The 133424-nt window shown below is 37.8% G+C and overlaps 8 protein-coding genes across 30 annotated transcripts; 4 read left to right on the top strand and 4 right to left on the bottom strand.

The window, feature by feature from the left end:
- Positions 1-11383: 11383 nt before the first annotated feature.
- On the bottom strand, positions 11384-21179 carry crybgx (crystallin beta gamma X). 3 transcript variants are annotated; one of them, XM_089129528.1, is made up of 7 exons: positions 21074-21179; positions 13365-13529; positions 12918-12966; positions 12559-12680; positions 12225-12360; positions 11900-12039; positions 11384-11635 (listed from the first exon to the last, which is right to left on the bottom strand). In XM_089129528.1, the coding sequence occupies exons 2-7, from the start codon at positions 13406-13408 to the stop codon at positions 11503-11505; spliced, it is 624 nt and encodes a 207-aa protein (XP_088985654.1). In that variant the 5' UTR covers positions 13409-13529; positions 21074-21179; the 3' UTR covers positions 11384-11502. The 3 variants fall into 3 exon arrangements, with proteins under 3 accessions (XP_088985654.1, XP_039544582.1, XP_088985653.1); XM_039688648.2 differs by having other exon boundaries at positions 13365-13437; positions 21074-21177; XM_089129527.1 differs by lacking the exon at positions 21074-21179 and having other exon boundaries at positions 12918-15205.
- Positions 15186-21329, top strand: lctla (lactase-like a). Its single transcript, XM_039688642.2, has 13 exons — positions 15186-15327; positions 16661-16821; positions 16909-16996; positions 17080-17189; positions 17709-17837; positions 18125-18220; positions 18720-18774; positions 18857-19018; positions 19111-19385; positions 19485-19611; positions 20288-20487; positions 20632-20695; positions 21092-21329. Exons 1-13 carry the CDS (start codon positions 15201-15203, stop codon positions 21211-21213), a joined length of 1716 nt encoding a protein of 571 aa, XP_039544576.2. The 5' UTR covers positions 15186-15200; the 3' UTR covers positions 21214-21329.
- Positions 21330-21771: 442 nt separating this feature from the next.
- On the top strand, positions 21772-26147 carry tipin (timeless interacting protein). Of its 2 annotated transcripts, none has more exons than XM_039688646.2 (8): positions 21772-22010; positions 22811-22959; positions 23854-23947; positions 24064-24139; positions 24304-24426; positions 24901-24955; positions 25048-25227; positions 25418-26147. In XM_039688646.2, exons 2-8 carry the CDS (start codon positions 22824-22826, stop codon positions 25639-25641), a joined length of 888 nt encoding a protein of 295 aa, XP_039544580.1. In that variant the 5' UTR covers positions 21772-22010; positions 22811-22823; the 3' UTR covers positions 25642-26147. The 2 variants fall into 2 exon arrangements, with proteins under 2 accessions (XP_039544580.1, XP_039544581.1); XM_039688647.2 differs by having other exon boundaries at positions 21848-22010; positions 22783-22959.
- Positions 26148-26591: 444 nt separating this feature from the next.
- Positions 26592-37323, bottom strand: dis3l (DIS3 like exosome 3'-5' exoribonuclease). The gene is made up of 17 exons (XM_039688640.2): positions 37086-37323; positions 36377-36530; positions 36066-36194; positions 35680-35815; positions 35093-35260; positions 34929-35007; positions 34660-34839; positions 33569-33738; positions 33079-33240; positions 32673-32923; positions 32227-32319; positions 31561-32085; positions 30815-30969; positions 30440-30618; positions 30194-30339; positions 27492-27663; positions 26592-27384 (listed from the first exon to the last, which is right to left on the bottom strand). The coding sequence occupies exons 1-17, from the start codon at positions 37228-37230 to the stop codon at positions 27040-27042; spliced, it is 3189 nt and encodes a 1062-aa protein (XP_039544574.2). The 5' UTR covers positions 37231-37323; the 3' UTR covers positions 26592-27039.
- A 68-nt stretch (positions 37324-37391) lies between these two features.
- LOC120490955 (uncharacterized) lies at positions 37392-42779 on the bottom strand. Its single transcript, XM_039688485.2, has 4 exons — positions 42622-42779; positions 40161-40962; positions 38823-39002; positions 37392-38682 (listed from the first exon to the last, which is right to left on the bottom strand). The coding sequence occupies exons 2-4, from the start codon at positions 40945-40947 to the stop codon at positions 38558-38560; spliced, it is 1092 nt and encodes a 363-aa protein (XP_039544419.2). The 5' UTR covers positions 40948-40962; positions 42622-42779; the 3' UTR covers positions 37392-38557.
- A 13908-nt stretch (positions 42780-56687) lies between these two features.
- On the top strand, positions 56688-59152 carry fibinb (fin bud initiation factor b). Its single transcript, XM_039688478.2, has one exon. It carries the CDS (start codon positions 56984-56986, stop codon positions 57608-57610), a length of 627 nt encoding a protein of 208 aa, XP_039544412.1. The 5' UTR covers positions 56688-56983; the 3' UTR covers positions 57611-59152.
- A 1089-nt stretch (positions 59153-60241) lies between these two features.
- Positions 60242-81204, top strand: bbox1 (gamma-butyrobetaine hydroxylase 1). The gene is made up of 8 exons (XM_039688517.2): positions 60242-60387; positions 62095-62478; positions 63273-63387; positions 67660-67858; positions 71053-71158; positions 77616-77812; positions 78438-78604; positions 78934-81204. The coding sequence occupies exons 2-8, from the start codon at positions 62122-62124 to the stop codon at positions 79092-79094; spliced, it is 1302 nt and encodes a 433-aa protein (XP_039544451.1). The 5' UTR covers positions 60242-60387; positions 62095-62121; the 3' UTR covers positions 79095-81204.
- madd (MAP-kinase activating death domain) lies at positions 80568-132813 on the bottom strand. 20 transcript variants are annotated; one of them, XM_089129508.1, is made up of 38 exons: positions 132539-132813; positions 121923-122135; positions 121020-121297; positions 120517-120850; positions 115662-115971; positions 113791-113922; positions 112850-112963; positions 112648-112728; positions 111126-111182; positions 108958-109130; positions 108043-108278; positions 107499-107658; positions 106763-106866; positions 106426-106622; positions 106092-106345; positions 105857-105996; positions 105105-105203; positions 101676-101735; positions 99391-99499; positions 98180-98366; positions 97921-98071; positions 97370-97573; positions 95830-95886; positions 94116-94216; positions 93904-93984; positions 93521-93679; positions 93177-93294; positions 92040-92102; positions 91009-91129; positions 90582-90687; positions 88929-89039; positions 88715-88822; positions 88434-88598; positions 88208-88280; positions 87468-87574; positions 84877-84946; positions 83137-83183; positions 80568-82250 (listed from the first exon to the last, which is right to left on the bottom strand). In XM_089129508.1, the coding sequence occupies exons 2-38, from the start codon at positions 121979-121981 to the stop codon at positions 82137-82139; spliced, it is 5040 nt and encodes a 1679-aa protein (XP_088985634.1). In that variant the 5' UTR covers positions 121982-122135; positions 132539-132813; the 3' UTR covers positions 80568-82136. The 20 variants fall into 20 exon arrangements, with proteins under 20 accessions (XP_088985634.1, XP_088985633.1, XP_088985644.1 ...); XM_089129507.1 differs by having other exon boundaries at positions 93901-93984; positions 132539-132812; XM_089129518.1 differs by lacking the exon at positions 84877-84946 and having other exon boundaries at positions 93901-93984; positions 132539-132812.
- Between the last annotated feature and the right edge of the window lie 611 nt (positions 132814-133424).

The raw sequence follows: 133424 nt of genomic DNA, 5'->3' as shown, positions 1-133424 counted from the left end.
GACCACTACCAGGTCGGCTCTCAATTTCCTGTCCCTGCCTGGCTCTGAGCAGAGAGAGAGGATCTGAGGCAGAAACGTGTGAAATACAGAAGAGAAATTTACAGGCAAAGTTTTGTGTGTGTGTGTGTGTGTGTGTATCAAGTTGCAACATCAAAAAGTTCAACATTTAACAAAGATGCTTCTCATGTTCTTAACATCTAAATGAACTATTTTTATTCAGGTCAAATACTGATTTATATTTCTGAATAGGCTTGGCCTGACACCAATGCAATACTTTTTAAGGGTCAAATCAGGCAGAAGTAGCTGGTTAAAGTAACAACTGCATGTTCATTACAGTTCTTTGAATGAATAAAAATAACACAAAATCTAATTATTTTTCAAGTTGCTGGACTTAAAACCTCACAAATCAACTAATAACAACAGAGAGACTGTTCTTCTGCTTTCTGAAGAAAGATAACTGTTCATTTATGAATGAAAAAACAAACAAATAAATAAAACAAATGTTATTAATATTGGTGGGATGCCAATTAGTTATATTTCATGGTCCCTCTCTAAAAAGGAAGACAAACTCAGAGTTTCCAGTCTCTTCTCACAAAACTAATCAAAACCTTTCAAACATTTTTTTATTATAATTTTCCTTTGCCTGCATCCGTGACATAGAGCAGTAGTCTATAATATAATTATTATCCATGTGAGATAAAAAAAAGCATACATTGAGTGGCCTGGGGCGGAGCGTGAAAGATAAAGCTTTTTCAGTAGGTTCTCATACACTCACCTAAAGGATTATTAGGAACACCACACCATACTAATACTGTGTTTGACCCCCTTTCACCTTTCTTTAGAAATGTTGGCCCATATTGATAGGATAGCATCTTGCAGTTGATGGAGATTTGTGGGATGCACATCCAGGGCAACAAAGCTCCCGTTCCACCACATCCCAAAGATGCTTGATTGGGTTGAAATCTGGTGACTGTGGGGGCCATTTTAATACAGTGAGCTCATTGTCATGTTCAAGAAACCAATTTTAAATGATTCGAGCTTTGTGACATGGTGCATTATGCTCCTGGAAGAAGCCATCAGAGGATGGGTACATGGTGGTCATAAAAGGATGGACATGGTCAGAAACAATGCTCAAGTAGGCTGTGGCATTTAAATGATGCCCAATTGGCACTAAGGGGCCTAAAGTGTGCCAAGAAAACATCCCCCACACCATTACAACACCACCACCGGCCTGCACAGTGGTAACAAGGCATGATTGATCCATGTTCTCATTCTGTTTACGCCAAATTCTGACTCTACCATCTGAATGTCTCAACAGAAATTGAGACTCATCAGACCAACATTTTTCCAGTCTTCAACTGTCCGATTTTGGTGAGTTCTAGCAAATTGTAGCCTCTTTTTCCTATTTATTCCTATTTATTTTCCGCCTCAAGGTTGTGGGTGTTGTGGCTTCACAAATGCTTTGCTGCATACCTCGGTTGTAACGAGTGGATATTTCAGTCAAAGTTGTTCTTCTATCTTCTCGAATCAGTCGGCCCATTCTCCTCTGACCTCTAGCATCAACAAGGCATTTTCATCCACAGGACTGTTAATTGCAATAATGAGAAATTTAACAGGTGTTCCTAATAATCCTTTAGGTGAGAGTATGAAATCCAAATATGATCTAAAATCCGAATAATATCTAAAATAATTTTTTGTCAAGACTACAGATTGACCGTTCTATTATGATACAGTTATACAGGTGCATGGTTTTGAGTTTCACACATCCAGGGCAAAATATACTGACTTCACATGCATGAACTATGTTTCACAGTATATTTCCCTCACTTCTTCTCTTCTCTAATATACATATGCATATGCTTCTATGTAAGCATCCTACATATGTTTGTACAAAAAATTATCTATGATTCACTACAATGTTTTTATTTTTTATAAAGTTATGAAACACAAAATGTTTCATAAGATAATGGCACTGCCAAGTTAAGTCACTTCAAGTGCCTGAGATGAACTGCACCCGGTTTTTCTCCCTAGGCCTGAGGCTGGAACACCACACACACACACACACACACACACACACACACACACACACACACACACACACACACACACACACATGCACACACAAAGATTACTCTAGATTACAGCTTCATGGTCCCTCTCACAGTCCATAGCTAGGATTGGCAATGACATTTGAATGCAGACCAGCTCTAATTTAAGCATCCACATTTATACGCCCATAATGGGGTCAGTATAAGCACTTTTGGAGCAGGCCAGAGATTGTCCAGAGCTCTCTTTCTAGAAGGCAACACATGATTCCCAAAACCACCCAAAGCACTCTTTCCAGAAGGAAGGCTATACGTTATTGATAAATTTTATATAGGAAAATGAAGCAGGCTGCTAGAAATGTTAGTTTTAAAATTAATTCATAACTAATAATCGAAAAACACATTTAATTAATCCAATAGATTTCATGAAGGCATAAATGCATATTCTGTTTATTATCTTGGGGTTTTAACTGTGCATTAGAAAAATATTAAATGCCATCTAAAAATGCAACTAATGCCAAAACAACAACTTTGCTTTTGCAATTACACACACATGCACATTGCACACACACACACACAGAGAAAAAGTATGAAATAAGTAAGGAGGGTCGAAAACGACCTGGTTGTGCATATCTCTGCAGCCAGGCGGCTATGGCATGCTCGTGTTATTGAGTAAACCACTTTGGCCTGTTTGTGTTTGATAGGATCAGGGGCTCAGTGGGTGGCGCAGGACTCTGGTAACTGAGTACTGAGACTTTAAAAACTCCTTGCTGTTTTTTGGCTGTTTCTTCAGCCCAGCTTCCAAGCAGCCTCCACACTGAAGGGAAGGACTGAAATGTAAACATCCAAACATGATCAGGCCCTTTTAAAAGGCTGTTTTCCAGGCTTCACTCTTAATTGGAAACAGACATTGGCCTTATATGCCAAGGGTTAAAGCTCAGACACTACCCTGACAGACTACAAATCCCACTCACAATCTTGGATGTGATGTCTCATTCGCTTTGAAACATTTTCAAGCAAATTAAATGTTAAGCTTAAGCAGCTCATTATATGCATCGGTGATACAATGAGTAGACTTTCATAAGGGTTATAGGTGTGGATATGAAAACTGAATTTTATGAAGCAATGCAAGTGCTTTGTTTGTGCAAAATCATAATTTACCTCTATTTACAAAATAAAATTACAACTTTCAGTCTCGAGTAAACACAACGCGCATGCGTGGGGGTGCTCCCCCTACTGGATTGCAGGTAAATATTTTTGTAAATAAACTAAAAAAAAAAAAAAACATATATGGTTTAAAAATCCTCATAACAACACTAACACATTTTAAGTAAATTTGACTGCTACTGCTCTGAGGCCCATTCTTCGTATGTTGCTTAAAACATCCGAGATCAAAACGACATGCAATAATATCCAGAAGAGAGGGCTGGCAAAAATTTGCTGACAAATTAAGTTTGTAGAGACCATATTAGATGTTTTTATCACTTATTAGTATATATTTTTATATTTTAATAATTTCTAGAGAACATTAGTCAGTCACCACTAGAACAAGTGAAAGTGAAGTACTAGATAGAATATTATACATAATGGTAATTCTATTTGTACTAATATGTCTTTTAAAAAGGCACTGTTAATAAATGTTTGCCTTTTTAATAAAAGCAACCAAGAAAAAGGCTGAGAAAAAAAGAAAAGAAAAGAAAAACAAACAGGTGGTGATCCTGCACCCCCACATTATACCCAGGCAGAAGAGCTGGTCCTTGGGTTAAATAAAAACTGAGTCATTGTGGAGGGCATCCCTGGGTTCAGCTCTTCCACAGACCCACAGCCAGAGGCCAGGAGCAGCAACACCTTCACTGCTGGTAAATGAACTTTAAATGATCCTAGTACACTGTAAAATAATTAGTTTCTGCATTAAATTAAGTAGACCTATAAATGGCTGTCCAGTCATATCAACTGTTAAACCTTGAGTAGTAATGAAGTACTTTACATTTATTTAGCTGACGCTTTTATCCAAAGTGACTTACAATTGCTATATAAGTCAGAGGTCACACGCCTCTGGAGCAACTAGGGGTTAAGTGTCTTGCTCAGGGACACATTAGCCGCGTTTCCACTGCCGGGCCAGGGCCGGGCCGTGCTAGTGCGTGCCAGGGCCAGTCGCGTTTCCACTGTCACTTCCGGGGCTTGATCGGGGCTTCCTCAGGGCCAACGGCCAGGATTTCTGGCCCGTCGAATACCTTGGGCCAGAGGGGGCCAGCTCGGGCTAGAGGCGTGCTCAAGGTAAAAGGCGGAGTTTATCGGTGTTATGGAACGTTATGATCTGAAGCAAGATGCACATAGGGGTGTCCATGTTTAACCGATTAACCGTTTAAAATTGCATAACAGTTTAATTTGAACTGTAGGCCTATGCCAAATGCTGCGCAAAAATATGCTATATATAGCCTAGGCTACATATCGACAAATTTTCAGATATTTGTTTGATTTTTTGCCCTCTAAATATTAAAAATATTTGACAATTTAATATGAAAAAAAAATATATTTTACTGGTTTTCTGAGGCCAAATTAGAACCTGGAAATGATATTTTCCCCACAGTGCTGAATGAGAAGAGCCGTAACCACAGCCTACAGAAAGGGCTGATTTATAGGCTATAATAAATGTGTCTGATAATAAAATAATATAAAATAACGAGGCATTAATTGTTTATTAATAAACTATTGTTTTCTAAATGATTTTCGGCTAAAAACATCTCCATCTCCGGATGCACATTTAGAGAGAAATTAATTAGCTACATAATTACATAGTCAGAAAGATATTGGCTTTCGATTTGAATTTGTTCGTTTTAAATTGGACATTTAAAGCTTTAATCTACAAAGGATATAACCCCTGTAGACTAAAGCTTTAAATGTCCAATTTAAAACGAACAAATTCGAATATTTGCAGACACGGAGTTTTTGTGAAATGGACGTTTTGCTTATTTTCAATTGGCAATTTCAGTTTGAAGGGTGATGGAAATGCGGCTTTAACTGCTCCGTAGCTACTTGCTGCGTTTTATTTCTATAAATTAATTTCGTTTCAAATGGGGTCCAATCAGTTATTAAAGGTGTTAAAAAATTAACTCTGTATCTCGAGGTTGCGGCGTTTGTTATTTGTTAACAGGCGGCGTTTGTTAACAGGCTGCGGCGGTTCCGCAGCCTGTTATATCGCGCAAAAAATCGCTGCTTGAAATGGAGAATCGCCTGTACTGGTCTCGTGACACTATTGCAGCCACTACGGCAGGTGAGTTAATATACATGCTATCTTCCTAATTTAAAAAATAAATTAATTCATAATACCTGCTGAAATGGGTTGGGTTTTATGACGTTTGATCCAGAAAGGCGTGTTAGGGGTGGGGTCTGGGGCAGCGCTGTGGGGCTACTGGCCCGGCAGTGGAAACGCAAGCCCGGTGCTTGAGGCCCGAGGCCACTAGCTCGGCTCGGCTCGCTGTTAGCTCTGGCCCAGCCCTAGCCCGGCAGTGGAAACGCGGCTATTGGTGTCTCGCAGTGGATTCGAACCCGGCCAGGTCTCTTACACCAAATGCATGTCTTATCCACTGCGCCATCACCACCCCAATCTAGTTGTCGAACGTTGTCACAAATTTGCAAGTTACTAAACCTAACAACAAAAACAATGATAAATCGTTGTACAGCTGGAAAACAGTGAAAAATCAACCTTATTAATTATTCATGCCCCAGTGCATGAGGGGAGCACCCATTTAAGGGTCAAGTAGGTTTTACTTAATTTTATAATGTTGATTTTACGCTTAAATTTCTACAAGCTTGAAATCAGTAGCCTAAATGGCATTTACTTTGTTTTTTTTCCCCATGAACTAACTTTTTCACATAGAAATTACAATTTTTCTGTAGCATTTACCACAGACTATTTTTTATCAGTGTAAAGTGGTTTTGTGTGGCTGTGTTTGTGTGTACAACGTATGCGCGTCGTAGGCTATTCCACTGTCACACATGGATTACTTGTCTTTCCTAACCTTCTGGACCTTGAATGTGTAAATTGCATTGCTCCTAATAACTGATTTCATCAAACAATTTCTTCAACGTAAACAATTTAAGCAGCGCGTGCTTACCGTTTTGAATATCCGTCCTGCTAAATCACTTTCTTTATTCCACTCCGCTCACGTTACTATTGAAATATTCGCCAAGGAACACTCAGGTAAGAAGCCTTAACATAAGAACAGCCTTCTATCTTTACCGTTTTGACTTTTTTGCTTGCTGTTTTGCTTTTATCCTCGTGCCTGACTCTTTCACTAAGCTGAACAGCCAATCAGAGTTCTCTCTTTCCCCAACGTGCCCGACGCCGATTCAACATGTCGAATCGGGCGAAACCGACAAGGACTATTTTTAGCCAACGGCACTGAACCGTGCGTATCACACCGGCCGACGCACAAAATCTGCCTGACGTCCGACCGTCGGCTTGGTGTGTTCCGGGCTTTATGGGTGTGGTGTGGTATGATGAGGATGAGTAGGCCTAATTCATGACAGAATTTTAATTTTTGGGTGAACTAACCCTTGATCCTCTATGGTCATTTCACAACAATCGATGACACAAAGTGCCGCCAGTTGCATTTGTGAATCAATCAAGAAAGCATGAATCTGCGAGTGATAGCCTAGCCTACATGACACATGGGCTGTGTCCGCTGAAAAAAATACTGAGGTAGATAGCTGAGGTAGATAGAATACTGAGGCATAGCACGTCCGAATCCAATGAACATGTCACATCTTGTCTAGTATGTCTACTACTGAGATACCTTCATCTGATGGATTTTTGAAGGCAGCATAAATGTTGTTTCCATATCCAACAATCCTGTGCGTTCCATTCCGTGACAGTTGAGCTAAAAAAAAAAAAAAAAGGCCTAATATTACATCTGAAAATTGGTGGTCAGTTTGTATGCATTTTTGACCTACCAACTTTTCCCAACTTCTATGTCATTTTCTAGAAAATTAATATTTTACCCAGAAATTAATATTATTGTAGTAGGCTAATTAAATATTAACTCAGGCATAGTTGTCACCAAAAAGGCTATATGCTGCGGCAGCTATGCCTAAGTGAATATTTAATTAGCCTACTAATTACATTGCTGCCTCAGAAGTCTTTCTGAAATCAGTTTCGGTAGGCAACCGCTTATGCTACCTGTGCAGTCAGCTGCCTAACCTTTTGGGTTCAGCCGGAGTTCTTTACCCGGGCCATGTGGATTAGAACGAGTAGGGTAAACTACTATAGAGATAATTTTTTTCAGTTGAAAAATTGTAATAACCCGTTAAAGATTAAAGAAGTATGCAACCATTTAAGATATTTCTTATTATATAGAGCATTTTTAGCGTGAAGGGTTCTTTAAAATTGAGTCAAGAACCCCATAGGGTTCAGTATTGAACCCCCACTGAATGTTTTTTCCCCTGACAAGTGTACCATACCAGCTGTGTTTACTATTTTTTTTCTTTTTTATTGCAATTTAATGGCAGGATATACAACATAAAGTAGAGTGTTAGAAATGTAAAAATATGAAAACACAACTTTATGTGAGATTTAACTGCTGAAATGTATCACTTTCTCTAATGAAAGTCTCTAATAAATCTTGACACGATTTTGAAGTACTGTCAATGTTATTTTAAATCTGTATAGCAGGAAATGTGTTGTTTAGGTAATTACTTGGCAACCCTTTAAATACCTTTCAGCTCATTCTCACACACACATTGCTCAAAGAGTCATTATTGATGAGTGAAAGGGAAGTGAGGGAGTCAGTCCTGGCATCACTGCAAAGCTGTTAGTGCTGGCTGAATGGAGGTGGGTGCACGGGATGCCTAATTGGTCCAGTGTGCATGTGTGCGAGCATTGGTGATAATTGTGGTTCACAGGTGGCCACAGTGGTGGCCTGTCCAAGCTTTGAGTTCATACCAGGGCCTGGGACAAAAGACAAAAGATTCCATGGCTCTTTGTTATTGACTGTGGTCAAAGCCCCTGGCCATTCCCGTGTCCACCTAAACATGAGTTCATGAGTCTCCCGAGTATCCTGAGAATTCAAACAAAGAACCACTGCAAAGAACGCAGTACTGATGTTAAGATCTCACAGCAATATTTACATGCAGAATAGTAACAGTATCTGAAGCTGATCTGACTTTTATGAAACTACTGTGAGGTTTTCTAGTTTTAAACAATGAAAGAATAATATTGAAATTATAAAGTGCATGAAAATAAGGATAACTTGCTGAGTAAAACTAGTTCTTGTAATTGTTTCAACCGTCGAATGTAAGAATGCATTCACTGATTTCACATCAAAGCGATCTAGAACATTTTAGTTGCATTATGGCAAAAGTCCCCCAGTAAAACCTCTTTTGGCGCCTCCTATCAGATATTGTTATCAGATTGTTATCAGCAGAAATTCCTTAGATATGCCATTAGCATTGAGCATGCAGTCTCCCCAGGCATTACCCATCTTTGTTGACTAAAAGTCAAACAACAAGTTGAAACAAGACGCCACACTGCCAAGTGGCATGTACCATCAAGATTTCCCTGATAATCATACTGAAATAGCTTGTCAGACATGAAAGTGTTTGCGTTAAAGCCTTGCAGGGTATTTTCTGGTGAGATCATCTTTCCGCAACATAGACCGAGCAAAAAGCCTGAGAGCGCAAGAAAGAACATTGAACATCGACTAAGTGAGATATCTATACATGGCAAACGAGTCAAAGCAGACAGAATATATTAGGGTATATGAAGAGTTCAGATGCAAAAGCCTCTAAATGCCATTTGAAATTTTCTTCTTTAATAATGATTTTTATCAAACTTGTATATTTAAGTTCAGTAATTTCACTTAAATAACAATTAATAGGTAATTATCATTGTTATTTAAGTGAAATTACTGAACTTAAATATACAAGTTTGATAAAAATGATCATTAAAGAAGAAAATTTCAAATGGCATTTAGAGGCTTTTGCATCTGAACTCTTCATATGCAACATTGCATTCTCTTCAATTATGTAGAGCTTACCAAAAAAAGTATTTACAAAAATAACTGTATACAGAAGATGGGAAACAGATTTTGTCCAATTCTCGTATAAGCTTTCTCTCTTGGGCCAAAATCAAGTAGGTGGAGTTTCCAAGATTGGATTGACAAAAACAATGTGACATTCATGTCTGTTACTGCCTCGCTTGAGAGAGTGGGACTGAATGTCAGTTTACTGTGACATTCTGATGAAGATGCGGATCACACTTGGATAGAAGTCGTTTCACAAGGAAGTTCCCAAGCGTTTAAACACAGTGTGTGAACGAAACCAGACTGAGATAATAACTGCCATTAAGGTGTGCTGTATTGTAAGGTGTGTGCTTGTTTGGGACTCTGTCACCTAGTACTGTAATTATGTAACGTGAGGACTGGTAATCTATGACGTTTGGCTTATGGTATCACAGTAAAAGTTGACGCACCGAGAAAAAGAACAAATAGAGGTCAAATAGCTTTTGCAATGTGTGGTATGTTTGTAAGTGAAAACTTACATGCATAAACACACTCAGAGACAGAGGGATTTAAAGTCGAATTGTTAACTTGACTGATGGTTTGCTGTGTGGATGTAATTTTTTACATTTTTTATATGTAATTTCCAAAAATTTTTTGTGGATGTGTTTGTGTGTGTGGGATTGAAGCCAGAGGGATGTTGTATACGGGCGGTCAATTAGTTTACCATTTCAGCTGAGACCAACTGGCTTACTGGAAAGTAACATAGGATCTTTCCCATTCAGCAGGCTTACCACCTCCAAGGTCAGACTCTGACTGTTTGTTTGTGTGTGTGGTACAGAGGGAAAGAGTTTTGTGATGGACTTTCTTGCCCTGACTGCCAAAAAAAAAAAAAAAACACACACACAGCCTAAAAAGTAAGAGCAAAACAGCTGTCTTTGCCTATAATTTTATAGTGCTTTCACATACACTTCTGTAAAAGTTTGGGGTCAGTAAGATTTTTAAAGAAGTCTCTTGCTTACCAAGGTTGTGCTTATTTGATCAAAAATACAGTGGAAAGTAATATTGTGAAATATTACAATTTAAAATTATACACTGAAAAAAATGTTTTCAAGATATCACAATATGATATGTTATCACAACATTTTTCTTTTAGTCAAATCAACTTTCATAATTTATTTAGTTCAGATAACTTATTATTTTGAGTTTCTGATGATTAAATCAATCTCCTTCATTGTATTAACTCACTTTTTCCAGTTCAATCAACTTAAAATTTTAAGGCAACCAACACCTAACATTTGAACCGTGTTTGTATTGTTTGGCATTATGTTTCAAATCAGCAGATTCTCTGTGAAACATCAGATTGTTTTATGAATTTTTTAAATATTCACTATTCGCTTCATTCATATTATATACTTGATACTCTATATTAATTATATTTATATTATATTATATTATCCAAGACTCCTGCCTAACTCGAATTATTGTATTTTTGGATATCATTTATCATTCAGTCAAACTACTATAAGAGCAACAGTATCTGCAGCAACAGCAGTGATAACATTAACATCTGCTCTAATGGAGACAATAGCTAGTGTTATATTGTAAATAAAGAGCCTGAACATTATAACATAATGGTTGTGCTAAACATTTGTTTATAATAAAATAACCTCTTTTCACTCTCGCCTCTCTCTCATTCCCTGTACATCCTTCTCTTTGAGACATAATCCTAAAGCAATACCCCTCCGCTGTTTCTGCATGTAAATGAGGCACTGGTGGGTACCTCCAGACTGCTGTGGTGACCGTGAGAGATATGTAGCAGCACAATGTCATCGGCACAACCGGGCCGCAGCAACTGCTATTCCCACGACCCACAGAAATACCTCACCGGCCTTTAGAGAGCACGGCAGCATGTGTCTGTCAGTCCAACGCAGAGCTAAAGCCCGTGTGAATTCCTTAACGTATGCTCAAATATACACAGATGAGCTTCACAGCTGCTCTTTAAAGGATTCGGATCATAGAAGAGAGGGCAAAGTCGTGAGCTCACTGTTCCTATTAGCATCCCACGTCTAATGATGCGTCCCATCAGGGCAGTAGGACAAAACAGAGCACACTGGGAACAATCCTGGACGTGCTATCTGAAGATGGTGGTGGCTCTGACATGTCAGGTAACAGTATAACAGACAGGCTGATATTGCAGAAACTCAAATGCACATGATGTTCTTCACCAGCAGAGGGCGACACAACACTCATTCTTGAGCGGTTGAAGAACTTTTCATCTTTATCATACCAGATGAATTATGTAATCACTGATAGATAATGGAAGCACAAACAACAATATTTGTCTTTTTCATCAGTTTATTACTAAAATAGGTCTTCTGTAGGGTTTGTTTCACTTGGAGCTGGCATATTTTTGTATAAAGAGCTGACGGGTGTGGGTGTTTTTCAGGGGATTTTGCTTAGCTGAAGCGGACGCGGCGAATTGAGCCAACGGTGCTGTTTTGAGCACCCCAATCAGAGAAGTTGTTGTAGTCCTTCTTTTCTAGGACGTAATGGGCTCCTCTGTAGTTCGGCTCCTGGTACGCCACCCAGCTGTGGTCAGGAAAGAGATCATTTTTTTTAAAATTTGGTTTATCATTAACAAATGTACAATACAAACATTCAACTCATTATACATAACTTTTGATTAAACCAAAGGGTATAGGCTGAAGCTCAAGGCTTATTGACGCCTATCTCTCTCAATTTTTACAACAGTCAAACAGTGCTCAGTTCTCTTCTCTTAGGCTTTATACAATTAAATATACATTTAAAAAAATGCACACAACTTTACTTTAACATCAGTGAACTTGTACTCACGTTCCGCCCATTACTCTGATGGAGGACACCCTGTTTAGGCTGTGACGGCTCATCAGGTTGGGGATGTCATCGTGGAGCTCTGTCTTCTTGCCTGAGAAACCTGCCCTCTCAAACAGCTGTGCACGGGCCGTGTTGTTGTCCTAGCCCATCAAACACACACAAACAAAATGAAAACTCCACGTTTATGATTTTCGGCTTTTTTTAAATTAAATTTTTTACATTCAATGAAAATGACAACAAACGATACTTTGGTATATTGTGAGAAGAATATTGTTGTTGTTGTTTTTTTTCCTATTTTTGTCTTTTTGAATAAAACGCGTCTTACCTGTTTCACAGCACGAACAGAGGAGATATGGTCACCCTGAGCACACCACTTATCAGTGCAATTGTACTCCCCCCGTTCAGACATGTCCCACAGGTACTGACGCCCTCGGAAGTTCTCATGTTCGTATCCTACCCATCTACATATGAACACATGCCACAGTTAAAATCCAAAAATAGCTCAGTTGGCTTGAATTAGCAAAATGTCAGAAAAATGATTTAATTTAGCTTAGAATCTTTTCAAAATATCAACTGAATCAAAATGTGAAGTAATCATTAATGTTAGATTTAATAAAGGTCAAGCTAGGTCTTGTGATACAAAACTGCCATGTACTCACGCTCCACTCTCCACCTGGACAGAGTTGCATCTGTCGGGAAAGTTTTTATCACTCAGTTTCTGACAGTCAGAGGTCAGGTCCAGTCGCCGACCTGCAAAGTTCCTCTGCTCGAAAAGGGTCACCTGAAAAACACAACTAATGTTAAAAAACCCCACTTGAATATATATACACATTCATTTGAAGTATTTAAAAATCACAACAGGATTTAAAAGAAATTTTGGAGCATTTATGAAACTAGCTAATTTTCCAAATGATTTTTCCTAAAAACACCAATTAATCTGTATGAGAAGCGATAAAAAGAGTAAGACTGATATATTATCCATCAGCACCAAACTCAGTGCAGGAAAGCAAACTCTTACCCTCCCACTGGACCCGTAGAAGGCACGTTGGAGCACAGACCCCAGCTTGCTAGGGAAAAAAAAAAGTCCAATACTCTTAACATTTTTTCCAACAGAGAACACATTTACAACAAGAATCAATAAAAATATGCCATAATAGAAGCTTTTTGAACTGTCAACATTTAAATTAAAGTTACACTTGATTTCTTCCATGACAATGTATGCGTGAAACAAATCAGTTTGCCAATTAGAGCATAACAGTACGTTGTTTCAGGGCTTTCCTAACCGCATGGATGTGATCCGAACTACATATGTATTCTCTTCAACAAAACTGCAATGAGTCACGGTCGGATGTTGGTCTGACTTTTATATGACTTTTACTAGCACTCTTGAGAGGTGCAGATCTGGTTGAAACTCAGTCCGCAAAATGTGGTGTTGTACTTGTTTCCAAATGCACCGCAAACATACCTGGTTTGTTGGGCTAGTCCGGGGACCTTAGTGAAGATGTTCATGTCAGCTCATGGTGGCCACTAAGATGGTCCTTAAATACAGCAGGTACATAGAAACAGGGAGTGCTAGAATGCTCATACTCTTTCTGCTGCTCTCTCTGTAGTCGGTCTGTGTATTGATATGCTAAACACATACAGTTTGCTATGTTTTGTCAAAGCCTTCAGCCATATGTGCATACAGAAACTCAAATGCACACTCATACAGTACAAATGCAAGACAACACGCATGTTCACTTGATAAACCAACATACATTGAACAAATTATGGTCAGATAAATCAAAACTTTCTAAAACAATTCAGCATTCTTTTCACAGTTCATTTACAATGCGTTGTGCAAGTTGTAACTATTCGTGTTTAAACTGGAGCAGCTACTGTATATGCTGAGAAAAAAAAAAAAAAACGAAATTATTTTCACAGAGAAATTACTAGTAATATACAAAAACAATGACATTTTGATTAAGTAGAAAGACTTAAATCGTATTTTCACGTAAAATGTACTCCAATAATCTTTGTCAGATCTTGTAACAAATATTTTAGTGTAGAACATTTTTTGATGCATAAAGAAATGACACAATTACAGCCACATTGTGGCAACCAATCATGAATTTATATAATATTGGTCTATACTGATTATCCAGTCAGAACTGGATTCGTATTTAAGTAAGGGATAATATTTTATATATTACAATATTATTTTATATATATTATATTTTGCATTATAAAAGAACATTATAAATTATTATTAATATGTAATATTACTCGATAGAAAATGAATCCGACATTGCCTTTTTTATATACAGTATAGTCCATTGGTTCAGAATTTGATTCAGAAATGCTGCTGATTAAAGTCAACTTTTTTTTTCATAGCATAAACATTTCTCCTTTGGGGGTCAAAATGCAAATGTATCACCCACACCAACATCAACTTGCTTACAGAGACAAATGTTCAATTCTATAAAACATGTTAGGAGCAGCACTTTTCCCCTCTCAGCCCATTGAATTTGAATAGTGGGTATTTGGGCCTGTGTGTGGCTCCTGAATGGAGCTTGGATCCACTAGATGCTTCGCTACTGTTTTGTATGTGCGTGCGCACAGACACTGGGCAGCTTTGTGAGGGTGAATGAAGTTCAGAAGCTTAGGTAACCTTCTGGCACTTTGGAGTGGATTCCAGTCAGGACAAATGTGAGGCCTGGAGCAGGTATACGTGTATATGTGCTTGAGTGTGAATCTAGATTGAGGGAGAGGGTGAGAGGAGGGAGAGGTAGAGAGACACGAGACAGGGCAAAGCTGCTGGTTCCTGTGAAGAGAAGGGAGTGTTTTAATCACCTTCTCATCCTCTCTCCTTCAGATAGAAACTCACATCTCCTCTTTTCAGGATCAATACTTTTGAGATGTCTTTCATATTGGCAGCTCTTGACAAACTGACTTATTTTTTGTCTATGATAGCCTTTTGTGTCAGTTTGTATTATAGCTGGCTGAAATGAGAGTTAATTCATCCGATCTGATCTGGGTTTGGAATTTTTTCTGACATTTTAGGCGACTACACGTGGATTGTGACAGCTTTTTAGTTTGGGATGCATCATTGATATGCCTCTGCTCCTGAACTGACCACTCAGTGAGTATGTTTTCTTATTTTAGAAATGAGGATAACTGATGTGAAGTTTCTCCATATATACCTGTTTAAGAATAACTGCAAGAATAAAACATTTTCGAAGATGTGCCTGTAAGTAAAATGAGTCTGTTTTGTATGTCCAGTTGTTACTGGTAAAAAACAAACTCCTATGAGAATAAGAGGATGCCACAACACAGTGTGCTGAGGATATGCCGCATTCTGCTACTGGTACCCTGCATTTTTTCCAGCGAGGACTTTGACTGGACCAAGAACGAAAAGGGATCATTTCAGTATGGAACATTTCCTTCAGGTAAAGCATTACTCATTAAAGCATGTGTTCTCACGTGTTCTCTTTAAGCTCAAATATTAAAATACATTTAAGTATGCATCTGGTTGATTTTTTTATATTTTATATTGTTTGCAGCACAGTAAAAATAAAGTGATTAAAGTAGGTAAATAAGATTGTAAACTATAATCCTTTTTTAAAATAAAAAATATAATTAAAAACAAATTCATAAAAAAATGTTTTATATAAAATTACATATATAATTTTATTGAAATCATTCATTTTCATGATTCTATATAAATGAATGCATATTGCATATACAAACATACAACAACAAATAAATATATATATATATGTATATATTATAAATTATTAATTAATTACCTACATGATGTGCAAATTAATTAATCGCAATTTAACCGCACATCAATTTCGGCTGAGAAATTACCCCCAAAAGATTATTATTTAAAGTCATTATTGTGTTAAATGAGAAAAACATCAAATAGACATTACAAAAAGTAGTTTTAGTAAGAAATATTTTATATGATACCCAAACTTTTAGGCTACAACAGCCATGATTTATTTATCTTTTTCAGAAGCTGCATCTGAATTGGTATTTAGATATTATATATTTACAGACCAAAACAGTTTGGTTACAATCATTCTTAAAAATATCTTCTTTTATGTTCCACAAAAGAAAGTAAGTCATATAGGTTTGAAACTACACAAGGGTAAATGGAAATAAACAGAATTTTCATTTTTGTGTAAACTATCCCCAAAATATATATATTTTTAAAATAAAATGATCCTCTATATAAGAAACTAAAACTGTCAGTAGGTAGCGGTAAATGTCTAAATGAAGAGGTTATTGAGTCGTTCATTCATCCGATTCGTTCAAACGGCTGATTCATTCAGGGATGAAGTAAATGCATATGATGCTTTCGCTCAAAATGTGGATGCTTTAGAAATAAAACACTGCTGTGTGTTGCTCGGAGACGAAGGAAAAATTCCAAGACATTGGAAAAATGACAATATCGTGTCTCAAATGACACAATATTAACCTCCTATTTACTGTTTAAATAGCACTTGTGTGATGTTGCACGTGACAAAAAACGCATCTTAGGGGCTTTCTAACTGCATTTTAGGCTTCATCACACAGTGAGTTGTCCAATCACCAATCAATCAACTATGAAATGTAAAATGTCATACGTAGGTCTGGGGCGGGTGCATTAAATAATTTTAATGACTTTCTCCATAGCTAATTAATTAAATATACACATTAAATTGACAGCCATAATATACAATATATAATTTTTTTTTTTTTTAAATAGCAAAGTGTACATGTATACATTTTCAGGATTCTCTTGGGGTGCTGGCAGTTCAGCATACCAAACAGAGGGAGCATGGGATAAAGATGGAAAAGGAAAGAGCATCTGGGATGTGTTCTCCCACAAGAGAGGGAAAATAGACCGGAATGACACTGGTGACTCATCCTGTGATGGCTATTATAAAATCAAGGTGCTATGATTAACTTTATCAGAAATGCACAATGACGTACAGTATGTAGACACTTTGGTTCTAAGAGTTGTTTAATGTATGTTTTAGGATGATGTCTCACTGATGAAAGACATGAAGCTGAACCACTATCTCTTCTCCATCTCCTGGCCAAGGATACTGCCCAGTGGCATTAAAAGTAATTCAAATGAATGCTAAAATGAAGAATGTAATATTTTACTAGAGTTATAACCAAACATTTTTTTCCTGATTGTCTTTTAGCTGACTACATCAATGAGAAAGGGATAGAGCACTATGATAACATGATTAATATGCTTCTGGAGAACAGAATCACGCCGATTGTGACCCTCTACCACTGGGACTTACCTCAGGTAAAACAAAATCCTCACTGAGGAAGACAATAATCGCATACTGACTAGTAGGTACCACATTTAGTTTGAAACGTACTTCACAATTATTAAAAAGTATCTTCTCTATAGTATGAATATGGGTAGTATAAATTAAACTTTGGGTGTCCTACTGTACATCTGCCATGTTGTCACTGTCACGTGACCTACCAGCGTCACTTCTCTGTCATTCACAAATCATCTCCCGTGGCCTTATGGGATAGTAAAGTGTCCTTGTGATGTACACTTTAGAATCATGCCAGATAGCAAGTCATCTGGGTACTTTTTCCTGTACTGTTTTATGAATAATACTGTGAATTTATATATATTTGTCTCCCAAATACTACTCTACTCGTTACCCCCCTACAGCTTACAGGGACACAGCACAGGGAATGACTCTGAAACTCTGAAATATATTTACAATTAGAATATCAGAGAGTACACATCTTAAGAGTATATATCAGTATACTTCAATTTGATTTAATTTTCAAAATACCTGTCCAGGTTCTAGAGGAGAAATATGGAGGTTGGCAAAATGAAAGTATGATCAACTTCTTCAACGATTTTGCCAACCTGTGCTTTGAGAGATTTGGCAATCGAGTCAAATACTGGATCACCTTCAACAATCCTTGGGTAAGAAAATTTTCATTTTTATTATAGTATTATAATCATTACATTATAATTCCAAATGATTAAAAACGTAATCATCATAATATATTTGTCATGCGAATTTCAAGTAACTTGGCCTTTCTCTAAAATCAAACAATTGTATTGTATTGTACTGTTTTTTTTCAAATAAAATAAAAGCTAGTAATAATTCCTGTCAGGGACACTTTGACTTATATGAGAAAAAAACAGTTCATTATCTGGTTCAAATTCCATTCTTACACTGGCAGTAAAGATTCCTCCCATGTTTCTAGTCTGTTGCAGTAGAGGGTTATGAGACTGGAGAACATGCTCCTGGTCTGAAGATGAGGGGTACTGGTGCCTATAATGCTGCCCACAACATCATTAAGGTGATCAAAACCCACCGCAGTCCACTGTAGTCTAATAACCCCAACAAAAGAACAACATAATTCAGACGACAAGTTATCAATGCAATCCAATTTGCTGTAGTTATAACATCGGTGTCGGTTCTACTCATTTTAGCTGTACAAATATTATGCAGCTATTATACTTCTTGATGTTGCAATTTGGTTATCATAATCATAAACAGCGTTTTGTAGCACAAATAGTTTTACCGTTTACTGCGCTTTGTTATTCTTCTAGTTATCTACCTATAGTGGCTTACTTAACTGCAAAATAAGGTGGATACTCTTAAACCAGAAAATGCATATGGATAGCAGACAAAAATGCTAAATATAAATGATAAAACACAAATGATCATATAAGCGTGCATGTAGGGATAGCAAGCCATTCCAAAAAGACTTATCAACTATTAAAACCACAGTTCTTTTGATACAAATTCAAATTAAGTGATCTAAAGCTCACTTTTACCATTTGCTGCACTGACAGGCTCATGCTAAGGTCTGGCACACATACGACGCCCAGTGGCGAAACAAGCAGAAAGGTAGACGCATTTCAGATTCTGAATTCAGCTTGTCCTATCAAGGCAAAGGTCCAAACTAGTATAAGTGTTTCTGCCATTTCAGGTATGGTGGGCATCTCCCTGTCAGCCGACTGGGGAGAACCAGTGGACGTCACCAATCAGAGAGATATAGAAGCCGCTGAAAGATATGTTCAGTTCTACTTGGGATGGTTTGCCACGCCACTCTTTAATGGAGACTATCCTCAAATAATGAAAGACTACATAGGTAAGTGACAAACCGCAAATAAATAGAAAAAGGGGTAGTGATAATTTACATACATACGTATTTCAGAAGTATTTTCTGTTTTATTTCTGCAGGTAGGAAGAGTGCCCAGCAGGGCCTGAGTAGCTCTCGCCTGCCAACTTTCAGTCCTAACGAGAAAAGTTTCATCAGAGGCACTTGTGACTTCCTTGGCATCAGCCACTTCACCACACGCTACATCACACAAAAGAACTTTCCCTCCAACCGTGGAAACAGCTACTTCACTGACCGTGACCTGGCTGAGCTGGTGGACCCACAGTGGCCTGACCCTGGATCAGAGTGGCTCTATGCTGTGCCGTGGGGCTTCAGCCGTCTGCTCAGCTTTGTAAAGGTACATCAACACATCTCTGTAAACATCTTTTCAACAACTACTTCCGGCCAGTTGTTTTACTAGCACATTGGTGGCTCATATATCTTTTTGTATACTTAGACACGGTATGGAGACCCCATGATTTACGTGACAGGAAATGGAGTATCAGAGAAGATGATGTGCACAGAACTGTGTGATGACTGGAGAATGCACTACTTCAGGGATTACATAAATGAAATGTTGAAAGGTCAGAATCAATAGAGAAATCTATGCCTTCCATAGTTAAATACTCTTAGACCAGTGAAGCTCAACAAAGGGGCCAAGGCCACAGTATGACTTGGTATTAAAAATTATTTACTTAGTCTCTCCCCTCCCTATTAACAAATAATTCAAACTAAAATATAAAAACAATTTGCATCTATATTTAAAAAATTACCAAATTTGTTGAATCCTTAGAATTACTAAATTCATTATGTTAATTTAATTAATGCTACCAGTTTTTGCTAATAAAAGAGCTTTAAAACAAGCAGCATTGTCATAATTAAAGAAGAAATACCAGAGAAAATCTCTCTAGCCACCATTAATGGGGCTTATGAATATTGTAAAAGGGGGGACCTTCAAGTTAAAAAGGGTGAGAACCATTGTCTTAAACTAGATTTAATAAAATGACCCATTCAGAACATGCCAATCTAAATTTACAGAAACTTGATTACTGATTGACCATGTCACTGCTTTAGGTCTCTAAAAATTCAATATCAATCAGAAGAAATAAAAGATTGATTGATAAATAAAGGATTGATTGATTGAAAATGCTTTCAAACGTTTCTAGAGCTTCAAATCATTTTGCTCTTCATAAAATGATAAATAAAACCAATTCAATCAGTGAAAGGAACCTTTTTGTTTTTTACTTCTATTTCATTCAGCGGTTAAAGATGGAGTTAATGTGAAAGGCTACACAGCTTGGTCGCTGCTTGACAAGTTTGAGTGGGATGAGGGCTACTCTGAAAGATTTGGCCTGTACTATGTGGATTTTGGGAGCAAAAATAAACCACGCTACCCAAAAGCATCAGTTCAGTACTACAAGCGCATCATCAGCTCGAATGGTTTCCCCAATCAGAGAGAGGTATGACGTCATCGGAAATACAGTGTAGTATAATGCTAATTTAATGTTAGTTCAACAATGTTAGTGCAATCTGTGTGACGAACTTTACATTGTGTCTCAGTTCACATCTTCTGCAGTTTTTAAGTTGGATCATGTTTCCCACAGATTGAAAGCTGGAAAAGAAAGGCTCTGGAAACATGCACCTCAAGTAACCAGCTCCTTGCGGCAGGTTAGTGTAACTGTTGCTGACTTCACTCCCCACTAGGCAGCACAACCAGCAGTGATCTAGCTGGGGCAAATAAAAGAAAATTCTGTCTCAAATTACATTTTCTATTTGTAAGCACATTATACAGAGAAAGAAAATTATAAATTAAAATATTTTTTTTTTTATTAAATTAACTTTCTAACAGGAATTTTCTTTTGTTTGCCCTTCCAGCTAAAAGAAAATCCAAGGAAAATAAGGAACATGCAGATATGCCAAAGGTTTGGCCTGTGCATGATGAAGTTTAGGTACAGGGCCGAAATATTGCTATTTTTGGAGGTTGGCATGTTTCACATGTTCTCTGGCCAGTGCTAGTGTTGCATATTCTGCATATTTATGACTTACCTGTGTGTGTTTTTCCAGATCCACTGATCAGCCACATGGAGATGGTCACAGAGATCGTCGTCCCCACTGTGTGCACTCTCTGCATTCTCCTCAGTGCAGTTTTTCTCATGTTTCTGCTGAGAACACGAATATTAAACTGACTGCCTCACATTTAGACGACTATATTTATTTTTCACATTGCATGTGTCCCAGCATTTCTCTTTTTTATTGATTATTATGAATAATTATGATATGCAGAGACTTGTTTATATGTACCTTGAAATAAAATGGTCCTACAAATGCACTTCTGTGTTCATGAATTGTTGGACCATCCAAACATCTCTCAACAAATTACACAGAGGAGAAGTTGAGGTTTGAGTGTTGAAGGATGAGGTGAGAAAGAGTTTCTGAAACTTTTTGAAAGCAATTTTGTATCTCTTTTGTATGTGAAAAACAATCAATAAATACGATTAGCACTATAATAAATGTGTCTGTAAAACTTCAAAATACTAAAATTCAGTGATTCAACAACCAACCACCTAATACTGAAGCATACATTGCAGTGTAAGATCCACCTGTAGCCTAGGAGATTTGTGCTTTCAATAAAGTTTGAAACCGTGAATTATAGGCTATATCTTTTGTAATAGTTTGGTGTGTCTCTGTCTACATCGGTAATATCTCGCAAAACAACTGTTAAGTGAAATCTTTAAACAAAAACAAAACCACAGTCGCGTATAGTAAAAGAATTTAGCTACGAACCGCTAGCCAAACATCAGACTTGTTGTCGGGGCTCTCCGAGCCTGTAGATGTCGCAGTTCTCATCAGTTATCAGAAATCTGATTGGCTGAGCCGCGGAAGCTGACCGCCCGGCAGAAAAACTTTGGTTCAGCAGTGACTGTATCAATGTCCTCGTGCGGCAGTCGGTGTTGAAGTTTCGTCCTTTGACAGCACATACTCAGTAAGTTTGACGGACCGCACTTATATTCAACTATTCACTGAAATTACAGTGACATCGTTTGGGCTTGATATCAATGGGCGAAACTAAGGACGTCGTGCGTGTTGTTGAATCTTTATGGTGTCTGGCGCCAAATTGCTGGGACAGTAACATCTTGTACAACTGTCATACTAGTGTGATGAGAATAACTCCCAATAACAGAATCATGTGACATTGTTTTGTACTGTATGCATCTTTCATACGTGTAAACCGTTTTAAAGTTATCTCAAACATACTGCAAAAATTAGGGTATTTTCATCACTACAATCATTGTTCAACATTTTTAAGTTTCACTAAGATATAGATTAAACGACGTGAACGTTTCTGCGACATTAACGTTAGAGCTAACGTGATAACTAACGTTAGTGGAGAAGGTTATGATTGATTTTCTGTTTGTAAACAACTCGCTACACCATTCTAGCAAGGCTACTCATACAATATGTATGAGTAACGTTACACCAAAAAGTGGTGACATGAGAGGTTGTTTCTAACAACTGTAGATTAAAAATATTAACAAAGCTAAATAATTATTATTATTAATGAACAGCACTTTATTTAGAATGTAATGACATTTGATATAATGTTAGTATCTTACCATATTACCCAGACTTTAGACAATGATGTTTGTTTATTGTTTAGAAACACAGAAAAGAGGAAAAAAGAAACAGCTGATGTATCTGATCTTAATTTATTTGAACACTACTAAAGTTAAAATGAAGTTCTGTTTATGTTCTAGAATTCATCATTCTCCTATCCCTCTACAGGATCCTGTGCACCATGACTGATCCAGAAAATGGCCTGTTTGACATCCCAGATTATGAGCACATAGAGGACGAGACTTTCCCTCCTTTTCCTCCTCCGTCATCGCCTGGTCGGCAGGACCTTGGGGAGGATGCTTTTGGCAATGGAGAGGGTCTGTTAGGCTGTTTCTTATTCTTAACCATTTTAAAAATTTCAGTGGGATTTTTCTTTTTCACTTGCTGCTTTGGTCATGTGAGCTGGTCAAATTCTCCATTCTGTTTTCCTATGCTGCATAATTCCTGACAGTAGTTATTTAATCCTTAACTACCTGTCAGCACCAGCCACTGGCAGATCATCTGACCTCTCAGCAACAAGATTTTTGGCAGATTTTGTGTTGCGCTCCTTCCTCTCTCGCTCCAGCGAATTACATACATTTATTATTGTACATTTGTTCATATGATTGTGTTGTTTTAGAGGTTTTAAAAATGTTTTATCAAAATTAAAGCAGTCAAATATCCTTGATCCGACTGGTTGGTTACTAACGCTTACACTGGCCTCTCAGTCCAGCCAGACACTATAGCGCTCAAAGTTTGATGCATGCCTTACCACTCTTGTTTCGAGGGAGTAAATATATAAATATTGTGAATCTTTTCTTATTGATCTATTTTTAACATGATCAACATTTTTGGGGAGGTTTATCCTAAAAAAAATTATTTAAATGACTTTGATCCTGACTGGCCTCTCAGTCCAGCCAGCTGCTGCTGTGCTATACAAGTTTAACGCTTTCCTTTAACTCTCGCTGCAAGGGAAAATAGTGTTTTATTGTTATTAATATATCCTTATGATTAACATATTCCTTAATATAATATTTTAGAGACGTTAATCCCTGATGAAAGTAGCCCAGACACTGTTAGAGCTGTGGGTTTGACTGTAACAGTAATTGTAATTTAATCGGTAATCAGTTTAATCGGCTGAAGATTGAACCCCCACTTGATATTCATACTCTACATAGTACAAATGTTTTGAGTTTAATATGTAAATAAATCCCATTTTGTTGTGTGTTCAGGTGAGGATGAAGGAGAAGTGTCAAAACTAGCAGAAGTGCCAGTGGCAAAAAGACGAACGGTGAAGAGGCCTCGGCCGAAACTGGATGCTAACAGGTACTGCACCAGATGACAGTTAATAATAAGGTTAATTATTTGTTTATTTTAGCAGACAGAGTATGACTTTCTCTGGTGTTTATAGTTCTTCTCTTTCCCTCTCTTTTTACTTTCAGGTTGATTTCTGAAAAGGGTCTCCCAGCTCTGCGTACTTTATATGATGATGTAAAGTTCAAAGGCAAAGGACACGAAGTAATGGCTAATCTTTCACTTAAACTCATAAATTCTACTGAATTCTTTGTTATATGATCACAGATGCAGCTGTTCTAGGAATGTTTTTGTGTTTACAAATGAATCAGAGTGATGTGTGAATACAGTTATCACTGCTCATACCTCTTCATTCTTTTCTGATTCAGGCAGAGAATCTGAAACTCCTCATGCAGAAAATAGAGAACTGGGCCCATCGCCTATATCCTAAAATGCAGTTTGACGAGTTCATTGATAAAGTAGAGAGTCTGGGAGGCAAAAAGGAAGTTCAGGTAAGACTTCTGGCTTTACTAATCATTTACTAATCTTCTGGCTTTACTTTATCTGAAGGAAAAGTCTAGATCACTTTTCACCCAGGAACTGTTCACAAAGGAGGCGTTCTTTGTGGATGAGCCGGGACTTTAACTCGGCTGCCTGAAGCACTGTTACGCAAATCTATACTATATATAGCAATCTATGCACTTTTAACTGTTACTCTATCTATGCACACATGCACTAAACAAGTCTTATTTTTCTGTTACACCATGACTGGTACATTTTTAATATAGAATGTGTGATTTAGCACACATTCAAGTTACAAGCTATTTCTTTTCAGTTAGCATAAGAACATCCTGTTGTGAACACCTCCTCAGACAATTAATCCAGGAAGAGTTGACCATTTAAAAAACATTAATATGTGATATTTTACATCCTTAATAGACGTTGATTGCGTCCTTTGTTGATACTGTTCTTTGTTTCTACTTTAGACATGTCTAAAACGAATTCGATTGGACATGCCAATAACACATGAGGACTACGTTGGTAATGATACTTTTCAAATCTTGGCTGTCTTACGCTACTATTGAAAGCAATAGGTAAAACTGAAGTTTCACTGACTTCCTACTCCCCTCTAGGGGAGGCAGAGGTTCAAGTCCCAGAAGAGTCTGATCCAGCTGGAGACGGAGTTTTCCCTGAAGATCCGTTCGTCCATTCTACTCCTGCTCCAGCCTCTCTCACCGAGGAACAGCAACGGCGCATAGAGCTCAACAAACGGCTCGCTCTGGAGAGGAGACTTGCGAAGCAGAAAGAGTTAGGTGTGTGGAGCCATTTGATATATGGCGTGATGTCGAGTTATGATCAGAATGCAAGCATTTGCCTCTAGTCCTGGGAAAAACCTGGGTCCACTGTGATTACAATTATTCATTTTAAGAATCAGTTGCCTCATTTTTGTTTAGCATTTTTTGACCATTTATTTAATTAAATTTGATATTTTTATTTTCACAGAATCTTCTCAGAATTCCATCCAGGGAGATGCAGATGAACCTTCCACCAGTTCTTCAGGACAGTACCCCGTTCAAGAGAATCTGGAGATTTCTAATCAGAGCATCTCAAACCAAACTCCACTCAAAGAAAAGCCAGCTGTACTTCAGAATTCCCCTTTAAATGATAACGAGGATGCCAGGCCTGTTTCAAATGGCATAGTTGATGATGACGATGATAGCAATTGAACCAAATCTCCATGTTTGTACAAAGAGGACTACAAATAAATTGAGGATGTTTTCGGGAGTAGCAGCTAATTCAGTCGAGCTTTTTTACATTTTAACCTTATAAACTCATCCCAGTCATATGCCAGACATTTTCTGCATGTTTTGTATTGTCAACCCAGGGATTGATCACCACTAATGGTCTTTCAAACACATTGATTGAGTTCAGCTTGCATTTTGTCATATTATCTTTTATCCTCTGTGAGGATTTTGAAATAGTTTGCCTGTATTCAAAACTTTTTTCTTAATCTCTTCCTCAGGTTCTTTGGGAATCACATTCCATTTTTGCAAATAATCTTAATTAGCACCATTTCATTTATTGTTATCAAAAGTTAATTAAAAAAAAAAGGGGGGGGGGGGTCAGGTCAGTTTGTTGTCACAAAACTGTTATTTTCAATAATGCTGGTCAATCTTCAGTGTTTCAGTGTCAATTGTTTTGATTTTCTGAATAAATATGTTGATGTAGCACACCCTTTATGTACGATGTAATTAATGCAGTTCTATATTTTGAAGCGAGATTAAAGGCTGGAAAACATTACAAAACTTTTAAAATCTAAACAAATCACTATAAATGATTAAAGAGAAAAACTGCATCATTCACTACCAGACTTTGAAGTTGTTATGACCACAGCAAACTCGTGCAGAAATGTGCTTCTTGTTGTCAGGAGAGGCATAAGAAATAAAAACAATGTTTTGAAAAGTCTGCACGTCATAAACTAAATGATTTTCTGTGGGCCCTGTCAACTCCGACGGACCAAAATCTGCAGACGGGCTCTGACTTTCGACTACTGTTGTCCACTCAAAATATGGGTAAAAGTCATGTAGCGTATTCAAGCCTTTACTGGAGACAAGTGTCTCGCAATTTGATTGTGTAGCATTAAAGGAGAAAATAAAAATAGACCGTGAATCATTACTGACATACAAAAATACATTTTATTTCTAAAAATATTTTACATTTTTACATGATAAAAATTGAAAGCATTAATGAAAACATCTTGGAAGTCTTTAAGCCTACAAAAATATTGTAGGTTATTCTCATTTGCCTCAAACTGGTTTACAGATAACCCTAACAGGGACTTCAAGAAAAAAAAGGCCCATGTAAATCGTATGCTATTTGTGATCTTATTCTAGATTAATCATTTTGAGAAATAATCTCCAATTATGAAATGAAGTATTGGACAATGCAAAGGAGCCAGGGTTCATAAATCCTGAGTAGGAATAACTCTTGTTTGATATTCACATCTGGACACTTCAATGAAAGTTCATGGCAGGTGTAAATCTAGCAAATATAACAAAACCTTCCCTAAAGCCTTCTGTGTAGAGTATTGTGTCTAATAAATTTCAGTAACAGCAAGTATAAAGCTAAGAAGATGCAATACAAGTCTGTTCCTCAGTATTTCTGATTTGGCATAAAGACAGATCCAGCAGGGCAAGTTCACTGACCTCCTGTAACAGGACATAGAGGTTTGGTGTTCTGCTCTGTCTGAACTTCCTCTCCTCCCTGCTCAGTTTGGACTTCCTCCCTTTCTCTTCCTCTGCCTGGAGAGAGGCCTCTTCTGCCCAGCGCACCACTTCCTGAACCAGCTCAGACCGACCTCGACCAGCTGGCTGGGACTCAGGTTGCACGGCGCAATGAGGCTTGTTCCTGATAAGCTGCAGACACAAGCTGTCGGCATGGCAACGAGATGGTTCTACAGAGATACGAACCTGTGGAGGAAGACAGACACAAGATGAGTTCAGAGGATGGAACAAGCAAATATCTATGACAGTCCAAATAAAGGTACCACAAAGTTGTTTGCTAGGAATTTACTTACTGTAATGTGGTCGAAGAGGTAAAAGGTATGAGTTCCAGTGCTGGTGCAGGTACTGATCCTGTCAGGGTATCTCTGCAATGTCCCAGCCTTCCACTCGCATCTTCCATCTTCATCGACGCTGACCACATGACCCTCTCGATTCTTAAGGTACACAGCTCCCTTCAAACCATACCTGTGTGAACAGGTTTCATGATGTGTTACAGCATAGCAGCTTGACATAAAACATCATGTCCAACATTTAAGAGCTATTTTTGGTGTACACTACCATTCAAAAGTTGGGGTCGGTAAGATTTCTGATTACATTTATTCAGGATGCATTAAATTAATCTACAATGAACACCTAATAAATGCTGTTCTTTTAAACCTTCTATTCAAAGAATCCTGAAAAAAAAATGTATCACAGTTTCCACATAAATATTAAGCAGCACAACTGTTTTAAACATTGATAATAAAAGGAAATGTGTCTCGGGCATCAAATCATCATATTAGAATGATTTCTGAAGGATCATGTGACACTGAATACTAGAGTAATGATGCTAAAATTCAGCTTTGCATCACAGTCATGAATTACAATTAAAATCTATTAAAATAGAAAACATTTACTTAAAATTGTGACAATACCATTGTGCTAGTTTTTGATCAAATGAATGCAACCTTGGTGAGCATAACTGCGTTCACACCACCACCGTCAAAATTAGCTCTGGTCGCCCGACAAATCAGAAAAAGACTAAAAATATACATTACAATATACAGGAGTAAACAAAATACAAAACAGTTTTGCCAGGGGAAGCATATGGGCCATTACAAAGAGAAAGAGGACCATATGTTGACAGTTTTATTAGCCTTTTTGTTACTGGAGCCAGAAATCAGATTAATATAAATGTAATCTGAAGGATACCTCTTAGGTATTGCTCCAAAAAAGGTCACTGACACGCATGGGTATACCTCTTCCCGTCATGGCAATCTGTCGCGCTGGTCGTGTTTGACCATTTGTTTGACAGGCGTAGTAACAATAACTAGGGGGTGTGGCTTTTGCGAACGGTCAATTAGTTGCCGCTGAAGTTGATCTGACTTCAACTGTCCTCAACGCCCAAACCATAAAAGACGCAACGCGCCACCCTCGCCGGAGTAAACTCACAGAGATTTATTTTAAAGGTGCCATCTGTAAAAATTGAGGTTAAAATATCCCAAAAATGAGCTATACACATCAAAAGATTGAGAAGAAATAAGGTTGATGATGTCATTAAAAAACTGACAAGTAATAGTGCTGCCGGGATATTAACCTGAATTAGCATGCTAAATTACTAGCCCCGGCCCGGCAGGTGTCGTAATACCAGTTTCGACCATGGGAGGCGGTATGCGGGCGGGCAACGTTACCACCAGCCAAACTGCAGTACACGAGTGAGTCGCGCTCGCGCCAGCTTGTGTGTGTGTACTTGAACCTGACGTCAGTCGTGTGGAAAATACAGCCCACTACTACATTTCAGTTCAGGGAAGAGTTAAAAAAAATGATTGATCGATATTATGCATGAGGAATACATTTTGGTAAGTTGTAGCATACTGTATCTTTCAACAGTGTTCGTGTTCTTTTACCATTAGCTAGTAGAGATGATCGGTTCACGTGCGCTAGGGATCTGTCGTGTAAAGCGCCAATACTGTATTTATTGTTTGAATCGCGTAATAAAATGAACAGAATCTGAGAGCTGACATCGGTCTCCGTGTCCTTTTCTGTGCATGACAGAATTGATGTGTGGCGTGAGAGTGTGAAAAGTGTTGTGAGAGTTGGCAGCTCTGAAAGACGCTAGCTTGGTCCACATCAGGGAATGCTGTCTGTCAAATTAATTAAAACTAATGATAAAAATGTAATATAAACAAATCGAATATCATAAAACTAGAAATAATAGCCTGGGCTTTAATTTTCCCATATCGTCGAAATGCACCGGCTTGTCTATGAGATGGCCCTTATAATTTAGTATTGAGATGTTGTTCATTTAGTCTCTAATCTGTAAAAATCTTAAAATGCTCCACGTGAAACTGCGGTCTTCCAACCTTTTACTATCGTGTCAATTGATTTGATTAATATGCGCGAGGGAGACAGAGCAACACAGCGCTCGCCCATGTTGTTTGAAGACATGAGAAAGCGCGTGGCCGTGGAGGTATTTCTGGAGGTATACTGCCCCCATCTGGTATGGAATATGTTGTATGATTTGATTTTAAATCCCAGAGGGCACCTTTAACCCATTTAGGCCTAAAACGCCTGCTAAAAAAATGCCTTTTTATGCCTAAGTACTTTCCCGTAAACCCCCTCCCAAAACCTAAGGGTTTCCAAAAATATGTGTCAAAATTTGTCAAAGCCGACTAAAATCTTAATTTCTCAGGGTCTATAGCAGATAAAAACATGAAATAAAAAGCATTTGAGAGCTTACTTATTTGGCTTTCAACTTGACTGACTTGCTTATAATTGGCCATGTGCCTTGAAAAGACGACACGGCTCAAAAATGACGCAGTCGCGTTTGCCGGGCTTAATGGTCACAACGCACAGATGCGCGATCCGGTCTTAAAGGTAAACACGCACAGATGTGTTTGAATTAAATAAAAATCTATCCATTCCAAACTTTAAATGGTAGTGTATAGCTTTTTTGTTAAATATTTTGTCTACACCATGTTCAAAACAAAGAAATATTCCATAATTGAGTCATTACTGTGGTACGAAGGCAAGAAAACCATTAGCTCGGACACCATAGATCACTGCATCAGCCACACAGCGCTCATCTGTGTTGGAGTCTTTATCTCTAAAGTAGAGGCACTGGAAGAGCTCTGTGGACTGCTTCTGTGCGTGCTGCGCTGCCTGTCACACAAAAACAGAGTTTGAGAAGTGTTGCGGTAATTTCCCACAAAAAATATTTTACTGCTAAAACACTGACACAAAATCCAATGACCTCACTTACTCTGTTTTTATTGTTGATTTGTTGAGCCAGCTCCTCAAGTTCTTTGTTACTGGCCAAAGCTTTGCTTAGTGATCCTTCCTTTTCCGGCTGAACGGCAGCCATGAGCAGCCGGTGAACTAATACATCAGCATAGCGTCTGATTGGAGAGGTAAAGTGAGTGTATCGATCCAGTGCAAGCCCTGAAAACAACATGAACAGCAAAACATGACGGCTTCAACCTTTTACTTCTCGCAAGCAAATATACCAAAATGTCACCATGTCTATGTAGGTTTTAAATCATGGTAGAATTTATTGCTATAAAAATGAAAACTCTGTTTAACATCTGTAATTTGTAATATTTATATCATAAATAATGAGAGAATGAAAAGCATTTACCATAGTGATAGTACTGTTCCTCAGGACAGGCTCCTGTAGAGAAGTAAAGGGCATTAGACATTGCCTGTGTGGCCATCATTTTCAATAACCTGTTCACCAGGGGGTCCTGAGGATCCACGGCTCGCTCCAGAGAATCAGCCAGAGCCCTGTTTGACCTAGTTTAAACAATGCAGACAGACACATGAATATACATGCATGTATTGATTTAATTATACTTTCTTTTATTTGTACTATTATATATATATATATATATATATATACTGTATATATATACTGTATATATATATATATAGTTTGGGGTCAGTATTATTGAAAGAAATTAACACTTATTCATCAAGGATGCATTAAATTGATCAAAAGTGACAGTAAAGATCCATAATGTTACAAAAGATTTCTATTTTGAATAAATTATGTTCTTTTGAATTTTCAAAGAATCCTGGGGAAAAAATATTCACACTTTCCAAAAACACTTTTAGCAGCACTGTTTTCAACATTTATAATAATAAGAAATGTTCCCATTGAGCAGCAAATCCAGTGTCACAAATCATGTGACACTACAGACTGAAAATGTAGCTCTACCATCATAAAAATAAATATATTTTTAAAATATACTAAATAAGGAAACAGGGGTTTAAATGGTGATAATATTTTACAATATTACTGCTTTACTGTATTTTTCATCAAATAATTGTAGCCTTCATGAGCATAAGAGACTTCTTTCAAAAACTTTTTTTCATTAACTTTACCTCGTATCAATACTGAAGCCACGGGCTTTGGCACTGTCGATTAGCTGATTGAAGAACTCCTGTTTGGGTGGTGGGTGATGACGCAGAAGAGCTTGATGTGGAAAGCTCTCCTGTATCTTGCGTGCCACCCAGTGGTTGGCGAAGATCATGCACTCAGCCACAGTCTCATGGACCTCCAGAGGTTGTTTGGGCACAAGGGCTGTAATGTTCTTATCTTCATCCAGCTGAGCCCTAACCTCCACCCCCTCCAACTCCAGGGCACCACCCTTATCTCTCTGTGCCCGGAGGTGCCTGGCTACCCTCGTCAGAGTCTCCAGGGCCAGCAAGAGCTCAGCCAGTTTCTGGTCCCGCTGCGAACTCTTAAGCTGGCCTAGCTCAGGCACCTCGACCTCCTCGCCATTCAGCAGGCTCTGGGCCAGCTCATAGTAAAGCTGATACGAGGAGCGAATAAGAGTGCGACCGTACCAAACCGTGCACAGATTCAGAGACTCAGCATCCAGCTCCCACAGCACACTCATGGCATATCTAGAACAAATTACAGAGCGATTACTTTGTTATTTCTCATTAAAGTCACAGAATACAGACAGGAAATCCACAGATTCCAGCTGCATATTAGGGCCACTTTCAAAGTGTCAAATAGCAGGGAAAGGTTTGTGTGTTACTCACCGGTCAACTCCTCCAAGGAGGGAGCACAGGTCAGCACTCAACACCTCTGGCAGCATGTCATACCTCCGGTCAGCAAGGTAGTAAGTGGTAGCCCTGTGTTTAGAAAAGAGAGCCGATTCACACCTGGTGGGATTTTAAATCTGGGGACCTAAACCAAAAATCAACTTGCACTGCTGTTCCAAAGTTCAGGGTCATTTTACTAACCCCAGTGTACAGTGTGGTAGTGTATGCAACTTATTTAATTGTTTGGACTAGTTACCATTATGTTATATGCTAAATAAAATATTTAAATATTTTTAAATGTACATTCACCATAGACATATGATAAACATATGAATCATTATTATTATTCATTAGTGTGTGTGTGTGACAAAAAACAATAATAGACTCCATCAATTCATATATATTGATATATTATATATTGAATAACTGGCAAAACTCCATACCTGGACCGTGCCTCTAGGTCTGTAAGAGAGCCCTCCTTGACAAAGTGAGTGACATCAGCAATGTGGACACCCAGCTCTAAACGTTTCCCCCCAGGCAAAATCCGTACAGACAAGGTGTCATCCACGTCCTCACAGCCCTTAGGATCGATACTGAACACTAGATGTGTCTCTCTCAGGTCCCGTCGAGATGACACCTCACTGCTGTCCATCTGCCAAGGGTTCTCGTCTGTGTTAACCGGCATCTCTCGCAACTAAATAGACATTCAAAAACAATGATTTTTTGGAATACACCTTGTACCTTTCTGCAAGGTCTACTATTGGGGATACTATTACTATTTTAATAGGTCAAAATCACAATTTATACATTTGAAATGACTTAACTAAACTGCTGACACTATGACCTCACCTGTGCCTCTGAGAATGGTGGCACATGGATGCAGTTCTCCACCAGAATGGTCTGAATCTCAGTCTCCAGCTCACCTGCTTTCCCCAGAACCCTCACACAATGACCATTTGGGTAGACAGAAGTACTCTCCCATGAATCCAGACGCACAATTACTCTTTGGTCCTACACAGCATGCCAGATGAACAAAACTTATTCTACCATTCAGAAATTTGGGGTTAGTAAGATTTTTAAATGTTTTTGAAAACATTTAAAACATTTAACACACTGACACTTTTTTTTTAACAATTTAATCCTTGCTAAATAAAAGTATTAATTTCTAGTTCTTCAGTCATTCATTTCTAATTTCAGGAGTGTGAATTTCAGTCTAAAAAAGGTGTAAGTGTTAACAAAGGGTGTCAATAACAATGATATAAACATAATTTTACACTTGCTGCAACAAGATCTACTAATCTAGCCTTTATGCGTTTAAAATACTGAATCATATCTCCACCTGCAGTGCCTCAGCCTGCTGTGTGCTGATACGGATTTTAGGTATGCGGTAGTCCCACGGAATGACCAGAATCTTCTGTGAATTTCGGCTCTGGGACTGCACCTCCTCGAGAGGGGGAAATGTCACAACGAAGTCTCTCCAGTTCCTCTGCAGAATACCCACCACCCGGCCTACAGAAAAGAGAGGAGAGAGTAAAAAAACAGCCACAACCTATGCAGCTATCAATCTGCAGTGAGGTTCAAAAACCTAACTGAAACTTTGGGAATGTTCTCATTTGAACAAGACATTTCCTTCAATAAAATTGAACTCAAACACACGAGAATTAGTGATTAAAAAGTGTTATGATATTTAAATCTGTGTAGTTCTGTCATAAATGCAGTTTACATAATATGATGCGGTAACAATTCAACACGGTTTCCCATCCACTGTAAAATTTGGGCTTATTTATTTATTTTATGAAATTCCTTTTACCTAAATGGCATGAGACTGTGTGACTTTTCATTCTCTTGCTATGCTTCCTACTTCAGTGCAATAAAATTTGTTATAATATTCATTTTATAATAAATCCAAAAGCAAAGCGCAAAAAGAACTATAAAAAGGAGTGATGAATGGTCCTCTACTTCTATCTACTGGTTATATTGGTAATTTCATGTAATTTTCAAGTGTGTTTGTTTTCCATCAGGTGATAGAAATCCTGGCATATTTCCCATGTTATCTCCATGAATTGAAATGAGAAATGTAGATCTTCTTTAAAGTATATTTACTGCAAAAATGTAGATTTTAGAAAAATAAGCGTTGAAAACATAACGCGTGTTGAAAAGGGTGTTTTAATATTTTACATTTTGCCAATCTAGACCATTACAGTAATATAAGGTTTGTCTATATTAATGAATATTAGCTTGTTATTTAAAATGATTAGAAATTAATTCAGTATTCAGGGATTGACTTGATACAGTAGGTGTGTAAATGTACTTAGTAAAAATCTGTCTTTACAACTTTCACTTGTAATGGAGTAATATTTGACCACTAATATCTGTACTTTCAGTTCAGTAATAAAGTTGTTTACTTTGCCCACCTCTGCTTATGTTTACCTGTGGGCAAGGGCTGACTCTGGGTGTCCTCTTGTGCCCGCTCCTCCCCCTGACCTTCTGTAAGCGCCATAGTCCTGCCCTTCCACTCATTACGGGGTAACAGCTCTATGACAACCACATCTCCATGCACCGCCCGGTTACGATGCTTCGCTCCACTGATCAGCACATCACTGTTTAGCTCTAACAACACAGGATCACACAGGCAGGGTCAAAGGTAAAATATCATTAAACCATCAATATATGTCAATAATCAGAAAAGATTTAACAACCTGTGTTTTTGCTGGCTGAACCCTCATAACGGACAAAGGCTTCATGCTGCGCTCGATGTTTGTTCACACTGAGGTTGCCCTTAAAAGGGGAGAGAACTGGTTGGAATAGATCCACCAAAATAAAAGAGATCTGAAAAACAGGAGTATCTCTGAGAGGCACTTACCTGGATGTACCTTCCAGATTTTATACCAGCCTCCAGCACCTCCGCAGGCAGGTGTTCAGAGTACACCTTCTCTGCTCCCACACTCTCTCGCTCTTGAAGGGTCTGAGCAATGGAGATGTACAGATCATGGGCGGCCTGCAGGTCCGGACAGAAACTTAACAGGTACTCCTACAATAGAGTTCACTGGTGTTAGAAGAGTTGAGTTCACTCATGCACTTAAGAAAAAAAAAATCTGGATTACTTTGTGAAATGCAGAACAGTCTAATCCCAGCTCTTCACAATTTATTACAAATTAAAAAATATGTATGGTAAATGTATTATGATAAGCCAGTCATTATCACAAAATAAACTCTGACAGCTTGATCATACATAATCCTAGATAAAATAAATGGACATTATTATTTATTATGTGAAAAAAGCAGATTGCAATCATATGACAAATGTGAAACTAGATTCAGGGAATTGGTTTCCTGGCTAAGACAAAAGTCAGTTATAAAATTTAGTGGTCATTAAACATATCTGACTCCAGAAAGATACTTCAAATCCAACACTACAGATTTGACAGAAAATAAAATAATACAACATACCTGAGTTGAGATGACATAGACTCCACTGTTTAAGGCACTATATTCTGAAATAGTGTCACTATCTTCGGTAATCATGACCACTGGGCGGAGTCCAGCCAGATGATTATAGTACCAAACTGCTGCATTATACACTTTTCTGGAAGAATCAACATCATGTTCACAGATAACAGTGCCTCGTGGAAGCAACTTTACTTCTTAATAAGGTTTCATATAAAAATTGCACTGCATACTACCATTGTTTATTGAAAATCAAAGTGCATCACACATTAGAGAGGAGATTGACACAAATTAATACTCTATTTCTCTATAGTCTATTAATACTCTCTTTTCTCAAAGTACAATACATAAAAGAAAGTATAATAATGGATAGATTAGTCAGGACTCACCTCGTTTGCCATTTGTCCTGAGACTCACCCTTGTCTCTGGGGCAGTATGAATACTGCTGAAACTCATTGGCAAACATCACACAATCGTGGCGAGGGTCCTTCAGTAAAGCACGCAGTCTGTTATAGTGCCTGTACAAGACAAAACAAAATGTATCTATAAAAGCAACCTTTAAAAGTAGTCCTTCTAATTTTTCTGAAGGAATTTTCTTTTCTTTTTTTATTCACATACGACAAATGAATGAAAATGCACAATGTGTGAAAGTAAAATAAAGTAAAACCGATGACAAAAAAATAGTATTTGAGAGATCAACCTGCGTCCACGAGTGTGCTGAACAGTCTGGTACGCTGTCTGGGTCAAAACGATCCCCTGCAGCTCCCTGAACTCCAGTATCTCCAGAAAATCCCGAACCACACCCACATCCGGAACCACATAGTGGGTCACATCACTAGACAGAACCTTCCCAACTGTTGGACCACAAAATGGTCGATATCATATTGTAAACCATTATAGTATTATCTAAATTGTAAACACAATATGAAAATACATTACACATAGAACAAATTTATTGCAGGATGAATTACCTAACAAAATTATTTCTCACGAAAACATCAGATAGTAAATCACTGATAATTAGTGTTTTTGGGTGAAGAAGTGTTGCAACTTCCACAAACAAGATTTGTGACGTTTGCTTAATTACTACGCTACAAAATACAAATCAACTTTAGGTTCGTACTAAACTAATATGGATTGGTAAAGATCTGACATTACTTCAGGGGGCGTGACGTAGCACATTTAGTCACCAGAAATGATGCACTGTACTAAGACTTTCAGAATCAATGTAAGTTAACATTTCCTAAAGCTATAGTTCAGTGTAGTAGAAGGTAAAGACCTCGTATTTTAATATGATCTCTTATTAGTATACTGATGCGTTCTCTATAATAAAAAATAAGTAAAATCAACTACACAATTCATGTTGTTGTTGTTTTTATTGTTTGGCTGTCTCATGCTCCTCTTCTTACCGTTGTGACAGTTCGCTTGACAGAAGGAGCTTCCACACGGCACCTGTTCCCTCACATAATGCTCCCGAACCACTCGGACCTTTCTACCCTTTGAGCTGTTCAAATGTAAAACCTTCTCGGTTTTAATCAAGACCGGATTGTGCATAATAATCGATATTAATCTACAGTTTGAGGTAAAGTTAGCATTCAAAAACACCAGTCAGTCTTCTTTGCTGTTTAACGTCAAGATGAGTTTCTCATTTTCTAAACGAATCTGCGCCATCTACAGGACTGGAAGACGAGTATTCAGTCACAGAGACACATTTATTTTATAACATTTTTATTATTTATAGTAATCTGAGAACAGTCATGTTAATTCTCTATTACGTTTTTGTAAACTATAAAAATTCTTCAAATGTTATAGGCTCAGAAGAAAGGTATTACACCATGTGTCAGAAAATTCTTCCCCCAGTTAACTGACATAAACTTGATCTTCTATAAAACTTAGTGTACAAGTTGTCATAATGCTGGTCATTTCACACCATCTTGCTTATAGCAACATTCAGAAATGAAGTTTGGTTTTGACATGATACAATAACTTTTAGTCATAGAAAACAATCTTGTTGACTTTAAGATCAACGAACAATTAGACAAAAAGCAGACATAGAATCCAATGCTTTCCAATTTCAAAAAACCTGCCCATAATAGAAATTTTCTTCAGTATTACACAAACCTTCAACCTTAAGTTTTAAGATAAGATCTGTCAAGACAAGTTAATTTAGATTTTTCCCCAAATTCGTATTACAGAAGCAAATCTTAACTTGATTTAGGATTCTTATCCTATTTTACAAAATCTCATCTGTAGTTAAGAAATCTAAAATAAAATAGGTGTGTTTTTAAATAAGTGCTCCAAATGAGAAGGTTTTAAAAGCTTGGTAGGAAAGGCAAAGCCTATCACTATATTTCATGGGAGGCTGTCATTATTTATCAGTGCTTTGTCGTCAAAGTGCAGCACATCATTTGGGTGTTCAAAAAGTCTTTCAAACATCACTGTTTGTTATTCATCTTGTATCATTAATATGACTTCATTCTCAGACATGGCAATTGTAATGGGATTTTTACAGTGTGGTTTCCAATCATTTTGAAGTAGGACACCAGGTTGTGCTAAAGTGAACACAGTTTTTAGGGTTTTTTGAGTTAGAATGCTTCAGTAATACCCTTTTCCTAACCGTAGTTAAGATAAGATTATGCACACGAAATATCATTCTGCAGCTTTTATCCTAAATGGGATCAAATTACCAAACAGAGATCTTTCTGTAATATGCCCCAACATTTTGGTTCCTCAACACATCCAAACAGAAGACACTACTTAAAATTAAAAACACGTTGATTTGGCAAATAACTTTAAAAATTACAATAATTTCTTAATTATCCTTTTGTCTTCACATGCGTGCAACCCTAAATAAAGAGTCTTTGGCAACAGAGATTTGTTCTTATTGCGCCCGTCCCTGCGGAAAGTTGGTCATCTGGATGCTGTCTCCTTGTAGTCCTGGATTGTAGTAACCAAGCCCATCAAACTTCAGGTTTAGTGGTGGCTCACTGTTATCCAGTCGGAGAACTTTGAAAGGATGAGACAAAACAATTTAAATAACATCATGGAGGAAAAAACGATTCAGTAGTTCATAGAAGCCCTCACATGTATTCGAATGGATCTCGGTTCAAAGTGATGCAAATGCTGACAGGAAAGTTTTATATTACCTGGATCAGGTGATGTCTCTTCCACCAGTTTTCTGTGTGAAAAGTCTCTTCTATTCCTTCGATTCAGGATGATAAATGCTGCCAAGGCAATGATCCCCACAACAATCCCAACGGCTAGGACGATAGCCCATGCCTGCTCTTTCTTGTTTTCAGTAGCAGTTGTAATATCTGAGGATAAACCTGTAAAGACATATTACATGTTTATTAACAAAGACACTAACTTCTCCATCCAAAGATTAGAGAACAGAGTGGTACAGTATGTGGTTGCCTTTAACATGGAGTTCCTTGTTTAACAATGTGAATGGAATCAACACCATAGGGGTTGCTATCTAAAAGCTTTTTATAAGCTAATTATTCTTCAACAGGTCAAACACACAAAATCTAAATATATATAATTATTCTGGATATGTAAATAGCCTATAACCTGTTCTTTTAAGTTTAGGATGCGGTTTGGACACAAATTGGTCGGAGTTACACGAAGAGATAATGGGATTTGTTCTTCGATGTCAGGTTTTCTGTGTCACGTTGGTCCACGCCTGACCCCGAAAGGAGCCCTTCCCAATATCTGTGGGGTGAACACCACTCTTATTGTGAGGGAAGGTGAGGTGTCAGTAACTAGACACTCTGGCCCAGAGCAGAGGACAAACAAAGCCCGAAACCCAATCCAACACAGAGGAACAGCAAATATGGCTTTTATGACTGAATTGAGAAGCTGAGAATAAAGGTTAGCTTGAGGGATGAAATTAAAAGATTTGTGATTTTTGTGAACTACAGATATATAAAAGGTCAAAACACTATCAGTGTCCCAGATTTGCAGTGCGCTTTGTATTCATAGTAGTTATATACACTACTGTTCAACGGTTTTGGGTCAGTAAGATGTTGTTGAATGAAGTCTCCTGAGGCTCCATTTATTTGATCCACAATAAAAACAGTAAAGTATAAACAGAAATATTGTTAAACATTATTAGAATTTAAAATATTTTAATATATTTTAAAATGTAATTTATGATGCAAAGCTGTATTTTCAGCATCATTACTCCAGTCTGATGATCACATGATCCTCCAGAAATCACTTTTTGCTGATTTGCTGCTCAATAAAGAATTTTTCGGATTAGAGATTTTTTGTAACATTATAAAGGCCTTTACTGTCACTTCTGATCAATAGAATTTGTCCTTAGTGAATAAAGGTATTCATTTCTTTAAAAAAAAAAAAAGATATTACTGGTATTGTTATTACAAGTATCTCATGACAGAACTCTTCGGTCGGCCATCAAATGAAGCTTGCTCTTATAAACACTGATTATTAATGCTTGATTGGTGCTGATTTGTGAGTCTAACCTCTTTCAGAGTTATCTTTGTTGTCAAAAGGTCCAGTCAGGTTTGCTCCTGCGTCCTCAGTGTCTACGGCAGGTGTTGTGATGTCCTCAGGGATGGCAGGTGGAATCACTGGTGTTGTTGTTCCGTTTACTGGTGGTTCAGTTGGACTCACTGTAGTTTTGTTCTGGACGTTCACATCTTTGGTTGTGGTGGCTGGACTATTAGTGGTGCTGTTGGTAGGTACACCGTCTGAGGGCAAATATCCAGAACCCGTTTCGTCAACACTGCTCTCTGTTGTGGTAGTCTCGGGTTTTGGAATGGTAAATGTGTCATTAAGAGCAGATTCATTTGATTGCTCCGGCTCTGGTGTGGAGGTATTTGTAGCTGTCTCCTGGGTCTGTGTTTCATTGGATTCCGATGAAGATTCTGAGGGCTCAGCAGAACTTGAATTAAGTGCAATCATAGGAGGTGGCGTTGTAAAAAGGGGTCCTCCAGAACTGGCTTCCTCTGTGTCATTGTCCATGTGATCAGGGATTTGATCCAGTTCTGTGGAATTCTGCCTTTGTTCATCTCCTCCAGTAAAAAAAACTGAGCCAAATGATTGTCCTTCTTCTACTGAACTGCTCCCCATACTTTCTCCCATTGGAACAGATGGTTGAACAGGTGGTTTCTCACTAGACGACTGTGTTTCGTTGTTGTCCATTGCCCCATCATCTCTTTCCCACTCCTCCGGTATCTCAGTGGACACTTGTTGGAATGTCTGAAGTATCAAGAGGAGCGCAAGTGTGATGCCCTGTGGCAATTTCATGTTGGGTTCTTCTACCTGCCAAAATGAGACACATTACTTGTGTGTATAGTGAATGTGCATATTACAGAAAACACTTTGGTTTCACTTAGCATAAATTCTCAAGACCAACTGCGAAAAAAAGATCAACAATGTTCCACTTTTTTAAATGTGACAAAAGTACAGTACATTGCCGCTATAAATGCCGGCAATCATCAAAAGGCGAATTCTCATAAGATTAATCAACATTTGGGAAAAGAAGCAAATCCTAAGATGTTTCTCCTCTTCAAAATGAAAGTGTTCTTAAGTCTTTATTTCTCAGAAACCTCTGTTTAGCAGCCCTTTGTTCCACTCCAACGAGTCCCTTTCACTGAAGTGTATCTAAGCCCTCTTGATGCAAGTGTAATGCACACCATTCAACCATTTCACTGCATTGTATCAACAGGAGGTGAGCACACAATATTCTGTATTCTGTGTCTGGTATACAAATTACACACCCAAACTATATTTAGATATATTTTGAGTGAGATTATAACAAAACAAAGGACAAAGTGACTCTCACACATATACTTGTATAAATACTGTGTGTTTTGTTATTTTTTTGTATATTGATGAAATGAGAAGTGGCATAATGTCGTTAATTGATATCTATATTTTATTTTAATGTGTTGTTGAACAGACACACCCACACTTAACATGTGACTTACTGGGTAACAACTTCTATCACGTTGTGACGTCATTGCTTTTCCTGTTTGGCCAGTTTACCACCAACAAAACTAATTAGTAGTGACAATATTACAGAAATAAAATGGAAAGAGTATTTGGGGTTCACATTAGTGACCTTTTTGTGTGTATTTATTTTATACAACATTTAATCTGTATGTCATATACCAGATGCTGATTAGTGGCATAATTATTTTTCTTATATTATAAAGTTGTTGTAGAAATTATTTATAACATGTCTTTGTTCATAATTTGGACAATGGTCAATATATGAAGTACTCTACATTGTCAATTATTATTATATTTGATAATATAACAATAACTGCAATATTTCGGAGGCAATATGATGTCAACTCTGAAAAGTTGAAAGTTTGTCAACGAAAATTTTGTCAATTCTGCCCTCCCCCTCCCCTCCTAAACTAATAATAATAATTAAAGTACATGTCCAATAAATTAGAAATGTAAAACAACAACATTTTATACTTCTATTTCCCTCCTTAAAACATCCTGGATACAAATTTATATTTCTAAAAATAATCTTGGAATGTGCCAAAACAGGTTTAGCTCTGAGTATGTGGCATCTCTTTTGTTGAAGTTTAATGCAGGATTAAAGAATAGTCAATAACACAATGTACCGAGAAGAAATGTATTAGGCAAATGTGTTAATATTGTTTAAAGAATACATTTTTGCTTCATTTATTAATTAGAGGTTCATCAGTGCATTCAGAAAAACTACTAATATGTCTAATTTTTCTAATGGTTTTTAGGTGTCATGTCAAACCTCCCAATGGTAATTTATTATTAGTTATTTAATCCTAATGATTTCCTTTGATGGATCAGAATTTCAGTAGCCTTCATTCCACTGTCATCTAATACCTATTCTCCATTTTACACCAAACTAGCCCAGTCGAATGTGAAACTAGCTCATTCCTCAATAGATTTCTATGTATTTAAAATTAAAACTGTGTACCTTACCTGAGTGCTGCCTGCTGGGCTCGGGTGAGATGATCGAGGTTAAAATAGAATCGTTTGAGAGTTCAGAGTCTGTGCATCCAGATACAAATGGCAAGGGGAGGGCTCTGTCTCGCTTGTGGCTATCAGGAAACTGGCCTTTCCTGAATTTTCACCTGTAAACCACACCTTCCTGCATGCAAACAGACAAATAAAGCATTGATGTGCGTCAGCTGTAACAATGACTTAAGTTGAATGTCAATCTCCAGTCAGACGTCAGTTATACATACGTCATTACTAAACACGGGTTTATCCAGGAGGTGAATTTTGAAGACTTTGAGCAAGTGAAATTCCCTGGAGGGAAGAGCACCTGACACGCTGGCGGGCCTCTGAGCATTCCTCCCATGCCCTGTGTCCATGGCAACCCATAGGTTGCTTAGATCTGCTTTCATCCGCCCCATACCTTTGACAAAATGACAAAATGTCATCCATGACAAAAGACACATGCTATTTTTACATAACCGATTACCTTAAAGGCGTATTTGTGGTAGTGGGGTCAAATTCTGCATTTTTACAATGTCATGCTGATGGTGAAACTTTTAGGCATGTCTTTATGTTGGATATAGAGATATGTTTCCAGTGTTTAATCATGGGCCTGTGGACAACTTGTGAAATATCATTAGAATGACAGTGTTCAAACTGGCCAGATGATTTGTACTTCCCATATTTGCCCAGCAGAGGGTGTTCTTGCATTAAATGTGGTCATTTCAGTTGCGAATTATTGTATTAAGTTACTAAAATTATAAGGCCAAAAAAATGATAGATGACATTACTTTAATAAAGCATATTAAAAGACCCCCCCCCCCTCCCAGATTATCCTTCTTTATTCTCAGTATTATGAGATAAGATTCCCTATCTCAATAAAAATGCTGACCTGCTGTAAGAATGGAATCAGTATAGCTACTGATTTGCATAATATGCCATTGTTTTTTTTGTTTTTGTTTTTCAGAAACAGCGTGTTTATTAATTTATGGAGTTACTTTATAGGTCTTTAATTTGCAATATGTTGAAAATGTCCTTTTTGTAAAGATTTTTTATTTCATTTTAGTTAAAATATTAAAAAAAGTATAAAGAAAAAGTAACAATGTGGGGCAATTTAATCAAGTCGTTCTAATTTGGGCCATTTACATTGATTTGGTCTAACTCAATTTGGGCCAATTGAATTAAATTGGTACAGCTCAATTAAAGAATTGAGTTTGTCCAACTCAATTTTGACCTTTAAGGCTCATTTACATCAAGAACGGTATCCACATACTGTTCATCCGATGATACCAGTGTGATGATACAAGCAACCAAACTCGCAACCTAACCTAACTGTTCTAAGCTGGCTTGATCATCTTAGCTGGTTTTAACTAGTTTAAGCTTGTTTCAGACTGGCTAAGGGTCCCTCTCAGTCTGACATGCTGAAAGGGGACCAAAACCCTTCTAAAACTAACCAACCAACCAAAACATCAGTATGAGCAGACAGAGACCAGGTAAAACCACCGAACCAAATGCTATTATATATTTTAGCATGAGCTGAATAATCTTTCATCTTTCCCATGTTTAAATGCTTATTATTAACTATCCCTTTAAACAAAATACATGTTGAAACATAATATTCAATATGTTTCTGCTTGTCTGAATTTGATATTCTTGTCAAATTCAGATGCTGTTTATTACAGAAAAGTCCCTGGAACTTTACAGTTGTTATATTACACATGGAAGGAATAACCAACATCACATTTACTTTATTTACTTTCATGACAATTTAAATTCTGTCCAAGCCTTTTCAATTTAACATTTGGGCATTGGAAAATGTTGTTTGCAGAAGGTTCCAATTCAAATGAATAAAATGAAATTGAGCCATAAACTGCCCCTGGAGAACAAAAGCTTGATGCCCATAGGCCACTACAGGGGCTTTGCATCATAAAGCTACAGTACACACACTTGTCATACTCTGACTTCACAGGAAGCACTGTATTTATGGAAAACTGAATAAAAGTAAATAAAATATAAATTGATCATTGCCATGACAACATGGTCCAATGCTCATCCAAGAAAACTATTAGATCAGAGAAAGCTTACAAGTTTTATTTTTTTAAATGTATTTGGGGCCTCCTGAGGTGAACTGTATTTGACTGGAGCAATATGATGGATGCTGAGGTAACAGTCTTACGTAGTGACAGTTTCAAATGTGAATAATTACAATACTACATGAAAAATGATTAGCATCTGGACACTGAGAAAGTACGAACATCATGTCCTTGAATGTTTTATTATACTGCAAGAAGAAAGCCAAAAAATTAAAGCCAATAAAAAAGCCAATAAATCTTTTTTTTATTCAGACAGTGAAGGGAATGTTTAATGTTAATTTCTTATGACAGCGAAACGGTTATGAAATTATCAATTATAGTAATAATATATATTGAAAATCTATAATACATATTTTTAAAGCATATGCTCAATGCTCATTTACAAAAAAAACAACAACAAATACAATTTTAAAAATATAAATGAAAATTATTATTATTCCCTGAAAATCCATGTAACAGTCATTGTCAAAAAAATAAAAAATAAAACAAAAAAAAAAACCCTCTGATTGGTAACAAACTGACAAAAAGGAAATATAGAAAACATTTTATTATGTACACTAGTGTATGCATCAATTACATGGAGAGATTATAAAGCTACAAACTGGCTGCACATATTTGTAGGGTTGAGACAAAATACATTGTCTGTTGCCCAACATGTGATTAAAGGAGACCAAACATACACTGATATATAGCTAAAGGTGTTACAGCTGAATCTTCTTGGCCAACCATAAGAACCCAAACTCAGTGACCACACAATTTTCCTTTTCTCCTCCCCTCTCTCTCCTAGGTTTTTTTCTCCCCACTTTTTTCAACATTTTCAGCAGCTGCTTTTCCGTTTATCACACTATTACATAAACCCTGGAAAAATGTGGGAGTGGAGCTCAACTTCCCAGTCAAAGACCATCTTAGATAAAGAATTATAATGATTAATATCCACATAGGGATTTAAAGTAAGAGGTTTTCTCTCCCTGTAGACATTTTGTGCATTATCACATAGGCTATGTGTAGAAATCAGATAATGTCTTCTGATATTAAAGCTTGTGCATTTGGGCTAATAAACTACTGAATGCTCTTATTTTTAAACAGTTAAATTGAATTGATAAAGCACTGACCTACATAACATAACCACCAGGTACTGTACATAATTCAACAACAATTTTTGATTTGCAGTTCTGGCAGCGATATTAACCTTAGATATGGTGAACACATGGAGATGGTTTCAAAACAGTCCTCGCTAGAACAAAACAAACACTGTGCAAACACTTCAGGGCATCTGGTGTGTGACTCAGAATAAGATCAGTGCTTAGAGCTACTCTTTTCCATGCCGACAATAAGAATCGTTCACCTCCTGGGCACATGTGGCTATTGGCCAGCACACAGAGAGAAAGCGAGAGCAGAAATGGATGAAGAAAAGAGAGAAAGAGAGAGAATCCAGACCTAAAATGCTTCCAGATTTGGCGGAAAGACAGAGAGAGATAATAAGAGAGAGACTTTCCTCAGACATGAGCTCAGCATCCTGCTTCACTGATGTTTCGCTGCTGATTGATGCCCCGAGGAGGCCAGAAACTGGCCTGTTGAGGACTTGAGAAAGTAAACTTGGAGAACCACTGCAGCTTAGATGTAGGGAATGTGAGATAAAACATTCCTTTGTGGTGATTTTTATTTTTATTTTTATTTTTGACTGGAGATCTAAAACTCTATCCATAAAAACACATCTCAAAAAACTAGGTCACTTGGACACATTTTTTTGTTTTCAGCTGGATTCTGCCAATTACAGAAGACACCAACTAATTACACAAACCATACAGTGACATAAAACTTGATATTACACTAATCAATGACAATTATGATAGCGATATATTAATGCTCACAGCCACACAAACACTCACAGATGTACTGTATATGAACATATGCATCATGCATGCAACGATGCATCTGGAGAATTGAAGTACTTGCAGATTTCCAATTCACAATGGGTTTTATATGCTAAGCAAGAACATCTCTGTATCTTTTCCATCTTTATTTCATTCAACCCTTCATCCATCATTCTGTCTCACAGTCCTGAATCACCTACTTTTGGTGCAGAATGTATGCTAATTATGCAAATGTAATTAGTAAGATGTGATTCTTAGTTAGACTAGTACATATCCTTCTGATTTTCCTCCACTACAGCAGATTCATATTTGGAACTTATATATTATCTGTAGATCTGTCAGCTCCTTACATTTGTAAGAGGATTTACGGTCAAAGACCCAGAACCAGATATGAGGAATGATGACCCAGAGTCAAGAGTATTAGAAGAAGATAGAAGATTTGTAGTTTCACCAGCTGAAGTCAGCTTCAAGACTCACAAGGAGTTTGTAGGCCGCCCCGTTTACAGTAACAAAGATCACAGCAATTATACCCCACACCAAGGTCTAAGCTACGTCTTTGCTTTAGGTTGAATGGTTCTAACACAGTCTCGTCCCAAGACGTCATACAACTGACGCTTTTGACCATACGTCAACATCCGCCGTTTTAGGGTACCCTTAAACGCCAGTTAGATGATGATCCTGGGGCGTCATCCAACTGACGGTTTACCTTTAACGTCAGTTAGGTGACGGGGTAGGGTTAGGATTAGATAACGTCATCTAACTGACGTTTAAGGGTACCCTAAAACGGCGGATGTTGACGTATGGTCAAAAGCGTCAGTTGCATGACGTCTTGGGATGAGACTGCGCTGATGGTTTAGGTTTTCATTGTCTATAAGAAATAGAAAAACATAGTAATTTTCCACACATAGACAGATTTGCTGGGCGGTTGCTGGGCGGTTGCTGGGCGCGAGCCTGTCCCGAACAACAAGTCAGTCAATCTCCAATAATGCCAATGTACTTGTAACCAAGAATACTGACACACATGCACAGACACACAGCTTCTTCAAGGTTGTATTTGGCCAGGCTCTATCAACAGGAGACTCTTCTCAAAACATCAAGATAATATGTTTTTTCTCTTAGTGAGAGGACACTTTAGTCTAACTGGAAAGTAAGGCTTTAACAAAGAAATGGTCCCTTAAACAATAGACTTCAATTAACCCAGAGAACGTAGTTGTCAGAGTACCCTAAAGCAGATGTATGTACCGACACATGTTAAAGACCTTTCTCAAACACAAGACAAGTCCATATTTCATTTCTGGAAGCCGGGCCAAATGAGCAAGCACGGTTTCTGCATTCCTGGCATTTGAGCCAGACCCTTCAGTCACCTCTCAGATATAAAATACAGACATTAGAGAAGACATGATTTCAGTAACACACTGGTAACTTCTATAACTAAGTAAAATCTCATAAGCCAGAATTCAATCCACTCATTTGATATTTAGAAGAAAAAAATATTGATTAATACCTTGATTATATTTCTGAATCCACCCCTTCACAGTCAAAACTTCTGATGTCATGGTTTGGAAGTGCAAAAACATTGTTGGCTTTTGTAGCAACGTACTGACATGGATTCATAACAACAATCATAGATTGTTCCTAGACACTATAAAATAGAGACGAGTCTGATCCCTGAGAGAATTTTATTTTTAGTTTATGGTAATAGGCACAAGACTCACAGCCATCTGGTTTCAGAGTTTCTGTTACACTTTTGACCAGAGAGTAGAACAACAGTGGTAGATTTTTTTTTTTTAAATGTCCAATATAATTCGTTATGTAATGTAATTTTTTGGTAATATCAGCATGTACAAAGTACCCTGAAGTAAAAAAGAAAAAAATATACATAGGCAAAACACAGGGATGCAAATTTACTTTACTTACAAAGTATGACAGATATTTAGCCCATAATGACCTTGGCACTTTCCCTCTCAATCCTTTTGGGATGAATGTGGAGTTTAATTAGAAAGACCTCAGCTAGGTTGATCTTCCATCCATCCATCCATCCATTCATCCATCCTAAAACTAAAAACTTATTTTTCTCAACAATCTTACATTGACATCTTAAACTGTTCATTCCACTTGACACTAGACCTTATTTTCCCTGCAACTTAATTGACAAGCCCTATAGACTAACATTGTGCAAACATTTGATTTTTTTCATCAGCTTCCTATTCTGGGAACATGGCTATTTTCTGTCGCAGTGTGGTGTCGACATGGCGTGGCGTGATTTGCCTGACTCTGACAGTGTCTTGGGCACAATGAGGGCATTTATATACCTCAGACGTAGTGAGACAGAACTGCTTCTGCGGCAGCGTTCCTGGCAGATGCACGGAGGTTTAACACCACCACAGCTATTCCTGTTGAGCACGCTCCAACCATTACTGCACCAGAGAAAGCCCAGTGTAGGTCCACTGTTGGCCTAGCGTAGGTCTCTTCCAACTGCTCCCAACACTTACTGCATATGGAAAGCATGTGTGATCCTCCTCCCTGTGTTAAAAAGGAACCTAGATGCTCTAGTCTAAACATTTCCACTGTTTGAATATTTTGCACACCTTAGGAGTGTGCTGCAACACTCGGTTATAATGAAAATTGAAGATTGGTGATGTAGGCCTATGTGTTCTCTGACTCTCCTTATAGCCTTTATCCTGCTTTTATGTATAATGGTGTTTAACAGCCGTTGGAAAGACCAACGGCTCTGTGTGCCCATGCCAGTTAAAATGAACTTGCCTCTTTTAAACACTTTGTAATGCTGACATCACTGTTCTAGTCAGCAGGAGATCCTTGACTGGATCAAGAGTGACTCAAAACTCACAAGCCTCTTAAAATGTGATACATTGAATGGCCTATCACCAAAATTCTGCTTAAAGCATAAACTCTGATACATGCTGATATATGTGAATTAGCTCGTTTTTATATGACACATTAATGATGAAGTTATATTGTCAGTTAAGTGAATATTTTTAATGCGTAACAATCTGTGAGTGATTTATACTATACAACACTTTTCGGAAATAGCCCAGGCATTTCACCACAGACCATACTTCAAAGCTCCTGCTACTGTACATAATATTTACACAATGTTTATCTTTAAGGAATCTTTTCAATATAATGTATTATTTTTTCCCAGCAAAACCAATGAATACTGTTAAACATTTCATTAAGTCAACCCCAACAGGTTTTTATTTGTATTTTGTTTTTTACATTTTGTGTTTTGTAATGCTCTGTTTAATTTATCTTTCTCCCTGGGTATTATTTTCAAACCTTTGTTTTTCACCTCATTCTTTCTCACACATTTACATTCACACTTCATTGACATTGAGACGTGTTCTGGAAACCACATGTTCATTTTCTCGTATTTGAGGCGTGGTTTACGAATGCCCAGAGCCGTTTATTGGGGTACGAATGTCTATCAAATGTGCCAATGCGTAGCTCATAGCCAATCGTATCAATATGACGTATGTAGAGCGAAAGAAATTAGACGAGGAAGAAGACGATGGGTCAGAGATTTATTTGCGTTTCACTACTTAGACCATTTGCTCTCGCGGTACTTTGATGTCATTCAACGATCGTTCTGTTAAGCGCTGGTTCAAGTCGAACAAGCCTAATATCTAAGACTGCATCGAAAGGTAACTTTGTGTCTGCTGCCATGTTTGATCCATAGGTATAAACAAACTGCTTCGGTGTGTCACATTATATATTAAGACCCTTGACCCTCACATGACTATGGCTTTGTAAACTTTATCCATGATGTGGTTCATAATGGACTGTGGTACAGAAACAGCGCCAATTTTACACTTACTTTGGCTATTCTCTGCTGTCTCAGACGATGATGTTTGTCCACTGTAGCTTCTTCGAAAGGGAGGTGTTGAGCAGTGGGCTGAGCCCTTAGTGCAACTCGCAACCGAACCGCTAGATGTCACTAAAAAATACACACTGCACCTTTAAAAACACTTTAATTTCCAATTTTTTTTATAGTCCAGGGTGATGAATTGAGCTCAGAGGGTCATCTTGTGTGCAAAAATATGGAAAATGTCCTTCCTGCCAGACAGATCATCATTTAAAGTCTTATCCATATTTGTGTTGGTAGTTGGTGATCCGTCTCTCTCATTTTTCTCTCTCTTCCATCTGTCATATTTACTGTTATTGCTTGTTATTTTTTAATTTTTTTTGAGATGCACGCTTTAGACTGGCCAACAGGGAACAGGATGAATCTCTCTCTCTGTCTCTCAGTCTTTTACCAGACTGTCCTTGAGCATTCATTTTTTCCCCTCATTATGACAGAGCAGTATACATAGTAAATCCTCCGGTGCCTGCCTGCAGAGTCAGTGCACAGATGACTCCAGTCTGGCTGCTACTCCTGCTGTGCTCCTCACTGATTAATAACTCAAAAACCTGCACGACCACTCAGTTTAATCCTACACAAACACCAAAGTATTTACAGGGAAGCTTTAAAATTAAAATTTAAGCCAGCATAACCCATTTAATACTTAGGTTTATTTAACACAAGGTTCAATACTAGTAATGCATCACCTGCAAATACAAGCAATTTTGCATTTAAAAGACTTCTCATTGCCGTCCAAACACAGCCCTGACATATTGGCTAAAATAAGTCAAAATTTGGCTGTCAGTGAAAATTGTAATAGGCTTACCATAGCCCAAGAATAGATGCTACATACACTGTACAGGTCCTTCTCCAAAAATTAGCATATTGTGATAAAGTTCATTATTTTCCATAATGTAATGATAAAAATTAAGCAAAAGATTCCTGAGGCTTTTAAAAACTCCCAGCCTGTTCCATCACTGACACGCTCAAGCAAGAGGGTAAGACACAGAAAGAAATTTCTGAACAAATAGGCTGTTCCCAGAGTGCTGTATCAAGGCACCACAGTGGGAAGTCTGTGGGAAGGAAAAAGTACGGCAAAAAAATGCTGCAAAACGAGAAGAGGTGACCTTACCCTGAGGAAGATTGTGGAGAAGGACCGATTCCAGACCTTGGGGGACCTGCGGAGTGGACTGAGTCTGGAGTAGAAACATCCAGAGCCACCGTGCACAGAAATGGGCTACAGGTGCCGCATTCCCCAGGTCAAGTCACTTTTGAAGCAGCTGACATGGCACCCCTGACATGCAAAATTTGCTTTCATCCAAAAAAAGTACTTTGGACCACTGAGCAACAGTCCAGTGCTGCTTCTCTGTTAGCCCAGGTCAGTTTCTGGTTCTTCTGCAGCTAAAGACTGAAAGAAATACAATGACGTCAAGGCCATTATGTGTTGTGTTATCAAGGCAGAGGTGATCCAAGTTAACCATTATGCTTTCTCCAATGGTAGAGCAGCCTCGACTATGTCCAGATATACTTTCAGATGAACAAATCATGCTGCAATACCATATAATACTGTTCACAGGGTTTAAAGTAGGCCTATACTTGTGTCTCAAATGCTCTTCATTACATTTAAAGCAGAGAGAAGCAAACAAAGGGAGCCATGTACATGTGTTTTGGAAGTTTCGATGACTTCTTACAAGCAACTCTATAAATCATCATGGATTAATGAATGGGAGGAAAAAAGAACCAGTAGAGCCTTTCAACATGTGTAGCTCATTAGAGTCGGTGGTTCTTTCTAAACATAAATAACCTCTGATCTCACTAATATGTACTAGCACTTTGGGAATTTATCAAATTACACAACAGGGAAAAGGGGGCATTTGTTTATTTCTTTATTTTATTGTTTATGCATTTGGCCCTTCTTGCTCACTGCAGAGGTTTGTTTCCATTTGTGATCAGTGAGTAATCATCATAGTATAATTATTTTAGCATAGCTTAAATGGAGACTGATGCACTCGGACTCTTAATAATGGAAAACAAAATGCCCTCCACTGTTGTTTTGTGCTATGTGGATACCAGTAGACAACGGAAGAAGAGTGTCATTCTGAAGTTATGCAAGGAAAGACGAGTAAAAGACGAGGCATCCCTATGCATAAAGAGGTGCCTATAGTACAACTGGCACTGATTATTGGGCTGATTTAAATTCTGATCTGACCTTTCACATACACTGAGCACATTTAACACCAACCTAGATTACCATACCTGGGTAAACATTGGGCCAATTAGAGTTCAGATTCTGTCTTTCTTGAGGAACGAGGCTAAATGCAGGACTGTAATGTGCGTGTATGTACATTCGTCTCAGAATATTTCCATATGGAAAATGTACAAATGAATAAAGGGGTTTTTAGGGGAGCTGTTGACCACAAAACAGCTGGAAAAATCTCTTCAGCACTTCTTCAACAAACAACTCCAATTCCTTCGATTCTCCCTGAGGAGATTTACCTCAAGTTCCATCCCTCCCCCTGCTTCTGCAGTCTGATTGCTGTGGACCTTTATGTATAATGAGGCAGATCTGTAATGGCAGGTTATAGATACAAATATAACATTTCTGCTGCGTATAATTCAGTAGTTTTCTGTCTCTTTTACCTCATTTTACACACTTATTCTTTAACTCGCGTATAAAAGCTTCTTGTAGTTGTCCCTGGGTTGTTGCCTTATTTACATTTTTATTCACAAATGGATCTGGTTTGTTTTTAGTCTCTGAGTGTATTATTTAGTTTGCACCGATTCATTTGAATGCAGGGCCATGTAATTATGCGTTCTTCCAGGGATCAACACGGCTCCTAGAATTGCGTCATGAAGCTTTTTTAACTTAATGGACTTGTAAATACAGAGGTTTATAGAACTGGGCAGTAGAGCAGCTATCAGAGAGGCTGGTGTTAGGTCACCATTGGACTGATTTCCTGGAACATGTGTGTGTGATAAAGGAAAACCTCAAAGGGACCAAAGTCTTCATTAGCCATCTGACGCATCAGGGAGCTTGTAACCAAAACGGATTTGTATTTCTTCATGCTTGTCTAATCTATCAGTTGTATTCCATGTGTTTAAGTGCACCTGTTGGTTGTTGCATTCAATTTAGGGCTTAAGATCGCGGGACAGTGATTGCTTTTAACGTTTTATGGCAATCCCTTATTGTCATCTGGCCCTCATTAATGGGGTTTCCACCCCAGTGACTGCATGTAAGCTTAAAAAGTTGGATATAAGTTGTCCATAAGTCTTCGAAAGCAACAAGACTGTGTTGTTTGAGAAACAGACCCAAATTTAAACTGTAAAAATGAACGAGTCATTTTTTAGTCAGAACTTTTCAATGAATCACTGGATAGAGTTCACAAAACAGGTCTGGAAGATTCATTCATTAGTTAAACTCATCTGACTCATCCAACCAGTCACAACAATTCACAGCTGACTGAAATTAAGTTGTTCACTCTATTCCACACACACTGATGTTGAATGATTTCAGTGCAAATAAACTACTTTTATATATTTTATATGTACTTTTATTGACATATTTCTGGTACTTTTTTAAGCTTTAATCATAGCAGAATGTCTTTAGAATTTCACCATTTGAGGATGAAAGTCAGGTTTGGAATGACATGAGGGTGAGTAAAAGATGACAGAATATTTGCTTCAACTTGAATTTTTGCTTCAAGTTGCTTTTTTGTACGCACACTCTGCTTTTTGTGTGTGTGCAGATATTCTGTAGAACATAATGCCAGTGTATTCTGTTTCACGGCCCCACTGGCTGTGTTCCTCCAGCATCTGTATCTATCTTTTATGATCGTCTTCCTCCAAAGCTTCAGTAATTGAGTCTTATTTATTTCCCAGCGGAAAATACCATGGATTAATGATGAAACAACTGGTCTCTCGTAATTCTTCCCTAAAAAGATTAGAACTGGCCCAGAGTTCTAGTTCATGGAAGGTTCATGGCATTTAAGTCAGTGCCCATTTTATCCTTGCCAAGCTGATGGCATGAATTCAGTCTAACCACAAAGGAACCGTGTGCATTTACTTAAAACACCCGCCCAAGGGCGACATGATGACTTCAGAAGTATTTATGATGCATCCTCTAGGTGAAAAGTCTGGTGTAGGTGTGTAACTCATAGCATAATTCTAAGTCACAGTTTAGGCAGTATGATCCTTTTATGTGAGCTTAACCTGAACATTTGAAAACTATGAAAAATTCAGGAAGCTAACAATACTAAGCAATAATAGACCCCTGTTATTAAGATCATTAGCAGGGCAAAAGTGGGGGAAGTTCTCCAGGAGCTGGCATTGTTCCATCCTCTGGGGTTTAAGAGACGGGCTAAGTGTGGAGAGAGAGAGAGAGAGTTTGTGTGTGTGTGTGTGTGTGTGTGTGAGAGAGAGAGACGGCCCCCTTTTAGTGGATATCTGTAGTAGGAACATTGGGGGAACCAGGTTCAAAGGGGTATAGGGCGTCTGAGAAGAAGTACTGAAGACCATAAAATTAGAGCACTCTATAAAGAATATATTCTAGTGGAATAACTTCCAGTGCAGTGGGAAACAAGACTCTTTTTCATTCTCTCACATACTACTTTTCTCCACCCCAGCTCATGTTCTGGTCTGTTCTGCATCTGTGGTGATTTTTTTTTTAATGGGGTATGAGGGAGAGCTAATATTCTACAGGAACTTTGCTTCTTGGCATCAATGAGATGGCAGGGCACACATCCGTGCGGTATTCCCTTATTACGTCATGTTCACAGACAAATATCAGACAGAGACTATTTGCCAGGGATTTAATGTTGTCAATAACACATGTGAGCATGTTGAAAGTTTTGTGTTGTGTGGGGTGGAGTGCTTGAGTGTCTGTAGTTTGTGGGTATATGTGTTTGCTTAAGAGCCATATGGTGAAGTGAAAGCACCCTGGCAGTGTCTGTAGAGTGTCTGTAAAAATGATGAAAGAAGGCTGTAAATCCAACAAGGCCAAGCAAACGAGGCTTTCCGAGGCTTTGAGAATCCATCTTCATACATCAGATATGACATCACCCTTTTTTCCACAAAATGTTTGCCGTTTGTTTTTCGTGGAATGTGTGGTTCATTAATGCCTTGGGCTTTATGAAAGTGGACAGAGTATATAAGCGTGAGCTCACTGCTGTTCACCCTCTGACTCTCTCTACAGGGGCCTTCACAGGAAAGAGAACGAGTAGCACATCCTGATGCCGAAGCAGAGCAGCTCCTGCTCGGTCACACGACCTTTCACGACCTTTCGTCATCACTCAGACATCCTCTTTAGGTAATCGGCATGTGGAGCTGAGACCTGTCTCTGAGAATTAAGAACTCCAGTATAAAGAAAGCACCCTGTTTGCAGTGGCCTGTCAGACACACCTCCAAGACAAATTGAAGAGAGAAGCGTGCAGAGTGACCATCTGCAGTGTCTGCTTTTGTCTAAAGAGAGGACGGCACCATTTGTGGTTTTGCAATCTGGCATAACACACAAGTGTGTCATTACAAAAGAGAGAAAAATACAAGCATTTCTAAACAAGTTACCAATAAAGGAACAATGAAAATGTATTTATACAAAAAAATATATATACACAAAAAATCTGTTTCCACCCATTTCATTTGTCACAATAATAACGGGATTCATTCTTGATTCTAGATGTAATGGGTTTTCAGAGTTTCAACTCAGCAAATAAACGTAAGTTTTTAATAGTTTATTGGCTTGGTTGAAATTGTTTTTACAGTGCAAAGGATCAGATTTCCATTTATATTATTTTCAGCATCTTCGAGGCAGTGTTTAAATGTTGCACTTGATTTTTTTTATTCTTTTGAACACACAAAACTATTCCATTACCGTGCGATGATCAGCCAGTTGTTTTATAGTCAAGCTTACATACTTTATTATTACATAATGTAATAATAAAATTAGCATCATTTATTTATTTTTTAAAAGAGGTTTTAATCGTTTTTTAATACCATGTTTGTCTTCATCCACTCAATATGTTTAATACATGTAATAAATTGTCTAGTGTCATTCTGTAATTTTTATTTGAGCATTGTCCAGTGTAAATGTAACGAGTGTTTTGTAGCTTTCAGGGGCTTTTAAAACTAATGCAGTCCTTTAATGACAGCCCCTATAATGTTTGCTGCCTTTTAAGTGAAGGAGTGACGGGCTTGTAATTTGAGAGTCTGACCGGGGGTATTATTACCTAAACCAGCAGAGAGTCTGAAAGGTCCAGATGTTGAAACAGACACAAGGAAGGACACGGCGAGGATTTATGTGGCTCACGCCTGTTGATTTCGCCAAAGACCACAGGAAAGGGCACTGGAAAGTTGCATTCCCAAAGTGCGGACGTTTCAGTGTGATTTAGCTGTTTTCGTGTCGGGATTACTCGGCATTTCACGCTCTGGACATGCGTGGGGCTGGAGCAGGGGGGCGTGAGTGAAGTTTGAAGAGCCGTGCTTTAGGTAGGCTACTATTGACTGTGATAAGGCAGAGGTGGTTGATGATGGCTTTCCCTCTGTTCATCCTGACAGCCTGCCTGGTCTCACTGCGTCTTGGAGGAGCTTTCTTTTCGGGACCCCTCCACCCGGAGATGTCCAACGGCACTTTTCATCATTATTTCGTGCCGGACGGTTATTACGAAGATAACGACGATCCAGAGAAATGCCAGATGCTGTTCAAAATGACCGACAATCGCAAATGCACCCTGGACGAGGACCAGGACTCAGTGATCCGGGACGATTTCACCATCATTAAGCGGCACATCGAGGACGCGGCGCGTGTCCTCGAGGGCATTGGGAAGAGCATATCCTTCGACCTGGACGGAGAAGACAGCTATGGGAAATATCTGAGACGGGAGACGACCCAGATCACCGAGGCGTTTTCCAGCTCCGAGAAGTCTCTGCTGGAGCTGGAGGTGAAATTCAAACAGAGTCAGGAAAACGAGCTGAAAGAAGAGCACAAGATCAGCGACGACTTCCTCAACATGATCGTGCACACGCGCGACGTGTTGAAGGAGACACTGGACATCTCGCTGGGACTGAAGGACAAGCACGAGCTGTTGTCACTCATCATCCGGAGTCACGGGACCCGGTTAAGCCGCCTGAAGAACGACTATATGAAGGTGTAGAGGACTGTTTGTCTGTCTTCAGTAAACAGGCAAATCTCAATCTGTCTCTAGCCTATGGCAAGGCGTTTTAACATTCATTTCTTAAAATTAACTAGTATGCCTACTGTTGTACTTATTTTTGGAAGGCCAAATTAGCCTACTATAATAGCACCAACTGTTATATTTTTAGTTTGCATAGAAACCATTCATTATAGGTTTCGATTATTAAAAAGTCTCAAACAGTAGGCTAACTATCGAAATAGTCCTGCTTTATATGTACTGTAACCTACTGTAATTATTCAAGGCAAACACCTATCCTGAGACACAGTTGTTAGCAGCTACAAGTAGCCTATACAATCTCACTAGTTTGAGCAAACACTGGCCTAATAAATGGTCACAGTTTGTATTTAATTATTAGCATATTAAACTAGAATATAGGCTAGGCTATTTCATTTACAAGAACAAAAGGAATAGTTAATTGCAAAACAACAACAACAACAAAAACTCACTAGTCAAAAGTGAAAAGTTGATATCCACAGAATCGCAGATCCCTGTAGAATTCACTGGAGGAAAAATCAGAAAATATTCATAATTGTCACTATCACAATAGTGAGTAGAAAATAATAAAAAATGTAAAATTTATTAGTAACTAAAAATAAGTACTAGTAACAAAAATATAGGCTACTACTCATTTTTAAGGAATAATGTTTTTCTCTGTAGCTATTGGCAAAAATGATGCAGCTATTTTGCAATAAATGAAAGCCAGTAGTCACTTAATAGCAGCAATCATACATGATGGACAGCCATTAAATGCTTTAAACTTGGCAATATTACTGCCATTGAGTCTTTAATGACATTTGCAGCTTATTGTAATATGACTGGGATCTCAGTCTAACCAATATGGAGGTTTTACCTCTAAGAGGAGACATACAAAACACTGAGTTAGTTTCAGTGTTAGGCTTCTTACTATTTTCTCAGATAATGGCTGTGTTTGTGGAAACATTTTGCTCATTTGCATTGGCATTACTTGAATGTTTCAGAGAAAATTCATGTTGGCTAAACAGAAGGAATATAGTTTTCATTGTACAAATGTTATCTGTCATAATCATATTTACATTCTTTTAAGAGCATGTACATGGAATCGTTTTTTTTCTGACAATCCTCCAAAAGATATATGGCATGAACATATTAAAAACATACATTTTATTATGATTGCTTTCTATGATATATTCGGAGGAACACATTTGCTCTTCCTTGTAAATTTTTTGTTTTGTGTGTCCTAAGAAATCTATATATTTTATAACAAGCTTTTAAAATATTAAACTGTGAGTGTTTATATTTATGAAAAAGCTTAACAGTATTCATTTTATGAAACTATGCACGTTGCATCAAGTATTCTTGTGATCCTCTGAGAAGTAATGGGAAAAGAACCATCTGGGATGACATATTCCAGACAAACCAAGATGACTGCGGGCAGGAATATTGGACATAAAGCGTGAAGTTCCATGAGATATATGTTGTGTATATTGCTTTTGTAATAAAAATATTCAAGGTTTGTGTGTGTTTGTGTGCTAGAAGACACATTATTTTAAAAATATAACATGTCAAAAAAGATTTGAAGAAATTGTTCACAGAAAATAGAAAGTTACCTTTATGTTGTTCCAAATCTATTACTTCTTTCTTCTTTGATCTTTCTTTCTGATTCACAAAAATGATTAATTCTCAAATTGGTCTGATCTGGTTTTCAAGAATGACTCAATGATCCAGTTAACGGCTTACTGTAGAGGGCGATTGTTAGTGAATTGTGAATTTTGGTCTGTTTTGTAAATCTTTGTTTTGTAATATTTATGATACATTTATTGTGCTTCTGAGTTTATTTTAAATATTTGAAGCTTTCCAAAATAATTCAAACATTTATGTCAACACTATTCAGAGTTCTTAAAACTTTGAATTTGCGAATTTATCAATTAACAGATAAATAAGACAATATTCAGAAATACAATATAGTTTTGCCATAAACTATTTTGTGATAGGCTCAATGATTTTGAATGCACCGTTTAATGCAGAACTATCAAGGAATTAGTAGGCATGCAGGTCTCACTTAGCCTAATGTTAAAACAGCTGTTGGAGGACACCAACCTTCCAGATGCAATGGGAGTTGGGAGAAATACAATAGAGACCTATTTGTAGACCTCTGGTTAAATTGTTGAGATTGGTATGTTGTGTACTGTATGTTGTGTTATTTATATATATATATATATATATATATATATATATATATATATAATTTATTTATTTTTTTTACATAAAAGTTGATTCAACATTATTGTGTAATCAGAAACGATCTTCAGCACAATCATTACTGCTGGTCTTCAAATAACCTTACTTTATAGGCTACTGTAGCCTAATGCAGTTTATATAGGCTATATGTTAACAAATGTGTGGAATATCCATTTAAATAGGCCCTATGTATAATAGCCCAATCCAAATTACAGTTCCAATAAAATTAGTTACAAAAACAAGCATTGAAAAGAACAGTTGTTGAGCAAAGCCGCACGTAATTTTGGCAAAGAGTCAGATCCAATGCAGCGCGCGCACACACACACACACACACACACACACACACACACACACACACACCATATCATGCTGATTCCAGTGAGTGTGTGTGCTGCTGCAGCAGCAGCAGCGCTATAGTGCATGTGAACCTTCACCCACTTCCAGCACATTGGGTTCTCACGCTTCTCAGCACTATATAAGGCTGCAATAACCGCGGCTACATAACCCACGTCTTCACGGTAAGTGTTATATGCTGTTTGTATTTTTCTCTCATTTCTCATCAAATTTAAATAACGAAAATGAAACATGGTAGCTGCATTCTATGTAATAAACGGAAGTTCGCGTGCATCATGTTTGACTAATGAAAGAAAGATCATAGCGTTGTTGTGTTTATTAGGCTACGCGTCAAACTCGTGACTTCCTAATGGCCCGTGCAATATGAATGAATAGTGCCTGTAGGGTAGACCTTTTGTCAGTTGATCCACTGTTCATTTGCTAAAGAGCGCTATAAAGAGGATGTGGGGTAAAATACCCGGAAATAACAAAGGCAGAAAAATATTTAGCTATCAACTCTAAATAAAGACAATACATTTTCAAGTTGGTTTGATTTTTGTTATAATGTTTGTGTGTGTGTACGTGGTGTCGTAACGCTGGAGCCAATGTGTTTGTTTGCAGGGGAATGGAGTGGTGACCTTTCACCCACTTCCGTATTCCCTGAGACATGTAGGTCACATGAGCTAAGGTGCTTGCACATTACATAACCAATGCTCAAATATCTGTTTAAGATATACTGAACATATTTTTTATTATATTTATTTTATCATGGACCCACAAATGTGATTATTGCATTGCTGCCTGATGTATAAATGGGTCTGTATAAAATCCCATTCATAATGTGTGAGGAAAATGGTAAGCATTATATAACAAAGATAACAGTATTTGTAAAGGCAAAAATGCTTACTTTATATTAAAATGACTGTGTAACCACAGCTGTCAACAGAATACAAATAATTTGGGATTAATGGATTTACAACGCTCATAATTTGACATTCTAAATTGACATAAAACTATTTATTGTTTGTATTATTGTTTAGGTTATGAAACGCTGCTCAAAGATAGCCTTGAGTGTTTCTTTTAAGTGGTCCACATGAAAGAGTTAAATTCTTTACTAGTGCAAGTAAAGGTGAAGTGCAGATTTGAGTAAGTCATAATTTGATCAGTGTGGCAGTGCTAAAGTCATTAAGTCACCATATCTTGTCATCAAGTCACCTTGGCTCCCATTAATCTTGGTTTCTTTGATGTTTATTTTAGTGTTGTCAAAGATAAGCGCCCTGACAGCTATTCAGATGAGTCAGATTTGGATGATGTAATCACAGTAATCTTTCATCAAGAGCTGGCTCGGCTTTTGGACAGTCAGACTAACTGCACAATAAACTGCCAGTCACCTGGCTTCTGTTTACATTTATTTTTCTATTTAAACGGTAAATGAACTGCATTTTTATATAGCGCTTTCACAGAGCAAATGGCCACCAAAGCAATTTACATGTTGGTTTTATTTGGTAGTATTTACTGTTCATATGTTTTGGGCCAATAAGATGTTTACAGTAATGGCCGTAAGACATTTATAATGTTACAAGGAAATAATCTTTTACATAATTGGTGTTTTACTTTCTAATTATTAAAAAAAACTGAATTTTAAATTGAAGAACTATTTCACAAAACTACTGTATATTTGATCAAATACTGTAAATGTAGCCTTGATGAACTTCAGAGACTGCTTTCAAAACATGATTCTTAAGAATACTTTGACACACCTGTGCATAAATCATATTCATTGTTTACAGCAGTACATTCTTCTGTGGTGAATCACTATTGGGTACAAGAGGATTATGAAAGGGTGCGGATGTTTTATGAACTCATTAACCTCATACTTTCTGTGTCCTCAGACTAGCAGCAGCAACTCACGGATCAGGATGTTGTCCTCTCTTACCCGCTGGTTGTCCAGAAGTGCTTTCCAGGCTCTTAAAGGGACACACAGTCGTCCTCAACTGATCAAGATGCCTCATATTGGGAATCAGACATTGGCGGCGGCTCCTCTGCCCTTAACTGGGGGGAGTCTCGGAGTGAGGCAGGCCCGGGCACTGGATCAGGAGAGAATACTCCAGATTGATTGGGATGATGGGAGTTGTAGTTTGTATCCGTTCACCTGGCTGAGGGACAACTGCCAATGCCCTCTCTGCACGCTGCAGTCAGCGCAAGCACGCAGGCTGCTGATGTCAGATCTGGACGTGCACACCGGAATGAACCAAGTACAGCTGATGGACAATAAGGTTGGTCTTGGTGAGCAAAGCTTAAAAGGTTAGTTCACCCAAAAATGAAAATTCTGTCAGTAATTACTCACCCTAATGTTGTTCCAACCCCGTAAGACTTTCGTTCATCCTCGGATCACAAATTAAGATATTTTTGATGAAATCTGAGAGCTGGATCACTCCTCCATAGGCTTCTATGCAATTGAAACTTGCCGGCCCAGAAAAGTTATGTGTAATTACAGACAGAATTTTCATTTTTGGGTGAACTAACCCTTTAAAAGGATAATTCATCCTAAATAGAAATGTGTTAACATATTTAGTATGTAATTTCAAATGGGAATGAAGACGTTCTGCTGAATATTCTGTGAAAAGATGTTGTGTAGAATTTCCACACTGCTCTTTTGAATATAATGAAAGTGGTTGGGGACTGAAGCTGCTGCATTCCATAAACAGAAAATAAAGGTAGTCCTTATTTGTGCTGTTTTCCAGGTTTTTCAAGTGCTTTTATGTCATTTTTGAAGCTTGATATTCATTTAAGTAGGAAACAAAATGAGTGTGAGTAAATGAGAACATTGCCCAGATAGCTCTTAAGTTATAGGTTATTTTACACTAAGATAAAAATGGTTCTTTTAACAACTGATCACTGAAAGGTTATCAAGGAACCCAAAATGGTTCTTCTATGGCATAATTGCGAAAAAACAAAACAAAAAAAAACCTTATGGAGCCTTTATTTTTATGTATGCTGATCTTTTCAATCAAGTTTAAATATGAGCCATAGTTAGTCCTTAAACCTGTTTTTATGAAACCCATTGTAGGTGTCCATAACTTGGCCTGATCAGCACAGTAGTGAGTTTGATCCTGACTGGCTGAAGAAACGGTGTTTTTCCTCTGAGGCAAGACAGACTCTGCAAGAGGAGCTCTTCCTTAATGGTGAGTTCATCATTATCTGTTTGTCTTGTTACCTTAATCTTTGTATTAGCCATCTCCATTCACCTACACTACAGTATATACATATCTAATCTTTCTATGGTTTATAATGTATGGCCATTATTATTTTTTTATATACCAGATTTAAGTTTATTTACTTTTCTGATTAGCAATACTAGGATTAAATTGGTGCAGAAAAAATATAAAAAAAACAAGATACAAATACAAATACTCATTTAAGTATAACAGAAATATAGAAACTTGCTCAGGAATACAATATGGATACGCATACATATATAAATACTCACACACAGAGATGCATGCATACATACAAATATGCATGCATGCATGCATACATACATAAGGGAAGTATTTTCTATAGCAACTAATAAAACGGTTAGTTCCGATCATTGATTGGTCAATACCTGTACATAATTCATTTTAAAACACGGCTATGTCCGCTTGACCCAACGGTTCTATTTATCACTGCACAACATTGCTGTTCCTCTGTTGTTTTTATTTGAGCTTTCATGCATATTACACATTGGACCGTTGTTGCTGTTCACGGTCAGGGACTATTTTTCTTCTAGCGGAAGGAAGGCTTTTAGTGATTTTACGTCAGGAAAGTTGCACTAATGCATTTTTTTTTTATTCGGCCTGCATACAGTATACAGGCCGAATTAAAAATTTTTTTTTATTAGTCTGACATCTGATGACATTCTATTAAGGCACACTTACAAATAACAAATTTGTTTAATGCTTTCATTTTCATGTTTTTGATTTAGACAACAATTTTTAGGATAGCCTACATGAGTCTGTATTTCAACTTATATGAAGCTAATATCTGTGCATTATTTGAATTAATATGTGGCACGTGTGGTCTGGACCGCAGTTACTTTTGTAGTGTGCAGACATGTCTCTCCAGACATGTCCAACCCTGAATGGAAAGACTTTTTCCACTTCCTGCCACATGGAATAGAGATTTAAGGCCATTTGACAAGAGTGAGCTGTTGTGCTTCTACACCGCTCTTGATGGATGCTATGGTTGAAGCAGCCTGAGCAATGTGTCTGCCAGAACAAGCATCCTGCACATATTTGCATGTCTTGAGATTTTAAGATTAGATTTTCCAAAATGAATCCATGTCATTGGGGCTTTAAAACTGATTCTGCTCACCGCAAATGTTCTTTAGTTTTACAGATCTTACTGTTGTTTTCAACCTTGTGATTTTTCTCTCTAAAGTTTAGGAAATTATGCTGCTGTTTAGTTTAAAGGCACAAAAGGCATGCCCCCTAAAACAGTGAAAGACAACCAATAAATTTCCACGGTTTAAAGCATAGACTACACATCACATGTGTCTGTTTCTTGCTGAGGTGTACACTGTAAAACACACAAGGTTTGCATGTGTTTAACAAAGCTCCTTAACTGGCACAATAATATGACGGTTCTGCCACTTGTTTTAAGACCTTCCATATAAACTTGCTTCAATCTGCCTGTAAAGCACACACCTTGCTATAATATATCTGTCTCGAGCAGTAATCTGGCATTATCCATTTCCTGACAGGTTAGCAGCAGTTGTAGATGTATACATTTATAAATAATGTATATATTTGGGGTCAGATTTCATGATGTTTTTTTTAAAAAGTCTCAGTATATGCATTATGTACCATAAGAGGTTGGAGAGAATATGTAATTAGGCTCATTAATAATGTCATTATGATAAAGCTTTTCGATTATTGTTTCTAGCTTTTAACCATTTTCTTTTTTTTTTCTGTTTCTTGAAAGTATACAGCTCACAGTAGGATTTTTATGCCCCAGTGAACTGAATTACTTAATGGAGTTTTCTAGTTTAGTATCCCATTTCCAAGAGGGCTCGAGCGTGCTTTATTGCGTTTACACACCATGTCCTGATTCAGATGACATCATGCATGCCATGACATCATGATCCTTCGGAGCACCAAGACCACATTGTTCTCATCTTCAAAATAGCCAAACCATCACATTGCTGCATTAGATAAAAAACAGTTCATCCTTCCCACACAGAAAAAGACCACACTGATACAGAACAAAGATTAAGATGACTTAAAGAACAGTTGAAGTAGTTCAAAACCTTCATTTTCCAAATGGTTTCTGGAAAACTAATCGCTTGACTCAAATGGGGTGTCTTGCTTAATTTATCTGAGAAGCGCATAGGAACTGAAGCTCATAGCTATTCAAATCATATAAATCTGTTTTCCAAACCCTGTTTGAAAATGATTACTGTAAGTGGTTTGTACTCTGGTTGTGAGCTCCTGTTCTTAGTGAACTCTGCTCTGTGCTGAGCTCTCAGTAGGGACTCTGTTGACTGAGTGTGACTGGACATAACGGTCTGCCAGCAGCCGCCACGGCTTCACGTTTACCAGCTGGAAAACTCACAGAGGCAATGCTGATGGAAACTGTTCAGACACACATAAGCTGACACCTTTCTTTTCCTGCTTGCCTTTGTGTGCATAAATGTGTTTCCGTCTGTTTTAGAGACTGAAAGGGTCATTGAAATATAATGTCAATTTTTATTAAAGTGTCTCAGAGGCACCAGCTGGACAAAATGATAACATAAAATTTAATCTTGGCTGGCTCTGAAATACTATGGTTTCCTGGCAGGGTTGATGTCGACTTCAAAGATTATTGAGCATTACACGCTTATAAGGGCTGAACATTACTGACCTGGATAAACTGAACCACTTCACCCTGGGCCCAGTTCCCAGCTCTCTCTCTCTCTCTCTCTCTCTCTCTCATTCCAGGGTCTTAGTATTAGAGCCTTATATAAGTTAATAGAATAGACAGTTCAAATTGTTCAAACAGTATTGATTTGAAATGAAAGACATTTACAATTTTACATGAGATTTCCATGTTACTAATCAATTTAATGCATTTAAAAAGCTGATAAAAGCTGATTTTTTTTGGCTGATTTTTATTTATGTTGTTGTTGGTCCTATTGTCTCTGAAGTCTCTACTGTGACAATGTATCCAGTGGAACAGTTTTCTAAATTGGGAGAATCTAAAAAGGATGTGAGAGGCTGAAAAATACTACTTCCACTGCATAAGGGTCCAGTGAATTACAGGCATAATGCGCTTGCAATGCTCACACATGCACACTTCTCTAGAGGCCGTCTGTGGAAGTAGACATAAGAACCAGAGTTTTCCAGCAGTTTTCCTTCTCAGTCAAACATGGAGGCCCTCACACAGTGTTCTGACCAATGTGTTCTGGCCTCAACCCTGACACACACACACACACACACACACACTCACAATACTTCATTGTGTGGAGAAAGACACTATGGTTATATAGGAAGTGTGAAGTTTCTATCGTGTTTATTTGCATTGTAAATGAGGGTGCTTGGAGAACGAGTAACAGAGATGGGAAAGACATAGAAACATGTTTAACTTGGAAAAGATTTGAGCTACTTTGAGTAATGCTGACATCATTCCCTCATCCTAAGGTAGACTTGAGTCATTTTGACTGCTTTGTAATTTGCCACTGAACCTTCTAATGTAGAATTTCCCAAATGGAGATTCGTGGAGGAACTGTAAGAGGTTTGTGAGTTGATGAAAAGCAAATTATTAATCAAATCATAGAAATATAAAATTATGAAAATACAAAATACATTTTATGTATATATGTATTTACTATTATATGTATTTAATACAGTGCAGACCTTTTAGATAAATATTATAGTAACAGGCAGGCCGGCTGACAGTCTTGCCTGGGCCTGGGATGAGATACATTTTATGTACATATGCATTTACATTGTAAAAAATACTGTTGGTTTAACTTAAAAAAAATAGTAACCTGGTTGTCTGGAAAACTGGAAAAAAGTGAGTTAATACAATGAAGGAGATTGATTTAATCATCAGAAACTCAACTAAATAAATTTAAAAAAAAGTTGATTTGACAAAAGAAAAAATGTTGTGATAACAAATCTTGGAAATATTTTTTTACTGTGGCATGTCATGTGACTATTAACCGACTTGAGAAAAACTTTGATCATGCAATTGTGTTTTTACATTATTTAAATGTATCTTCTCGGTTTTAAACATTTTAGTTAATGGGCTTGAGAATCCATGTTATGGTGTAATGATTGTAGTTCTGGACCTCGGTTTTCCAGGAGTGGAAAACTTTCAACTAGTTCAGTCTAAGAGGCTGGTTTCCGTGACAGAACGTTGAATTAAATGAAAGTAAATGAAAGGGTCATTCTAGACGCTAAGTTGTGTAATGCGTTGTGATGAATGTGTTTCAGAGCGTGAGTACTGGGATTCTGGTCTGCAGATCCCCACAGCAGACTTCCAGGAGGTTCTACATGATGACAAGGCTGCTCTGGCCTGGCTTGAGGCTCTGCGACGCATTGGCATCGTCTACCTGAGGGGGGCTCCAGTGGAGAAGGGCCAAGTGGCCAGACTGAGCCAGAGAATCGGCTATCTACGCCTCACCTTTTACGGGTATGTTCTGTAGCTTTGGCTGTTCTCAAGAAGCAGTGCAATGTCTATATTTAGATTGATTTAACAATTGGAGTATTGAGCAAAGACACAAACAGAAGTTGCAAATACAGTGCAGACCTTTTAGATAAATATTATAGTAATAGGCAGTCTTAACAGTCTTGCCTGGGCCCGGGATGAGATAGCCCCCCCAAACTCTTAAACCAGCAACAGTTTTACATCAAGCTGCGACTTATCTTTTAAATTGACAAACATATGTGTAATTCAGGGCACAATTCAAAAGAGTATAAAAATATTTGTTGTCTCTTGCCACAGACTACCATACAATATTTTTCTGAAATAAGGTCCCATGGTAGTCAATCGGAAGGGCAGGGACTTAGGCTGTCGGTCAGCACCGGACTTGTGCTGACCGGATATTTGGAGCATAGTACTGAAAACATCAAATTTTGCAGTGGTCACACCATGTTTGTGTTGATTAGGAAGAAAACAAATAAAAAGCTTTTATCTAACTCAAATATTACATTTTTTTCACAAACAGGCCTATTTTGATTCATTAAAAAAATTATTTATGATTTAATGAGGGCCCAGTTGTTTTGCCCCCTGAAAAAAAACAAAAAAACATCTTGGTAGTTCTTTGACTGCCTATTTGTATAGTGCAAATGTATGTAATCTGTCACTGGAAACTATATGAAAAAGAATTATGCGCATTCCAAACAGTGGTTGCAGGCAGTACAGTACAGTACCATTTCAGAAACTGTTAAACTGATTTTGAACATCTGTGACTGTGTTTACACCAAAAACTGGGCAAAACTGCCAATTATGCCAGAACTGTCATTCTCACTCCAAGATCTACAAAGATAGCCAAATAACCTGCTGCAAAGGGCACAACCCATCAGTCATGGAAAACGAAATATGGTGTATGGTGTAAGTAATGTGGTCTGATCTTTCACCTTAATGCTTTACATCTGGACAGTTTTATAATTGAAGGAAATGAAAAAGTCCCTCAACCCACAATGTCTGTTGAAAACGTGGTAGGGGGTCTGTAGTGGTGTGGGCACCCATCTCTTTAGGTATGAGGATTCTTTCCAACGGCCAAGGAATACAAGGCCATTTAAAGGACCTGGGCTGCGTCCCAAATTCCATACTCTCTTGAGTACGTACTTTTGAATTAGTTATAATTTCATAAAAAAGTATGTTCTATATAGTTTGATTGTGTGTAGTATGAATGTAATCTAGCAGTGTTACATTCGCGAGGTTCACTATTCGCTTCACTGTCATTCACAAATCCTCTCCCGTGGCCTCATGGGATAGTAAAGTGCACGTCAAAGGCACACTTCAGAATCTCGCCAAAAGTAGTTGGTCATCAAGGTACTTTTGCCTACTCCTTAACTGTATACGTATTGTGAATTCACACATATTACTTTTGTCACATAGTGTTTTTCACATTTCTGTTTTCTGTTTCAGGAGCGCTGGTGTTTTGGGGGCTGGTAGTTTGTAGAAATGAAATAATTATTAAAATATAATTACAATGTAAAATAATACATTTCTATTTTAATATAACATATATTGAAATATAATTTAATCCTATGTCAGTTAAACCTGTTCCATTTTCTCTAGATTTACTGGAAGATGAGAAGTGAGCCCAAAGTCAAACCATTTTAAACCAATACAATTCTGATTTATTTTTCTTGCCAGACAACAAAGCCTTTCATTAGAACTTACAGAGACAAAAATATTCAGGGAGAATGAGTGTATGGAAATCACTGCCTGGGACAGACAGACAGAGGATTTAGAGAGAACAGAAAGAGACACGCCGTGAGCTTCTGGCTGTAAGCACAAAGTCCTGCATGTGAGCTCCCTCTCAGCTGACACCTGCTAAGTGACAGGCTAAGTGATTTAACGCCATGCTAGTCCCAGGAGCTCTGTCAAACTGGCCAAAAATCAGCTTCACCTGACCCAGACTGGAACAAAAAGCATTGTATCTGCCAAATAAAGACTTTATTGGCTAGGGATCATCTGGTTGAAAGAGGAGACCATGGTGTGTCTCACATGGAGGATTCTGGTCTTACAGTCTTAACTATCTTAGTGAGACTACTAATCTGTCTCATTTCAGTTTAAAAAAGCCAAACTACTGCACCTCTCTTCCACGATTCCAGTTCCTTTCTGTTGTTTTTTTGAGTTTGATAACAGGACAAAATTGATCTTTTATGTAGGTCCTATATTTCTCTATAGGTTTGTGCTAACAGTCAAATAGTTGAGTCAAACAGTCAAATTTCAAATAGTGTCTCGTTAGGGGCTGAATCAGTCTGTTAGTTCTGCTCTAGATGAGCAAACTTAATACAACAACTACTGTAACATCATTTCATAATCTAAATTTGCTTTTTTTATTATTTAAGTACTATAGAGTACAGTGAAAAATGTGTTGTCTCTCATATGGTACACTATTTTTTGATTATTTAATAAGGGACAATACATATTTAATTATACATAATATGTAAAATGTGACAAAAAATTATATAACTATGCACTTACAGTACTGCACTTCTAAGGATATTTTGTCATCCAGCTTCACAACCCCTCCCTTTCTGTTACATAATTAGTTAATGAAGTGTCCAACATTCCACACTTCATTTTTTTTTATTAAACTTTTCAGTTAAATAAGTGCATCCGGGTATAGAATATAAAAAGTAAAATTTTTCATACCTCATTGGACTTTTTAAAGCATAAATCTAACAATTTGGGCTTAAAACAAGAAAAACAACTTGTCATTGGGGGAAATAGTAAAAAATAATATATATATATAAATATTAGATTTATTTTATGAAAATAAGTTTTATTATCTTAACACAGTTTTGTTTCTGTAAGTAAATATATGTTTATTAAAAAAACAGACACTTCTTCAATAAATTGTTACATTTATTTAACTTAAACTTTAACTTTTTTTTTGCAGTGAGCAGGTTCATCAAGAATTCACCACCAAAAAAAAAAAGTTCTCGCAGTGTTGCCATAACAAAAGTGTCTGCTTTGTTCATTGCAGTGATTCCTTAGTCTTTAAATTTACTCTCAAGATGGTACTAAATCAAGAAAGCATTTTACAGCTGTGGTTTCCTACAATAAATACACAGAGAGATGCAGTAAAACTTTACAAGGTCATAGTCACCTGTTGTGATCCACTGTCCCCCCCTGTGATTTCACAGACACACGTGGCAAGTGCAGGACAAGCCCAAGGCTAACAATGTTGCGTACACTTCTGGAGAGCTGAGTCTGCACACAGATTACCCTGCTCTGCACCATCCACCTGGGGTGAGTACTTGTGTGTGTGTGTGTGTGTGTGTGTGTGTGTGTGTGTGTGTGTGTGTGTGTGTGTGTGTGTGTGTGTGTGTGTGTGTGTGTGAGAGAGAGAGAGAGAGAGAGAGAGAGAGAGAGAGAGAGAGAGAGAGAGAGAGAGAGAGAGAGAGACATTTTTTGACATTTAAAAATCCCTTTATTAATTCAATTAACATTTGGGATTTATCGGCATAAATATTTATAAAACAACAAACAAACACATGTTTGTCTGTTTGTTTTGTTTCTAAAACAATTCAACATATGTTTTCTTCATGTACACATTAGAAAATGTTGAGATTAAAACTTCCATTCCCATCAGGTTCACACAAAAAATTATTAACACCCCAGAGATGAAAAAACCACTGAACATTATTTGTGAGGCTGTAATAAGCATACTCTACCATTAACCTTTTTTTTACAAAACACTTTGTCAATAGAATAGGATCAGTACACCCACGTCCTTCAATTTTGTTTTTTCTAGAACACCAAATTGCCAACTTCACCATTCCATAAAGAAAATTAAGAATAATTATTCTCTTTTTGTTATCTACTGTGTACTTTGGCCCATAAATGAACAATGAAAAATTAAACAAACCCATAAGCTTCAGACTCCAATCCTTCACTAACTGCATCAAGTTTTCCAGACGATAACATTCCATAAACGTGTGAAACACAGTTTCTGATACATTACAAAAAGGGCAACCCTCCCCAACTAAAGGATCCAGTCGTGCTACGTGTCTGTTTGTGGCTAAAACTCCGTGTACAATTCTCCACTGCAAATCTCCCACTCTCTTTTCACAGGGTTTTTTGTACAGGGTCCGCCAACTACCACTCGGGGAAGAGCCTGACCCCAACACTAAAGTCCATTTGCTTCCTATTTGATCCTTAAGGTCTTTATAGTTCATTGTTTTGACACATGCTGTATATAAAGTTCTTTTTGATAACCCATTGAACAATCCCATTTCTGGAGTATTCAAATGTAGCAATTTAACAGGATCTTCCACTTGATCATCTTTTTTCATCAAAAAGTCAAATTCCGGAAAAGCAAAAGGCTCTATATCATCTGCACAAGTCTCTTTGAGAAATTTTTGGATTGAATCCAGAAGTGCAGCTTCTAGGTCTTCTAGCAGTCGGTTGACAAGACGCACAGACCTGAAACCTGCTTTTTGGGCTAATTCTTCAGTTTCAATCCACCCATTTCCTTTTCTGAGATTCCGAAACATGGATATTCCAGCAGAAATCAAATTTGACCTTATGGTCTCAGAGTTGAGGATCTCGACAGGAAAAAGAGAATTAAAAAATAGAGATTCATTAAATATCCACGGTCCTGGTTTTGACCACTCTCTTGAAACAGAAAACAATTGCCATAAGTCCAACAAGTTGATGTAAAAGGGGTTAAGTCCACCAAGAGAAGTTCTCTTTAAGGTCATGGTAAATAGCTGTTTATCTAGACCCATCCATCCAGCCTTGCGTAGGATAGCACACGCTAGTTCCATCCATGCATGATGCTGGTGATATAGTAGGCGCTGAACAGCCTGCAGTCGGAAAGCTGTCACTCTAGCCCGAATATCGATCAGTCCCTGTCCCCCCTCTTGAACAGGAAGATAGAGGACAGCAGCTCTCAGCCAATGCTGGCCAGACCAGAAAAAATTAACAAGTCTCTTTTGGATTTCCTGGATTAACGTCACTGGTGGATCCACAACCATAAATTTATGCCAAAGCATTGAGGCAATGAGATTGTTGGCAATCAGTACTCTCCCCCTAAAAGATAGCTGGGGTAGCAACCATTTCCAGCTAGACAACCTTGCACAGACCTTCTCCACTAAACCCTCCCAGTTTTTCTTTCTATATACTTCTTGACCAATATACACTCCTAGATATTTCAAACCTAGTGTACCCCATTGAATATTATTAGGGAGCTTGGGCAAAGTCATATTAAAGTTTCCAGTAGAACCATACCACACAGCTTCTGTTTTATCCCAGTTAAGCCTAGCAGATAAAGCTCTTTCATACATGTCTAAAGCCCCCTTTAAATTTTGTACATCCTCCTGTTGTTGAACAATTACGGTAATATCATCTGCGTATGCAGATAATATAATAGACTGTTTTCTTAAACTTCCATTTACAGCTAATCCTTTTAGTTTGCGTCTAAGCATGCATAAAAGGGGTTCAATCGCCAGACTGTACAATTGGCCAGACATTGGACAACCTTGTCTGATTCCTTTTTTTATATGAACTGGTACACTTAACCCACCTCCTATTTTTATCATGCTCACGGAACCTTTATACCACAATTTTATCCACGCTATTAAGTCATCACCAAAATCAAAACACTTTAAAACATGAAACAAATACAAATGATCCACCCGATCAAAAGCTTTTTCCTGATCTAATGATATTAGACCAGTACTGACATTATACATTTTTACATATTCTAAAATATCTCTCATTAAAAACAAATTATCATAAATACATCTTTTAGGAACACAATATGATTGATCTTCATGAACTAAAGAACTTAAAACCGTCTTAAGGCGATTTGCAATTGATTTAGACAGTATCTTATAGTCAGAATTTAGAACAGCAACAGGCCTCCAGTTTTTAAATAAACACAAATCTCCTTTCTTTGGAAGAAGAGAAAGGACTGCTCTTTGACAACTTTTAGGCAGTTCCTTCAATTTATAGCTCTCCTCAAGAACATTGAAGAAGTCCTGACCAATTATTCCCCAAAGGGATTTGTAGAATTCTGCAGTAAGTCCATCAAGGCCTGGTACTCGACCAGTTGAGAGTTGTTTTATTGCATCAGTTACTTCTTCAAACGTAATACTGGAGTCTAGAAAAAGTCTTTTATCATCTTTCAAAATTGGCAGATCTTTAAATAGTTCACAGGTTGTGTTCAAATCGATGTCTTCTTTGGCAAATAAATTAGAATAAAAATCAACAGCAGTTCTTCTCATCATTAAAGGATCTGAAGTAATTTGTCCATCAGGTGTTCTTAAACAATGCATATAATTATTATTAACAACCTTCTTTTCCAAATTAAAGAAATATTTTGTAGGTGCATCTATATCATTAATGGAAATAAAACTTGCTTTAACAAGTGCTGATTTCACTTTTTCATGTAAAATACCTCTTAATTCATGTTTTTTAGATGACAACTTCTCCTGGACTCCCCTGTCGTTCTCATCAATCAAAAAACCATACAATGCAGAAATATCATCTTCTAATTTATACATTTTCCTTTTTAAACTATTCCAAGCTTGTGATGAATATTGTTGGCAGAAAAGCTTAATTTGAACTTTCCCCACCTCCCACCATTGAAGAAGGTTTTCATAATTACTCTTTTGTTCTGTCCAGTGATTCCAAAAACATTTAAATTTTTCATGGAAATCAAGGTTCTCTAGTAAACTATTTTTAAATCTCCAATACGAGTAATGAGGGGTTGTTTGTGTTACAATAATTTTTAAAGAAACTAAATGATGATCTGAAACAGAGCTTGGACTTATACATGTCTCTTCTATTCTACTGCACATTGTTTTCTTAACATAAAATCTATCTAAACGTGCTGCACTAATTCTATTTTCTGTCACTTTAATCCATGTATATTGTTTAACTGCTTTATTTCTCTCTCTCCAAATATCAATAAGTGCAAATTGTGTGATAATCTCACTTAAAGAAACTGCTGATAAAAAATGAGGTTCTTCTCCATTTCTATCATAAGTAAAATCCAAAGTACAATTCCAATCCCCTCCAATTACCAAAAAATCTTCATTCATAAAAGAGGAAACTACATCTTTAAGTTTAAGAAAAAACCCAATCCTCTCTTTACCTGTTGTAGGAGCATAAACATTTATTAGCCCAAAAACTCGATTTTTTATTTCTACTCTAAGAGCAAGTAGGCGCCCTTTCACTACCTCACTCTTATACAAAACTTTACATCTGGGTGAAAATAGTATTGCCACCCCTGCAGAAAGGTTGGTGCCATGACTCAAGACATGATCACCTCCCCACCACATCCCCAGATCAGTTTCATTCTCTTCATTACTGTGTGTTTCTTGTAAAAACACAACTTGAGTTTCTTTCAAGTTTACCCATTCTTTTAATAAAGGCCATTTACTTTTATCTCTTGCCCCATTTATATTTAAGGATCCTATTTTAAGAACATCCATAAAAAGGGGAAAGGTAAAGGAAAAGCAAAGGAAAAACCACAGAAAAGGCCAGATCCCCATGTGCGCTTATTTAGAATTAGTTCTACTAGACCTACGTTTGCCTTTCATCTTTCTAATTTTTTGTCTGACTCCTGTCAAATATTTCTTCAGTCTGAAGCGTTTTTGCTGCGACAAAACATCAACATTGCAATCTTTACGAGCCTTCATTACGGATGCGATAAATTTTTCCAAATCAGGAAAAAACTCTTCAACATTAACATTTGTTTATGAGGGCAAGACAATCTCTTATGTCCGATATCTCCACACTCAAAACAACGTAGCCTAACGTATCAGTACTGGCATAAACCATATAAGAACTCTCTCCAAAACGAAACATCCAGTGTTTTAGAAGGAGCGGTCAAAAACATAAACGCTTGTCGTCTAAAAGACAAAACATGCTTAAGTTCAGCAGATTTACAACCTAGAGGAATGGTTTTCACAGCGCTATAGCCATCTTTCCGAACCGAGTTAACTCTCGCACTATCGCGTCATCTTTAATAAAAGGGGGTACATTAGAAATGGTCACTTTTGTGGCTGGAGCAAAAAGTGGTGAAACGGGTACATATGTTTCTTTCACCCAAATGACCTTGGTTACTAGTTGTTCGTTTTTTAAAAAAAACGACAACTGCTTTATTCATACGAGATGCAGAAACAATGTTTTCATGGCCTACCTGTTCTCCTGTTGCTAACAGCACTTCTTCAATCGCAGTAGCGTTACCTGCCTCGGGGATGCACCTGAAACCATTTCGGAGCGATAGAGATGGCTCATTCCCCGCGGGAAAGGCAGCCATCCCGCTTTACGACCCTCACAAGCGTAAAAAAAAATAAACAGTGATTTTGAAATGAAAAAATTAAAGAAAGAGAAAAAAAGAAAAGGACAAAACCTTGTGCAAAAATAAATAAGTAAATAAATAGCCACAAAACATATAAGAAACCACTAAGAAACTTCGCGCTCTCACGCACGTGTCTCTCACACACCGCACTCACTCCCAGCATGCAACACCACACAGAGAGAGAGAGAGAGAGAGAGAGAGAGAGAGAGAGAGAGAGAGAGAGAGAGAGAGAGAGAGAGAGAGAGAGAGAGAGAGTGTGTATGCAGAGATGCATATGCAGAGATGCATATGCATATGCAGAGATGCATATGCAGAGATGCATAGCATATGCATATGCAGAGATGCATATGTGTGTATATAAAAATTGGGACACTTTTTGGTAAAAAAATACAAATGTGTATTAAATACAAATAAATATAATAATACATTTATATATAAGTTTTCATGTAAATTTGGACGATGCAATTGGTAAGAAAAAGAAAAATATTTTTTTCAAAATGTTAAAGAATAACATCATTAAACACACACTAGCGGATTGAGTTCATGATGATGATGTCATGCACAACTCTGGGCTCCTTTTTCAAAATGTCTTGGAACCAGTAATAACCTGGTTTGTTGTTTTGTTCACAAAACCATTTATTTTTTTCATTAGGTTTTGCAAATTTAAAAGCTTTTCTGGCACATCGTTACAAAAGAAGCTTTAGCACGTTTGCTAGTTCCTTGATTGTTTGTCCCTTTCATACTTTCTTCACTCCACTGATAGGCTACCTCTCCTGTTTAGCTGACATGTTTTCCGTATTTTTTTTCCTTTCTGGCTATAGCTTTGTGACATTTTCTGCAAAAAACAAACAAACAAAAAAACATTTCTTTTATAGGATGTCCCACTTTAGCAGAATGCTACTGTCCCATTTTATCTAACACTTTGAGGTAAATTGGGACTGTAACAAAACTTGATATTAAAATATATATATATATATACAATCGTTGCATAAAATGTAATTATCACATGAATAGATGAAATAAAAATGTATATTGTATATTGAGATACTGTTTGCATTAGAAATGAAAACCTAACAATTTTATTACACTTAAACTATGTATGGGTACTTAACATGTGCTTTCTCAGACATTCCAGCACTTGAGTAGGAACCACATCCGCATGCTGTATGGTTCATATTTGACCAAACAAATTTCAGATTTTGTAATGTTGACATTTCAAGACCACCCAGCATTATCGCACTTTTTTTTTAAAAGAACTACTCCAAAGAGCTTATTTGTCTCATTTTAGCTGATGTCCCACTTTTGCTGACTTCACCCTATATGAGTGTGTGTGTTTTTATTTATATATGTAGATTTATATGTGTGTGTGTGTGTGTGTGTGTGTGTGTGTAGGTGCAGTTCCTGCATTGCGTCTGTCAGGCTGAAGAGGGTGGTGAGAGTGAAGTGGTTGATGGGTTTCACATGGCGGAGCAACTCCGGAGAGAAGATCCTGAAGCGTTTAACATCCTCTCCTCTCTCAGGGTCGATTTCACAGACAGCGGATCTGACTACTGTGACTTCAGCGTGCAGTCCAAAAACCACATTATAGAGTAAGACAGACTGTGACGCATACATACTCACTCACATAATAATGCAATGGATTAGCTTTGCCACTTGTAATCATCATCATCATTAACTATACATCAATAATATACTAAACAGCACCATCTCATGGTCAGTTATGCAACTGTGACTATACAAATGGATATTTAAAGGGATAGTCCATTGAAAAAAAATCATCCACTCTTGTACGAGTTGCTTTCTACAGTGTAACACAGAATTGTACTGGTTGATTTTTTATAAACGACACCAAGACACTGTAAAGTTCCCAGAAATCCTACAGACGACCTGACAGCTGGGTGAACATAACACACTCGACGTGCTGCAGAAATATGCGCATGCCCTTTTTTTGCATATTCCAGAGGGAGGGGTTGATGTAAATGTGTGGGTTAGTGACGTACCATAACCCAGCTGTAGTCCCAATCGAGTCATTTTTGTAGGCAATATACTTCCTGATTTTTAAAGGACGATATCTCTGCTTACACTGACCTTTCAGCGCTGCAACTTTGCAGATACTGTTCATGCACCAACAGCAACATTACACACTATTTAAAATGAAAAAAGTGAAATCGCAATCAACCCCCCCTTTAATACAAAAATGTCTGTAACGTGCAGTGTGGACTCTGATGGTCGGGTTGTGAGGATCAACTATAACAACGCCACAAGAGACTCTGTGCTGGATCTGCCTCTGCATCAGGTTCAGCTTTTCTACTCGTCTCTAAAGGCCTTTGTGGAGCTGCTCAGCAGGCCTGAGAATGTGTTCACATACAGAATGGAACCAGGTCAGTGCGTCTGTTTACCTACGTATTTCAGATTCAGATGGTTTCAACTCGCATTTGTACAATAGTTGACAAAGATTAAGCTTTCCTCTACATTAGAAGGCTTTTGAATTTGGGACTAGACTCAGTCTGTGTTTTCCATTTAAAATCCAATGCCAAGGTTTTCAAAAACATTTACTAGAATTATTCCAAATTTGAAGTACTTCAAATCCATAAGGCTTCCCCATTGCCGCTATACTTACTAAACCAAATATGACAACATTAGAATTGAAACTCTTTTTGCACGTCCAAATAAGAGACTGATGCTGGATGTTCATTTGATCTCTGCGCAGGTGACTTGGTGACCTTTGATAACTGGCGTCTGCTGCATGGCCGAAAGAGCTACCTGTCACGAGGGCAGAACTCAAGACATCTAGAAGGAGCATATCTGGACTGGGATGAGGTCATGTCCCGTCTCAGGGTCCTCCGGAAGACTGTTCGTGGAGAAAGCTAGACATCTCTTTCATTAGTAACTTTAAAAACAACTCGAGAAAGCTTTAAAAAAGTTTTGGATCCCTAGGGATATTTTCTGTTCATTTAAGTTTTGCCAAGTAGTTATTTGGGCTTCTGTAGTTAATATTGTGGCCTTTTACTGAGGGGCTCTTTGAGTCTCCAGCACTTTCTTGCGTATACAGTACATCTTGCACATACAGTGCTTGGAAAGGACAGACTTGTGCTTGACTTGTAATTTTTTTGATAAGGGACAAATTTTTCCAGAGGTCTTATTAAGAATCGTATTAAATTAATGATCACAAGAGTCAGTGAAGTTTTGTTAAGAACTAAGTATCTCGCTTCTCTGTGGACAACTGCCTGAAGTATCGTATTAGATACTGGGTTTATTCCAATCCACCAATGTTTTTGTCATTCATATGGTCCATGCTATAAAAAGTGACAACTCTTAAGTACGAGATGGCATCAACAGAGCTAAAAAAGAAAGTTTTATCCAATCTCTGATTATGTCTTACATTTTGTCTTATCGTTCTAATGGTAAAGACTATCATACCGTCATGATTTATGGCACTGTTTAAATGCAGTCATTTTAATATATATTGATTTTTACCAATATTGTTTATATTCTGCTTGTTTTGCACTTAATTTTACTGTAGATTAATGAACCATTTTTATTTCTTGTATTATATTGTAAATTGAACAACGATGGGCCATTGACCTTTGAGAAAAATGTTTTCAAGTGGCACAAAAATATTTACAAGCTGATGTCTAAAACAAAGTATCTCTGTTTTGATATATGGATATCGGATAGTTCATTCAAATATGATCAGTACTTGCGTATACTGATTGCCATGTGCAGTAGACATTAAGCTATTTTGATACTTGAAAATCCTCAAATATTACGTTTTTAAAGAAAACTGGCCAGTGTGTAAATGCAGCAACAATGCAAATATAACTCATGCAGCTATTAGTTTATAAAACTGTTGGAGCTGACGTGTTACATGTATTGTTTTGGCAAATCTTTATTATATATTTTTTTTCCAAAATGACAATAAAAGACATTTATAATATACCTAGACATAAGGCATTCATGTACTTATACAAATACTGTGGCTATAAATCTTCTGATTATACCAGAGGTCAGTTTTTGAATGTTGCTAATCAAGAGGTTTTTGATAAAAAAAATAAAAAAAAAATAAAAAAATAACATTTGAAAATGAACTCTAAAATGTAAAACAGTGATTCAGTTACGATTCTATCAGTATTTATTTATAACATTACATTTATGTTTTGATGTTGATTTTTCTAGTTAAATTGAAGGATTTGACATTAATAGAAATTTAAATGCTCCTGAAACTCAATTCTAGGAGGCAAATATCCATTAATATATATATATACATAAAAAGTGAGTATGTGATACTGTTGCTAGCTTGTATAATGAACTGTAATTCACAGTAAAATGACCTTCAGTCACAGATTTGGGTTGGACATCTTTTATTTTCATATTGCGAAAGCTGTACAGGTTCTATAAATATTTTTAAATGCTGAAATATTTACATCCATGTCTCTATTCATTCCTTTCCCTCTGATTCTAAACAATACAGACTAAAATGAAAGCCCAAATAATGTGCAATTGTAGATCTCACTCACACTTTCAAACAACAGACCTGATACACTGTCCACCTCAAAACATCTGTTTTGGAGACTTGGACTCTGGGAAATCAGTTTTGTGCTATTTACATCTCTAAATCATTAATGAGTGGGCTTTTCAATTGCATTTACAGTCTGCATTCAACAACGGAACTGAATGGAGTCACAAAACAACAGCTTTTTTGTGCACATTCATACACGTGAATGATTAAAAATGTGAGCAAAACATAAAAAAATATTAAAATATGTGAATGTGACGGCTGTACTGCCCAATCTAGTAGTCAAGAAGAGATGACCAGAGAAAATTTGCCCCTCTAAGAACAGACAAACTCTCTTTGTCATCTGTGTTTCTAACACAAACGCACACACAAACAGAAAGAGGACACTTCAAACAGGACATTTTGGACAAGACTTTTCCAACAATCTCCAAATGTAGCTGTCCTCTAGATCAATAATGCCATTTTCATTGCTGTCAAAAAACGGCAACAAACTAACAGAAAACATAGAAGCGATGCCGGTCACCTCATTATGAACACTGGAGGACAGTGGATGAACTCTATAAGGACGTGACTGGACTTGTTCTTGGTACGCACTAGTGAGAGTATTGCACATCTAGAAAACAAACTACAGTTTTTCATAAACATTTCTGTTGCTTTTTGAGCATTGCTTCAGGGATGTACAGATATCTTCCTTTTTTAAATATTCATTATTTTCAAGTGACATGCATTTTAACACAGCAGTTCACAGACAGGGAACTTTACAGCAGAAATAGCACAGTAGTTTGAGCCTCACGTGGCAAGAGCTAAAGAGATACACTTATAGCAGTTAAAGGAGGGAGAAACGGACATTTAGGAATGGGACGGAGGGTTAAGGCAAACCCCTCATACGTGGCAGCGCAAGATTGGAAAGACTTGAACATTTCACCCACAACAGACAGTACAGACTGGAATTTACAGTACAACTTCGCACATAAATATTAAATACACAGCCTGTTGACTGATATCAGCCTGATCTCTGCATGCCAGTGCCAACTCGCAAGAGCAGCGCATGGGACGTGCATTCAACCAAATGCCTCCGATTGCAATAAATAAAACTGTATAAATGGGGGGAGGGGGGCGCCAACCAATAGTATTCAAAGTCTATTCTTGTTCTGGTTGGTCCATACTATGAGAATGAAACGCCAGCATTTTAGTGTCGGACTGGAATACTATATCGGGTACGTCATAAGATCTGTTATATCAATGGGTCGTTTCTTTTAGGACAGATGCGTTGAAAATGTGAATTGGTACAGGAGCAGAGGTCCTGAAAGGAGCATGGCAAGAGTGTCAGCTTGTATTGAACAGTTGTATTGCAGGAGTTCAGGAGCGGGCTGAAGTAAACGTAGGAGAGAAATGTGCTAGCTCGGTAGTGGACGAGGGGACAGCATCTTGGGCTTGCCCTCTGACTCTTTCCCTTTGACCGCCGCCATGTAGGAGAAGAGGCAGAGCACCGAGTAACAGATCTGATTTGCCTGTTTGAGACAGAAGAGTTAACACAGGGTTATTTACGTGAAAAAGGGAGGGGGGGGGGGAGTATATCACTCTATACTGTATTGTAGGGCTAGGCAAAAACACAGTTTTCCCTGTTCTTTTCAGTGAATCAAAGACATCCAGGTCGACCAGTGTATTCCCGCAACTGAGATATGGAGAAAAAAGCCTTGAGGGGAACTAGTCACCTGATGGAGTTTGGGTTCTTTGCCAGTGTCGCTTTTGGCTTGCATAGTTGGGGTTTAAAAGACACTTAATAATCAGTAATATTATCGATTTAACTGCACTGACTAACTTGAACTGAATTGAGCTGGACTTACTATGTATTTTTCAACCTTTATAATATATTACCAAAACCCTTGACAATAGGTTAAATGACACGTTTGCCAGAGCTTGACAGTGTCTGTATCGCTTTTACTGGCACTATGTAACTTCGGGTTTTCGGGAAGGAACCCGAGCACAAAAAGAACCAAAACGGCATACGTCACTTCCCCCGCCACCCACAACTTCCTACGATTCTGACGTGAAAACTCAACTCGCGTTTGATTGCCGTCTGTATGTTTTCATCTTCACCGAACCAATAGCTACAAGGAAGAAGGCAAAGGTTTTGTCAGAGGACACAAAAAATAACAAAAAGGGAGAGTGACAAATTAAAAGCCGGGATGAGGATCAACATTGGTCCAGCGTTCGCTCGCTGGCGTGAGCTAAAGGAGGAGGAGGGGTGCCCGACCGATGCTGACCTGGGCGTCATGTTTTTGGACTAGTAAGTTAAATGTAGTACTTGAACACTATCTCTATTTTTTTTTCATCTCAAATTTGTTGTCTGCCAGCCCTACTGTGCATAGTATTGTATGAATACTGAAATCTTACCATGGGAGTCTTGTACTTATGGATCACCACTTCTTTAGTTTCAGGAACTGCAAATCCCGTGCAAGAAACAAAATGAAAAGTTCAACAGCAGTGGAATAACAAATTTGAATTATTCAAGGGCAAGGGGCGGAAACAGAGAGAAAGAGAGAGAGAGAGAGAGAGGAGGGGAGGCATACATACAGTACGATACGGCCCATGACAAATGATTATCAGTCTATATCTGGCCCTGCCACATTTCAGACAGAGCAAGAGCGCACTGTATTTTACAGCAGAAGAGCAGCACTCATATAGTTCATATGACTGAACAGGATTTATCATCAGCTGAGAAACTCTTATGCAATGGGGAACTGAATCAAGGCAGGCTCAAGAGGAGAAAGAAAGAGTGAGAGAGGTGGAGGATAGATGGAGAAATCCAAGAGAGAGAGAGTAAGAGAGGGAATTTCATTGCAAGTTGAAGTCGGAAGGAAATCCGAGGTCTGCTGGGTTTTTTCCATCACTGGCATGACTTTTACTACAGGCATGAGTGTATGAACTCGAGTTTAGAAGCGACATCTGACATGAAGGCAGTGCAGTGCAGATGAGGAGTCGACAGCCATAAGTGGTGAAAGAGGGTGTATGAGAGATGATGACAGATGGAGAGTTAAATGAGGACAGGTGAGGGAAGAGAAGAAGAAAAGATAAAGGTGACAGCACTTTACCTGCTGGAGAATGAAGGTTTTCATAGCAGCAAAGATGAGGGGCGGATTACAAAAAGGAAGCACAAAGACACAGCAATAACCCAGTCTAGAGCCGACCCTATGGCTACAGAAGAGATTTCATACACTACAACTCCCTTCATATAGATCTCCAAAAGAACCAGTTAAATGATCTTTGCACCGTTTAGTCATTATCTAAAGTCTACCAAGACTTCTATTCTGAAGACTATGACAAACATTAAAGCCATACTGTGACTCCTTCCAAAAGATGCATCTGAGGAAACAACTGCAATCTAAATCTATGCTGATCATTGAATTATTCGCAGAACAACTTGAACTGTGTATTATTTCTCAAAGCCGCTGCTGTCGTTTAATATTTTTGCAGAATCCTTTACCCCTTCCTCCAGGCCTGATCAAATCAGTGTGTTGTCTTGATATCTTGTTTTAGCTAATAAAAAGAGTATTAGTTAAGGCTAAAGAATGGTTTCTTTTTAAAACCAACAAGATGTTATTAAAATCATATAGTATTTGAACAAGTAAATGAAAATTTATACTACATGATAATGTACATAGTAATCCCTAAAATCATTGATTTTAGTTTTTAGAGTATGAAAAAGAGGAAATGAACAACTAAATACACAACAACTGACAGATAAATAATGATAATAAAAAAATAATATTGGTATGTTGTGCTGGTAATGAACATGTTTTCATGATTGATAATTAATAGGCCTGAATAGTTGTCGTCTCAGTCAGTCAATGGAAATGGTTTTGGGTCCAGAAGGGGGACAGGATTCTGCGGGCTTATAGGATCTTGCACCTTTTAGGCATCACATTTTATGTAACATTTCATCCCAGAAGGTGCATAAATGAAGCAACAGCTAAAACTGTGATCCTACTTCTATAACCTCTGCTCCTGAAGCTCATACATGTCGTTCTGACCGCCAAATCTAACAGTACTGAACGTGACAACTTCTCTGCTCTGCATGTGACTGAGTTACTGCTGTGTCGCGTACAGGCCTAGAATCAAAATGGGGGTAATTACCAAACTCCTCCAGGACAAAGACTCCTTTCACTGTATTGCACTTTTTAATGTGACTCAGCTCTATGAAAACCTAAAAACAAACAAAAAACAAACAAAAAAACAACAGGACACACTGTTACCAACTCAATCACACACTTGTGAGAAAACAAAACAAAAAGTATTTTTTGAAGAGATGACAATCTGGACAGTTAGTAACTGCAAAATAGGGAGAAACGGAGAAAGAACATGATAAGCGAGCTGTTAAAAAACTATCAAAACTAAAATATGACTGCACAGAAAGAGAAATTTCCATGTTGACAGGATCACATGGGCCAGTGACGCAAATGGAGAGAGCTGTGAAAGTTTCAACACCTGAGCGGCATTTATGGGTCTGTTTATTTTCTAGAGAGTTATAATAAACCCAGATATACAGTATATTTTTTGTCATTTTGAAATTGTATTAAATTAATCGAGAGTCTCGCTTTAAAGAGAATCACTTTGTATTTACAATACTTGTCTACAATACTTAGTATAACGTGTTCTTGAGGCACTGGAGACTTGTATACCAAATGCATTTTGAAGCACTAAAGAGCTAATATGAACCTGCTGCTGTAAACATTCACACTAAAAGTAGGAATGAAATCATGGCACTGATCCCCTACGTGCTGAAAGGGCCCATGCAAAGACATCCATGGAAAATTCCATCAGAAAAAAAAGAAAAAAAGACATGACACAGACTAAAAAAAAGGAACCAAAAAGAGAGAAAATAATACAAAAGACAACAAAAAAAAAGCACACAAGAGTGACGTCTGCCAGAAACGCTACAGAACAAGGAAAAGAATGAAAAAGTAAATGACAATGTTATGCTAAAAAGCAGATTGCAGAGGTTGTGTACCTTCCGCTCCTTGCAGGGGGAGAGAGCATGGGAGAGAAACGGTTTGGATTATTATTGGACAAAAAGAGCAGAAAACACCCTCTGGTGCTACGAGCCCACTCTTACAGGATTAAACTACAACCACCGATTCCATCCAGAAAGAAGCCATGTTGCATTAACTGTTAATATCTGCCATTATGTTTACGTTAGTTTTGAAGCCCTGATGTGTTCCCACCCCATTACCCTCCATGCCTCCTCCACCAGCAACGAAGACCAGCTCCCTCACACATGCCTACAGCCAAAACAGAATAGTGCCAAAACCATTACAACACACAACTACACTACATAGAGGATTCTTAAAGTGTTCAACTGTTAACTGACAAGTGACCATAGAGGGGCACCAATGTATCATGGCAATATATTAAAGGGATAGTTCAGCCAACAATTCAAATTCTGTCATAATTTACTCACCCTCGCGTCATTCTAAATCTGCATGCATTCATTTTTAATGAAGAACATACAAAAGTCTGTTTGGGTTTTCATCGACTTATAGGTTACAAACATTCATCAAAATTCAGCAAGTCATAAAGGTTTGGAATGACATGAGGGTGAGAAAATGAACTATACCTTTAGGTGATTACAGCGACTATGACCAAGTAAAACAGTTTTTAAAAAAGTTAGTATGTTAGATAGAACAAAGGTTTACATAGTTTGATAATCATTCCAATCTTTTCCAGAGTATCAGCGTTATGTAACTACTGCTTTTCGCTTTAAGGGAGTTCACTATTGGGATATGCGTTTTTTTTTTTTCGAATCAAAAAGAAAACTTTTGTTTTTTAGAAACACGTTCAGTGCATGTCAGTTCCCCTCCTCTTTGAAATATCTTTACATATGGACTTTATGAAAAACAGCATTTCAAGTGTCAAATTAACCAGGTTAAATGGTCCCAGATCTAGGCCATATTAGGTCACAGAAGGAGGCCATATGGTCTTAATCACAAGTAGCATCTATAAAATCCGGTTTAAAAAGAACTATTACATGATTGGCTCCCATTAGAACCAATTTAAAGCTTTTTTTTAAATACTTGGTCAAGAATAAAACTTAACATCCCTAAAGTGGTTTTAAATAACCATATATTGTATGAATTTTGTACATGACCACTTTGAATATGTTTTTTATTCGTCTTACCTCTGGCACACCACAACAAACCGACATCACACACAAATCGTAAGGACCAGAGCCGGGCGCTGTGACCATTAACACGTCATACTAACACACACAGCGGGTGGAATGTTCTGACATTTGAAAAAGTAAATCTCTGCTTGTGATTAAGCAACCCAAAAACAAACATCCAGCAAATAAAGCCAAAAAACAATGACAACAACAACAACAGCTATTCCTCTTAAAAGATTCTTCAGGAACAACGCTTCCAGACATTTTTTACAAGTTTCCAGCTTTACTTTTATTTTAGAGTTTAGATTTGACTCTGCGTTTAATTATTTAGCCCATGTTTTTGTTACTTTGTGAGTTGTTCCAGAAAACTTCTTAGAGGAAGGAAGGCACAAATAGAAAGAAAGTGAGAGGAAGGAGAAGAGCTATGGAGAGGTGATGATGAGTTTATACAAGAAGTGGTAGAAAAGAGAATCAGGGGAATGAATGGATTGAGAATGAGAGGAAGGGTTGGTGCTGAATTTGGCAAGCACTTTTTCATGATTACGATAAAGGTGACACCTCTTACCTGGCTGTGCATAAATTTCAGGTTGATGCCTTCCAGCGTGACCTGAAGGAGACCACCCTCCCCTGTCTTCATGTCCTGAACTGGAAACTCACCTCCCAGCTCTGGACCTACACACACACACACACACACACACACACACACACACAAAGAGACTACTTTCAGGAAAATGTAATCGGACAAGATGATTTTATATTTAAAAAAAACTAAAAGGGTGAATTCAATTCAATACCCAACAAACACACACACTACAAAAGTGCAAAATAATTTGGGGTCAGTAGGATTTGTTTAAATAAAATGAATACTTTTTATTCAGCAAAGACTAAATTGATCTATATTGATAAAAAATAATAGTAAAGTCATGTATAATGTTCCAAAAGATTTATAGTTTAAAGAAATGTTGTTCTTTTGAACTTTATATTCATCTAAGAATCGTGAAAACAATGCATTACGGTTTCCACAAAAATATTAAGCAGATATTAGATTTCTGAAGGATCATGTGACACTGAAGACTGGAGTAATGGCTCCTGAATATTCAGCTTTACCATCACAGAAAACACACAAAAACACAAAACAGTTATTGTAATAATGTAACAAATAGTAGTAGTTCACAATATATACAGTAAACTGTTTTTTTTCTTGTAGCCGAAAAAACTTTCTATATATATAAGTTTATCTATATATATATTTATCTTACCAACCCCAAACGTTTTGAAGTGTAGTGTAGAAAAAACACAATGTACCTGGTTTGATGCTTTGTTGTCGTGCAGCAGCACGCTCCATGCTGTCTTTAACACAGTAGTATAGTTCCCGACACTTAACACAAAAAACACAGAAAGAGAGGTGAAGTACAATAACCGAGACTTGATTACACAAAAAACAATACTGAAACAAATTCAAAATCTGTGAATTGAGATTGAGAGGGAATGTGTGTACTACAGTGTGCCTATACATTTATGTGTGTCTCACCTTCTTGGTGTAGAACTTGTTAAGTTGTGTCTCTTGACCGTTCCTCCTCCACAGACACAATACTTTGGTCTTGGGACAGTAGGTCATATTAATGAGCTTTTCATACCACCAGCGCTCATAGACTGTGCCAATGTTACTGCGCAAGACGATGCAGTCGTCACACACCTAAACACACACGAAAAAGAGGAAAGAAAGACTGAATGCTCATTTACAATATATTTTCATGCAGACAAGTTAAATAGAATTAAAAAAAGAGGCTTGCAGACACACAAAACTCCTACCTCCATGAAAAATATGTCACCAGTTGTATCAGTCCCGGCATGCACAACAAACGTCTGTTTTTTAATGTGCCGGCTTCCACTTGGCCTGAGGGAAAGCTCTCGACCACTCTGCAGCAAAACACACAATCTGTCAATCACTCATACTCTGATCATGATATGTTCGGCAACTGGCTTACATGCAACAGCTGCAAGTTTTCATCAGACCGGCTCTTACCAAATTTGCAAGGCGGTCCAGGACTTCATTGACCTCCTGACTGTGTGTGAGGCCGATGTGAGATTTCCCCATAAGACGCCGTACCTTCTTCCTGATGTCATTTTTATTGACCTAGATAAATGCGGTAGTAATAGTTTGAGTACATGACGGAACAAAAGTTTGGGGTCAGCAAACTATTTCATGTTTTTGACACAAGTCTCTTATGCCCACCAAGGCTGCATTTATTTGATCAAAAACACAGTAAAAAGAGTAATATTGTAAAATATTATTACAATTCAAAATGTATTTTATTCCTATGATGGCAAAGAGGAATTTTCAGCAGCCATTACTCCAGTTTTCAATGTCACACAATTATACAGACATCATTGCTGATTTGAAACTTTTCTTATTTTTATTGAAGGTGCTATTAGTATTTTTTAACGGCCTCTATCGGTGATGTTTCATATTGCAACCAATTTTTACAAGAACGCTCGTGCTCTTGCACACGCTCAAAATGCTATCTATAAGGCATTTCACTAACTATTCATGTATCTTTCACAATCAGCAATGTCAACATAGATGAATGTATAATATGATAACGAAAACGGTCAGTGAAGTAGACTGAACAACTTCAGTGTAACAGTAAGATCATAGGAAGTAACATTACTGTACAGAACGTGTCTGGAAATGTGTATTATAAACAATGTGATAGTAATGGGATGAGTGATGTTAGAGAGTAGATATAATACATAAAATAAAAGTTACATCCTAAAGCATCTACTTTTTGTTATCCTAGAACAGTCTTTAGTATTCATTTCATGTCACATATATGTTGTAGTTTACCTTGCTATTTCATTAAAGTTTACCATTATTTTAGCATATAAGAAAACTTGTAATTTATCACAATAAAAATAGCAGAGGTCTCTCCATAATTCAAACACTCTGCCAATGTTGATCCACGTTTTCGTCCTAAGTCGATTCGATTCATGTTTGGCCTGACGAGCTTCAGCAGATACATTTTTGTTTAGTTTCCTTGGCATAGACTGTATAGACCATTTTGCAAGATGTAAACAACACTGGTCCAGACACACTTCCTGTTTCAGTTTGTAACTGTTTTCTTTATTTCACACGTAAAGAAAACATCTTAAAGATGTTTGTTTAAATTTTTGATTCAGTTTTATGTGTTCTGTTGGTTGTATTTTATCCCAGCTTTTATGTAGTGTTAAAAAACTGAAACAGGAAGTGCTTTTGGACCAGTGTTGTTTACATCTTGTGAAATGTTCTATATAAAAAGCAGAGAGGCTCAGGAGCATGCACGCACGTAACATCCAATGGATTGCGCAGAAAATCCGACCTGGAGACTTCACACTTCACAAACTGTTCACTAATATTCGTATTGATTCAAGTATAGACCATTTTGCAAGATGTAAACAACACTGGTCCAGAAACACTTCCTGTTTCAGTTTGTAACTGTTTTCTTTATTTCACATATAAAGAAAAACATCTTAAAGATATTGTTTAACTTTTTGATTCAGTTTTAAATGTTATGTTGGTTGTATTTTATCCCAGCTTTTGCGTAGAGTTAAAAAACTGAAACAGGAAGTGCTTCTGGACCAGTGTTGCCTTGCAAAATGGTCTATATTCAAAGGAAGGAGAGTGAGTTTTTGTGTATACCTTCATCATAAGCATGTAGGCGATCATGTTGTGCAGGAGAGTTGACAGTAGTCTGTCCTCATCGTCCTCCAGTCTCTTGCGGTCATGATCTCCCAGAGACAGATATCTGATAGACCAACAGCACAGTCATGTTTGGACAGCGTAATCAAAATATAACATCAGGGTTTACATCTGAATCCTAGCATGACCAAAAAGCTTATAGCTTAAAGCTCATTCAAACCATTGCAAGATGTTGTCATCTTGTAGAGTGGAACATATGAAAAACATTTAAGCAGTGTCAGATGGGTGTAATTTGCTTACAACCAGTATGCATTGTGCTTTCATAGAGTATGTATTCATGTATACTTTTCAAATCAGACAATTCTGATTGCCTATTTTGTGTTGTTTTTATTGCTTTCGAATCAATGTGAACACAGAACACACTAACCTGTCAATCATTTCTTGTGGTCCCTGATCCATCCCCATTCCTTCCCGTTCCAACATTACGGCATCCAAGTAGGCATCCTCCCAGAACTGCACTTGATCCCACAGAGTAGAGCGCTCCTTACCTACACATACACACACATTTTAACTCTTAACTTGAATAAAACAATATTTCAACTTAACCAAACATCTCTCACCTCAACTCAGCATGAACATTTATTAAACGGATACTCCACCCAAAAAATTCTGTCATCATTTACTCGCCCTCAAGTTGTTGCAAACCTGTATGAATTTCTTTCCTCTGCTGATCATAAAAGAAGATATTTTGAAGAATGATTGGAACCAAAACGTTATGGGAAACCATTGACTTCAATAGTACATGTATTTTTCAACTATGGAAGTCAATGCTGCCCCACAACGGTTTGGTTCCAAATCGTGGGTGAGTAAATGATGACAGAATTTTCATTTTTGGGTGGAGTATCCCTTTAAGGTAAATGTCAGATATTCAAAACCATAAAGACAAAAACTAAAATGATTTGGATATTACAAATAACACTCTACAAAAATTAACACAGATAATTGAAGCTAAGCCAAAGCAACTACAAAGCATGCTGTAATAAACAGAGCTTGCTATCAAACCTTATCAAATTAATTTTAACACAGAGTTAACACACGCCTCCATACATCTGCTTATTGTTTCAACATTCATTCTCTCAAGCAGCTTTTAATCACACAAACACATTCAATTACAAAATAAAATTGGCTCATCTGATCTGTCTGGTGTATGTATTTTAATTCTCTAATCAAATGTCAAGTACAAGCACCATAAATGGACCATAAATTCATGCAAAATTGCCAATAAAACCATGCACACCCCAATACATTCAAATATTTATAATAAAACAAACACCCTACATGCTCCATACAAGACACACAGTCATAGTATAGATGTGAGGGAAGGCTGTAGATGTAGTGTCTAATACTACAATCCTAAAATATACACATCCAAAATGTCTAGTCACAGTTTATCCATACTCAGAGAAAAGGTTTCCATGGCAGCATCCTCCAGTTGGTCCCAAACTGAGCTTTTATCTCGCCCTTCGTGGCATTAAATGGGAGGAGAAAAAAGAAAAAAGGGGAGAGAGGGGGGAAAAGAGGAGGCCGCAGTACAGGAGGTAAAGAAAGTGTTAGAGTATTAGAAGCAAAGCTGTGTGCTGTAAGGGACATTCAAACCAATAATTCATCACATGCTGGTTAATACGAGGACTTATTTGGAACAAATGAACAGAGAAGCTAGTGGTCAGTATGTAAGCATGGTTTACAGAATAAACTGTTGCAAACAGAATCTAGACAGTAATAAAGGATTGTTCTGCGCAGCCAGTGTTGTGTGTGAACGCGTCCATTCAATGATAGTTCATGAACTCGTTCATATTTTGGGCGAACGTGAACTGAACGTACTGTATTACTGCGTGATGAACGTTACTGTGAACGCTGTGAACACAAGCTCTCTCAGTTTAACTTCGTTCATTCGGGTGCCAGATTTCTATAGAGCCTTCCAGGCAAAAAACTTGGCTAAAACACACGCAAACAGGCCTTAATATGTAGTGAAAAAAACAGCCAATCTGGCAACACCAGCCAACAGTGTCGCACCGCGGCCGCCGCATGCGTCATCAAAACAAAAAGCAGCATGTAGTCGACAAAGCAGCGAGGAGGTGTCGTATCGTATGATTCAGTTTTAAGACAAGGTCGTGAGACAAAAAAAAAATTTAAATAGCTCGAAGCAATATATGGAAAAAAAGAACTATTAACTAGTTGCTTAACTGTGAACTTAGTTCAAAATTGTGAAGTATGAACTATGAACTAGTTAATTTTGAAATTTGTGAACTGAACTTTGAACTAGTTCAAGTAGAAAGTGAACTATCCCAACACTGTGTTCAGCGGACATGTTTTTAAAATTTGTACACATTAAGATTATGGAAAGCAAACAGAGACAACTTTTGGAAATACCTCATAATTCTTAATTAACATAGACATTGAAAAATACACCAGAGCTGATTACTAAAGCAGTGAGTAAGGAGGACATGGAAGAAGAAAAGAAAAAGTGCAAGAACAAACAAAATGAATGAAAGGAAATGAATGATGAATAGACTAAGGAGGAATATTGACTCTTACCCAGCAGCCCCTCACACAGGTATATCCTCATGCTAACATCCTCAAGGGGCGGTGCTGGTGCTCCCTTATTGACACTAACAGGTCCCTTCACTCCTGGCTTCAGCATATGGGTCTTGCCCTATATGAGCAACAACCGTTTAAATGTTTGGGGTAAGAAATGAATGCTTTTATTCAGCAAAGACACGTTTATTTGATCAGCCATTGGACAGCACTATATATAAACAAATATTCAAATATATATTTCATATATCCACTATTTTATTTGTTGCCACATGGTGCAGTTTTGACATAGAGAGGATGACTGCAACTAAGCCTGTGGATAAGGATAAGCAAGAGATGCTCACAAACACAGAGCTGGTCGCAGGGTTGGTCTCAATCTCGCTGTCGGACAGCGTGCCACGGGACAGGTTGAGATGTTGAGCATGTCTTCCTGTTTGGCCGTCTCCAGCAGTGCTGCTCAGGTCGCTGTCCGCACCCAGTGTTTCACCTGAGCTGTTACTCACCTACAGATCCAAAGTCAGAGATCAGCAATAGTACAGCAAACAAGAGAGATTTTAAGACTTCTTAAAGGGATAAAGAAAAAAGAGAATATTTAATTCTTCATATTTAATTGAACTATCTATATTAGAACAAACAGAAACTAACAAACTTGTAAGAGAACTGTCAGTGGGAACTACATATAACTTGGATATACAGAAGTGTCTCAGTATTGGCCGTGCCCTACCACTGTGCTAGCCTCTGAGTCCTGACTGTTGCTTCTCGTGAGAGCAGGAGGCTCGGAGCTCGCCAGGGACTCTGTATCACTCTTCTGGACAAGGGATAAGCATGAAGAACATACAGTAGATGAAATAGTACGCATAGGTATATTTCCATGCATTCAACTTCAAAATAAAATAAAATGTTTAAAGATTTATATTGTGATATTAGGTTAACACCAACCTGTGAGCCAGATGTCACACTGAGGCCACTGTCAGCACTGATCTGTGATTTCTTTTCGTCAGTGTCTCCACCTTCTAGGCGCTGTTTTGCTCCATCAGCCCCTGTAGAAAACATACAATCAGCTCTTCCATCCATTAACTCTCTGCTCTGCATTCTGGGACGTCACATGACTAACAGTGAGCTGAAGCCATCTCTGTTCTACAGAGCGACATGAAAGTTATCGGTTTCACTGTGGGGGAATAATGCCATTTCAGCCGGCTGACACTATGCTGAACAGACAGACAGAAACAAATAATGCTTGGGATCATATTGGGGAAACTCACAGAAGCACATCAGCTGACAATGGGCCAGATAAGTTCACACACAATAATGCTAGACAAAAGCAGTCACACATGCAGGCAAACAGTCAACTAAGTGAACAGGAGGAAGCTTCAGATGCTACTAGCGCACCCACTGCTTCTACAATGAAGAAACCTATATTGTGCTCGCAAACCCCAACTTGGTTACAACTGATTACACTGTACGAGGCATCAAGGCCTAAAAAATAACACGTAAGCGGTACTCCAAATCTTCCACAGTAAAATTAACCAAGTGCAACAGAATGCATGTGATGTTTAAAACTTTTTTAATACTCGACTGAAACAAGTAACTGAAATCTGGCATGATTGTAGTTTATCTCACATCCCATACTTGCATCAAATTCTAAGTAAAATGAGGTGGAAACCAAATACAATGTATGCCTGTGTTCAGAGACAGTCTTTGATAAAAGTAAAATAAAACAAATGCTACAAATCTCCTCAAAAATAACCTGATTATCATTTATTTACACAACCTGATGAGAATTAAAAATGTATGAACTCAAAAAAAATCTAAGAACATGTGAGATAAATCTACTCAATCATGGTTAAAAATGTGAATGCTTTAAAGAAATGACAAGTTGCCAAGTCAAAAAAAGAGCAAACCAGTCAAGAGTAGGAATGGCGATGAGTACCTGAGTACTGGGAAGTGATAGCATTGATTAATAATGATTATTTTGTGATTGGTTAAAAGAGAAAATCAGGTGGTACTTTGTGTATAGGTGCCTTCCAATCAAAGCAATCGGACAGCAGAGTCTTGACTTTGTCCAAGTGAGAAACGGCGCTTAGAACACTGTGTTCACATAGGAACGCATTCTAGCCCAGGGGTCAAGAACTATTTTAAATGAGTACAAATAAATAAAAAAAATTACTCAAATCATAAAAACACTGAGTGAGTCACTAAAAGACGCAATTTATTTGCAAAAAAATACTTTGACCCAAGTACTCAATATCTGTCAGTGTCAAGTACTCAAGTAGTCAAAATAACCAACATGCACATCCCTAGTCAAGAGTAAGATTTGCACACTTAGAAATATTGGCCCAAATATTAATTCCATTTCAATATGTACAGGGCTTATTTTATACCTGAAAATTGACTTTGGATGGATCGCCATTTTAACTTTGCATCTATATACCTATGAACAGTATATATATATACCTTCCTTGACAAAATGTTTGGGCCACATGTCTAAATGGGCTTTTTGAGAAGTAGTTGAGTATTTGGGGGCAGATTCTGTTTTTACCCACAATAGAAAGTGGTTTAAGGGAAGAGGACTGGTGCAGGTAGAAGGACAGAGTCCCTCTTTTGCAGTTCTGCAAAGGAAAGTCTAATTGGGTGCTTAGGGAAGTGATCTTACTCTGTTCTTTTTCCAAAGCTTTTTGCTTTCTGTTATCCTGGTGCTTGCTCCACAATTCTACCCAAGATGCATTGCAAGCAAGGAGAGAAAGACAGAGAGAGAATCAGAGAGCCGGTTGAGTTGTCAGATATGGAGGATGAGCTGTTTTTAAGAGAAAAATAATAATAATAATAATAAAAAACAATAAATAAAATGGATCAAGTGCAAAGTCTCATTTTCCAAAACGTAAGGATGTTTTGCAATGTTCACATAGCCATATGCAATCTAAATGAAGGATCTGATGTCATGTAAAACCATCCAATCATTTAAATCAAGTGGGGTCCCATTACAAAACATCCTAAGCTCTGCATCCCTGTTCCTGAAGAGCCAAAATGATGGATTTCACACAAAATCAGCCTCATGCCTTGGTTTTCTTTCCCCATTCTCGTCATCCATAATGGGCAATGGCTCTCCAAGGTGAGGGTGGATGGTCTGGGAGGTGCAAAAGGCGTGAGATGAGAACGACAAATCAGCCTCAGCTGGTGAGTGAAATGAGGTGTAGCAAAAAGCAGGGCGTGCAGTCTCAAAGACATTCCGTAGAATTGCAGGTGCATTATTACCGAAGGACAGACAAGGCAAGGTAATGGGGGTTGGGGTTTGGAGGGGGGGCGGTGGACGATCCCCTGTACACAGACCCAGATATGACCGCCAATCAGAGGCCTGGGCCTAAAAATCCACAAGCCACTCCAGGTGTTTCAAATGGAAGCAGGTGTCTGCAGTTAGCTTTAGGGATCATCATAGGACTGTTAACAGGGGAAACAACAGCTCAGGACCCTTTTATAGAGAGTAGTGGTACAGTCCAAGACCTTCACCGTCCCACTATTTCACTCTCGGCTACATAGAGTCTTTCACTAACATGCATCTAATGGATTTAAGGTGAGACGGGACTGGCAAACAGGATTTGAAAAAACACACGTTGAACATTCCAGAAGTTGTCTACGTAAATTAGGATCATATGTGCATCACAATATTCCAGTAATGTGTCTACACCAACCAATGCTCCCTTAAAATATTTGTTGGCTCCAAAAGCAACAGAACTGAAGAAGTTGTCAATGTTTTTGGAAGGATCACTCAAACTATAATGTATGAGTTCACTCAAAAATGAAATTTTGTCATTATTTACATAATTACCCTCAAGTCGCTGCAAATCTGTGTGACTTTATTTCGTCTTTCTTTTTTGTCCATTCATTAAAGCTCAATGGGGTCAATGTTTTGTCAATCTTTCTTTTTTTGTTCTGTAGATGAAAGAAAGTCATACAGGTTTGGAATGACAAGAGGATGAGTAAATGATGACAGAATTAAAAAAATTTCAGGTGAGGGAACACTTGAGCCATTGTGGTTCTTAAGTTTTAGCACAAAGTCAGTGTAGACAGATAATGAAATAGAGGAAGCGGCCTTAAGGGACACGTGGCCCCAAGAGAGCTCAGGGAACATAACAAGCAGCGAGAAAGGGGGGGGGGGGGGGGCAGGGGTCATGCAATGAGGACTGCTGTTTACACACCAATGGAGGCAATAAAATTCTCTTCGTTCAGACTCCGTGTGTCAAACTGCCGTGGCGATTTCCCAGAGGAGGGTGGTGGCAATTGTATACGGGGTACCAGGAGTACGCCTGCCGCCCTGGCACTCTCCATTTGGCCCGATGGGCTCTCCTTACTGCCGGGGCTGTTGATCCCCTCTGTGGGGCTCCGTTTCCGCTTGTCTAGGTCTGTGAGCCACAAGCGGGCACAGAGGAAATAGAGCAGGGAAATAGAAAGAAGAGGAAATAGCAAATACAAATGGAGACAAAGGTATAGAAGTCAAATTTAAAAGGTAGGTTACAGGTGATTTCTCCAAACAAATATGGAAAAAAGGCTGAAACCCAAGATTATGTAAATAGCTTGTAGAGTGACTGACACCAAGTTGCACATGGCTGTGAAGAAGAGGAACAAGAACCTTCTAGAAAGTGGAAACTCTGTGTGTTGGTATATATCTTTTGGTCGGACTGCAGGCAGAAACTGTTCAATGATAAACATTAAGATTTTTTCTTAATTTGGACATTCAAATGAAGGTTACCTTTGGTTTGGTAGTGGGTGCGCGCTATCTCGAGCAGACTGAAAACGCTGGCCATGCCTCCCAGGCCAGCATTAGTGTAAGAGTGCTCCAAACTGGACACTGTGCACTTCAGTAAGTCCAACATGCCTTTGTACACTTTCCTGTTTATCTCCTATACGCATAGGCACACAGAATTATACAATAAAAAAACCATAAGTAAAAAAAAAAAGAGTTTTGCTTTGTCAGCATCAACTTGTTTGACTCGTCATTTCTAACTCACCACATCTCTTATAACTTCCTGCTGAGCGTCTTCCTCAGATTGGACAGCACGGTTGAGTTTGCTCAGCACAAAGACGCGCAGCTGCTCATTCTCTAGCAGGCGGCGTACCTTCTTCATGTTGAGCCAGCCCACACCCTGCCCATCGAGCACGCTCTGGACCACCTCCTTAAGAAACTGCTGGTTCTCACTGCACAGATATCAAAATACCAGGTTTACTGGAGCAAGAGACACATATTCACTTCATAGGCCCTCAAAAGAAACTGCTCATCTCCTAGGATTTTCACACACAACCATTTCTAGGATTGGTCCAAAAATAGAGAAAATATCCAGTGAGTGGTAGTTTGGTTGGTGAAAAACCTTGTTGATGCCAGAGGTCAGAGGAGAATGGGGAGACTGGTTTATGCTGATAGAAAGGCAACAGTTACTCAAATAACCACTCGATAAAACCAAGGTCTGTAGAAGAGCATCTCTGAATGTCGAACATGCCAAACCTTGAAGCAGATGGACTACAGTAGCAGATCACACCAGGTGCTACTCCTGTCATCTATGGAACAGGAAACTAAGCCTACAATTCACACAGGCTGAACAAAATTGGGCAATAGAAGACTGGAAAAATGTTGCCTGGTCTGATGAGTCTTGATTTCTGCTGCAAAATTCAGATGCTAGAGCCAGAATTTGGAGTAAACTATATGAAAGCATGGATCCATCTTGCCTTGTATCCACGGTTCAGGCTGGTGGTGGTGGTGTAATTGCGTGGAGGGTATTTTCTTGGCACACTTTGGGCTCCTTAGTACCAACTGAGCATCATTTAAACACCACAGCCTTTACAAAAGTTAAGAAAGTCCTGAAGGTATACCTAATAAAGTGGCACGCGAGTCTACATACACTACCATTAAAATTTTTTACTGACCGCATTAAATATATCAAAAGTGTCAATGATGTATTTATGATGTTAAATATATTTCTATTTCAAAGAAATGGCCTTTTGAAATTATGGTGACACTTTAGATTAGGGTCCAGTTCTCACTATTAACTATGACTTTCCCTTCATTAAACTCCTAAATCCTACTTTTTAGTACTTAGTAAGAGGGGGAGGGGGGTAGCAATACACTTACAACTTTTTTTCATTTGGATTAATCACATCTGCTTGTATATGTCTAATTTGTCAGATGCGTTGGCTAAAAGTGCATAAATGAAGAGATATGCAGTACCTGGTGTTGTTGGCTCTGCCCTGAGGAGATGGAGACTCTCTCTTGACGGTGGGGCTGTGCTTAATAACAGAGGATTTCTGATCTACCAGCGCTCTGGGCGCTCGTGCACCTATAACAGAACGTTCACTTTGTTAGACTGGATATACTGTAGACCTTATATGTACTGTATGTATGTAAGCCAGTCACATAGAAGCAGGTTCCGTGTGTTAATACCCACCCACACACACACTCCCATTCACATTCACACTCAGTTAAAATTTCACATCACTTGAAACACACATCTAGGCCTAATCACCACAGCAGAAACACAATGACTACAGCATTAAGACACACAATGCAGTCTCAGGCCCCTACACAGATGTTTTAATCTGGTTTCTGGTAATAGTATAGAATCAATAGAAGTAAAGGACAACACACACAGCTTTTAACTTGAAACTAGCAGATTTTCCTTAGCACCTCGGTACTTTGGACACTGCAGTATGGGGCGTATTACATGACTAAAGACGCGAACGTTGACAGTGGGCGACTCAAGGACTGGAGCAGTAAGGAGAACTACAGTACAGGAGCAATGACGCTGGTTGGTGCAAACACACACATACAGGCAAAGAACAGAGTGGGAAAAATGAGTGGAAGAAATGTGTGAGTGAGAAACAGACTGGATGGCAACAAGAAACAACACAACAAAAATAATGAAATAAGCCCTCGCAGTTTAGATTATCATACCACACACACTGCCTGTAGCTGTGAGTGTACGGCAACAGCACATACAGTACACTAACACACACAAAGCAATTCAGTGTGTGTATTCAGCCTCTGTGCATAGATCCTGAAGATTCACATGCATAAAGCACAGCCAGTGCATTGATGGCTTGTGCTACATACAAGAGCATTAACAGACGGCCATGTTCACACACATTTCACACTGTGTGGCTGATTACATATTAGATTGGGCCAGGAAATATTTTTAGACAAGACTTACATGCCACAAAATGAATAACTATGTTACAAACTTGCCAAAGAGGCATTTTGAAACAATTTATAGGAGTAAAACCAAAGGCATGAATTGTGTATTCTGATAAGCTGAATTACACCTCATAATAAATCATATAACTAGTATGTGTCCTTTATATACTGTATATTCTACAGTTCAAAAGTTTGAGACCAGCAAGGATGCATTAAATTAATCAAATGTAACCGTAAAACACAATTATAACGTTATAAAATAAATGTCTTTCTATTTATCAAAATATCCTGTCATGATAACAGTTACAAAAACATGAATTGGCACAAGCGCTTTCAACAATGATAATAAAATATCTTTGAGTTTCCTGAAAACTCATCTTTGCCATCACAGGAATTAATTACATTTTAACAAATAAAATAAAAAAGAAACCAGTAACTATAAATTGTAATAATTGTTGGTTAACACTTTATTTGAAGTGTCCTTGTTAGACTTTACATGTAGTTTCTATAGTAATTACTATAAATTATCCATAATTACATACAACTAACCCTAAACCAAACCCCATTAAATACCAATACTCACTATTTAAATGTATAATTACACTGCAACAAGGACACCTTTTTTGTAATAAGCTGAAATTAAATTATAATCTTATAGTAATTATTACTAACTTGCAATATGTTACGCTAAATTGTAATATTTCACAATATTACTATATTTACTGTATTTAAATAAACTGTATTTATTGTATTTTTGATGAAATAAATACAGCCTTGGTGAGCATAAGAGACTTACAAACCCCAGACTATAATATACAGCCAATAGGTTATTAATGTGTGATAAAAAAACGGTTAATTGCACACTTTTTCATAAAATCAGCACATTCATTTTCAAATAAAAAAATACCATGTTCTGCTTATTCTGCATAGATTACAGATCTGCACATTCCCTCAACAAACATCATAAGATGCTATTTAAGTAGTATCACAGCAGTATTGTGAATACTTTTTGGCTTTTCCTTCACTATCTGGTCATAAACTGTATATATGATCCTGTAGTCTGATCCTAAGTTTCACAGACATCATCAATCTCTCTATATGACATAACAGCAGTCCTGTTCTACAGGCCCAGTCCATCAACAGACGGCAAGATGCATGTGAACAAAAGAGTCAAATGGTTACAATCACAGTGACTGACATCCAACAAAAGATGACAGTCGAAGGTGAGGAATGAGGAAGCAATGGTGGAACAGGATGCTGGGAGATGTAGCTGACTGGCTTTGGAGAAGCATGCAGCTCACGCAGCAAAGGGCGGAACCCACCTTCTCCGCTCCCCGGGCCGATCTCTGTTACAATCTCCATAAGAGAATTTAGCCCAAATACTGGACACAGAAGCCAGAATTAGTGCAGGGGGTCAAAGAGGGGACAGAGAACAAAACCGGCCCAGACAGAACCAGTCCAAACATCAACCCACAACCACAAGCGTCGAACACATGTACATATAACAACAGAGAAAACCAGCAGAGAGCATGGAATATGAAAGAGAGGGAAAGAGAAATAAGAGAAAGGCAGAATTCAGAAAAAGATACGTATTTTAGTTGAGCATTCCAGACTTACATTTAGTCAGAATATCTTGGGTGTCTTGATTAACTATGATTACATGTGAATTAATGACAGAATGAAGCAGTTCTACAAAACTCCATTCATAAAACGAGCAAAAACTATTGGATAATAATAAACATTAGAATTTAATAATAGAATGTTTCAGCAATAAATAACTGCTTAGTGCTTTTAAAAAAAGATGTAATGTGCGATTAATTTCATTAATAAATAAAAAATTGAAAGTCAGCATGCAATGAAAATTTTATTTGTAAATGCAAATTCTACATATTACAATGAATAAATAATGTATGTTTTTTCCCCTTTTTTGACCTCATCATGTTTAATCTAAAATGTCATAACCTGATATTTCTGTGAAAAAAACAACTCTAATCATTTAGTCCACTTAAACTCCAGAATAAACCACAAGTTTGCATTCATCAAGAGCAAGAGCCGATACCTCCAAATCCAGTCAACATATAAAACCCAAGTTGAAAAGAAAAAAGGCCAAGAGCACAAATTGACAAGATGTAACTGCTAGACTAGAGGGATTGTTGAACATTACAACATTAAAAGAAAAAAAATCATTACCAGTCAACATCCTAGCTGGAATGTGGTTTCGTCTCCTGCAGTACTCAATTGGTTTTCTCCCGTACCCAGCTCTAAAAGCAACATTGCTATTCTCTGCTTTAAACTGCACATTTTCTGTGCATGCAAGCTACAATCCTCGACATATCATCGATTTATTTTAAAACACCACAACCACCAGACTTCAAAGTCTCCTTTACTGAGACTTTGGTGGAAATTCTCCATCCAAGTTTAGTGGAAACTACATTTCAGTTCTGAACTTGATCAGAGCTTGAAATGTACTGAGTGACTGCACTTCTCCCATTGTAGTTTTGTTCTCTTCAATCCACCCAGGGAGCTCAGGTGAAATTGAAATGAAACAGACCTCAACTCTGTTTCCAATTGTGGTGACACACATATAAAGGAAAGATCACTTCAAAAACACACCACAAACAACACACAGAGCAGTCAAAAATTGTTTCATTCCGATGCAGAAAAATGTTTTGAAAAGTAACCATGACCTGGCTGTCGTCTACTAAAAAGTGTGCCACCATTAAAAATGTTCATTACTAACAATCACAGAGTAGGAAAGGAGGAAAGGAAAAGCGGATATATGTGAGCACAGATATATCCCCCATCTTAGAGGTTCCAAACTGCTGTCCCATTAAATTTTATTTTCCAACCCTGAAATAGCAGACATTATCAGTTGATGTTTGGTGTTTAGTTCAGATTCAAGGGTGTAAAAGGAAGCATCAAGGACAGGAGTTAGAAACTAATCCAAGTCTGTCAGTCAGGTTCAGAGTGAGAAAAGTGGGCAGAGTTTCTCATTCTCTCAGGACTCATAGGGTCTATATTACTACAACAAACAGCAATTTGTTTTCTCGTTAGGGCAAACTACAGATATGAAACATACCAGGACTTTCAGGACTGTCATCACCATCGTCTGAGCAACAAAACATCATCCAAAATAATAAACAAACAGAAAATAAAGTCAACAATAACAACAACGTCAATAAAGAATCTTGGTTGCTAGTTTAGAAAGTGACTTTATGTCTAGTAGTAGCTAGGGCTGGAACGACGCGTCAACGTAATCGATTACATAAATTAGTCGATTCGCGTGGAATGCGACGATTTGTTGAGCTGTTTATGTTCCTGAATGATAGCAGCTGCTACTCTGCATAGGCTGAAAATCAGCTGTTATTACAAAAATATCTATGTTCTCAGTCCAATTCACAAAATAAGAGTCTCTAGTCACAGTGGTTCACTGGGACAAGAGGGAATGTTTTTTGAGAGACCAAATAAAATCTGTAAAACTGAAATGGCAAACCACAGCACTTCTATGCAGGAGCATCTGAAAAGAAAACAACCAGGGGCTCTCCTACTTCAAAACAACGAGGAGACAGCGTAACTTAAGTGTACAATGGGTGCGAGACGTGCGGCTCAAATGTCTCTGCAACCGGTAACAATAGATATATTGTTGTTGATTTAAAATATGGATGAACTCGCGCCTCGATTGGACCTCGTTTAATTTATTGACATGCTGTCAATCTTTGTAAAAGTTTTATGCTTGATACTGGCGCTTTCGTTACCGGCCGCTGTGGTAACCATAGCGCCGCAATAGCTACTCTGGATGGGACAAAGCAGCCATTGCATATCCATTTGTCATCACAAGTGCTTGGAGTAGCTACATCGTAAATAGAACGACCAGATTACGGTTGTGACGTGCCGCATAGACAACATCACTGATTATAATGGGTTTTACTGTCTTTTGTCGAGATTCGGCTGAATGAACATATTTAAGCAGCTACTTTAATCTCCTGAATGAACAAAACATTTCAGGATTCGCACTTGTAAGCAATTGCAGCAGTAAATTCCAAAAACACAGCCTTAGTAAACATTTCCTAATTAGGAAATTTAGCTGCAAACCTTATCTTTTGTCATAAATAGTTTCATTAGGTAAATCAATAGATTTATCGATTGAAAAATAATCGATAGTTCCAGCCCTAGTCTACTCCGCCATTTTCCACTTATTCAGTTTCTTTTCGGAGCAAAGAGGAGGCATGATACTCGTCACTTTCAGGGCAGCAACACTGGATAACACTTGGGGAAAATAAATGGGGAAGGTAACATTCCCACAAACCTTGATCCGTGTCCTCTGTTAAATCAAAATTAAAATATTCTTTAAATGAAATACATAAAACAAATGATAAAAGGAAGAAGAGAGAAAAAGTGGAAAAATGAGTAAATAAGTCTTTTTATACCTAATGCCTGTACTAAACAGACTCCTCTCGTTCACAAAAAAAAATGCTTTAAACTGTATATTCTTAAATTTATTATTGTCTAATTATGCAACTACTTTGACATGTATTTAAAAGACCCTTATTTGACTTCAGTGGAGTTTAGTGTACAAGTTCAGACTAATTGAAGTGATTCAAGCATTAGTTACACTGCCTTAGAAAAGACAAAAAGGTTTAGAGAGAAGGAGAGGAAGAAGATAACGACTAGACTGGAGGAATGAGACAGGGTGAGCATATGGGTGGATGAACGGGAAGGTGACATGGAGAGATCCGAGGGGATGTTTGTACCTTTGAGGCTGGGGAACGGTGTGTTCTTCTCTCGAGCTTTATTAGGCAGAGCCAGGCTGGAGAGACTGAAACTAGTGCCATGGTTTTTATACAGGTTACCTGCACATATGCGATTAAGGAGAAATGTACAACAGGGAATCACACGTTTGTGTGTAATCGAGTTGTAAAAATTGCAGAAATTTAGTCCTAGTTAGTCTCCAGTAAAAGCCAATATGCAACTGAAGATACACTTATTTATAAATATTACTATAAATTACTGTTCAAAGGTATGGGATCGGTAAGATGTTTTCATGTTTATGAAAGAAGGTTCATAAACTATTAAAATCTGCATTTATTTGTAAACAGTATATTTATACTACGTAAAATACCTGTTTTCCATTTGAATATTTTTAAATGTAATTTAGTCCTGTGATGATAAAGCTCAATTTTCAGCAGTCTTCAGTGTCACATGATCCTTCAGTAATCATGTCATAAAATACTGAATAAAAGTATACATTTCTTTTATATGAAAAAAAAAAAATCTTACAGATACCACGCTTTTGAAAAGTAGGATGCCATGTAACCTTCACATATTTCTCAATAATTTCTTAATTTTTTTCTATAAATTTCTTCTTTTCAAGTCAGAAATCCAAGCAAATATCTTCAAAAAAGATTTGTTCTTTTTCATTTTTAGTATTTTTATGTCCAATTTTGCAATAGCAGCATGAGCTACTAATAAAATGAATTGAGGTGATGATAAGCTGGCCACTCACTGGCGAAGGACATGAGTCCCCCGAAGCCATCGTTACTATTGTTGGAGATGGTGGAGTTCGGAGAGCTATTCCTGGAGTCTCCCTCCCCATCAGATTCACCTGGAAGCTTCAGACTGCTGGGTCTCAATGGACGTGATGGCCTAAACACACACACAATTTAGGACTTTGAGTGCTGGTCTGTGCAACTGAGATATAAATTCTGTGTGTTTGTGTAGGACTATTAACAAATACATACTTATTGCCATTAAGATTCTGATTGAATCGTGGTGTGTAACTCTCCTCCTGCTCATCTGCTTCTGCATCTTCTTCTGTAGGGAAGCCATACTGGGGTTCAAAATAGGGATTATCATACTCGCGCTTCTTATTGCCGGGGTCAACAGGCACCGGATCAGGGCCGGGTCTTGTAAAAGGTGGAGCACCCAATCCTGGGACAGAGTTCTGGATGGGCACACCTGTTGTCGCCTCTACATCAACAGGTTCCTTCTGCTCCTGCCCAAAGAAAAACCCAAACTTTAACTATCACGCGCATATCGAGGCTTTCGGATAACACATGTAGTTTAAGTACTGACATGGTTGACTCCCTGTATGACTGTACTGGGGCTCGAACTGGCCGTGGTGCTGGAGCTGGACCGCAGCGGCTGGCTGTCCGCTGCCTCCAGGGGACCCTCTGGCTCTGGGTCACCGCTGTCCCCCTTAAACTCCTGGAAGTCATGGATCTCTACCTCATTTGCATCTCCCAGAGCAGCATGGGTCAGGGGGTCAACATCTAAATAGCAAATAGAATAATTATGAAGCTGAATTTCTCAACAGTTCTGAGTTTAATCAAGATTGAGCTCTATGAAGTGATAAATAAGGCAAGAAAAAGAGTCTATGGTTAGGAAAGAGACTAAAAATAGAGAAGCTAACTTGGTGTGTCCCCCTGTATGTCCCCTTTGATCATCTCATTCACAAAATCTCCAAGAGATGAGTAGGAAGAGCTGGAGTCATCATATGCTTCACTGTCACTACCACTGAAATAAATAGTAAACAATAACAAATAAATCAAATTTAAAATAGTCAAAAAACATTTTGAACACAAAAATCGATACATTATCGTAAAGTGTGGGTTTGGTAAGATTTTTTTAATGCTGTGATAGAGGTCTCTTATGCTCAGCAAAGCTGCATTTATTTGATCAAAAATATAGTTAAAACAGCAATATTGTAAATTATTATTATTCATTAAAATTACTATTTTCTATTTTAAGAAGTAATTCCTGTAATTGTCTTCAGTGTCACATCTCTCAAAAATCATTCCAAATTTGCTGAAGTAACTGATGAAAAAAGTTGTGCTGCTTAATTGTTTTGTTGAATTTTTTTTTCAAGATTGTTTGATGAATAAAAAAATGTAAAAGTACAGCATTTATTTTAAATGGAAAACTTTTTCTAACAGTTTATAATTATAGTCTGCATTGTTATTTTTGATCAATTTAAATACACCCTTGCTGAATAAAAATATTCATTTCTACAAATTTAAACATCCTAACCCCAAACTTTTGAATGGTAGTGTGTATGTATGTAAATGTACAAAAGAATCAATGTGTATTAAGCTGCACATTCACAAAAACTAATAGACACGTATAAGTGTGTATTTGGTGTTTTCAACCTGTCATCTGTTGGGTCTGAATCATTGGTCTCATCCTGCAGGGGTCCACTCAATGCTTCTGCCAGACGAGAGTTTGCATCGTACACACGGTAGAATACTGGCTGTAAATGATGGGCGTACCACTTAGGCTTATCACCTATTAGAGAAGGGTCGTACACATCTGAAATACACACAGACATAGTGAGAAACACATAATGGAGAGTCTTTACAGTGAAACTAAGTGTTAACCTGCCTATACGCAACTTAGGAGAAGTTAAAACTACAGATAGGGCTGAGTGGAGTTGTCACCCTGTGCAGATGTAAGATTGGATTTAATTTTTTGCAAAGATGAGAATCATCAATCATTTCTATCTTTATGATAAAGACCTGTTACTGTACATCTAGAATGGGCATTTATAAATAAAATCAGTTATATAATTACATTATTTAACGTTTACACTGTTTAACATTTGCCACAAGGGGGCAAAGTGTGACAGTCAAATCTGGAGGTCAAAGAAAAGGCAGCTTGAGGATGACGGATCAGGTATATATCTATGTCTCTTACTGTTATGAATCCTTTGGAAAGCCAGGTTGGTGGGATTGAGCGCCCACTCTCCATAGTACTCCACCGCTTGGGTGTGGGAGAGCTTTTCGGTGAATCCACTCCGCCGAGGGCGAGAGGCTAGGAAAGACGTGGCCTGGAATGCCACCACAGGACGAGGGAAAAGGCGCAGAGTGCGCGTGTGCATCTGAAATCCTTGTAGCACATTTGGAGAGTTGAAGAATCTCACCATCGCCACCCTAATGGCAAGATCAAAATCATGTAAAAGATCAAAATCATGTCCATTATGGAACAGAACAGAAAAAATATTTTAAATGTTTTGTATTTATCCACTAACACCTCCTTTGATTAACTGTACAATACAAACAGGATAAGTTCTCTCCAAAAATAATGCATGCATGTGAACAAAATTTGTTCAAAGCATCGTTGTAATGTTAATAATTTTAAAGTACTGTAAATGAGTGACCACATTTCGTTTAGTCATTTAAATAAAATGCGGCTAAATCGCTTCCATTTAGGGAGTTTCCGCTCTCGCCTGACAGAACACGCAGCAATATCCTCGAGCGATGCCAAGCGTGCTGTCCTCAAACAATTCCATCTTAACATGTTTATAAGGCCAACAAGGGTATATGATTTTGCGTGTGTGCTTTCAGTTGTTTGTACATTTTTCCTAAATTCAGAATACATTTTAGCTATTGATAAATCGATTTAAATTCAAGCATACAAACAGTTGTTGACTGAATGAGACTGACTGTAAATTCTACAAATACATGTTATGGCTTTTGGACCTTTATATGTAGAAAAAAACTAGTTTTCTAGATCCATTTGGTACCTAAAACGGCACTAAAATTGCACAGTAGTAACATAGAAACTTCGGTCAATCCTATCCCGTTAGATAGAGTATAGAATAATTCGTACCTTGTGGCAACATCAACTGAGTCCACATCATTGCCGTAGATGAGCGGGTTGAACTCAGTGGAGGAGGGGGAGGCTTTGTCACGACCAGGGGGCAACAAAGACATCTCATGTCCATCCTGAAACTTCTCCAGATTCAGTATAGGCTGTGTGTTCAGACTCATGCTAGCCAGAGCCTGTATGGAGGAATTGATGAGAGAGCGAGAGAGAGAAAGAGTGGTGGAGGAGGAATATGGATACAGGAGAGATCAATTTAACAATGAATCCTGACAGGGAAGATTGAAGTAAGAGCACTATCGCCTCAGGCAATCATGCCTCACATTGCAGGCCAACATTACTTAACTTCTGCCTACAAATCTTCTGAATGGCAAAGGTGAAACATTTTTTATTTAAATAAGATTTCACAAAATTAAATTAAAGGGATAGTTCACCCAAAAAATAATATTCTGTCATAATTTACATACTTCCAAACCCAGTATCTTTTAATATCTATTTAATTTAGGCTATTTATTTACATACACACACACACACACACACACACACACACACTGATAAACGCACATACATAGAGCACATCAAATATGGAGCTTGAAACGATAAAAATGCACCTCACTGGTTCTAACAGAAGCTCAAATGTGAAAAAAAACTCATGGGTTCTCACATGTCAAACAAGCACATTTGAGCTTTGGTTTACCATATTTTGTGTGCTCTATGTATGTGCATTGATCAATGTTATGCATGTATATGAGTAAAAGCCTAAATGAAATCTCTTCATTATATAACACGATCGTGTCTCTTCTGAATATTCATATGGATTACTTTTCCAACGTCTTTATGACACTGAAGCGTCAACGTTTTGGTGGAATTAAAGGGGTCATGAACTGGCATTTTTAAAAAATTTTATATTGTTGTCTGAGGTGAACTTATGACGTTCGCTTGGTTTTAACATAAAAAACCATCAAAATGAATAAGTAATAGGCTATTTTCTACCCTAGTTTTGAGCCCAGCTCAAAAAAGCTAGGTTTTTATGGGTGTCTCGCACTGAAGACTTGGAAGTAAACGCCCACTGCTGTGAGTGGATAACAGTTTTTCATATTATAATGAGTTTCACTCTCGACCCGGTTTGTCATCACGAGGTAGGCATCTATGTTATTTAGCTATGCGTGTAATGCGCAAATCGTTGGGCGGGGCTAAACCGGCCATGTTGAAGTAGGCGTTGATCTTGTTCTGCGGGGGTTGTGTTTTATCCTCTTTGACGCCATAGTTCCCCACTTTGAAAAATGAGTCGTTTGCTGAGGCTGGTGTCAATAAAAGCTTTAATTGGACTAACAAGGATGTTCTCAGTTCTGAAACTTACAGGATATTCATATAATATCATGACCTCTTAGATGTCAAAAGCTCAAGGAAAATTTGATTTCTCAGTTCATCACCCCTTTAAGGGAGGGGCAGAAACATTTTAATTGAAAATGTTATTATTCGTGTTCTGAATATGGATGAAAGTCTTTAATGTTTGCAATGACATGAGAGTGAGTAACTGATGACAGAACTTTCATTTTTGGGTGAACTAATCCTTTAAAGTTCTGAAAAAGTTACAGAGGGATGAGAGAAAGCAATTGCCTGAAACGACTGTACTGCATAAAAAAATGTAATCAAATAGTCAAAATGGTAAGGGAAGGGTGCGGTCATCACATAGAGCCATTAACAAAGCACTCTGGGAATTCTGCCATCGCTCACTCAATGCCTCTCAGCTGGCATTCCATCAGCTGGCATTTGCCACGCCATTTGACCAAACCAATCGCACCATCTGCTCCTGCTACTTTTTTATTTGCTTTGGGTTAATGAGCATAATGTAAGTGAGAAGTTGCATTGGAACATGCTCAAGCCAAACATAGTGTTATAGGAAACGGGGGCTGCTGTAAGACCTTCATCACACAGAGAGAAGTGGAGGAAGAGTGCACAGAGTTAGAGGCTATGGAGGCAAACACAGTCACAAGTGTGTGAGTTTCTGAGTGTGTTTATTCAAAGGGTGTGGAATAAAGTAGTATCTGTATGGCTTCAATATTTGTTAAGGTTACTGAGAGTGTATGCATACAGGTCTACGAGTGTTGATGACAGGGGGAGAGACAGGAGTTATTTTTCCGTGCACATTCAAAATGCAAAGATTTGTGAACCTTGGAATCAGAGGCGAAGATCTGCTTTTGGGTGATCACAGTCAAGCTTACCAGACACTGAAGGACACAAGAAAACATGGAGGCAATGTCACATGACTACCTGTCACTGAGAAAGTTTAGGAAATCATGTGACTAAAAGTGAGCGGAAACAATTCAAGGAAGGAGAAAAAACACAGAGAGACAAATAAAGAACACTTGAAGACACAACACGACCATTAACTAGACAGTATGAGTGCACACAGAAAGAAAAAAACAACAACAATCTGAAGAAAACCAGCGAGTAATGAGGTGGAAAGGGAAGCAGATCTCAAACAAACTTGTCAATGGAGAATGTGTACAAAACTTAAACCATATTTGGTAGGTGCTAGTCAAAATAAAATGGCATTCTCAACCTATTTTACTTTAACTTCATTAATGTGATGAAGGGGTTTTTTTAGGAGTGAAACAGGATTTTCAATGACCAAAAAGAAAAACAGGATACTCTCTTGGGCGATGTCACCCCAACCTCAAGTGAATTTTGATTTCATGTTGATGTTAAATAAAAATTTCCCTAAAATCTGAAGCTCGATTGAGTGAGAAATAGCACCGAATGACGGTGACAAGAAAAATGTACATTTCCATATTGGCTCATAGAGTTCTTGAACCACCGTCTTTGACATGACAGGGCACTACTGTACGTCTCTAAACCACTGAAAAAAATGACCTTCAATCTAAATCAGGTTTTAAAACCATCATGATCTGAAAATGAGGACCTGGTTAATGGTGATTCATAATGGCGAATGAAGACTCATGACTCACGATCTGTGAGACGCAACTGATGAGTCAGTGTATTGACTATTTTGGCTTGAGATATTACAATGACAGCATGATAATTATGTTTGATGCAAGATGAAATAAAATGGTGAATCAATTTGGCTGAGAAATTCAACTGCAGACTAACAAACACAAAGACAACAGATTGTGGTTAAATTAAATGCGTCTCTATTAAAGAGACATGAGGAAGGACAGTTTGTCAGTGTATCACAATGGTTGATGACAAGACAGTGAAATGTTAATGGAGTTTGATTAAGCTCAGAGGTGCCCAGAATCAGGTCAGAAGCTCTAGATAAGGGTCTATGTGGGATTGTAAAGGGTTAAGCGAGAGAACTAGAACCATTATCGAGTCTATAGATGGGGAAACTCAAAACTTATTACCTCCAAGAGCTGGAACAAAAAAGGGGGAGAATATACAGTCATTACAATACATAAGTGATCAACTAAAAGATGAATTGGTCAACAAACTATAGGAAAATCAGAAAATGTCTTGTCTGCACTTGGCTTTAAATGATATTTTAAAAATATCTGTGCATTGTCAGCCTTCTCTTTGGTTTAATTGCACTATTATAATTAATCATGTTTACAGCAGCTGCTTGATGACAGTATAATTACTATGCATTGCTTCTAGAATCTAGTTAGTGTTCACTTCAGATTCACAGTTAATGGTAGGGCTCCTTCGAGAGACGAGACCATCGGGTCGGTTTACCTGCTTCAAGTGTTTCTTCAGCTCAGAGGCCTCGGGTTCCGGAAGGGGAGGGAGCAATTCTGCATTGCTTGGAGCAATGACCTGCAGGGATAAAGATATACAACCCACATAAGACCGCTATATACACAATCTATAAACATGTTAGAATCCATAAACCCATGTCTGGGTAGTTAGTTACAGATCGTGTAAATAGACAATGTACCTTGTTGCAGTCCAGATCCACTAACCAAACGTCATCTGGCATCTTAAAATCAGTCTTGTACAGGAAGAAACTGGCAGGCACCCCAATGACATATGGAGTAGGTGCTAGCAGGAGCTAGAAAAAAAAAGAGATGCGTTTGACAGATATAAGGAGAGCAATGTTCCCTCTAAACTGCGCCACGGATGCACAGAAAAGAATAAAATGCCATGCAGAGGACTGACGTGAAATATGTGGGGTAATCTATTTGATTATAGTTTAAGTGAGAAATAATTTCAGTGCTCCGCTATAGAGTGAAACTGGTGAATGCAACCTGCTCGTTGCCATTGTCAAAGGTTTGAAACAACCTGCTAAAGAAATTATTGGAAATTCATAAGCAATAAACATTGTAAGCATTTTAAATTGATGGTTTAATGCTTCCTGTACACAATTAATTGACTGTACTAAAAACACTTTATGTTTTTCCCAAAAGATCTCAGTGTAACAGCTTCCTTTTCTTTCATACTATATTCTATAGTTGCAAAGAATTGAACTGTCCTGTAGACGATTTTGTAAATTATTTTTCATAGGATTTCTTGGTAAAGACTGTACAGTTACCAGCACTTGAAAAAAAATATCAGTACCCTAAATGTGCTTCATTTGGTGACTTCTTAATTAACTGCTTGTTTTTCAAAAATATGATTTAAGACCAATAAGTTACATCAAAGGGTCAACTAAAATAGAAATGGCACATTCACGTTTAAAAGTTACAACTGAATGTTCAAACCATTGTGTTTCTACATATGATGGTATGTAGGTCAGGTATGAAGAATATTTTTGCTCTGGTGGCGAAAAATGTCCGCCCAATAGAATAAAGTTTTGAGACAAAGAAAAAAAATAGAGGGAACATTGAAGGAGAGTCTCATTGTTTATACACCAACTGCACAAAAATGATGTCATGTTACCTGTTCTGCGGAGGCCATGCAGGTGGGTAACAGAGGAATGACAGGAAACATGTACTCAAGGGGGTAAATCATTGCAACAAACGCCATGACGCTCATGGAGAGGGCGTTATAATCTCGGGACTGCAGTACCACCTACAGACAGCAGAGGGTGAGAGGAAGTCCCCTTGTCACTATCAGTGTGACCCACATTGACAAATTGAAGACTAGATCCACATGAAACAGCAGATCTACAGACAACCATTAACCTGACCAATGACACAGCAATAGTATTTATTTCAAAAGCTTGCTCTCTCAAGTGTACTCCCGTCCAATACTCTTGGTAAATACAACATAAAAGATTTTAAAAATATTTACATCAGTACCTCTCTCACTATGCATGCACAACTATCATATTAAACAAAACTTAAAAGATATTTTTGAGACATTAAGTGGCAAAAATACAACAAGCTCAGAAAATTCAGAATTACACTACCCCTATATGAGTTTAAAATAGCAATGCACCAGGTCAATACTGCAAGTCATAAGTCATTAATCATACTAATTTTTCTGATTGGCTACAAGTGTGTTTAGGTGCTCGGTCTGATCCACTTTTTAACAGTGTTTTCCATAATATGCTTACTGCACCTTTAAATTAATTTTCCTGTGCATTGTTACTGTACCTTTACAAATACCCTAATAAAATAAAGAAAATTTTAAATTAAAAAATGTTTAATAGAGAGATATGCAATGATGGTAAAAACAAAGCGATACATTTAAATATTAAACTTAAAACCCCAGTAGGTGGCGTAGGTCACTGTCTTAATGAGTCATCGGGTCTTTCATTCATTCAGTAACGAACCAAATGCATGTATTTATAAATGGGTCAATGAACCATTGACTCTAACGATTCGTTCAAAGCCGCTGATCCTTCCACGAAACACCGCTGTTGCTAAAATGTACTTAACTTAATATTACCCCTCTGTTTGTTGAACTGCTGTATAAAATCACATTTGCAAACAAGGACTCACACAGAGTATGTTTTTGTATTGAAGAGAGTTTGAGTCTTAAAATGAATCTCTATGCATAGCCTGTGCCTGTGCTAAAAACCCCACTTTTACAAAGGTGCATTGTAGTGCAGTTAGCTAAGGCAGCTTACTCTGTCTGCATCCTCACAAGCAATGCGCATATGATGCAGTTTTGACAGCAAAATATGGAGGTAATTTGATTGGATGTCATGTACTTGACCTTTTATGGCATTTTGCCAGTTAGAAATACATGCTCGGTTTTAATGTTATTTTATGGTGGGGGTAGAATTAAATGAATGGCAAAACTCAGCATTTTGTTTGCATACCACACATACCGCTAGGTTTGGGAACCACTGGAATATATTAGGATCTGGCTGATAATCATTTTCATGCTATGATTATAACAAGATATAATATAATGGTCAATATTACAATTTTATATACAATTCTGCAAAATAAAATACAAGTATGTCTAGATACATTGAAGATTAATTTTGAGTAGTATAATAATATTACATAACAATATGAATACAAAATTCTTATATTTAAGTGTAAAGTACTAGTGCAAACAAAGGTAAAAAAAAATGTAAAAATAGGGGAAATTAGCATAAACAATTAAATATCCAATATTGACTAATAATGATATATATATTGAAAAAACAAACAAACTAATATCGGCCATTAACTAATAAGGTACCGCTATGTGGTGCATGCGTTAAGTATCATGGTATTTCTGGACATTTACCATGGTGGTACCATGTTTTTTTGATGTATCTTATAGCGCCATGAAAATAGTACACAAATATGGTAATATATGGTCCTATGTCATCTGAAATAGTTAAGTTGTGTTCCTCTGGCCATCCGTACCTTGTGTTCCAGCAGAATGCAGGCCAGGACCTGCAGACATGCATCAACTCCCAGCAGCTCCAGGGGCAGATGGAGAGGGAAGTCAACAATGCTGAAGCGGGACGGGTCTGGAAGGGCAAAGGTCAGTCCAGGCTGCAGCTCGTGGGGCAGTACTTCCACGTCAACACGTCGCTGACCGGCGACAGGCACTGGGGAATGCAGAAGCCGATAAACCCATGACTCGATCTCCCTCAGGTCCTGTAGCACCTGACTGCCCTTCTCCTTTTCCTCAACGGACAGAGCGCCTGTGAACACACGCCACATTGTGTCCCTGGGGGAGAGAAATACACACAAATTTACATTTTTCTGTAAGGAGGATCAGGGCTCAGGTTCAAAAGTACATCCAAGAATAAGTATCACAAGCTCTTTTCCCCTTTCAGTTATATTTGTTCATATTGCTGCACTTTTCCATTTCATTCCTTGAATTTTTAAACTTTTAATAGTTGTTCATTAATTGGTTTTCAAACTGTCCAGTACATTAAGGCATCGTCTTGATTCCGTGGTCTATTCTAGAGTCTGGAGGACAGAAATAGCACAAAAACAGTGGCAGCTGGCATCTACGGTTCAGGATTAAACAACTAACCAAATCACTTTAAGTAAAATGATGGTACCGCAGTGATCAGGCACAAAGTTCAAAAGCTCTACAAGCACTAGATAACATCATAATTTAGAACGTGTATGTTAACTAGACAAACCATGATGCCCAGGAAACTCAAAAATGTATGCTTTCTTTTCTGAGGTGAATATCTCCAGACTGGAACTTTGGTTGTCAGATGACAGTCAATGGCACCTGAGAATTATTGCTGACCATGTCCAATCCATTCCAGATTAATTAAAATCCATACAAAGCCCTCCAAAAGTTAAGACCCCTCCATTAGTCGAACCCATCCCAGGCAAAGAGGGGTTTGAATAATCTCAGCATGTATCCTTACCCTTTCTTGCAGAGCCGGGGCCCACTTGATCACATGATCACTTGATCACATGGGTCACATGATGACTTCAAAGTATTTCAATGTATAATTATCACTATATTAAAATAATCTAACTCTAATATAAAAGCAAAAATAAATAAATAAATAAATAATAATAATAATAATAAAATGGAGACCAACAAATGCGATTTTCTTTTTGCTTATAATACTGGTTTTTGTGGTCCCTCATTTATCCCTACATAAAACAGTGCCTTGTTTTAAAGACCCAGACAGGCCAGACTATGGTTGTGTGGGCTGAGCAAAGGTACTGCAGTAAGTCATAATTGGTTGATCTGAGAACTCCCACTTCTCACAGCTGCTCTCTGAGAACAGTCAGTGGCCTCAATCTGTCACACAGCCTGTCTCCACCAGCTTCACACACTCTCTAGCTCTTAACGTGTTCTGTTCTCTCACAGTCTCACTCTACCCGTCGTTATCTTTTCCCCCTCCACTGTCAATTTGCGATGTCAAAACCACTGAGACGTCTTTATTAATCGGTGGTGTAGCTGCATATAGTTAAATTGTTGCATATTAAGACAGGCATGTTTAGTGACTCTGGGCCAACAACAGTTCTGCACTGAAATATGATGCTAAAGCAATATCATAATATGCAAAACAGTTGCATATTATACTTATTGCACCTACACCTTTTGACAAATGAAGTTACATACTTTAAAAAAAAAACATTTTTATACAGATTCCACAAAAAAAAGAGCAATTATCTACCCAATTAAGTATTTTAGAACAGGTTAAAATAAAAACATACACTAGCATTTACGCATTTAATATTTTTTAGGGCTAGTAAGATTTTTTTTGTTTTTGTTTTTGAAAGAAGTCTCTAATGTTTAACAAGGCTGCATTTGTTTGATTAAAAATATGTATAGTAAAACAGTAATATTAAAGATACCACTGATAACTGATCACCCTAAATTGTCTTATTTTTCTTAGAATGATCCTTCAAAAATATATGAATATGAAATATATGAAATCTGGACTTTTCAAGGCCTGGACATTACAATTTTAAAGTTCCCCTTATACTTCCTGGATTTCCATAACCGCAGATTTCCTGTGTTCCATTAATAGAGAACAACAATAGTGAAACTGAGCTTAAGCTGATAAAGTGAAAACTGATTTCTGGTTTGATGATTAGGCAACTGGACTGGCATATGGTTATTCTCACACAGAGTAGCCCAGTTGAGAACAGTATGACGCATGGTGTGTTTTGTCATTACAAGGTTGAGTAGTGCATACTGAAAGCTGCAAATGTGGGTAAAGCCAAGGTCACTGCAGTACTGAGAGAACATGATGACACACTCACGGCAGCCACTATGTGGCAAATATACGCACAGTAAACTCTTGATGGTGTCTGAGTCATTTCTATTTGAAATTTTCATTCTAAATGTGACATAAGGCCATGTTTGAGACTGCCAAGTAGGTAGGCACTCTAATTAAAACAATGAATTAGGGTGTACTTAGGCACAACGCAAGGATACACTAAGCTTTCACCAAGTAATATAGTCCATTAGCCAAACTGTTGGCATGGGTGGTGATGGCGCAGTGGATAAGACACATGCCTTTGGTGTGAGGGACCCAGGTTTGAATCCACTGCGAGACACCAATGTGTCCTTGAGCAAGACACTTAACCCCTAGTTGCTCCAGAGGCTTGCGACCTCTGAAATTGTAAGTCGCTTTGGATAAAAGCGTCAGCTAAATGAATAAATGTAAAGTAATTGTTTACGATTGTCAAGAGCACGATTATGCGCTGATATTTCCAATAGCTTTAAGTTTGATTGATTTTTATAAACAAACAGATTCATGCTTTATGTCTCCTTTCATGACTGAAATTGTCGCCTCGCGTCTACTGTGTCTGGGACAAAAATCTGCATGTATTCGTATATAGGAATGCTCAGGTAAGATGACTTCTTTGCTATGATGTATGATGACTTCTTTGCTGGCTTTCGATAGTTTCTCTTTTATTCTCATTCACGCACTGACTCTCTCACCACACTGAATCGGCCGAACTGTCATCGACGGGGGCCTGACTACAGCCGATGTGTGGAACACACCGCAAAAACTAGCTCAGACAGACGCTCATTGATGGCCATACATTGGTTGACCGTCAACTTGGTGTGTCACAACCTTAAACACTCAGAATCAGAATCAGATTCCAAGGAGGAATCTGATTTTGTATCACTACTTTCTGTTTCTGTTTCATCTACAGTCAAGATGGTTGGTTATTGGTCAACTATTCATTTTAAGGCCCATTCAAACTAGGCCACAACTATAATGATAATGTCCAATAATGTTGGGAGTCATTATAGTTGCAGCTGTGGTGTGGACTTCCTGTGTGTGAATGGGTCTTTATAATATGATTATTGACAAATACAAACTACCACTAACTATGGACTATGGACTAACACTTAGCAATGTAAATGTAGCATCAGGCAAAAGCTAAAGTCACAGATGCCATTGTAGAAATACTCCATTTCCAGTCAGCCATGAAAGCTTAATAAACATGTAAATTTGAAATACAGATGATCAGAATTCAACTGAATGAGCAAGAAAAAGATAAAAAGACTGAAGAAAAATGCATCTACATAGAATATATGAACTACTTCACTACAGCTGAACACTCAACAGAGGCTGCTGTACTGGTTAAATTATTCTCCACACTTGAAAGCAAATAAAAGGGGTTTGGCAGGACAATTCAACTGCAAACAAATTGAGGCCTGCAAACGCGACTGTGGCTCATGGTGGATGTGGTTGCTAGGTTACACAAGAATAAGCTTTGCTGAGAAAATCAGAGATAAAAATCCTTCTACTCAATGCTTATTGATCTGCAGCAGAGTGCAATCGTATAGATTGTTTACCAATAGACACTCAAGTATTTAGTTACCGTTACCACTGTGATATGTGAATGAGGTCTAGTTAAAACCACTCCTGTGTGGAGAATAACGCTGCAAGGCCGCTTGCACATTGCACAGCCCGTTTGGGAGGAAAAAAGCAGCCCCTCTCTTCTTCACACAATCACAGCCCCCGTCACACCAACACTCATCTTCATACTCCTTTACTCACTCATCCCTCTTTCTGAGTCAAAGGGCTGTCGTACATCCTTCCACTTGTGATTTCCTTTTATAAAATCATCCGCATCTTGTTACTCATCATTCTAATTAGTTACAACACTAAACAGGATCTAACAACGTAGAGCCTACGTTGTTAGATGGTATTCCCACATAACGTATTTAAGGAGGTAATACACCCCCAAAAAAACACAATTCTTTCATATTCAAATTGCTCAATTACACGACAAGTTCTTTGTTGGTTAAAGTGCAATACCAACATCTAAGGTCAGGTCAAGAAGAAACAATGGGTTCTCTCATGTTTCACGATTAGCCAGATTTGAAAAAGTGCCAGATGAGATATTTTATTTTCCAGTTGATTTTTTTTTAAGCAACTATGATACTGTAAAATCAAATGAGGTAAGTTAGTGTAATCATGCAATTTACTAATATTAAAACAGTAACAAAACCGATTTCAGATTTCAACCTAGATTTAAATTTCATTTCATCACTAGAATTTCATTTTTTGTGTGAACTCAAAAAGAGTAAATCATGCAGATTTGTAAACAGAGAGGCAGAATGTTGCCAGTTGTTATGTTGCGAGGCAGAGATAGCATCTTCTGGCAGAACCACAGTATTTGACACTCACACAAACTGTAAGATTTTGCAAAACATTGCGTATTTTTAAGGCATCGCTTCTGTGCTCAAGTATTATCTTGCTGAATCTCAGGGTCGAGTTACATAACTACATGATCCACAGAAAAGAGCAAAGAAGGCTGTTCTCACCGCTGTGTGGACTTGGCAGCACCGGGTCTCTGGTTGAGCCGCTGGCTACAGCAGTCCACCATGCGTTTGAGGATGTACAGACACTCTCTGAACGTAGAAAAGAAAGGGTAGTGGCTAATAATACACAGAGACATTAACGTGCTGTTCCGGTTCTGTGGTGCCAGTCGGCCACTGCGTTTGGCTCGTGGAGATTTTCCAATGCCGCCCGGCTCGCCTGGTGGCACAGCCCCATCTCCTGCAGGGGGAACTGTAGATTCCCCTGGAAGTGTCAATGAAGAGGGGTCAGATTTCTCTGTGGCCTCCACTGCAGAGTCTGCATGAGGGGCCCTTTCTCCTGTATAAAGTCAAATATTAAAGACAAATGATGTAGTGACTGCACCCTGTCAGCCATATGTGATGTTCAAGATGGGTTACAAATGGTTAGTTAGCAAAAGCAGGACATTAATCAATTGAATTAGGATGATAAAATGTTTATGACTCATAAAACTGCTATAAGCTCTGACCTTTCCCTTCAGATCGTGGGCGGTGGTGGCCCTTCTGGAAAGATCGGTAAAAGTTGAGGCAGATTCCATAGCGGGTGATGCCCGAGTCTTTGTCGGTGAGAGCGAAGACAAAAGACGTGTCGTCGCGGAGGCTGACCCGGCGCTGACGGATGCTAAGGCAGCCCTCAGGCTGGCAGAAGAAGACAACGTCAGGGGGCAGAGGAAAGTCATTGTGGTCCTCCAGCGGATAGCGCCTCAGCAGCTGAGGTGTTTGTGCCACACTATCGCTGCTGGGTTGCCTGATTGGGAAAAGGTAAGGTGAGAGACAGGAAGACAGATCTCAGCCCAAGTGCTTGTTCTTTTATGCACAGTTGTTATACACTGCCATCTAAATGTTTGGGCTCAGTTAGAATCATTGATCAAAAGTGATGGTAAAGACTTAAATTATGACAAAAAATAGGCTGTGACGTCACAGGAATAAATTACATTTTAAAATATTTTCAAAAAGAAAAATGTAAAAAGGGTGGGATCATATGCTTTCAAATCTAGCTTGCACTCTGAAAATTGCCAAGCCTACCTTTAACATTAAGCTATTAAATAGAAATTAGTATTTTTTTTCTTTCCTCTTTCTAATTTACGTGTTATTGTATTGTGTGTGTATAGTGTATTGTGTTTTGTCATTTTACTATTTGTTTTAGGTGATGCAGTGATTGTACAAATGTCCCCTATGGGACAATAAAATATACCTTAACCTTAACATTAACTGACAGCGTACAGCTGAGACCGTTGACCTGGAACACACCTGCACAGGCCATGTACTAACAAAACAATCAGTTCACCTGTGATTCAATTCTTCTGCAATTTACTTAAGCACATAGAAGCACACATAAAAACACCCACACACCACTGAACAATCTTGCTTACCTGGCTCCAACTACCACCAGGTAGTCCAGGAGGCGGGGACACGGTTTCTTTTTCTCCATCTCTGTATCAGGAATGTTTCTAAGTCATGGCAACTGTAGCAACGATCAGCTCTCAGGCAGGCAGTCGTTCAACCAGGTGAAGCAGAACTAGGAGTTGAACGATCGAGGAAGGCAGTGTCCAATCATTGCGGTCTGTGGTGTGCACGAATGGGGTCTGGAGAAGAGTAAGATTGAACATTATAGATGTAATCCATCACACAACAACTACACTGCAGTGAAACTAAAGCCTTTTGCACTACTGCAAAGCTTAAAAGTGCTTTAAGTTATTTTTTAAGGGATCAGCAGTCAGAAAAGATCCCCATTTCTTGACAGTATCACTGGAATGGTGTCCTGAAATATCACAGACTGTCTCTGTACCATCTCTAGGCTAAATGGCAACAAATGAAAATTTACTGACAAGATGCTGGTCAGATTATTTGTAGACTCTGAGCGGATTTCTGGTTGTCAATCAATAATTTTACAAAATTACGAACGTCCACACTGACATATTTATCTGTTGTAGCTTATCCACGTTGTGTGCACAAAATATTCACTGTTTTGTCAGATAAATGCTAATTAAACATCACTGTTTCAGTCGATGACTGCAGCCATACAAAACTATTTTGCTCAAAACATTTTCTTAAAAAAATATTTGCCACCATTTTGGTACATAATTCCCTTAAAATATCATTTTTATTCCAAAACTGTTTTGTGTTTGGCAGTACCATTCATATTTTTCTAACAACAAACTATACAGTTAAAACAAAGCACACTGTACAAGCCAAGCCTATGCAGTCTTCTCTAACACATCTTGACAGAAGGCTCAGCAGAAAATGTAAACACACACACACACACACACACACACGCACAAACGCACAGATAAGCTAAAGGATTGGAGCCCAACTGTGTCTTCACCACATGGATTTGCCATTTGTGTTCCTTGTGTGTTGCCCATGAGCACATGCCTCAAAGTAAATACAAACGAAAGCAAGCTCAGTCAGATATATCCCGTTTGAATGATATCATTTCAACATTTCAACCTGTTAAAAGACAATAAAATAGATGTATTGTCTATGTCAATATGCAATTTACTCAAGCAGGATATGCTTCTGGTTCAATGTACTTTGTTAACTAAAGCAAATATTAAAACACTCATCATGTGAAAGGTTGTAAACAGAACAATAATTATGCCGTTTCAGAAGCAGATTCCTCTCCCTTACTGCAGTCTCAAGTTTTTTTTCAGTATTGACCCAAAAGTGCTTATATCTGAAGTTCTGGGTACTCTGCTCCGAAAATTTTTCCACCATGCTCTCACACACAGAAAGTCACCTGCACCCTACATCTGACAAACAATTTAATAAATCAATGGTTGGAAGTCATTTCTTGACAACACAGCTCAGAATTAGAGAGACTATTATGCTTATTTACAACATAATTTTATTTTTAGGCAGTGCTAGAATATATTAACATGATTCAAAGTTAAAAGAAACCCATTATTTTTCAGATACTATACACTGATGCAGCACCTCTTTTACCATCTGCCTAAAACACTCTGTTTTTGTTCATGTCAGACAGGCTTTCCAAAATGCCCAGTCTCTACTGATTGGTAAACTGGCCCAGTCTGTTGTGACTGGTCAACTGCTTAGAACACACTTTTGACATGTAACGGCTATTACCGTAACCATGTTTCAGCTTCTGAGACTTCAAGAGCAGCCGTAAAAGTATTATATCTATCATAACTATGGCATCGGTATTGGAAGTCCATACAATAGAGAAAGAAAAATAAAAAGCATCACCTCACCATATCAAAAACACTTGGTCAAGAACTGTTCTTCAAGGGTGGGCCAAAGGAGCAAATGTGAAACATGGTGACGTAGCTAAGTCATGGAAATAAGTGGATTTTATGCTTTGTAACTTTGCAGATCGTTTACATGCACAAAAAGCTATATTACACAAAAAAGCATAATAGGTGCTCTTTAAACAAAACTCATGTGGCCCCAAAAGCAGAACCTCCTTCATAGCAATTATGGTATTATGCAATATTATGTAACTGCGTACGGCTCACGAATCAAGGGCCTCTGCATTCAGCAGCATGTTTTCAGGGTCAACACTCTATAGTAGACATTCAAGTTCATTTGTCAAGATTTGTGTAACACAGCTAAATATATTTTGTGTTTATTAAAGTCCTAGTTAACTAGAAGTTGCATGCGAACGAATTCAATTCATTGTTGTGATTTAAAAAATGAGCAGTCTTTTCTTTTTACTTACTTAATAGTTTCTGATTGCAGTATACAAAATCATGTCAAACCTAATTTATACAAATGATTTGAATATCTATATCAAAATGTACTACACTTAGCCATGCCCATGTCCTTTGTAAGACTGGAAATTTTTAATTTTAGATAGAACTGAAATAAATACATCGTGAATCTGACTCAAACTTGCTTTTGACTAGCCCAGTTAGCAACTTTGGCATTGTCCAATAGAATGTATTAATGTGAGAGGAGCCAATGGGTTCACACTGTGATTTGTAGCATTTTTTTTTCTGCTGGAGTGGCACTTTCTGCTCTTCCTCCGTCACTCTCAACAGCTCAGATGGGAGGAGGTGGTGGAAGGGGGGAGAGAAGATAGATGGTTTGTGACTAACAGATCAATAACGCCTCTATTTCTTCCTCTAAGCATCACCCGGCTCATCTGACACCAGGACCTCTGTGTTGTTCTTTTCTTAAATCACAGCTCTCGCAACTGACCTGACATGAATCACTTGCACTTGCAGCAGAGGCTTCTATGAGCTATGAGATGCCTAAAAACAGATATTTAAAGTAGGGCAGGGGACAGGGGTGTAAAGTATATGAGTAATTATACTTCATTTTTTTAGGGTCATTTGTACTTCACCAGAGGAATAATGAAACGGAATACTAATACTCTTACTAAGTTACATTTCCAAAGGCAAAGATTATGCGTTTTACTCATAAATGTAATATTTTAGAAGAAAATCATAAATACCTTAATCATTCTCACATTTAGATGCTTCCGTATAGGTATTTTTTTTTATCACTGAAGCTTTAATCAGGCTATTTGTCCTGTCGGGGAAGTAAAATTCTCTTTTACTTAGTTGTCCCTTCAAAAACAACCACTTATCCCGGACAAGCGTTGATATGTCGAGCCCAGTGATGTGCCATCCAAGCAAACAAGCAAAAGCAACCAAGCTCATAAAAATATAAATTATATATATATATATATATACTATATATTAATTAATTAGCAACATTATAATACCTTTGCGTTTAATTTTTTCTGTTATTAAAACAAATCTCCCAAAGCTTCACAAACCACAGAAACACTTTTACGTTAGGTTTTGTTATAACTTTCCTGAAGCATCTCATAGAACATATTTAATCCAAAGCCAATAACCGGCAGCGGTAAAGTAATGGCGCACTCAATGTGCCCTCTATTTTACTAAACTACTCGGTTAATTAGGTAGCGCAAAACAAATCCCAGACCTCATCACCTCCAGGGAACATATATATGAGCATGAGTCTATTGTAAACGTGACATGATCTCGTCCTCTGTCAATCATAGTGTGGTTGCCTCATGGCTCTACAATCAGCCTCGGGTAATGAGATTCCACACGGTCGCCGTGGAAACCAATACAGTCTCTTTTCATGAGCACAGCTGTGACGGCTATTTTAAACTGTCCCAATCACCATACACACAGACAATGAACAGCCTTTGGCCAATAAAATGAGGATGAGCAAAACGAAAATGAACAAGGCTAATTGCTTCTTTCCATTCAGAGAAATTAACAAAACATAAATCATGCCTTAGCAAATCACAACTCCGTTATTAGATTCAGTTCTCCACAGTAAAGCCTTTCATCATGCTGTATATTAGAGTGAGCCAGCTGAACACCCTGGAAATTGCTGAAAAGAATCGCACTTGGTAACTATGAGGAGAATCGATGTTCACCTCAAGAGGACGTCAAACACTGAGCACGTTTTTCCTCTCTGATCAGTAAGTGAAGACAGTAAAGACAGGGACATGTCTCTTAGAAGCTTTTCTGAAGCCTGAGGCTGTATGCTGCTTCTATCAAAATTGTCATCTTTGTGAGTGTTCATGTCAACAGTCAGTGAATGTAAACCGTTGGGAGAAAATGTGTCAATACATTGGATCTGTGCATTAGGTCTTAAAGTACCAGCAATATAATAATACCTGCTGCTGTCTGTGTGCTTAAAGTTAATGAAATAACGACTGAATAAGAAAAAAAATCCTCTTCACAGATAATAAACCGTGTAAACAGCTTCATCCTAAGATGCCTATCGCTCTTCATGCTAGGTTATGGTATACCTTTCTTTATGCTGGTATGTGTAAATGGAAAAGTATTTGTCTTCTAGGCGGGGGAAGTCTCTTATTGGCTTTATAGTCGAATATTTAACTCTTGTAAAGATAAGAGCTGAACTCTTTTTACTCTCTTTTTTCATTATTGTCCAGACTATGGAAGATTTTTATTTCGTTTTATCAGTAAATGTGTAATAATTTTTACTTTTACGTCAATATTGTGGCAATTTAAATACCATAATGTGAACGCATTTTTTTTTAGTTTGTGATTTTCCCTTAAAGGAGCATTTCACCCATTTCAACATTATTCTTTATTGAAAGTGGATCATATGTAGTCGAAATGTAAAAGATTTTTTTAATTTGGTGCCCTCTTGCCTGAGAAAAGGGAAAACAACAAAATTTCTAGTTAGTTGGCTGTGGCGAGCAGGACGAGGGCGAGGGATGTGAGAGGACGGTGCGCGGCCGGTGGCGTGAGTGATAATGAAAGACACCTGTGAGACGCACATATAGAGTTGCACCGGTCTCGCATCTCTCACGGAGGAGCGGAGGCATGATAAAGGAGGAGCGACGACAGAGCAGATCGAGAGAGAAATGGGGCCTGATTTTATGTTGAGTTTTGTTTCTGTAGTGTGTAGACATCAGTCGTCAATGAAGGGCTAATGGCTTAAACTTTTATTTTGTATTTGTTCATTTTACTATTAAAATGTTTAAATGTTCGCGGGTTCCCGCCTCCTCCTTCCCACAACAACGAACCCCGTTAACGTTACATTGGCAAACTCATTGTATTTATTTCTATATGGTGAATTTCTGCATGATACCTGGATGTTCAGTCTGGCGAAACTAGGATGGTTCTCACATCACAACACAAATGTCCGTGTGATCGTCTGATTCAGAGATTTCGTTCAGGAGAAATTGCCATCGTTGAAATTCTCTGCAGCAGACGGACTCTATCTGTGTCCGTAACGCACAGCGAGAGCAAAGGCACCAGTAGTCCGCCCAGCTCGAGCCAGTCCGGGCTCCTCGACCGCGACAGACAGCCGCCTCCTGTTCCTCAATCAGCCTCAGCTGCATTTCTCTTTACTGAGGCTCGTAAAGATAGCCACGAACATCGGATCCAAGCAGCAGAATTTAAAAATCCTCGTCTTGCATATCATGCAGGGCTCCAGACTAACTTTTTTTACTAGGAGCGCTGTTGCCCCCAACTGAAAATTTTAGGAGCGATAATAATAATAATTGCAATGCAATTATTCAAATTTCCCCCAAAATAACTGTAATACTGACAAATTCTTTAATAATAAATAGACTTAACATTATGATATGCTGTTTTGTTTTAAGTTCACAGGGTTTCAGACTCAAAGTTGAGGGCAGCACCACCTCAAATGAGAACTCACAGCGAGTTCTACAAAAAAAAAAAAAAAAAAAATCTGGTAGCACTGGTGCTGACAATAAATCACTAAGCTTAATTTAGGGTGTAGATGAAATTAACTTTAGTTATTATCATTTATAATGTCTTAATATTAATTAATAAAAGTAGTGAAAATATGTATATGGAGTAAAAATAGCCAATTAAACATCCTAATGTTTACAATGGTATTATTATTTTTTTTTTAAGTGTTTAAATAAGAGTTTTCCAGCATCTCAAAATTTTTCTTTTTAGGACAATCTTTAAAGGATGAACAAAAAATGTGTTGGTAATCACATAAAAAATACTAAAAAATAAAACATTTATATTTCATATTATTGAAGTGCTGGGAAAAGATGTGTAGGCTACTTGTAAGCATTTGATTTTCTTACACATTATCATATTTATGGTTAGAGTTAACTTACTACATAGCCTAAATCCATGGTTCTGTTAGGCTGATTTGTGGACTGAAAGCCTTCTATAAGTGTTTCTCCTGGTTTCCACGTCAGCGCTGTTTGATCTGATATGGTTCAGAACTCTGCGCCGAATCTGAGTGTTCCGAATCTGAGACCCTCACTGGATCTCGTAGCGATGATGTTATTAATTCTGAGACGAATTCAATGGATTTCTTTACTGGGGATCTCCTATTAACAGTGTTGCATGAGCGAGATCGGCCCGTGACTGGCAAGTTCGGGGCTTTATTTTACCGTCAATGGTTCGGATCGCTGCTGCTGCTCCACGGTCCTATGAGTGGCGTATTTTCGTTCCACTTTCATTTTGTTTGCATTCGTTGCTAGGTAACGACTAACGAGTCGATAGATCGCCGATTGCTCAGACGCACATCAGGTTGTGATATTTGTCTCCGTCTCCTTCCCACAGACGTTTACGCGCGCTATTCTTGTCACGGATTCATTGACGCGCCCCTTCCACGCTTTACCATGCGTTTAACGTGCGGCAAATTTACTGGTCGCACATGTGCGACTGGATGTAAAAATCAGTCGCACACTCTCAAATTTTGGTCGCAAAATGCGACCATTTGGTCGCAGTCTGGAGCCCTGTCATGTTTAGTTTCTTCCATCATTGTCATACTTCCTATCTCCACAACGCTTGTTAGCTTAGCTTCCAAACAAGATGGCTGATATTGATTTCAGTATTTGCAAGTGAAGTCCCACCCACTGAACTGTAATAGGTCTGTAGCATGAGTGGGTCCCACCCCCTTGAATAATAATGAGCTAATGTTTGTAGTCTCTACACTTTTCAATGAAATGTGACTTCCTGCTTATTATGACGCAAAATTACGATTTTTACATCATAATACGCAGGAAGTAAAACACTTAAATCCTTATTTCTCCCATCGCAGGGGAAAATAAGGCAATAAACCATGACCATTCAAAAATATGACTGGGTTTCTAAAGATACAAAGCTTAATGCAAATGGGTGAAGTGTTTCTTTAATGTCTAAATATAAACATGACATTTTACTTTGATCTATGAGTATGTTCTTTTTCTTAGCATCAAATGCGTCCACGTCACAACAATCCACATAAAGACGGCATGTTATATCAAATGGTTCAATAGGGTTAACATCACCCAGAGGCTTTTTCAAAAATTCCTGAGACTAAGGTTTCGCAGATACAGCTTTGCAAAAGGCCTTTTTTTTTGAAGTGGCAAAGAAACTATGATGTTAATCCTTTTAAGGAGCCACTTAAAAATGGATTAGCATTGATATCAAATGTTTTGATGTGGTCAATAGACAATAGTCAACTAGAGCTGCACATAAAATAAAATAAAAAATGTAAATCCTACACGATCTCATTCCTAAATGACCACAATTCGCAGTGTCTACGGACAAAATCACACCATTATTCAAATAAACAACATTTTAAATAGAGTTCAGCAATTAAACATTTTGTAAGAACCTAAATCACGTTATTTTGTTGTCCGTTCAGAATCGTGCTCTCAGATTCTCAGAATTAATCTCAGATTTTTTGCTCAATTTATCCAGAGTCTTGCAAAACAACAAAAACAAGTTTTTCACACATCCATCTGTGACGCATAATCGGTATGTATTTATTTTGCAGCCATTATTCATTCTACCTAGGTGAGCATCATCACTGAGATTAACTTTTAAGCCTATTTCTCACCAGCACCCCCACCCACCACATTGAGAATGCACAATAAACCTACTTATAAACACAAGCTTTTGCAATACAGGCAAATATGAAGCAGAATAAAGAGTGACCTACTACATTATTAAAAATTGTTACAAAATATGCCCCTTGGGCTTGATTTAATTTAAACCTGAATAAAAACAAACTATTTAATCTGAATACAAGTTAAATCTGAATCTATTAAATCTGAATACAAAATCCAAATACAATATAAATATCACATGAAAACTCAAATTCAAAAATGATCAAAAATGTTGTCAACTAACTGAAATTATAAAACTAATAAATATGGGGGGGGGCACCAAAATGTAGCACATATACTGTATAATGGTATATAAATAATAAACTAAAATAACATGCAATGGTCACAATCCTCACACCACTTTATAATGTATTGCTGTAACTAGAAAGAATACTCGCTACATAAATCACTTTGAGTTATTTTCTGAAATGAGTTTTTGATTAAAAATGAAAGAAACTCCCTCAACTGTTAAAAATGCTTTAATTTATGTTTGCGTCAGAATGCAGTGTTAAAGGGGGTTTCCCCCATTAAAAGCAGAGCTCACAAGCAGCCTAAAAGTATAGTTTTGTATCCCCAATATTCTTATGCATTTATTCTTTTAAGGTGCTACACAAAACCATCGCCATGCCTATTAATGAGTTTGCACAATTTGCAATGAGATGTAATATTTGAGTGTAATTTCCCAAAAACGCTTGTCGAAATATACAGTGTAAACTGTTAAAGCCAGTAGGGATGAGACTTCTTGATGTGGAAGAAGAGTGGCTGATCGCCAAAAACCATCCCACCCGTTGGCAGCACACATGCTCACAGCACACCCCTTAAGCTACTGCTGTGCTCGAGATAAAATAAGCATTTTGACAGGCCAATCAATAACAGAGAAACAAATTGTATGGTAATCTCATTGGTTTTCTCATAAATCTATAACGAAAACAACATCCAAAGAGTCTTGGGGTTGAGTTTCCCACAGGCAGTTGCTACTGAATATTATCTAGTGAGAATATCCCTACAATGTTGAGTCATATAGGATAACTTTCTTAGGGAGACCCGATAAAGATCTCCATCTTTTATGTTTGAGGATAGACAGCAACCACACCCAAGAAGGAGAAAAGATCTCTAAAAACCTCTAAAATTACCTTCATGACGGCATATGATCTGTAATTGTGGATCATGTACATTTAAGCTTTGTCAGGGAAGGAAAATAACAGTGACAGAAATGTTTAAGATCGGACATAAACATCAAAACATCAGTCATTCATCAGGGCTAGAATTTTATTTGATTTTTTCCACTGTTTTGCATTTTCTTTACTAATTCTTCACTATATATTTATTGAAATATTGAAATCAAGATATTTAACACGATTATTGGTTGGAGATATGATCAAAGTCTGATTTCATGATACGAGTACTTTTAAATGTCAGAGAAATTTCACAATTATCAATACTTCAGCAAAAATTTGCAAGTAAAAGTCCTCAAAACAGTTACAGAGATTTCAGTTCAGATTTGAAACAGTTCACACTGATTTTATCCGTCATTGTAAAAATGAAACTTTTCAAAGGGAGAGATTAATGTATACTGGCACTTATTTTACCCTCATCTGACCCATTAATAAACGAGAGATGAAAGTGTATAGCTGTGAAAATATTTATGCCTTTCGTCCAGAATTAATCCTGGACAAAGTTATTAATCCAATAACTTCACCATTTTGACACACAGTGATGAACTATATCAAAGACAGCATCATTTGGAACAGGGACGGCAGAACCAATATACAAACATTTAATATATATTGAAAGATTTTAACCTGGGTTACACACCCAAATTAGTGCTCATATTTGTGATTTTAGAAGCTCAATTAAATGGATTCTTCCACTGAATAAAAAGACCACTTTGCAAACAGTGACAGGAAACAGGCTAAACTGACAAAAGGTAAAGAGCTGTCTCACGTTTCACCCAAGAGAGTAACAACACCACCCAAGTCATCTTACACAGGGCTTGATGTCGCAGCTATTCCAAAACAAAAAGGTTTACAAAGTCAGAGAGGTGACTGCATGATATGGCAAAGCTTTTCCTATGTCACTCCATTATCATCATCGTCATCATCATCATCATGACAACATGATGACATGACTACAGCACTACATCCTAACCCCCTCAGGAGAGAAAACCTGTGTCCTTATGACCTCTGGTCTGAATGACAAAAAGGCGGAAATCTGTAGAGCATTTTGCAAGAACCAAAAGAATATATGTGCATTTCTGGAAACGGGTGTGATGTTAAACTACGGTTAATAACATTCAGCCTCATCACATGCACTGAGTACGAGCGCATCGATTATTGATGAGAGCTCTGCCTATCGACAGCCTTGTTATTAGGCTCTCCTAAACTGTAAAGAGTTTTGGTCATAATATATTATGAGCAGAGATACAGCGTAACACGCGTTTATACAGTGAAAAACAATGATCAGCTGCTAGCAGTAGCTAACAGGATCAAATAGCTAGCTGTCAAAGCTGCTTACACAAGCAGCTGCGTACATTTCTACACCGTTATAACGAAACCACCTTCCATATGAACACTGGACCACTGATCCAGAGCAAACCATCATTTATCAGTTGCGATAAGTCAGAATGGGAATGAAAGAGATACTGACCTCCAGTAGCTAACGTTAATGCCACTGGCACTCGCTTCAGCGGTGTCTCTCTGGCCCTGCTGCGGCGAAACAGCGTCTCAAAATACATTCATCGCTAAGTTACATACGAATGATGTGACAGTGGCACGACGCGACGATTGCACATCCGTGTCTTGCGGTAGCGGGTCAGTCAGTGATGCGGTGATGATTGTGCCTGTAGATAAGCGCCACTCATCATCATCATCATCGTCGTCCTCTCCTCTCTCTCTCTCTCTCTCTCTGCTTGCAAACTGTATGATGAAAACGACGTCCGATTCGTGATGGAATTGTTCGTTTGAATCGGTTCTTTTCAATGATTCAGTTTTACTGGGTTCTCAACGATTTGTTCACAGATCAGTCCGAATCGGTTTTGTTTGGATTGTTTGAATACTCAAAAAAATAATACATTACGAATATTAGATAATTAATTAATGTTTCCTTTTAGCTAAGTTTCACATGCATACATCTGTTTTAATGTGTTGTCTTGTTATTTATTTTATTTTATTTTTTTAAAGATCAGTCTGAATCGCGGTCCGACAGGTTTTTGAGTCACCGACTCACAGAACAGAGAACTGCCTCTCTCGGACAAGTCTTATTAATGATTTGGGAATCAATGTTTTAATTGATAGGAAAATAATTTGGAGGGAACTGATAGGGCAAATAATAAGTTACTTCTGTAGTAATATTATTTATTTATTTATTTATTTATTATAATTATCATGATTATATAAAGCCGTACATCACGCAGTACACAACAAACCAGTTTATTCATAAATTATTTATTAAATTATTTAACATTATATTGATAAGTTTTCTTTGGTGGTGTAATTCTTTATTATTGTTTTTCGGTTTGTTGTGTACCGTGTTG

This window comes from Pimephales promelas, chromosome 1, assembly GCF_988280905.1.
Source record: "Pimephales promelas chromosome 1, fPimPro1.hap1.1, whole genome shotgun sequence".
Lineage (NCBI taxonomy): Eukaryota > Metazoa > Chordata > Actinopteri > Cypriniformes > Leuciscidae > Pimephales > Pimephales promelas.
This window is presented reverse-complemented; position numbering and strand designations above follow the sequence as displayed.

Excerpts from the sequence above, each read along its gene's own strand:
- madd (XM_089129507.1), bottom strand. The coding sequence starts at position 121,981 with ATGGAGAAAAAGAAACCGTGTCCCCGCCTCCTGGACTACCTGGTGGTA. Across the intron at positions 112,964-113,790 it reads GCATGGCCTCCGCAGAACAG|CTCCTGCTAGCACCTACTCC; the intron begins GTAACATGACAT and ends TTTTTTTTCTAG. Across the intron at positions 87,575-88,207 it reads ACAACAAAGCATCAAACCAG|GTCCAGAGCTGGGAGGTGAG; the intron begins GTACATTGTGTT and ends GTGTGTGTGTAG.
- fibinb (XM_039688478.2), top strand. The coding sequence starts at position 56,984 with ATGATGGCTTTCCCTCTGTTCATCCTGACAGCCTGCCTGGTCTCACTG.
- lctla (XM_039688642.2), top strand. The coding sequence starts at position 15,201 with ATGCCACAACACAGTGTGCTGAGGATATGCCGCATTCTGCTACTGGTA. Across the intron at positions 19,386-19,484 it reads GTCTGCTCAGCTTTGTAAAG|ACACGGTATGGAGACCCCAT; the intron begins GTACATCAACAC and ends TTGTATACTTAG. Across the intron at positions 20,488-20,631 it reads GTTTCCCCAATCAGAGAGAG|ATTGAAAGCTGGAAAAGAAA; the intron begins GTATGACGTCAT and ends TGTTTCCCACAG.
- LOC120490955 (XM_039688485.2), bottom strand. The coding sequence starts at position 40,947 with ATGAAATTGCCACAGGGCATCACACTTGCGCTCCTCTTGATACTTCAG. Across the intron at positions 39,003-40,160 it reads CAAAGATAACTCTGAAAGAG|GTTTATCCTCAGATATTACA; the intron begins GTTAGACTCACA and ends ATGTCTTTACAG. Across the intron at positions 38,683-38,822 it reads AGAGACATCACCTGATCCAG|TTCTCCGACTGGATAACAGT; the intron begins GTAATATAAAAC and ends ATCCTTTCAAAG.
- crybgx (XM_089129527.1), bottom strand. The coding sequence starts at position 13,109 with ATGGAAGAAATCAAGTGTAACTTTAATTTAAATGTTGACAGTTCAAAA. Across the intron at positions 12,681-12,917 it reads TCTACGGGTCCAGTGGGAGG|GTGACCCTTTTCGAGCAGAG; the intron begins GTAAGAGTTTGC and ends TGTGTTTTTCAG. Across the intron at positions 11,636-11,899 it reads ATCAGAGTAATGGGCGGAAC|CTGGGTGGCGTACCAGGAGC; the intron begins GTGAGTACAAGT and ends TCCTGACCACAG.
- tipin (XM_039688646.2), top strand. The coding sequence starts at position 22,824 with ATGACTGATCCAGAAAATGGCCTGTTTGACATCCCAGATTATGAGCAC. Across the intron at positions 23,948-24,063 it reads CCGAAACTGGATGCTAACAG|GTTGATTTCTGAAAAGGGTC; the intron begins GTACTGCACCAG and ends TTTTACTTTCAG. Across the intron at positions 25,228-25,417 it reads TGCGAAGCAGAAAGAGTTAG|AATCTTCTCAGAATTCCATC; the intron begins GTGTGTGGAGCC and ends TTATTTTCACAG.
- bbox1 (XM_039688517.2), top strand. The coding sequence starts at position 62,122 with ATGTTGTCCTCTCTTACCCGCTGGTTGTCCAGAAGTGCTTTCCAGGCT. Across the intron at positions 62,479-63,272 it reads TACAGCTGATGGACAATAAG|GTGTCCATAACTTGGCCTGA; the intron begins GTTGGTCTTGGT and ends AACCCATTGTAG. Across the intron at positions 77,813-78,437 it reads TCCAAAAACCACATTATAGA|TGTGGACTCTGATGGTCGGG; the intron begins GTAAGACAGACT and ends TGTAACGTGCAG.
- dis3l (XM_039688640.2), bottom strand. The coding sequence starts at position 37,230 with ATGCACAATCCGGTCTTGATTAAAACCGAGAAGGTTTTACATTTGAAC. Across the intron at positions 36,195-36,376 it reads CAGCACACTCGTGGACGCAG|GCACTATAACAGACTGCGTG; the intron begins GTTGATCTCTCA and ends TGTCTTGTACAG. Across the intron at positions 33,241-33,568 it reads AGCAGGCTGAGGCACTGCAG|GACCAAAGAGTAATTGTGCG; the intron begins GTGGAGATATGA and ends CATGCTGTGTAG.